Raw genomic sequence first — 132,500 nt, forward strand, 5'->3', positions numbered from 1 at the left:
AAAAAAACGCCTTACTATACTATGTCGTAAAAATTGAGATTTTTCAAACATGTTGTAAAAACGTGCCATATGATGAAATAATGTAAAGGAGGGCGTGAAACACACTCCAGAAAGGTTTTCTTTGAAAAAAAACTCATCATGAATTTTGGCGCAAAAAAAACGCCTTACTATACTATGTCGAAAAAAGATGCGATTTTTCAAACATGTTGTAAAAACGGATCATATGATGAAATAATGTAAAGGAGGGCGTGAAAAACACTCCAGAAAGGTTTTCGTTGAAAAAAAAAATCATCATGAATTTTGGTGCATAAAAACACCTTACTATACTATGTCGAAAAAAGATGCGATTTTTCAAACATGTTGTAAAAACAGATCATATGATGAAATAATGTAAAGGAGGCCGTGAAAAACACTCCAGAAAGGTTTTCGTTGAAAAAAAAAAAATCATCATGAATTTTGGCGCAAAAAAACGCATTACTATACTATGTCGAAAATATAGTATGTCGTCACATTTTGGACGACATACTAAAGTATGACATTTTTGCATTTGAGACAACATGCTGAACTATGATGTCTCATAGTTCACTTAATTTGATGATCTGAAGCATTAAAGTGAGACAAACGTACAAACAGAAGACTGCAGTTCAATCATTTATCATATACAGACATGGTAAAGTTTCATTTTAGTTTCTTTTAACAGCATTAAAATATTTGAGCCTTCATACAGTTCAGTGCAGTTTTATGTTAAAACAGCTTCAACACAATAATTCATCTTAGTTTTACAAAATAAACAGTATATCACACGGGTGTCTGAACATAGTGTTTGGCCTCGCCCACAACACATATGGCCCCACCCACAACACGTGACATCAGAGCAGCGCCCCACCTGAGGATCCTGATTACTGAAGTCTATCGTTTGCTTTTTGAAACAAGTTGACTTAAACGAAAAATCCGAACCACTGAGGGAAAAACATCTGGAAAATAAAGTCACAATATTTTAGGAGTCAAGTCAAAAATGTCAAAATAATTTTATTCTAATTATCTTGCGAACAACAGAGGCCGACTTTATTCTCATAAGACTCAACAAATTTATATAAACTTGTTCTTGATTTGATTCATGGCATTTCTGACAATAAAAGCAATGTACTGAAATATCTTCATACTTCCTGTGTTAAGTAGTTTCATCTAATTAAACTGGCTCTTTTAAAATAAAACTTGTGATGTTTTGCAGCATTTCATCAAAACGTGACTTTATCCGCCAAATATTTGATACTTTTTCATGCTTCAATCTCATTAAAATTTCCACGAGTTTGTTTGTCCAATCTCAGTGATGTTTGTTTTTTAATCTGATTTAAATGCTCCATTGTTGTTTCAGTTGCTGCTCTGTGGTCAAAGATAACAGTAAACAGTGAATAACCGTTCCACTTCCTGTTAGCATCGAAGTACGTGGCAATCTTCTGGTTCTTCACACGGTGGAAGGTTTCATCAGCGCCTGTTCTCCAAACAGCTGCTTGAAGTGAACCACATGTTCCTCACAGTGTTCTCCTGGAGGAAACACACAAAGGCTTCATTATTATTTAGTTATTTTTAACACAAACAGAAAAAAAAAATAAAAAATCACAGTCCGATATTTTACAGATTATGTGGTCAGCAAAAAAACCCCAAACGTATTGATTTAATCCGCGATATTGCACAGAAAAATCTGATTTCATGGCAGTTAAATCATTTAAAGCACTTTTTTTAGCTCTCTGAACACCAAATTCAACATCATTCATCTGCCAGAAACTGCAAAAACAGAAGGAATTTTTAGATTTTCAACCCTCCAATGGTCGGTTTCATCTGGAAAATGAACCAAATCTAAGATTAAATTGCGTTATTCCAGACTAACACTTTCCACGTGACTTTTCAGTTGAACTGCAGGCAGTGTTTTTCAGAGCCGAAGTCATTAAGCATCACAGACGACTTTGTCATGGTGCCCCTTTATCAGCTAAATCGGGACCAGTTCTTAAATATACTAATAGAAATAGTTAAACATCCAGAATAAGTACAGCATCTGAGGACACCTGGAAAAATATTCTACATATTGATTCCAGGTTTTGGAGTCATTTCTGACAAGTTTTCTGTGGTTTTGGTAAAGTTTACCGTCTGGTGAATGAACTCTGGGTTTGTTCTCACCAGGGTTGAAGGCTGGACTTCCTCTGAGCCGCTGGTTCCGCTGCTGGAACGACCTGAACACGGTGTAGAACAACATCTGGTCTCCGGTCTGACGCGCTGCATCCAGAAACTTCCGGGCCGAAACGTTGTCGTGGCCACCTGGAGGACAGAAAGCAGCTCCGTTAAAACAAACTTTAAACCGCTAAAATGAACTGTGAAGGTGACGTGAACGTACCGACGCTGCGGATGAATCTGAGCGCGCCCAGAACCTGCTGCTTGGACAGAAGAACCTCAACGATCTCATCATTCGCCGTGGAAAGACGCTGAAACACAAAAAGGAAACATTTCTTCATGTGGACTTTAAGTTTTCATTTCTGCTGTTGAACTCAAACTAAATACGATCAATAAGATCAATATCATTTACATTATTTTTCTGAACAGTTTGTGACACATCAGCATCATGTTGAACTCTGTCCATGTCTAGTTTTATGCTTCCAGCTGCTGTTTTTCCTTCTTACATCACAATATTTCATTTTTCAGATGTAATTTCATCATCACGTATTTCTCATCTTACTTTCTATACCATTTGTTTGTTCACTGCATTTTATTTTTTGGTGCAATATTTATTTTTTTTATTTGCTGGGTAACTTTTTTGGTTTAATCAACATTTTTTTTGGTGCAATATCGTTTTATCTTCCAGGTATTTTTTTTTTGGGGGGGGGGACAATATTTTTATTTTTATCCTCCAGGTGCAGCATTACTTCCACCAAATTATTTATTTTTTAATATTTTTTTCAGTGCAGTATTTTTTTTTAATGCAACTTTTTATTTTACTTTTAAGTTACTTCATTTTAGTGCAATACTGTTTATTTTCCAGGCAATTTTTTGTTTTTTTACTTTTCAGGTTCAGTTTTTTTTAATGTACTTTTTTTGATGCAATATTTATTTCTCATTTTTAACGTACTTTTTTGAGCAATACTTTTGTTTTCCATGTGTTTTCTTTTCTTTAGGTGTAATATCTTTATTTTCCAGGTAAAGAAGTTTTTCCCCTCAGGTACTATTTATTTATTTTACAGATACTATTTTTATTCTTCCAGTGCATTTTTTTGGTAATTGTCCATGTGCAATATTTTCTTTGTTTTTAATGTACAAATTATTATGATTTCTTTAGGTGCAGTTAATTTTTATCTAATGTACTTTTTTTAAAAACTGTGTAATACTTCATTATTTTCCAGGTAATTATTATCTTTTTATTTTGTGTGCAATATTTATTCATTTATTTTTCAAGTGCTATATTTTTTTCCAGATACAGTTTTTAAATCTTCAGGTACATTTTTTTTTGTTATTTTTCAGATGTAATTTCATCATTATGTGAAATATTTCTTGTCTTACTTTCTATTAAAGTAATATTTTATTTAATTATTGTTTCCTGCTTATAGTTTCCTGATATTTGTGCACCTTTTATCCCAGACGCTGAAACCTAAAGTCGTACCTTGAGCATGTCCAGAGAGAGCTGGTGAGCAGGAGGATAGGTGCTCTCCAGAGACAGCAGCAGACACGCCTGAGGGCCACAAACACACAATAAACACACAATGAACACTGAATTTCTCTGTTTTATGTGGTTGGTTTGTATCTGAGACTCACCAGAGGTTTGGAGTCGCTGAGGACGTGGTACTGCAGGAACTGGTGCAGCATGTAGAACAGGTTGTGTTGGACCAGAGTCTTGATCACCAGCTCATACAGGTAATGCTGAAACACAAACGTTATCATTAGAAACATCACTACAAACGTTATTATCATCTGATCTCCCTCAACGTTTACACACCATGAACTGTGGACATTTTCAACAGTAGAGATGGTTAAAGGGTGAGGAGGCGTCACTCTGCCTGGTTTTACCTGGACGGTGATCTGGTGCTGGTTCAGAGAGCGGATGTACTCCATCAGCACGGCGATCACAAACTTATGGGACACTTCCTGTAGACACACAGCACACGTTTATTAACAAAAATATTAATTATCAATGTTTTAGATGTTTATACGTCTCTTATGGGCTCAAAGTAGAACGTTTAAACCAAGTTTCAGGCGTGTTATTGTGTGTTATTGTGTGTTACCGTACCTTCCTCTCTGTGAACGATGACAGGACGTGTGTGTACATGTCTGATTGGTCGATGACCGCCTGGGTTCTGACGGGGCGTTTCTGGGCGGCGCTGCCTCGACTCGGTCCGGACTCCATCGCCTACAAACACACAACGGTTGTCATCACTGGTTTGTTGGGGAACCTTTAACAAACTAACGGTTGTCATCGTTGGTTTGTTGGGAACCTTTAACTAATGTCCAGCCGTCACTCACCACCGTGTAGCTCTGCTCCGCCTCCAGGTATTCTTTATACACCTGGTTGAGTTTGTCGAAGACAGTCGCCACCACAGGAAGACTTCCTTTAACGCCACCCTCCAGAACTATGACGGAGACAGTTAGCCATTAGCATGATGCTAGAGAAGTTAGCAGTTAGGAATTTAACAACAACGTACTCTGGGAGCAGACGGACAGGATGACCATCTTGCAGTCTCGGCGTCGTAACAGGAAGTCCATCAGCTTTCCTTTGTCCTGCAGCAGGTTGACTGTTGGATGCAGCTTCACCTGCAGGTACCATAGGTAACCTGGAGAACAGGTGAACACACTCATCAGCAAGGACTCTCATACCTGGATAATTCACTTTAGTCTGTTAAAGGGTTAAATGACTAGCTAATGGATACTAGAGACTAGCCTAGGGATGCTAATTGCTACCCTACAGACCCTAGTGACTAGCCTAGGGATCTTAGTGGCTACCTCAAGGATGTCAATGGCCTGCCTAAGAATGCTAGTTGCTAGCCTTCTAAGTGACTGGTGTCAGTGACTAGCTTAAAAATACTGGTAAATAGCCTGAGATTTAAGTGACTAGCCTAGGAGTGCTAGTGAAAAGTCTAGAAACACTAATTGCTAGCCTAGGAATCTTAGTGACTAGCCCAAGGAGGCTAATGACTAGCCTACAGATGTTACTTGTTAGCGTAGAGATCTTGGTAACAAGTTCAAAGATGAAAATGACTAGCCTAGAGATATTAGTGACTAACCTACAGGTGATAGCCACTAGTCTAGGGCTCTTACAGAATTTACAAACTATACTAGGAATTTTAGTGACTAGGACAATGGTCACTAGTATTGGGATTGTAGTGACTAGCTAGGGATGCTAGATTAGACTAGAAAAACTAATTGATAGCCTAGGGATGTTACTGACTAGCCTAGGGGTGCTAGTGACATGCCGTGGGATGCTAGTCACTAGAAATGTTAGCTGTTAAATACTGTTATACTAATGTTAGCTCTAGAAATACTAGTTGCTAGCCTATGGATCTGTGACCAGCACAGGGATGCTAGTCTCTAGCCAAAAAAAGCTAGTTGTGAGCCTGGGGATCTTATTGACTAAGATTTGATTTGAGATTTGTCTTGGAATGTAATTTACTAGCCTAGTGACTAGATGCTAGTGACTAGCCTAGCCTACGGATGGTAGTTGCAACTAGAATACTAGTCTCTAGCCTTGGGATGTAAGCGAGTAGCCCAAGGATGCTAATGACTAGCCTAGAGATGTTAGCCGTCTTGCGTTGGGATGCTAGTCGCTACCCTGGGGATCTCAGTGACGAGCCCAAGGATGCTAATGACTAGCCTAGGGGTGCTAGTCGCTACCCTGGGGATCTCAGCGACGAGCCCAAGGATGCTAATGACTAGCCTAGGGGTGCTAGTCGCTACCCAGGGGATCTCAGTGACGAGCCCAAGGATGCTAATCACAGTGTTCTCCTGGAGGAAACACACAAAGGCTTCATTATTATTTAGTTATTTTTAACACAAACAGAAAAAAAAAATAAAAAATCACAGTCCGATATTTTACAGATTATGTGGTCAGCAAAAAAACCCCAAACGTATTGATTTAATCCGCGATATTGCACAGAAAAATCTGATTTCATGGCAGTTAAATCATTTAAAGCACTTTTTTTAGCTCTCTGAACACCAAATTCAACATCATTCATCTGCCAGAAACTGCAAAAACAGAAGGAATTTTTAGATTTTCAACCCTCCAATGGTCGGTTTCATCTGGAAAATGAACCAAATCTAAGATTAATTGCGTTATTCCAGACTAACACTTTCCACGTGACTTTTCAGTTGAACTGCAGGCAGTGTTTTTCAGAGCCGAAGTCATTAAGCATCACAGACGACTTTGTCATGGTGCCCCTTTATCAGCTAAATCGGGACCAGTTCTTAAATATACTAATAGAAATAGTTAAACATCCAGAATAAGTACAGCATCTGAGGACACCTGGAAAAATATTCTACATATTGATTCCAGGTTTTGGAGTCATTTCTGACAAGTTTTCTGTGGTTTTGGTAAAGTTTACCGTCTGGTGAATGAACTCTGGGTTTGTTCTCACCAGGGTTGAAGGCTGGACTTCCTCTGAGCCGCTGGTTCCGCTGCTGGAACGACCTGAACACGGTGTAGAACAACATCTGGTCTCCGGTCTGACGCGCTGCATCCAGAAACTTCCGGGCCGAAACGTTGTCGTGGCCACCTGGAGGACAGAAAGCAGCTCCGTTAAAACAAACTTTAAACCGCTAAAATGAACTGTGAAGGTGACGTGAACGTACCGACGCTGCGGATGAATCTGAGCGCGCCCAGAACCTGCTGCTTGGACAGAAGAACCTCAACGATCTCATCATTCGCCGTGGAAAGACGCTGAAACACAAAAAGGAAACATTTCTTCATGTGGACTTTAAGTTTTCATTTCTGCTGTTGAACTCAAACTAAATACGATCAATAAGATCAATATCATTTACATTATTTTTCTGAACAGTTTGTGACACATCAGCATCATGTTGAACTCTGTCCATGTCTAGTTTTATGCTTCCAGCTGCTGTTTTTCCTTCTTACATCACAATATTTCATTTTTCAGATGTAATTTCATCATCACGTATTTCTCATCTTACTTTCTATACCATTTGTTTGTTCACTGCATTTTATTTTTTGGTGCAATATTTATTTTTTTTATTTGCTGGGTAACTTTTTTGGTTTAATCAACATTTTTTTTGGTGCAATATCGTTTTATCTTCCAGGTATTTTTTTTTTGGGGGGGGGGACAATATTTTTATTTTTATCCTCCAGGTGCAGCATTACTTCCACCAAATTATTTATTTTTTAATATTTTTTTCAGTGCAGTATTTTTTTTTAATGCAACTTTTTATTTTACTTTTAAGTTACTTCATTTTAGTGCAATACTGTTTATTTTCCAGGCAATTTTTTGTTTTTTTACTTTTCAGGTTCAGTTTTTTTTAATGTACTTTTTTTGATGCAATATTTATTTCTCATTTTTAACGTACTTTTTTGAGCAATACTTTTGTTTTCCATGTGTTTTCTTTTCTTTAGGTGTAATATCTTTATTTTCCAGGTAAAGAAGTTTTTCCCCCTCAGGTACTATTTATTTATTTTACAGATACTATTTTTATTCTTCCAGTGCATTTTTTTGGTAATTGTCCATGTGCAATATTTTCTTTGTTTTTAATGTACAAATTATTATGATTTCTTTAGGTGCAGTTAATTTTTATCTAATGTACTTTTTTTAAAAACTGTGTAATACTTCATTATTTTCCAGGTAATTATTATCTTTTTATTTTGTGTGCAATATTTATTCATTTATTTTTCAAGTGCTATATTTTTTTCCAGATACAGTTTTTAAATCTTCAGGTACATTTTTTTTTGTTATTTTTCAGATGTAATTTCATCATTATGTGAAATATTTCTTGTCTTACTTTCTATTAAAGTAATATTTTATTTAATTATTGTTTCCTGCTTATAGTTTCCTGATATTTGTGCACCTTTTATCCCAGACGCTGAAACCTAAAGTCGTACCTTGAGCATGTCCAGAGAGAGCTGGTGAGCAGGAGGATAGGTGCTCTCCAGAGACAGCAGCAGACACGCCTGAGGGCCACAAACACACAATAAACACACAATGAACACTGAATTTCTCTGTTTTATGTGGCTGGTTTGTATCTGAGACTCACCAGAGGTTTGGAGTCGCTGAGGACGTGGTACTGCAGGAACTGGTGCAGCATGTAGAACAGGTTGTGTTGGACCAGAGTCTTGATCACCAGCTCATACAGGTAATGCTGAAACACAAACGTTATCATTAGAAACATCACTACAAACGTTATTATCATCTGATCTCCCTCAACGTTTACACACCATGAACTGTGGACATTTTCAACAGTAGAGATGGTTAAAGGGTGAGGAGGCGTCACTCTGCCTGGTTTTACCTGGACGGTGATCTGGTGCTGGTTCAGAGAGCGGATGTACTCCATCAGCACGGCGATCACAAACTTATGGGACACTTCCTGTAGACACACAGCACACGTTTATTAACAAAAATATTAATTATCAATGTTTTAGATGTTTATACGTCTCTTATGGGCTCAAAGTAGAACGTTTAAACCAAGTTTCAGGCGTGTTATTGTGTGTTATTGTGTGTTACCGTACCTTCCTCTCTGTGAACGATGACAGGACGTGTGTGTACATGTCTGATTGGTCGATGACCGCCTGGGTTCTGACGGGGCGTTTCTGGGCGGCGCTGCCTCGACTCGGTCCGGACTCCATCGCCTACAAACACACAACGGTTGTCATCACTGGTTTGTTGGGGAACCTTTAACAAACTAACGGTTGTCATCGTTGGTTTGTTGGGAACCTTTAACTAATGTCCAGCCGTCACTCACCACCGTGTAGCTCTGCTCCGCCTCCAGGTATTCTTTATACACCTGGTTGAGTTTGTCGAAGACAGTCGCCACCACAGGAAGACTTCCTTTAACGCCACCCTCCAGAACTATGACGGAGACAGTTAGCCATTAGCATGATGCTAGAGAAGTTAGCAGTTAGGAATTTAACAACAACGTACTCTGGGAGCAGACGGACAGGATGACCATCTTGCAGTCTCGGCGTCGTAACAGGAAGTCCATCAGCTTTCCTTTGTCCTGCAGCAGGTTGACTGTTGGATGCAGCTTCACCTGCAGGTACCACAGGTAACCTGGAGAACAGGTGAACACACTCATCAGCAAGGACTCTCATACCTGGATAATTCACTTTAGTCTGTTAAAGGGTTAAATGACTAGCTAATGGATACTAGAGACTAGCCTAGGGATGCTAATTGCTACCCTACAGACCCTAGTGACTAGCCTAGGGATCTTAGTGGCTACCTCAAGGATGTCAATGGCCTGCCTAAGAATGCTAGTTGCTAGCCTTCTAAGTGACTGGTGTCAGTGACCAGCTTAAAAATACTGGTAAATAGCCTGAGATTTAAGTGACTAGCCTAGGAGTGCTAGTCACTACCCTGGGGATCTCAGTGACGAGCCCAAGGATGCTAATGACTAGCCTAGGGGTGCTAGTTGCTAGCCAGGGGATCCCAGTGACTCTCAGTAGTCTTATTTCTGAGGCTCCTCCCCCTGGACTGTTCATGTCTGCCGGTGTCTGAATTACCTTCACTGGCGCTGATGATGATGTCGGGCTGGAAGACACTCCAGGAGGACGAGTCTGCAGAGACAGTCAGGAAATAAACCCTCTGACGGACAGAATAAACTAATAAACAGCTTGAGTTTGAAGGATACAGAGCTGGCATGGCACTGGAGGCTGAGAGGGAACGACTGCTGGACCTGCAGAGACGAGAAGAGACGATGAAGAACCCTCAGACAGGAGAAGCTAAGCGCTAACTCCTGTGCAACGAGGTTTACCTGCCAGTGGCATCCTATAGGGGTGTATGGACCGGGCAGGCAGGACGGGCTGGTGGGTGTTGACGGCACAGTCAGGTTCCTTCAGGTTGATGTCGAAGATCAGAGACGTCTGAAGCACGAGGCAGAAACAGGAAACATCGTTAGTTAGCTGCTAAAACGTCTCATTGGTTCATTGGGTTTCCCAACGTTCATCGACCTGAGAGCTCTGGTGATGAACCACCACCAGGTTGTCCACGATGTTCAGAGCAAACTTCCCCGTCGTGTTCAGCTTCAATACGTGGCTCTTCTTACAGGCTCCCTCCCTGAAAACAAAACACCAAAACGACCAATCAATCAATCGATCAATACGTACAAACATGGATGACTTATTCTCATCTGAGTCGACATTAAAATGAACATTTTTGTGCCATTTGCGAGGCTCACGTTTTGTTTTGATGTATTTTGCTGATGTTGCTACGCTAATGCTACCACTTGGAGATATGCTAACGCTAGCTGGAGTAGATGTTTAGATAAAACATTTAACACATATTGGTTCCAGACATCCGTTATCAGACGATCAATAATCAGTCCCAGAAACCTCAGAGAGTTCTAAAGGTTACTGAAAACAAAAAGACGTGTTTCAGGTCTTGATGTCTTTTGTTATCCAATTCATGATTCCAAAATAAGTGTTCGTAGCTAGCCCAGAGATCTGAATGATAATCCCAAGGATGCTAATGACTAGCGTACAGATGCTAACGTCTTGCCTTGGCATGCTAGTTGCTACCCTGGAGATCTCAGTGACGAGTCTAATGGCTAGCCTAGACGGTCCAGGGATTAGAAACTGGAGCAAAACGCAACCAGGAAGCAGAATGATTTCACCTTTCTGACAGAAACCAAAGTGGACAGAAGCTAACGCTAGAGGAGCTAAATAAGAGGAGCTGCTGGGTGTTTACCTGGGCAGGTGGTACAGAACCACCTCTGCACTGGGACTGTTGGCCGTTCTGGAGTGATGTTTCAGATACATGACGTACAGCTGACCGTAACTGCAGACAGACGGAGGCGTTCAAGCAATATTTAATTTCACATTTAAACACAAAAACTGAACAAACTGTGCTTGTGTGACGAACATGGTTGCCATGGCGATGTCTCTCTCTGACAGGCTGAGTTTGGCGGGTTTGGGGATGACTGGCAGCTCGATCTCGAACTTGGACATCTTGGACATGGTCCCGTTCTGAAAAACAACAAATTACATCGAAAAAAGGTCAAATAACAAACCACAGAAACTTTATTTATACCAATTAGCTCATCAGAAATAATTACAAAAAGCAGAGATGCAGGTGTGATGCTAAATAGAACAGCAGACACCTGAGCTTTAATATATTCATGATATTAATTCCGAACACAGTGACAAGTTGTAAATCCTCCACATATCTTGTGCTAACTCCGCTAACTGTGCTAGAGACACTTCAGGAAAAATAACATTTAAACATGATGCTGCAATTTAAACTGTGAAAAGCTACTGTTTTATGTAATCGACGGAGCCCAAACACAGCGAGAAATTCTAAATACTCCAGATGTCCTTTGCTAACTCCACTAACTGTGCTAGCCACACCTCAGGAACAATGACAAATAAACACAATGCTGCTGCAGTATTCTGTATAAACTGCTCTCTTACAGCTCTTCCTGTACAATAACTTCATGTTTTCTCCTGATATCTTTCTGACAACGCTAACAGACGTGCAGCTCGACTATTCTGCATCAATCCAAGGATTCTTCTACACATCTTCATGAGATTTTCACTGTATTTCTGGTCTTCCTCTAACCAGTGAGGGATGAATAATTATGAATTGTGACTGATGAGCTTTTACTCTGAAGGCGAAGGGCTGCAGGATGTTTCCCTGGACGGTGGTGGACAGCAGGATGACGGCCGTCTCTGGACAGTACTGGTACCAGTTCACATTGATGCTCTGATTCTTTAAGAGCTTCAGGCTGCGCTTGTCTGGAAACACCTGAACACACACAACACAAACACACACCTGAACATCTTCCTCCATCTTACTGCAGAAATAACCACATTTCTGAGTTCTTTCTCCTTCCTCATGGTTGAAAAATGAACCACAGAGAGGAAAAATGAAACAGGAAGAAAAGAAAACCCCTGAAATGACTTCAGAGGTTTCACTTTAAAGGAAGTACTTCTACACCATCAGTTATTTTTGTACCTCATCTTTGTGTAATCATTTTTGCAATTTTTTGTATCATTTGTGCCATTGTACAAACTTTTGGTGTTATTTTGTGTATTTTTTTGGTCATTTTAGCAAATTTTTGTGTATATTTATGTCATTTTAGCATCTTGCTGTGTCGTTTTTCTATCTTTTTAGCAACTTTTTGCATCATTTTTGTGTCGTACACAAAAAGTTGTGTCATTTTAGTGCCAAATTAGCAACTTTTTGTGTATTTTTGTGTCATTTTAGCATCTTTCTGTCTTTTTTGTGTAAATTTAGCTTCCTTTAGTGTCATTTTGTTTTCTTGTACCAATTTAGCAACTTTTTCTGTATTTTTGTGTCATTTAAGCATCTTTTGTGTGAATTTTATGTGTTTTTGTGTCATATTAGTTTCATTTTAACAACTTTTAGTGTCTTTTTGTGTTTTCTTGTGCCAATCTAGCAACTTTGTGTATTTTTTGTGTTATTTAACATCTCTGTGGCATTTTTGGAACTTATTGCATCACATTAGCAACTTTTGAGTGAGGTTCAAGTGTTTTTGCATCATTATAGCAACTTTTGCGTGAGTTTTATGTCATTTTTGTTTCATTTTAGCTACTTTTAGTGTCATTTTGTGGGGCTTTTAACAACATTGTGTGCATTTTTGTCTCAATTTGGCAACTTTCTGCCTCATTTTAGCAAGTTTTGTGTGAGTTTCTCTGTGTCTTTCTGAGTCCTACTGTCAGAAAGCATTTCTGATTTTCTCTCCTTCATTCTGGCTCCATTGAGCTGCATGATTTTAGATTGAACAATGAATAAACAGTGAAGAAAAACATCCAGAAACTGCTGCTTTTATCACAGCTGCTTCTTTGTTTTTTAGTGTTGTTTTGTTTTCCTGAAGTTTTGTGGCTCTGGATGAACATTTAAACCATAAAAAGCAGACAGGAAGAGTTTCTCTGATGGGTAAAACAGTCTAAACACAGTAAACTCTGATGATCTGATGGTTACCTGGTAGAACTCGATGCCCTGGTCGGTGATGAAGACGATCTCGTTCCAGTTGGTCCAACAGAATCCCAGAACGTTGGCGTTCTTCGTCTGCAGAACAAAAAAAGCAATAGTTTTCCTCCAGATCAGACGTTAAGGTGACGTTTAACCAGCAGAGGGCGCCGTACCTTACACTCCTGACTGAATTCAGTGTGAGGATAGTCGGGGATGAAGTTGATGAAATCCTGCAAACACACAAGAAATAAAACGCAAAAATCAGATTATTTAATCAGATCAGAGCCCCTTTAGAGAGAAATGAGTCACATGATCAACGCATTAAATACATGACAGAAGAATGAAAAAAAATGTGTCAAAAATGCCAATATGAGTCGTTTTGGGTCATTTTTGAGTCAATTTTGACCAATTTTTTGTCACTTCAGACCATTTTTGTTTTATTTGGGGTCATTTTTGAGTTGTTTAGGACAATTTTTGAGCCATTTTAGACACAAATAACATAGTTTCCAGCAGTTCTGAATGATTTAATGTCTCCAGTAGAGAACAAATGTTATTACTGGCTTTTAAAAATGGAAAAAAGTGGCAAAATGTCCAATCCGTGGTGGTATAGTGTCCCCATAAAGTTCCTGTAAGTGTATATCTATGGATGGATCCATATTTCCACTAAAATACAGTCTTTGGTCGACATTTCAACAACTGTTGAGGCTCTAACATCAATAGAATCTGATGTTTGGTAAATATGACCAGACCAGGTTCCAGTTTTTAGATATTTTGACATAAAAATGTCAACGACTCCATCTGGAGGAGATTTGGTTTCCTTTTGGACATTTTTTTGGGTAACTTCTGACATTTTTTGAGTCATTTTACATAATTTTGATTGATTCCGGACAATTTTTGAGTCGTTTTCCACAAGTTCTGAGTCAGTTTGACAATTTTTGCACCATTTTTTCAGAGGTTTTAACAAAGTATTTTCACCCAAAAATGGGAAAATGTGCATGTGATGTGTGGAAAGTTTGACCAGACAAGGTTCCAGTTTTGTTATTCTGACAGAAAATGTCAACCTGAGTCCATCTGGACAAGTTTTGGGGTCATTCTGGACATTTTTTTTGACAATTTAAAGTCATTTTAAAGCAGTTTTGATTGATTTTGGACAATTTCTCGGTCATTTTCTAAAGGTTTTTAGCATTATCGCTTAAAATTGGAAGAAAAGTGGAAAATGTTCAATCCAGGCTGATCTAGTGTCTCCATAAAGTTCCTGTAAACTTATATATCTATGGATGGATCCATATTTCTACTAAAATCTAGTCTCTTTATCGTCCTCGTTTTGATTTCTCTCATTTGTCTAGTTTCGGTTTGTTTCTTCACAAGTTGTTCTACTGATTTACTGACATCATAGCTGCAGGTTTATTTAATTATTTACTTTAGGAGCTGCAGATTAAAGCGAACGGAGCAAAGAGAGCCGAGAACTCACCACAGATTTGGAGGTTCTCTGAACTGCCAGGATCTTATTTCCAATAGAGAACTTGATGCATTTCACCTCCCCTTTATCATCCATCCTGAACAGGAAAAAACACAAATAACTCAGAGAAACTGTTGGTTTAGTAATGGAAATCAGAAAAAAACAACAGTTCTGGGTCTCTTATTGATGACAAACTGCTCAATATAACAAATTTCTCATTTAGTTTTGGAAATATATTCAGGTTAATGTCACAGAACTGAAAATATTCACATTTAAGAAGCTGCAATCAGAGAATTTAGTTGGTTTTCTTTGTTAAAAAAAAAAACAACTTCTCAGACTGGTTAATCAATAATGGAATGGGTTAATGTGATAGAACATGATAAGATTTTCTTTAATCTCACAGTCCTGTCTTAGTTTCCTGTATATTCTGACGTACCTGAAGGCAACACTGCTCTTGTCATCTGGACCTTTAACCACCACACCTGTAGCTCCACCTGAACGCACCGCGAACACCTGAAAAACAAAAAGAAACATTTATTCTAAACTCTAAAGACATGTACAAAAGATCCACTATAGCCCTGTATGGGATGTTTACACTTTATTTTACTTTTTATTAGGCATTTTTTCATTTATTTAAAGTCAGAACACTGAGGAAAAGTACATTTATTTGAGCAAAACATTTAAACATCAAGACAATTAAAAGTTTTCCACATAAAAACTTAAAACAAAATGTAAAAGAGGCACAAAGCAATAAAGAAAAATGAATTCAAAGAGTTACATAAAGAATAAAGAAACAGGATAAAACCACAAAGTAAAAGATTTAAGTTAAGTTTTCTGGGAGTTATTTCAGATTTTACCGTGTAAAAAGGACACAAAAAGATGCTAAAATGACATGAAAATGACAAAAAAGAAAGAAATGACACAAAATTGAAATACTGCAATTTATAATGAAATACTGCACATGAAGATGACCTATTGCACATTAACTTTAACATTGTTAACATTAATATTAGTACCTATGATTATGAAAATTAATTATTGCATGTATAATAAAAGTTGTGCACTGAAAAGGGCAGCTAATGCACATGACACTGAATTATTGCATAGAATAACAAAATGGAAATTTTGAAATTGAAAAAAAAATCCACATTACAGAAAAAAATTATGAATTTAACTATTGCACGTTATAATAACTGCACATGAAACTAAATTATTACATATAATAAAAACAAAATGTGGACAGGAAATGGAAATTTTGCACAAGAAATTGAAATATTGCACATTGATTTTTTTAAACCAATGAATCAAAGACAGAACACTATTATTACTTTAACAGAACTAATAGTAACAGAAGTAAAGAAATTGAAAAAATTACAGGAAAAATATAGATTTTTAACTATTGCACGTTATATAATTGCATGTGGAAATTAATGATTGTATAAAAAAAAATTTAGCACAGCAAAAGGAAATATTGCACTAGAATTTTAAATATTGCACATTATTTATGAAATATTGCACAACAAAAAGAAAAAAAGTCCACGTTACAGTAAAGTCTTGCAGATTATAATTTAGTGTCTTAAACAAACCAACGAAGAAGATTAAAGCGTACAGATGACGTCACTGAAAAAGGCCAAAGTTGTAGTCCTGCTGTTTGACTTTACACTAGCTACCGGTTAATTTGAAAAAAAATCGATATTTTTCTCACATTAAAAGTCAAATCAACTTGTCAGCTTTGAAGGAACTCTTTTAAACTAACTCTTATTTAGACTAAAATGTCGCAGGATTTTACCGACGCGCCGACATTTGAATGTTTTTAAACTCCCCGAAACTGTCAGTTAGCAGCTAGCCGTTAGCATGCTAACTAGCTCACCTGCTTGTTAGCTTCGTCGAAGAAGACGTTGTTGACGCTGGACGCGTGCTCGAACTGGACCGGGTTCTCGCTGAGCTCCAGGTAGTGCTGCTGCGGCGGTTCCGTCATCCTCGCACCGGTCCGGGGCTCCGGGTTCCACCGGCGAAGCAGCGACTCGACTGACAGGAGGAGGCGGCGACTCCTCAGCGCCTTCAGAGCGCCGGATGTCCCCGGCAAACCTTCACAGTAAAAGCGCGGACTTTATTCAATAAACTAGAATAGTAGAGATTTACTAATGCAGATGCTGCTCCAAAAAAGATTGAAATAAGATATAAGCCCCATATAATAGAGAAAATAAAATTCAGTAAGCTAAAATAAAGTGACAAACTGTCTTCTATCATGGGAAACTCCTCCCACCCTCTGCATCAGACTGTGAACTCCTTAAGAAGCTCCTTCAGCAACAGACTGGTTCACCCTAAACGTAAGAAGGAACGTTTCCACAGGTCGTTTATTTCATCATCTGTTAGATTGTACAATGCCGCACTATAAACTCCACCGTGTACTGTTTACTGCTGCACTTTTTTTCTTCCCCCATTTTAGACACACATCCTCCTGTTTCTGTGCAATAACTGATACCTCATCAGTGCAATAACTGATACCTCATCAGTGCAATAACTGATACCTCATCAGTGCAATAACTGATACCTCATCAGTGCAATAACTGATACCTCATCAGTGCAATAACTGATACCTCATCAGTGCAATAACTGATACCTCATCAGTGCAATAACTGATACCTCATCAGTGCAATAACTGATACCTCATCAGTGCAATAACTGATACCTCATCAGTGCAATAACTGATACCTCATCAGTGCAATAACTGATACCTCATCAGTGCAATAACTGATACCTCATCAGTGCAATAACTGATACCTCATCAGTGCAATAACTGATACCTCATCAGTGCAATAACTGATACCTCATCAGTGCAATAACTGATACCTCATCAGTGCAATAACTGATACCTCATCAGTGCAATAACTGATACCTCATCAGTGCAATAACTGATACCTCATCAGTGCAATAACTGATACCTCATCAGTGCAATAACTGATACCTCATCAGTGCAATAACTGATACCTCATCAGTGTAATAACTGATACCTCATCAGTGCAATAACTGATACCTCATCAGTGCAATAACTGATACCTCATCAGTGCAATAACTGATACCTCATCCTCTTGTATATAATCTTATACATGATATTTCTAAGAAAAAAAATCATCTGTATATAATGTTTTTTCTGCAATTTTTGCACTGTTTCTTTTTCTTATCTATTCCTGCACTACCTTTATACTTTTTCTTTGGCGCTGCTGTAACGGTGAACTTTCCCCACTGTGGGATCAATGAAGTTTATCCTCATCCTTAGTGAAAGCAATATTGCACATTATAATATAATGTTACATGACAATAAAATAATACACATGGAATTAATATATTTCTTTTGATAATTTAATATTGCACATGAAATGAAAACAAATTAATGAACATATTAAATACCGTACAAGAAACTGAAATGTTGCACTAAAATTAGAATTTTGCACATTAAATATTGCATATTACAATTAAATATTGCAAATAGAAACGAATTATTAAATATAATAGTGGACTGTTGTACAAGAAATTGAAATATTCCTCATTATAATCAAATATTGCATATGAAATTTAACTACACTATAATTAAATATTGCAAATGGAAACAAATTATTGAATATTTTGATTAAATATTGTACAAGAAACTGAAATGTTGCATTAAAATTGGAATTTTTCACACAAAATATTGCAGATGATGAATCCTAGGGCCAGTAACCTCCTAAATCAATCAACTAAATTAATTAACTATCAGAGGATTACTGGACCAGCTCTCCATCTAACGGGTCCGGTTCCCGTAGCCCATATGGTACAACCCAGATGAGATCTGAGGAACGTTTAAGCTGGTAAGCGAGAAAATTGGCCTAGCTTCTAACTGCCTCCATCCAGACGCCTATCCTGCTTCCTCTGATAACTAACTCAACTGAGTAGCCACTTTCCAATGGTCAAATTAATTACCAGTCACGTCTGTTAACGGCAGCTTTTCTCTCATCGGATTCTGCACTTGGTAAGTTGCTAGGTTTAAATTTAGAGGTTAAGGAATGGATAACCCCAAGGATAAGTTTAAAAAAGGCCACCCTCGGCCCCAACGACTAGGTAATCTGACAGAACCAGTTTTAGATGTAATGCACACAGTAACCTGACTTTTTACAAACTGAGAAGATATATGTGATTAATTCATTATCATGATAAAAATAAATGGAATTTCCAATCTGTTAACTTTAATTGCAGGATAAATGCTTTATTATAAAATTTCAGCAGGAAAATAGCAATAGCCCATAAATCATCAGACAACCAATTAAACATTAATTCTTATAACAATCCTCTAATATGACTCCTAACTGGAACTATGCTTTTATCTAAGAAGAGCAATAATCACCCAGACTATGTAATTTGGAGGGGGAGAGCAGAGGGTGTGGCCTCACCTGCTGCTCACCTGAAGACCGACGCCCCGCTGGGCTCTGCTCCAGGGAGGAGGTGGAGAGAGAGTTCAGTCCAGATTTAGATCTGCTTGTATCCATTTTTGTTCTTTGGGCCAGTAAAAACTTTGTTAATCCATTCTGGTGTTAATCCTTTGGAAATAGTAGAGTTCAGTTATATTCCTTCAGTCAGCGTTATTTTTAGATCACAGTCTTTTGTAATCCTCAAACAGTGCAGAAAGAGCACTCCTTCAGTCCATAATTCCAATAGAACAGATATTCCTTTGCAGATCATGTTGAATCCCCCGTCCGAGTTACGTGGTAAAATCCCCTTTGCTCAGAGCATTTCTACCCTGGATTGCAACGAGTGACCACCTCGCAACGACTCCCAACTCGTGTCTCGATCCAGTGCAATTTATACAACAACTGAACCTTTTGCATATGCAATGACTGCACCCTTAATTAACATACGTGATGACAGCATCCATCCCCCTCCTTACTCGTGCACTGCTTCCATCCACTGACCTCATGGCCTCTGCGTGCTCTGGAGGAACTAAAACCATCCACTCTGGACTGTTCCACCAGCCCCCCCCAACTCATCCTAAGACCCCTCCATGTTTGAGGAACTCAAACTAACTGTTTGGACTGTTTGGACTCTTCCACTCAGTCTCACTTCTCTATTAATGTATTTGTTCCATCTGCAGCTCAGAGCAGGCCTCCGGTCAGGAAACAGATGTCAGACTCACAAAAATCCCCGACGTCTACCTCGAGGTTAATAACCTTTACTGTGAACACTTGACCCCAGTTCACCTTAGCTCTTGACTTCTCACTTCATTACTAAGTTAAAAACCTTAGTTTAGCAGTAATCAAGACTCTTTCTAAAACATCTCAGTTTCATAGTAATCAAAACTCTTAAAAGAATTTCCATTTAATAAAGCATTAGTTCCTCATATTTGTCATATCTATCAAAAACATCAGTTTCCCTGGTAACCAAAACATCACTTTTCACAGTGAGTTGCTGTTCTGACTTAGTTACTTCTTAAACAAAGATTATAAAAATAGGTATTTGTGTTAGCTTTAACACACTTATTAGGTTATAGCATGAATCAGTTATAAATCACAGGTTATAATATCACAATGTTCCCTTATTTAGCTGTTATTCTGCCAGAGTCTCCCCCTTGTGGCTGATTCTGGGATCTCATACCTCCATGTTTCTCAACATCCCCTACTATGAGATCACAGTCAGCCCTTATAAATGACTGATTCTGGGATCCCATATCTCCGTGCTTCACAACACAGATTATAATCAAATATTGCAAATAAAAATCAATTATTGAATATAATAATAAAATATTGCACAATAAACTTTAATATTGCATGAAAACTTGAATTTTGCAGGTGAAATACTGCAGTTTGCAATGAAATATCGCACATGAAATAACTACTGTGCATTATAAATAGTAAATGGCTGCATCTAATAATGAAATACTGCACTTACATGTTTTATACATTTACTTAGACTTAGACAGACTTTATTCATCCACAAGGGAAATTTTGTTGTCACAGTAGATCAGAACAGTAATTTTAAATAGACCAGAGAACAGCAACAGAATTATACAATAATAGGATATAATAAAGAATAGACTAACTAGTAAAAAGTAAAAACAGAATACCGGTAGTTACTATCCATATAGAAAAATATGGAATATGTACACATTTACAAAATAGAAGAATTAGGAATAATATTAGGAATTTACAATATGGAACAGGTAACTATAATGCAGTGCCAGTTTACACGAGTATAGACATAAATGAGTGAGTTATGTATCTATGACAGAGTGGGGAGTTATTGTACAGCTGTATAGAGTATGGTATGAATGTGCTCCTGTAGCTCACTGTGACAGCGCAGCTGGAAGAGTCTGTTGGAGAATGTATGCATCTTTGGCATTAGCATAGAGCAGGTCCAGAGTTGTATTGTCCCGGGTTGCACAGTCCACAAACTGGCGAAAGTTGGGCAAAACAGTGAGTTCGGTAAAGTTGGCAAGATATTCACAGATTCGGACTTCCGGCATCAATAACTCATGACATATACGTTGTAAAAACATAAACAATGCCTCTTTCAAATCGCTGTAAGCTAGACAATGTGCTACGAGGCCAGTTTTATCAAAAGTCGCTGTCTTTCAAGCTGCAGAAATAACATTGATGTCTATGAGCAGCCGGCTGTGCAACGAGTGAACAGGGACCGTCTGCAAATAGCAAAACCGCTGCAACAGCGAAGAGAGACAAATATTCAATTACTTAACTTTTATACACTGTAGTGTCACCAAATTTACTGCAGCCATCAATTGTCTCCTGCTGGTCATACTACAACTCTTGGTTTGACACTAAATAAAAAACCTGAATTTTAAATAATTTTTATTTGTAATAAAATTCATTAACTTCACTCTTATGTACTGTAGTGTCACCAAACTCGCTGCTGCCATCAGTTGTCTCCTGACTGTCATAGTACAACCCTTGGTTTGATATTAAATACAAAATCTGAATTTTAAGGAATTGTTATTGGTAATAAAATTCAATTACTTCACTTTTATACACTGTAGTGTCACCAAATTTACTGCAGCCATCAATTGTCTCCTGCTGGTCATACTACAACTCTTGGTTTGATATTAAATACAAAATCAGAATTTTAAGGAATTTTTGTAGTAAATAAAATTCACTTACTTTACTCTTAAACACTGCAGAAAAAATAAACGCCATCCAACCATCAAAAGGGTCCTACTGATCATACCTTCAGGTTTTTTCTTCCAAGTATTGTCCGTGCAGTCCTTAACTTGGAAAATATTATTAGCTGTTTAACATTAGGGTTTAAATGAATCAGTTAAGGCTGCAGCCTCGTAAGAAAGCGTCTGACTGTCTTTCTTCCCAGTCGTCAGTACTTGAGGAGACAGTCTAAACAGTTTAGTTTGGTATATTGATGTTATCTGATCCTCTCTTTGATGAGGAGTCCAAGTTCCATTACTATTCAGTATCATGTATTTGGACAAACAGGTGCACTGTGGATCTAAAAATATAGCCCCACATACATCAAGAGAAGAGCCATCAAAGCTAATTTACTCATAATCCTTCAACTTCACACACAAGCATGCACACTAAATAGTGTGCACATCTTCACATGGCAATAAACAACCCAAATCATTAAAATTCAGTTACTTTTGGTTATTAATGTTACACAATCTACCAAAAAAAAAAAAAAAATGGATGACCACTTTTAACTGTTACAACAAAAAATATCTGCTATATATAACAACAGTTTCATTACTAATAAAAAAGTCCTTAAAATCATGAAAAATAGTTAAATATCAAACCAAGAGTTGTAGTATGATCAACAGGAGCCAACTGAGTTAGACAGAGTGTAATCTTTTTGCAGTACATAAGAGGGAAGTTATTGAATTTTATTACTAATAAAATAATAAGAAAATAAGAAAAAAATTCCTTAAAATTCAGATTTTTTTATTTAATATCAAACCAAGAGTTGTAGTATGACCAGCAGAAGTCAACTGATGGCTCCAGTGATTTTGGTAACACTACAATGTATAAGAGGGAAGTTATTGTATTTTATTACTAATAAAATGATTTTTAAAAATTCCTTAAAATTCAGATTTTTTTTATTTAGTGTCAAACCAAGAGTTGTAGTATGACCAGCAGGAGTCAACTGATGGCTCCAGTGATTTTGGTGACACTACAGTGTATAAGAGGGAAGTTATTGTATTTTATTACTAATAAAATGATTTAAAAAAATTCCTTAAAATTCAGATTTTTTTTATTTAGTGTCAAACCAAGAGTTGTAGTATGAGCAGCAGGAGACAATTGAAGGCTGCAGTAAATTTGGTGACACTACAGTGTATAAAAGTGAAGTAATTGAATATTTGTCTCTCTTCGCTGTTGCAGCGGTTTTGCTATTTGCAGACGGTCCCTGTTCACTCGTTGCACAGCCAGCTGCTCATAGACACCAGTGTTATTTCTGCAACTTGAAAGACAGCGACTTTTGATAAAACTGGCCTCGTAGCACATTGTCTAGCTTACAGCGATTTGAAAGAGGCATTGTTTATGTTTTTACAACGTATATCTCATGAGTTATTGATGCCGAAAGTCCGAATCTGTGAATATCTTGCCAACTTTACCGAACTCAGGTGACATGGACGTGTTTCCTGAACAATAACCAGGTATTAAACACCGGACAGGATGACAGTGATCTATATGGATGAAGCAGAATGCTTGTAGAGCTGATTGGTAGCACAATGAGTAAAACGATGGTCTCGTAATTTTATCGCAGGATTACGTGGTTTCGAATCCTCTCACCGTACTTGAAAAATACGTGTTTTTTATTTCGGTCCGCACATTTCTTTTTACTGTCTGTAGATGATATTTACATGGGTATAGACTTTATTAAGTAATGATGCCGACGTTTTTCGGTGAGGTCTTCTTTATCTGGTATCTTTATTTCACGTAAATCCAGGTGTGATCGTGACGAATCTGCGGACGAAACATCTGGAGACGGAAAGTATCGCCAGTTAACCTGATCACCAGTTAAACTGGAACAGCGCTGCTCTGCTGAGCCAAACAGCCAAACACAAAAAGCCCAGAGAAAAGGGAGAAAAGCAGTGAAAACAAACAAAAACGCCCAAAAAACATGGTCAGTGTTTTATTGGGCTGGAAAAGTTTTGAAGAATGAAAGAAAAGTTGAAAATCCACATGAAAGTTACTAAAAAGGTGTGAAATCCCAGGAGCTACTGTGACCTGCTGCACTCTCTCAGGCGCCAGGCCAAAAAGGACTGAAACTTTTGGGAACTTTCTTAGGCCACAATACTGCCTTAATTTGAAAATATTTTGCATTTTTCCCCCATTTTTAACTGCCAATATCTAAAATTCAATGATTTGTTTGTGTTTTATTTTGTAGAACTCAGTTTGTGGTCAGTGGATGAACTTATTTCCTGAATTGTGTCTAGATCACATATTCTTTATCATCTTTAAATAATTTGAATTTGACACAGACTGACCTCATTAAATATTTGACTGTATTTTACTTTTAGTGTTGATAAACATGTTATTTAGTATTTAATTGAACATTTTAACTAAATAATCAATAATGAGTTTTTATTTGTCCAAACAGACTTCCTGTCTAATAAAAATGACTTTTCAGATCTTTATACTTTGGTTCTTTGAGATCGATTCTGACTTAAAGTGACACCAAGAAGAATATTTTGTTGTTTTAAAGATTTGAACCATTTAATTCTCAGCTTGAGGTCTTTTATTGTGAAGGTAACAACCAGGAAGCTAGTTTTCAGGGCTGCCAGTCATGTGACCTCCAGCACATGATCCAGATAAAAACCAAACTCGTGATGTTACTGAAAGAATGACGACCAATGAGTTCCCGTCTTCATGTTTTATTTTCATTTAATCACAATCAGCTCCAGAACTTTTATTTTTTCAGCCTCGACAGAAACACACGACGATCATGTGACCTGAGCGGCACACGTATGACCTTCTGTTACCGCAGGCAGCCTCTACGTTCAACTACTGACATGATTTCCTTCAGCAGACTTCGTTTATGGTCGGTAAAATGATTTTTTTTTTTAGCAGAAAAGCAGCACACAGGCGGCCGGTTTGATCCTGGAAAAAAACAGCTGTCTTTGAACGCCGCTCTGATGATGTCACAGCGGCTCCGGATCCTTCGCTGGAATTTAAGTAAAAGTTGAAGATCAAAGCTCAGCTGGAGCTCCAGGTCCAGTAACGATGTGTTTAAATGCGGTAAGATTAGATTAAAAACCCCCTCAGGTGTGGGAGCTGGTTTCTCCAGAAGGGGGCGCTCCGTCCATCGGGTCAGTGGAGGGCTGCTGCTCGCCGTCCGACCGGCTCCTCCTTTTTACAGCGTTTTCAAACGGATGGTGAAGAGAGAGAGGGAGCCGGGCGGCCGTTAGTCGTCAGTGTCGGGCTTTAAAGGAGGAGGGCCGCCGTCCTCGGTCGCCACGGGAAACGTCTTCTTCCCTCGCCTCTGGACGTGGTCCTCGTTCCTCTTCTCCAACGCCACGATCTGGAACAGAGCAGAGACACCAAAGTCTGTGACTGGAGAAGCATTTTATGGATGTTTTTTTAAAGCGTCTGAACTCCTAAACCTTCCATCTATCAGCCGGAAACTGCAAAAAACTGTAGACACTCTCAACTGTCCAACGGTCCTTGAACTAACCACGAGTGATGCGTCGTTCTGTCGGCAAAATTAACCAAACCTGAGCCTAAAACTGTGACATTTAGTCAAAATTGTTTTATTTAACACATACTAATTTAAAAAACTGCAAAAATAACATTATTTATTAGAAGAAAAAGCTGCAAAAACTAAAGAACTGTTTGATTTTCTACTTTCTAACAGTCCTTGAACTACTCATCTGTGACTCAGTTGGAACCCTGAACTAAATCTGAGCTCAAAGATTTGACATTTTGGCAAAACTATTTTTGAAAAAGTGTGTTATTTCAACAAATATGTAAAAATAACATTATTTATTAGAGGAACAAACTGTAAAAACTGTTAAAACTCTCAACTTTACAACAGTCCTTGAACTAACCATGTGATATTTAGGCAAAACTGCTTTTTAAAAGGTGTTATTTCCAAAAAAATCTGCTACAATAACACCATATATTAGAGCAACAAACTGTAAAATCAAAAAGAATTGTTAGATTTCTGACATTTCTGTTGGGACTTTCTGACGGTCCTTGAACTACTCATCTCAGTCGTTTTGTTGGAAACTTGAACCAAATCTGAGATTTACATTCTGATATTTAGTCAAAATGATTTAACATGTGTTAAAAAATCTGCTAAAATAACATTTACAGAAATAGCTTCATAAATATCCATATTTTCTGCTATAAAAATTCTGACAAATCAGAATTTTTTCTTTAAAATGTGCTGATTTCAGATGGAATGATCCTATTTGAGACTTTTATTTTTGAAGGGTGCAGTTTTATATCTTATAAAAGAGACACGTTATGGACTCTAACAAGCACATTTCAGGTTTTATCTTTAATAGTTCCTCAGATATTGTTGATCAAACAGACTTAAATTTAAACTTGGGAATAAAAACTGCTGAAAGTTGGTCAACAAGAATTTATTATTTTAAATCTCTGGAACGATTTGATATATGAAGCTAAAATTTCTGAAATATATTTATAAATGTCCGTATTTTATGCTCTCAAAACTTCAGACCAATGAGTGAAAGTTGAGCAGATGTTCTTCTAAAAATTTGCTGATTTCAGATGGAACGATCATATTTGAGACTTTTATTTTGAAGGGCTCAGCTTTATATCTAATAAAACAGCAACGTTTTGGACTTTAATGAGCACATTTCAGGTTTTTATCTTTAAATATTTTAGGTCAAACAGCCTCGAATTTAAACATAAATGTTGTTCAAACAGTAGATGAGAATAAACCTGCTGAAAGTTGGTCAACGGGCAGATTATTTTATAAAAATCTATCTCAGAATGTGTTAGCATATCAAGCTAAAATTTCACAGCCACCTTTTTAAACATCTGTTCAATAAACTAAACCAACTGAGAGACGCTGCAGTAACACCTGGAACTACACTCGTCACCTTTTAAACTGAGATTTAATTTAATAAAACTCCACTTGGCTCCACCAGGACGTGTTTTGTCCGTTCTTACCTCAGCCATGAACTCGGCCTCGTCCTCGGCTCCTACGGGGACGTTCAGACCCGACACGGTGTTGAAAAGCTCGTAGACGCTCAGGGCTTCGCTCACGCCTCGTTTCTGGAAGAACTGAAGCACAGAAACACATTAATTCTCCAACATTTAACAGCTTAAATCGCTTTAAACAGCCAGTCTGGAGGAACTGAATGTCACATCTTTATTGTTTTAAGAAAATATTCTATTTAAAGAGCAACAATAATCAACTATTATTAGATTATTACAAACTATTTCACTGTTCATTTTTTTTTCACACATAAATATTTAAAGTAGTATCTCGGGCATTTTAGCTTCATTTATCAAACATTTTTAGAGATGATTTCTTTTTTAGACCAACTTTCAGCAGGTTTATTCACATGTTTGAATCTGAGGCTGTTTGATCAACAATATCTGAGGAACTATTACAGATATAAACCTGAAAGGTGCTTGTTAAAGTCCAAAACGTTACTGTTTTATTAGATATAAAGCTGCGCCCTTCAAAATAAAAGTCTCAAATGGGATCATTCCATCTGAAATCAGCAAATTTTAAAGAGAAATTTCTGCTTGACTTTCTCTGTTTTATCTGAAATATTTATACTATAAAATGTGGACGTTTGTTAAGTTATGCCTGAAATTTCAGCCTGATTTATCAAATAGTTGCAGAGACTTATAAAAAAAGAAATAAATGCTTGTTGTTGATCCACTTTCAACAGGTTTTTTCTCACATTTAAATTCGAGGCTGTTTGATCTAAAATATTTGAGGAACTATTAAAGATAAAAACCTGAAATGTGCTCGTTAAAGTCCATAATGCTACTGTTTTATTAGATATAAAGCTGCACCCTTCAAAATAAAAGCCTGAAAAAGACTTAAATCTGAAACCAGCAAAAGTTTACAATTTCTGCTCAGCTTTCTCCGATTTGTCTGAAATATTTATCCTCCAAAATACGTCCATTTATAAAGATATTTCTGAAGTTTTAGCATCATATATGAAATGAAGCTTCATACGTGTGACTGTGTTATGCGACCAACAGACCATAAAGACAGCAGGCAGGATCTTACAGGACTCCTCCCACATTCTGTGTCCTGAGACACCAGGCTGCAGGACACAGAAGTCCTCCTCTGTCCCTAGAACCATCCTGCTTCTTAATTCAGCTCAGTAAACTCTTTTATTTATTTTAACACATTCTTTTTGAACACAGTATTGAAGAGTACTTTACTGTCCCATAAGTGAGGAACAAAAAAAGCACTTTAAATTACAATGTTCTTTTTAATGTTGTTTGTGTTTTGTGTGTAATTGTGTGTCTTGCTTAGTTTCCTTTTCAAGCTGCTTGTATGCCCTTTTTAATTGCCCCTTGGGGACAAATAAAGTTAAAAAAAACACTGAGATTTTTTTTACATGTTCAAAAAACTGCCTGTCGATCCACTTAAAGCAGAAGAAAAATTTCTGCTGGACTTCCTCTGATTTGTCTGAAATTTTAAAGTATAAAATCTGAACATTTAGAAAGATATTTCTTAACTTTCAGCCCGATTGATCAAATTCGGAGATTTATAACAAAATTTATAAAATAAATTTTTCATTGAACTACCCAAAATTTCAGACAAGTCAGAGAAAGTCAAACTGAATTTTTCTTAAAAATTTGCTGATTTTTGATGGAACAAGTTTATTTCAGACTTTTATTTTGAACAGTGCAGCTTTATATCTAATAAACAGTAACATTATGGACTTTAACAAGCATATTTCAGGTTTTTATCTTTAATAGTTCCTCAGATATTGTTGATCAAACAGCCTAGAATTTAAACATGCAAAGAAAGGTCGATTTTTCATCAAATTTTTTCTAACAGGAAGTAGTTGGCAGGTCAAGCTAAAGTTTCACAGACGCCTTTTAAATATGAGTTCATGATGAAATCTTTTCAGGTAAGTCTGATATGATGATCTGAGGTGGAACGACGCTTCTTAAACCAGAGCTTTGATTGTTTTCTTTGCTCCACATCTCAGTAAATAAACTCAACATCTTTGTTTGTCAATGAGATAAAAATCAAACAGCCGTTACTGTGGCAACGTTCCTGCAGTCCCTGAAGAGGAACTCCAGGCCGTGAGGATGTGTCGGCTCCACGGACTGACTCACGTCTATCAGCCAAACCTGCAGAGGAAGAACCGAAGGACAGACAGGAGAGAATCAGAGTTTTATTGTGAAAAACCAAAAGAGAAATGAAGCTGAAGGAGCAGAAGAAGCATTCGTACCTTCCCCTCGTGCCACAGGATGTTGTATTCACTGAGGTCAGCGTGGACCAGGTTACACTCCTGGTAGAGTTTCTGCATCATCTGCAGACATGAAGGAAGAAATTATTTATTACAGATAAAAACACAAACTTTACTCAAGATTTCCTCTAAAGGTCTTTAAAATTTGATGCTATTTAGCTACAAAAAATCACAAGAAACTCCTAATTTGAAAAGAAACTGACAAAAACAAAAGAATCAAACTGCCTGAACTCTGTTTGGTTTTGCTCATTTTCAACTAAAACGTAAACCTGGAAATGAGGAAAATCCGCTCAAATCCTGAGTTTAAGTAAAAGTTTGAGTAATTTCTGCATCACAGCGCTTTAGTTTCTGATTTTATGTCTAAAAACCAACAATAAAACGATAAAACACGACGTGACGCCAACTGAGAACCAAAGAGTTAAAATAAGCAGATTTCACACCAACATTTCTTAAATTACTACAGATTTACTCATCAGAACTTCGCTTCTTGTCTTTTTTTGGCCAGTTTTTCTATCATATATTTCACAAAAAAACAAGAAAAACTTGTTTACCAGCGTCACAAACACTTTAAAAATAAAACAGAGGCTCTACGTACCTTAAATATTTAACTATTTACATTTTAAATAAGCTTTCGGGGAAAATATCAAATGTTTAATCTCAGATTTGGTTCAAGTTTCCAACAGAACAACTGAGATGAGTAGTTCAAGGAACGTCAGAAAGTTGAAAATCCAACAATTTCTCTTTTTTACATTTGCAGATTTTTTAAATTAGCACGTGTTAAATAAATAAATATGGACTAAAAATCTAAATTTTAAGCTCAGATTTAGTTCAAGTTTCGAACGGATCACAGATGAGTAGTTCAAGGACCGTCGTAAAGGTGAAAATCTGACCAGTCTTTCTGTTTCTATTAGGGATGCACCGATCCCCATTTTTCCACTCCCGATCCGATCCTGATACCTGAATTTGGATATCTGCTGATCGATACTATTCTGATACCAGAGCTCTGCTTCTTTTATTATTATTGGTTTTATATGAGACTGTAATAAACTCCTCTCTACAGGCAAATATGATATTGATTTGTTGATGCTACAAGAGCCAGTATACTTATTTTCTGCTGATCAGATGAAGCAGCCCTTTGTATTTTATCTGGAGAGGGGTAGTGCTCGAGAAGTTCACCCTTTGAGTGTATCTGTCTTGGATTTAATAAATACTGAGTCAATTTGAAACCCTTAAGCCAAATGTCTGAATATCGAGCACTTGGTGGGCGGTCACTAGCTGCCACTAATTGGTCACATGACCGAGCTTTCAGTTCGACAGTCCAGTAGATGTATTGGACCAACTTTCTCTTTTATTTTGAAAACACCTCAGCAAAAAGTTTTTCTGGAAGCATTTGAGGCGAGAAATAATCTGTGCAGCAGCTGAATCTGTCCTGGTTTTATGTCACCAACGGCTGGTTTAGAAGTTTGAGGACAGTTTCACGATGCCTCGGATCTCTGCACGGTGCATCCAATTGCATGAATAGAAGTCCACTCTACTTTATGCAAATGAGCTTCAGGTAAACACACCTGATCACAGCTTGAAACACACCGCAACCGGACCAGCATGCAACATGTGATGCATTTCCAGCTGCGATCCGGTGTGTTTACCTGGAGCTCATTTGCATAAAGTAGACTGGACTCCTACTTTTACGATCCGTGAATTACGTTGGTACCAGAACCAGATACCGATATTGGATCATATTGGCCCTATGCCTAGTTTCTACAGTTTCTCGGTGGTTTCTCCTGGCTCTAGGAGTCCTGGTGCTACGTACCTGGAGGACCTGGTTCTAGGAGTCCTGGTGGTACGGACCTGGAAGACCTGGTTCTAGGAGTCCTGGTGCTACGTACCTGGAGGACCTGGTTCTAGGAGTCCTGGTGGTACGGACCTGGAAGACCTGGTTCTAGGAGTCCTGGTGGTACGGACCTGGAAGACTTGGTTCTAGGAGTCCTGGTGCTACGTACCTGGAGGACCTGGTTCTAGGAGTCCTGGTGGTACGGACCTGGAAGACCTGGTTCTAGGAGTCCTGGTGCTACGTACCTGGAGGACCTGGTTCTAGGAGTCCTGGTGCTACGTACCTGGAGGACCTGGTTCTAGGAGTCCTGGTGCTACGTACCTGGAAGACCTGGTTCTAGGAGTCCTGGTGCTACGTACCTGGAAGACCTGGTTCTAGGAGTCCTGGTGCTACGTACCTGGAAGACCTGGTTCTAGGATTCCTGGTGCTACGTACCTGGAAGACCTGGTTCTAGGAGTCCTGGTGCTACGTACCTGGAGGACCTGGTTCTAGGAGTCCTGGTGGTACGGACCTGGAAGACCTGGTTCTAGGAGTCCTGGTGCTACGTACCTGGAAGACCTGGTTCTAGGAGTCCTGGTGCTACGTACCTGGAAGACCTGGTTCTAGCAGTCCTGGTGCTACGTACCTGGAAGACCTGGTTCTAGGAGTCCTGGTGCTACGTACCTGGAAGACCTGGTTCTAGGAGTCCTGGTGCTACGTACCTGGAAGACCTGGTTCTAGGATTCCTGGTACTACGTACCTGGAAGACCTGGTTCTAGGAGTCCTGGTGCTACGTACCTGGAGGACCTGGTAGTAGGCGTCCTTCATGTCCTCGGAGCCCAGCATGGCGTCTTTGAGTTTGGGAGCAGGAACTTGGTCTTTGCCGATGAAGGACAGCACCAGGATGTGTTTCTTCAGCAGAACCACCTCCGGACACGGAATCTCCGCCTTCTTCATCCTGAACACAAAGAGGACATTTGTTATTCTGACCTTCCAGATGTGCAGCATCAATCTGTGGTCTGAGGTTCAAGGAGACACATCTGGAGGTGGAAAGGACCACCACCTGGACCACTACCTGGACCAGCAGCAGCATCAGTCTCTGTTACCATGACGACCCATGTGTTACCTGGCCAGGTTGTGCATCTCCTTCTCGGCCCAGAGTCTGATGATCTTCCGGGGGTTCAGTTTGCTGAAGCGGTCCTTGAAGCGGTAGTCGTCCTTGATGTAGCGGTCCCGGTTCTTGAACTCATTCAGCGTCGTCTTAAAAACCTTCAGAACCACCTCGTCTGGGACCGGCTGCTCCTCCAGGCTGAAACACAAATACACACACATAATGTCAGTTTTGCAACTTTTAGTGTCTTTTTTGCAAATATTTGTGTCAATTTGCATCTCTTGGAGTCTTTTTGTGTCATTTTAGCATCTTGTCTGTGAATTTTATGTCTTCTGTGTCAATTGTTTCGCTTTAGCAACTTGTAGTGTCATTTTGTGGGTTTCATTGTGCCAATTTAGCAAATTTGTGTATTTTTTGTGTCATATTTGCAACTTTTTGCGTAATTTTAGAAACTTTTTGTGTCAATTTTGTCCCTTTCCTTCATTCTGAGTCCTACTGACAGAAGACATGTCTGAGTTCTCTTTTGTTGTCATTTTTGGAACTTTGTGTGTCATTTTTTGTCTTTTTATGTCATCTGTGCAACTTTTAGTGTCACTTTTGGAACTGTGTGTCATTTTTACATCTTTATGTGTCAGTTTTGTGTACTTTTGTGTCATTTTTTGCATCTTTCAATGCCTTTTTTTGTCATTTCTGGAACTTTGTGTATCATTTTTTGTATCTCCATGTCATCTGTGCAATTTTTAGTGTTACTTTTGGAATTTTTTTGTCACTTTCGCAATCTTTTTTTGCCTTTTTATGTCATTTTCTCATCTTTGTTTGGCAGTTTAGTGTCTTTTTGTGTTATTTTTGTGTCATTTTTTGCATCTTTCAGTGTCTTCTTTTGCCATTTCTGGAACATTCTGTGCCATTTTCTTTCACATTTTGTTGCTTTTAATGTCATCTATGCAACTTTTTGTGTCACTTTAGCATCTTTTTGTGCTATTTGTGTCTCTTCATGTCTTCATGTCTCTGCATCAAAGACATTTCTGAGTTCTCTCTCCTCCTTTATTCTGTATCCATCAAGGACTTTAGATTGAAAAATGAACCACAGTGAAGAAAAATTAGACAGAAACAAATAAAAACCCTCCAGAAACTGCTGCTTTGAGTTCAGAGGGTTGAAGTTCACATCTCATATCTACATAAAGTCTGAACGGTGGATTTTTCAGACACATTTAATAACCAACACGACTGTCTTCTATTTGCTCTCTTTGACTGCTTTAATTAATAAATGTATTTGGTTGCTGTTGTTTTCCTGTTTCTAGATGTTTTTCCAGTTGTTTGAACACCTGGCTGTTTAAACTGCCTACAGATGGAAGCTGACGGTGTTTTTTCCTCTCACCTCCCTCCGTCGGCGTGGAAAACCACCGACTCCTTCCCGGTGCTGATGCAGCCGTTGATGTTCTCCAGGACGCCGGCGTTCACCATCTTATACATGAGCAGACGAGTGCGAGGGTCCACGGCTTGTTCCTGAGGGGGGACCGGAGGGTGGAGTTAGAGACATCCGTCCTGCAGCAGATGTCTGGATGTTTGGGTTCTATGGCGTTCATACGTACGGCGGTGGAGTGCTCCTTCTTCTCGTGCAGCCTGGCGCTGCGTCGCTGCTCGCTGTAGCAGTGCTGCTTCAGAGAGTTGAACACCTGATTGGACAGCTTCAGGTCCATCCCCAGGCCGTCCCCGACGTGGACCTCTGGAGCAAACTGGAGGACAAAAACACAAACCCGAGATTCAACCGTCGCCCCTTTTTTCTTGTTCAGTCCGTTAAATAAACACAAACCCAGGAAGGCGTCACCGATATCAGAGAGTTCACAAGTTTAATTTCACAATAAAACAACCAAATCTGAAAAAAACACACAAACTTTACTTTATCTACAGAAAGAGACTTGAGGGAGGCCACCAAGACTCCTATGACTCCTCTAAAGGAAAAAGACTACTTCAGGGGCCTGTAACAATGAAAATATTCACAGTATGAAGGTAAAACTTCGGCAATTTTGTGAATGTACATAAGTCCTTCAGAGGAGTCATAGGAGTTTTGGTGTCCTCCCTCACTAGACTCTTTTTTGCTCCATCAATCATTTTTTTTGTGTTGTTTTTGGTATATTTTGGTCCTAAAATCTAAACTAAATTGGACATGATGAGATGTTAATTTCTCTCTACGAAACACAGCAATAACAAACCATCAGATGCTGAAATCCTACCAGAGAAATGATAAGTTCTGTTTTAAGAAAACAAACTGAACCGAGCCATGTTGGTTTCTAAAAAAGCTGACTTTTCAAAGTGAGACAGATAAAAGGAGAATAAAAGGAGAACATTTTTGATCATCATGACTGAAATCACAGTGAAATCAGACTCTTGTGAACATTCGTTGTGTTCTTACGTTGTCCATCCGTGCGGTGTTCTTACGGCCGCAGGTCACCTCGTCGTGTTTGGTGGTGATGTTCTTGCCCTTCCCTGTGAATCCTTTCCTGGGCGTCGTCTGAGGCTTTTCTGAACGATCACAAACAGCTCAGAGATCAGATGAATAAAAACACTCGACAGTGACTCACAGGTCAGAGGACGACAGCAGCAGCCGTTTAGTCATCTCGTTGTGTTGCTTGTTCCACAGGTTTTATTGTTCGGAGCATTAAATAAAGCAGTGACCTTTAAAAACTGATTCTTTTATAATCTGACCAATAAACCACTGAGAGGAAGAGTAACACAGCAGAGAAATACATTTTTAAAAGTTTTGAAAATGACACAAAAAGAAACTAAAAGATGCAAAAATGATACAAAGACACTAAAATATACCAAAAACACAGAAAACTGACAGAAAAAACACAAAACTGACGTTAAAAAATTCCAAAAATGATACAAAAACAGACAAAAAATGTGTAAAAGGCACAAAAAGTTCCATAAATGACACAAAAAGATACAAAACTGACACAAAGAAATCCAAAAAATTACACAAAACAGAAAAAATGTGTTAAAATGAAACAGAAAGTTCTTAAAATGACACAAAAAGACAGAAAATTGACACAAAATGCTAAATTGGCAAAAAAAAATCAAAAATGACATGAAAACTGACACAAAATGTGTAAAAATGACATAAAAGGACAATAAAAGATGCCAAAATGACACAAAATGACACAAAAGTGACAAGAATTCCAAAAATTACACAAAAACTGAAAAAAATGTGTTAAAATGACAGAAAAACACAGAAAACTGACACAAAAAATGCTAAGTTGACATAAAAAATTCTAAAAATGACATAAAAGCTGACAAAAAATGTATACAAATGACACAAAAAGTTACAAAAATTACACAAAAAGACAATAAAAGATGCCAAAATGACACGACAAAAAACGACACAAAAAATGATAAAAATCAAAGGCAAACAGGCAAAAAAGCGTACAAATTACACAAACGGTTCTGAAAATGACACAAAAAGACACTAAAACATGCACAAATGGCACAAAAACAGACAAAAATGCACAAAAAGTTACAAAAGTGACATGAAAAGACATTAAAAGATGCCAAAAGGACAGAAAACTGAAAGAAAAAGCTCCAAAAATGACATAAAAATTTCCAAAAATGACACAAAAACAGAGAAAAATGTGTAAAAATGACAAGAAAAAGCAGAAAACTGACAGAAAAAGCTCCTAAAATGACCCACATGTCGGTATTAAACACCATGAGTCTGTATCAGCTGAGACGTGCACACAGGTAGAAACCAGCAGAACAGGTGAGTTACCTGCCCGGTAGGGGTCGTCTCTGGTGTCCTGCCAGTCCACCTCGTCCTCGGAGCTGTCGCTGTCCTCGTAGGGATGGACCTTCCGGTAGTTCTCAAAGGAGATGGACACTGGAAGCAAACAAAGAAAGTTTAATGAAGCTCAGTTTGTTCATCAGATTCATCAGGAACCTTCAGAAAGAAAACGTTAAAAAGTCTGAGATGTTTTCATCAACCCAGAGTTCTGAACTATGAAGCAGATTAAACACATCCAGACAAAATCGAAACCTCAGAGTTAACAGACATCACCAGGGCGGTTTTCAACTTTCTGCTTCAAACTCTGCTTCACATAAAAGGAGCCGTTTAACTCTGTAGTGGAAGAAAAAAAGCAAAAATATTACAAAAAATATGTAAAGATGACACAAAAATTCCAAAAAAAGGCATAAATCAGACCAAAAAACTTGAAAAATGACCCAAAAAGAAAACGAAAGACACAAAAATGACACAAACAGACACTAAAAGACACCAAAATGACAGAAAACTGATGCAAAATTGACAAAAAAATCCAAACAACACAAAAACAGACAAAAAATATGTGAAAATGACACAAAAACACAGAAAACTGACACAAAAGAAACAAAACTGATGCAAAAAATCCAAAACTGACACAAAAAGAAAATAAAAGATGCAAAAATGACACAAAGACAGAAAACTGAAGCAAAATGGACACAAAAAAATCCAAAAATGAAAACAAAAGTCACAAAAAATGTGTAAAAATCACATAAAATGTTCCAAAAATGACACAAAAAGATAGAAAACTGGCACAAAAACGTGCACAAATGGCATAAAAACAGACAAAAAAATGTGCAAAAAGCAACACAAAAAATCCCAAAAATGACACAAAAAAGTGTGGAAGAAAAAAAAGCAAAAATACCTGCAAAATTCATATATTTTCAGCAGATCAGTTACCATGGAGATCTAGCTCTTCAGCATCAGTTACCATGGAGATCTCGCTCCTCAGCATCAGTTACCATGGAGATGGAGCTCCACAGCATCAGTTACCATGGAGATTCTAGCTCCACAGCATCAGTTACCATGGAGATTCAAGCTCCACAGCATCAGTTACCATGGAGATTCTAGCTCCACAGCATCAGTTACCATGGAGACCTAGCTCCACAGCATCAGCTACCATGGAGATCTAGCTCCACAGCATCAGTTACCATGGAGATTCTAGCTCCACAGCATCAGTTACCATGGAGACCTAGCTCCACAGCATCAGCTACCATGGAGATCTAGCTCCACAGCATCAGTTACCATGGAGATTCTAGCTCCACAGCATCAGTTACCGTGGAGATTCTAGCTCCACAGCATCAGTTACCGTAGAGATTCTAGCTCCACAGCATCAGTTGCCATGGAGATTCAAGCTCCACAGCATCAGTTACCATGGAGATTCAAGCTCCACAGCATCAGTTACCATGGAGATTCAAGCTCCACAGCATCAGTTACCATGGAGATTCAAGCTCCACAGCATCAGTTACCATGGAGATTCTAGCTCCACAGCATCAGTTACCGTGGAGATCTAGCTCCACAGCATCAGTTGCCATGGAGATTCAAGCTCCACAGCATCAGTTACCATGGAGATCGAGCTCCACAGCTTCAGTTACCATGGAGATTCAAGCTCCACAGCATCAGTTACCATGGAGATTCAAGCTCCACAGCATCAGTTACCATGGAGATTCTCGCTCCACAGCATCACTTACCATGGAGATTCTAGCTCCACAGCATCAGTTACCATGGAGATCTAGCTCCACAGCATCAGTTACCATGGAGATTCTAGCTCCACAGCATCAGTTACTGTGGAGATTCTAGCTCCACAGCATCAGTTACCGTGGAGATCTAACTCCACAGCATCAGTTACTGTGGAGATCTAACTCCACAGCATCAGTTACCGTGGAGATCTAACTCCACAGCATCAGTTACCATGGAGATCTTCTACCTTTGCTGTCTCCGTTGAACTTCTTCTCCTCCCTCCGGAGCTGGTCGTCAAACTCGCGGTCGAACTGCATCTGCAGCATCTGGGCCAGCATCAGGTCGCTGGTGGTGTCGGCGGCTTCATCCGCCGTCAGCAGCTCCGATCCGGTCCTGGAGGAACCACCAGAGGAACGGAGATCATGAAGGAACACCAGAGGAACACCAGAGGAACAGAGATCATGAAGGAACACCAGAGGAACACCAGAGGAACAGAGATCATGAAGGAACACCCGAGGATTGACTTCAACAAAAATAAAGATTTTGCACCAGATTCTGTTCAAAAATATAAAAACTGTGTCTCTTATGTCATATTTTAGTGTCATTTTTGAGCCTTTGTGTGATTTTTGTGACATTTTTGCATCTTTTTGGAAGATTTTGTGTCATTTTTCCACATTTTTTCTCTTCGTACATCATTTGAGCATCTTTTTCTGCTATTGTCTTTTTTTGCGTGTCACTTTGGCATGTATTTGAGCTATTCAGTGTCATTTTTAGAACATTTTGTGTCATTTTTACACATTTTAAAAAATATTTTATGTAATTTGTACATCATTTAGTGTCATTCTTCAGTCTTTGTGTGATTTTTCATCTTTTTGGGAACATTTTGTGTGATTTTTGCATCTTTTAGTGTCTTTTTTGGAACATTTAGTGTCATTCTTGAGTCTTTGGGTGATTTTTCATCTTTTTGGGAACATTTTGTGTGATTTTTGCATCTCTTAGTGCCTTTTTTTAAGAACATTTAGTGTCATTCTTATAGAGGAAAGACAAACCTCAGCATAAATTTGGTTTAATTTATAAGACCTTTCTCAAATATTTGTTCATTTGGGGTGAATATTCTGAATTAATTAAACTTTTTGAGCCTCAAACAGTTAATGCTGCTGTATTTTGTAAGTTTATCACATTTTTATATGTGAAATATGAAAACTGAAACGTTGTGGTGCAGAAACACCTCAGACTTTTACTGAAATACAGAACTTGAGTGTTTTTTTTAATGGCGTTTCAACTTTAAATTGCTGCGATAAATGAGGCGACAGTGAGGAAAAAAGTGACTGATTGTATTTGAGAAGGTTAAAACTGAAATAATCTGACTTAAAACGTATTGAGACACCGACAGATAAAGTAAAAATGTCCTCAGAAGCAGCTCTGATGGAGTTTCATCTCTGCGGAGATTTAAAGCAGGAACCAGAGGCTGTAAATGTAAACTTCAGGCATCTGCAGGTTCAGTTTTTAGGTTTTAAGACTCACTCTGACAGAGCTGGGAAGCTGTTGTTCTCTTCATCCAGCTGTCGGGCCAGCTGTTCACTCATCACCTCAGCCAGAGAGCAGGACGGAGCCGCCGGGGCCACGGAGCCCCACGGACTCTGAAACACAACGACACGTTATTTACACCACAAACAACCAACATCAACTCAGAACTAACGGGACCATCTCTATTGCAACTCTGATTTACTTTAATTCTAACGACACCTGTGTTCTCCATTCAGGGCAGCAGTCTGTGATTTTTGAATTTATTTTTATTAAAGATTTGTTAAATTAATAGTTTAGTCGATAAAATGTCAAAAAATGTTTGTTGAGTTTGGGGTGATGTCTCAAAAAAAATCCCAAAAACTCACTTTACGATGACAAACAGCAAAGACAACCAGCGAATATTAGATTATTTTTTCACCATTTTTTGCTTGAAAAAAAAAATTATCAATTAACTTATCAGCTGTTTGATTAATTTCTACCTGATATCAAAGTGGAATTTTAAATTTTACACTGACAAGGTGTCATTTATGCATGTTTTTGTGCTATTTAGTGTCTTATTTTGGAACGTTTTGGGTAATTTTTACACAGTTTTGTGTCTTTTTATGTCATTTGTGCGTCTTTTAGTGTCATTTTTGTGACATTTGTGCATGTTTTTGTGCTATTTAGTGTATGTTTGGAACATTCTGTGTCATATTTGCATCTTTTTTGGAATATTTTGCATCATTTTTACACATTTCTTGTCTTGTTTTATGTCATTTGGGCATCATTTAGTGTCATTTTTTAGCCTTTGAGTGATCTGTGCATCTTTAAGCGTATTATTGGAACATTTCGTGTCATTTTTCATCTTTTAGTGTACTTTTGGAACATTTTGTGCCATTTTGGGTCATTTTTACACATTTTTTGTCACTTTTTATGTCAGTTTTGTATCTTTTAGTGTATTTTTGGAACATTTTGTGTCATTTTTACACATTTTTTCTCTTCTTATGTCATTGTTTAGTTAATTTATCAGCTATTTGATGAATTTCTACCTGACATGAAACTGGAATTTTAAATGTACACTGACATAGAAACTGTAACCAAAAAACAAAACCCAAATAAAGCTGTTGTAATCTATAAATATCTTTTTAACAAATTTAGATGTAGAACTAGATCTAATTTGGTGCTTTAGTTCACATGTTGGTATATTTTTTTCCTATTTTCATTGCTGTTGGATTTTTGGTATTATTCATACTATTATTTTTACATAAATGTATTATTCTACAGATGTAATATTATTTAGGTAAAGTTTTGGAACTTAATTATATATTATTAAACTCCACAGTTGCTGTATGTTTGTACCTTTGTTATTCTACAATAAAAATAGAGCCACAATGACTAATCAATAACCAACAAATTCATTACAAACTATTTCCATAAACAATGAAGAGTCATGTTTTTTTTTTTTTTTTAAAAAGCCTAAATTGTCAGATTTTAGTTTCATAAATGTGAATATTTTCTGATTTCTTTCCTTCTCTATGACAGTAAACTGATCATGTTCAGGTTGTGGAAAAACATGATCAAACATTCATCAAAACATTTCTGATGACATTTTCCTACACAGATGTCATTCTCGAGGTGAATTAATGAGTTGAGAGTCCAATAAAACCCAGCTGTAATGGTCTGAATAAGTCACAGAGGCTTGTTCAGACATGTCTGAGCTCAGTTTCATCTGAACCATGCCTACCAGGTCAGATCAGGCTCGGATCTTTATTTTGTGCTTTAAAAAACATTTTTCTTGAAGTGAAGCGACAAAAACCCCCACAAAAATATGAAAAATAAACACAAAAAAGGGTGTGAAAATGGACATTTAAACTCAAATTCCTACATCTTGAACAAGTTAAATTACGTAACAGTGAAAAGAGGATTTAAATAAAAGGTTTTAGGTGATTTTAAAAGAATAAAAAGATCTGATGTGTTGCTGTTTGACAAACCAGTCAGGCCAGTTTAACTTCTATTATTAGATGGTCTAATTACACAATTTTAAGCAGCAGTGTGACATAACTGCCTACATTTACTGGTGTTTGTATGAGTGTGTGCTGCTTTAATACACTCCTGAGTCTAATATTAAACTTTTAATTTCATTATATTTACCTGACAGCTTCAAATTAACATCTAAAACAGGTTTAAGCTCCTGAAACTTGGAGCTGTGTGCTAAAGGGGCGTTTCTACACACAGAAATACCAACTTTTTAACACTAACCTCACATTTCGTTGATGATTTCACTACTTTTACACAACAATACTCTGAATTCAAGACTTTTACATGTAATTATGGACTTTAAAAGATTAAATATGGACTTTTAAAGGGTCAAATCTTAAGTTTGTGGGCTGCTACAGAAATAGCAGTGAGCTCACGGTGTTTGTTAGCTAACTAGCAGCTAATGTAAGGTGTTTTTCGGTCCATGACTCAGCGCCGGAGCTCATTTCCATTTCTAAGTTGTGCCAAAGCTGCTGCCACTGAGTCTAAGTGAGCCTTTTAAGGACAGGACTGTCACTGAGGCCATGCTGGCTAACACTAGCAGCTAACTTAGGAGCTAACTTAGCAGTTAGCCACGGCGGCTTCATCGAGTTAAACAGAAAAAAAAAACCACAACAGCAGATGATGACAAGTCAGCGACACAAAGAGCTTCTTACCTTCGGCGTTTCTGTCGTGATTCCCGTTTGATCCATGTTTAAAATATCGATTAATCGATCCTTCGTGTGGAGGTAGAATGGCGACGAGCTACGGAGCTAACGTTAGCGAGCGTCGAGGGCAGATTTAACGACCAAAAATTCCCGAAAACAACGAGAAAAACGGACGTTCCTCGACGTGACACAAACAAAAAACTGTCGTACGAACTGCGCCGAAGACGTAAATGTAGTTTACGGGTCTGTAACAGAGGTTTTTATAATAAATTAACGGCTGAAAGGAGGTAGAGAAACTATTCGGAGGAGTTTCGACAGCAAAGTGAACCCTGGTCACCACCGGAGATACGTCATCGTCGTACAGGACTACAAAGCGCTTTCACAATAACAGCCTTGCGTTTAATTTGTTAAATTTAGTTATTAATCAAGAAATAATAATAATAATAATAATAATAATAATAATAATAATAATAATAATAATAATAATAATAATAATAATAATAATAATAATAATAATAATAATAATAAAATTAGTTATTATTTTTTTCTAAGCAAAATGTTAAAGCTAATTTTTTTCAGTGTACACTAAATTCTTTTTTATTTCTATTATTATAACTAGAAGATTAATTAGAATGAATTAATCGACATTAATAACATTGTTTTTTAAATGGAAGGTTCATCATCTGATTTAAATAACTAATGTTTGTAATTTTGCAAACAAAATGCCAACCTTTCTATTATTGTTCTTATTATTAATGATAACAATAACAGTAATCATAACAATAATAATAATAAGAAGAACAAGACTTTTTCAAACCAAAACTGGTCATGCCTAATATTTATATAACAATATTATTGTTTTTTTAAAAAAAATTATTATTACTTCAAGAATAATTAACCACCAATTAGTAATAATGTTTTTTAAACTGAAAGTTTCTCATCAAGTTGTACTAATGTCGAAATTTACAGATTTTTAAAATTATTATTTATGCATTTAATTTATAATTTTACAAATGCCAACTTTTGTATTATTATTATTGTTGTTAAGAACTATTTTTTTCCAACGGAAAATGGTAATGCTTAATATTTATATAATAACATTATTCTTTTCTAAAAAATATTCTTATTACTACAAAATTAATTAACCAACATCTAGCAATGTTTTTAAATGGAAGATTTATCATAAAAATTTAATGACTGAGTTGACAGATTTTTTTGTTATTATTTATGTATTTAATTTGCAATTTTACAAACAAAATGTCAACTTTTCTACTACTACTATTATTATTATTACTATTATTATTAACAAGATTTTTTTCAAAGCAAAAATGATACTGCTCAATACATTTTTTAGTCTACACAAAATTCTTATTTTATTTCTATTATTATTATCATCATTTAAATTTTTGAATATTACTATGATAATTATTATTATAATTTGTAATTTTTTTGAACAAAAACGTAATCAGAATTTGTCAACAAAAAAAATCCATATTTCAAAAAAATAACAGTAATAATAAACGACTAATTCTGACTCATAAAGATTATTTATTTAATTCATCAGGAGTTGTGAGTAAATTGAACACAAAGTGATTAAAAGACCTTTAATTAAAATTAAATCATATTTAATCCAGAAGAATCAACAATAAGCAGAAAACAATCTACTGAACTGAGTAAATAAATAAATGTGTATAAACAATGTAGAATAATAACTAGAACTTAAAATATTAAATGAGATGAAACACTCATTTCCGGTTTAAAATAAACTGCAGGGCATTTAACCTACATTACATGCGCGCGCACCTGCCCGTGCGCGTTCGGCCCACAATCTGTCCAGGTTTACGGCGTGAGCGCGCACCGTCAGCCGCCGTCACATTAGGGAGCGCGCAGATGTGTGAAGTCACGCAGTGTTTCCATGGAAACCGGCGGAGAGGAGTTTCAGAATAAAACCACGAAATCGGTCACCTGTGAAATCTAAAAATAATTTAAATATATTGGATCAGTATTTAAATATTTACTGATAACTACTGGAGAACTACGTTTAGTCTAAAACAGAAACATTTTCCACATATTTCAGTAAACTGAAGGACTTAGTAGCAAAAAAAGACAAATACAGAAATAGAGACAATAAAATAAATAAATAAAATAATAACAGTTTTTTTCTTGTAAAATCAATCATTTTCTTTGTATACTGAATAACTGATTAGCAAATAAAACAAAGCTTGGTATTTTTGTTCGTAAAAATAATTTCTGGAAAGTGAAACAGTGATTGATCTGTAAAAGTTGATAATAAATTCAGTTTTTGTTGTGAAAATTACAAAATCATATAAAAAAAATCAATAAATGTAATAATAGTTGTTTTTTTGCAGATTTAATGTTTAATTACGAATCTTCGCATTTTTTTTGCCATTTTATAATAATCCATCCATCCATTATCTATACACTGCTTAATCCTCACTAGGGTCATGGGGGGGGGCTGGAGTCTATCCCAGCTGACTCAGGTGAAGGCAGGGGACACCCTAGACAGGTCACCAGTCTGTCACAGGGCTACATACAGAGACAAACAATCACTCTCACATTCACACCTACGGGCAATTTAGAATGATCAATTAACCTCAGCATATTTTTGGACTGTGGGAGGAAGCCGGAGTACCCGGAGAAAACCCACGCATGCACAGGGAGAACATGCAAACTCCATGCAGAAAGATCCCGGGAAAGCCGGGACGTGAACCAGGGATCTTCTAGCTGCAAGGCGAAAGTGCTAACCACTACACCACTGTGCAGCCCTCATTTTATAATAATAATAATAATAATAATAATAATAATAATAATAATAATAATAATAATAATAATAATAATAATAATAATAATACAGAGAAGAAGAAAGACTTTTCCCAGCAGGGCTTAATGTATTTACATTCCTCTTCTTCTTCTTCTTCTCATTATTATTAATAATGATTATTTAAAAAAGGCCAAAACTGTAAATAATGTCCACATTAAAAATCAAATCTGTATTTATATAAATAGCTTTTTTAAACAAAGTTTGACTGCAAAATTCCAGTATTTTTACTGTACTTAAATCAATGCAACATATTTTTTCAGCTTATTATTAATAATTGAAACAATAGTAATTAGTTTTTTCACATCGTGTGGCCATAATAATAACAATAATAATAATATTTCCAAGAACAAATAATCTGCCTTATTGCATTTCTCAGTCTACAGGCATTTATTATTATTATTGTTGTTGTTGTTGTTGTTGTTGTTATTATTATTATTATTATTATTACTACTATTATTGGTATTATGAACAAATAGAAATTTGTTTTACAGTGTATGGTCATAGTAATATTATTAATATTGATACTACTACTACTACTACTACTACTACTACTAATAATAATAATAAAACTAATAATTTTACAAGAATAAATAATATGACTTATTGCATTTCTCAGTCTACAGGTATTTATTAATATTATTATTATTGTTATTATTATTATTATTATTATTAGTAGTAGTAGTAGTAGTAGTAGTAGTAGTAGTAGTAGCAGTAGTAGTAGCAGTATATAAAGACTGAAAACTTGACAATTTCTTCTTTATATGAATTACGATTACACATTTAAAACTGTAGGAATTATAATCATTTTCAGTGATTAAACCTGATGATAAATCCAGAGAATCCGAACCCACTTTTATTTCTGGGTGCTTTTATTTTTCCGGCAGTGACCGGATGTGTGCGGGTGACTTCCGGACACTGACGGCTCTCCTCCTCCTCCTCGTCCTCCTCCTCCTCCAGATGCCCACACGGACTCACAAGGACGTGCTCCATCCTGCGTGACGCCTTCAGGGACCTTCTCCTCCAGCCTCTCCCCGGTTCTTTGGGCTCCGTCCTCCGAGACGTCCACCGGGGCCCTGCTCTGTCCGATGGCCGCCTCCACCAGCAGCGTCCCCGCCGCCGCCGCCGCCGCCGCCGCCGCCGCCGCCGCCGCCTCCGTCCGCAGCATCAGCACCACCGCCGGAGGGCCGTCGGGCCGAGCAGCAGGACGGCCGGGATCCAGGCAGCAGCAGCGGCAGACCTAGCGGCTCGTCCCCCGTGAGTCCTCCATTATTTACCGGGCCGAGGACAGTCCCGGTGATCCGGGCCGGGAGGTGACAGCGGCGACTCCGGTTCCTCCATCGGTCCGTCTCGGAACGCTCAGCGACCGGCGGAGGATGGAGGCGGCTGGAGGGTCACCGTGGATCCGACCCTCAGAGAGAAAACACCGAGACAGCAGAGAATGAACGATTTAACGGGAAATGATCGATAATTTAACGAGATAATTTTACATGTTTTACCTGTTTGGTTCAATTATAGATAATTTCTAGCACAATAATTTAAAAAAAATATAAGAATTTACATGTAAAAAAACAGGCTAGAACTGTAAATATAAATAAATAAATAAACGTTTTGCTAAATTGCAGATCATTTCTAGGACAATAATTTTAAACAAATACATGTAAAAACAGGCTAGAACTATAAATATAAATAAATAAATAAATAAATAAATAAATGGAAAAAAGAATGTTTGGTTAAATTACAGATCATTAATAATTAAAAAATAATAAGAATTTACATGTTGTAAAAACAGACTAGAACTATAAATATAAATAACTAACTAAATAAATAAATGTTTGGTTAAATTATAGATCAGATCTAACGCAATATTAAAAAAAAAAAAAAAAAACATGTTGGAAAAAAAACAGGCCGTAACTGTCCAATAAAATAAAACAAAATAAAATAAAGAAAAATAAACCTGTTTGGTTCAATTATAGAAAATTTCTAGTACATTTTTTTAAAAATTACATGTGATAAAAAACAGGCTAGAACTGTAAATATAAATAATTAATAAAATAAATAAATGTTTTGCTAAATTACAGATTATTTCTAGCACGATAATTAAAAAAAAACTTAAAAAAAACAGTACAGGACTGTAAAAATAAATAAATGTTTAGGTCAATTACAGGTAATTTCTAGCAGAATAATCAAAAAAAATTTACATGTAAAAAAAACTGGCTAGAACTGTTTTTAAAAATCTGTTTTGTTAAGTTACAGATCATATCTAACACAATAAATAACATAATTAATAGTTTGCACGTTGGGAAAAACAAACAAAAAAAACAGGCAAAATCACCCCTTTAAAGATTACATTTTTCACAACAATCTCAGAGGCTTTAAACGTGAACAAGATATTCAGCTCAGAGGGGAACTCTCTGGACAAAGTTAGTTTTAAATGATCAGCCTCAAGTTTGATCTGATGCTACTTTAGCTTCTTTGATTACCAGTTAGCTCCTGGTTTAGAACTTTGATTAAAGATTGGATTCATTCTCAGTCTTGTTAGAAGATTTTATCTCTTATGGTTTCTCTGGCTTTCGGTTTCAAGTAAAAACAATTTTTTTATTCAGTCATATTTACATCATGAACATTAAACAGTCTGTTGTCTACAATATTTATTCATTTTAATGCATATTTGTCTCTAGTTTGTGTCAGTTTGAAGATATATTCCTTACATTTGTTTCTTTAGCCTGGAAGCTTCTAGACGATAAAACCAGTCTGATGCTGTATTTTGTACCATTTTGCAGATGCAGTAGAGTTTTTGTCATGAATATTCTAGTGGCATGTTTAGCGTATTAGCAGATCAACCACAGATTACTTGTCCTCGGTTATATTTATGATTGAGATCTTCAATCCCTTCACTGTTTAATCACATTAAAGATTCTTCTTCCGTCTTTTTCAGACTGAGGAGGCTCGAGTCGGACCAAGTTGCCTTAACCGACCTCCACTTTTCTCGGACAAACGACCGGAACATCATCAAAGCCTGCAGCTCCGATGGCTTCGTCATGACAAAGCAGAGATTTGAAGACGATAAACGCTGAAGAGTCATGACGTAGAACAGGAGGAGGAAGATACAGGACAAAAAGGATGTGAATTAGACATTTACAGAACCGTCTGTTTACCTGCTGGTGTGGTTTTTTAAATTAAGGCATCAGAAAGTTAATCAAACCCGCAGCTGAACTTTTTTCTAATGACTGAGACTGTTGCTCTGAAACATTTCAACACAGCATCAGAATCTCTTTTTCAAGCCGACAATGTAGAAGAAGACGGTTCATAGGGGGTTGTTCAACAAGACGAATACGATTGTCTTCTACCGACAGGGAATCTTTCAAAAAGGGATCAAACTGTTTCTCGCTTTTGTAAAATCAAGGACTGACAGCAAATACGATTGTGTCATAGGAATAAAAAGGGCAAAAACTACTGAGACAAACATCGACGAACGTCAAGAAAACTGGACATTCTTCTGGATTTTTGAGGTCCAGAAGTTGGAATCAAAAAAAAGGGTTCGGACACTCGGTCAAAGCTGGATTTAGGGGAACCACAGGTGGAATCGTTTTGGACTTTAGGAGCCGAACCAGAGCGAGATTCCACCATGAATCACCTCCACGCCGGTCTGAGCTCCGAGACGATGGAAAAGGCTCGATTGGAGCTGAACGAGAACCCGGATACTCTTCATCAGGACATCCAGCAGGTAAACGCACTTTAAACCACCAACTGTTGGGTTCAGGGTGTACGTCTGTGTAGATTCTCATTCATCCGGGTCATGGAGATCGTAGGAGCTTCAGTAGAAGTCAACTACACTTCTACCAACTTTGGTTTTAAAACATCAAAGCACATTTCTAAAAATCCAGAATCAGTGACGCTTTCCGAAACAAGATTGGAGAAAAAATGGTGGCGTTTCAAAACTTTTAAAACTTTTTCACAAAATCCAACATGTTGGTATATTAGTGTGGCAGAAATCAGCTGGAAACTCAGGGAAACGGCTCAAAAGTTAAGACACATTCACGCACCTTCAACTTCAACCCATCAGTGGCGCCACAGTGCTCGAATTGCTGACACCAAACATTCACCAGGTTCTTCGTTTACCTCTGCTCCACCTGTCCGGCAAGTTATATGAAAATCGTCCAGACAGTTTTCCTGCAAAAAGACGACCTTCTTGGCGGACGCAATCACATCTTCTTCTGCAATAGTTCAATGGAGGATTAGCGCCACCTGCTGTTTATCTCCACACACCTGATGCTAACATTCACATAGGGGACAAAAACGGGCATCAATTGCAGATTATTTTTTTTTAAATTCTGGTAAAATTTGCAGCATATTATGATGAAAAACTCCTACCTACAGTATACGAGTTGAAACACCCATGAAGAGACTCAATTATGTACCGTTAAATTTAACACAATTGGTTCTGTTTTTATATTTTAGAGTGGAATTTTCTTAAGATTTTTTTGTTGTTTCCCTTTCTGTTGACCGAAGGTTCGGGACATGATTGTGACGCGACCGGACATTGGATTCCTGCGAACAGACGATGACTTCATCCTTCGCTTCCTCAGAGCCAGGAAGTTCGACCAGGTGGAGACCTTCAGACTGCTGGCCCAGTACTTCCAGTTCAGACAGCAGAACCTCGACATGTTCCAGAGCTTCAAGGTCTGTTTCTGCTGATATTCTCAAAACAAGTCGCAGAGAGTTTTAAAAACCAACCGTAGACATGATCGCACTCCATAGTTGTAGTTCACAGCACTGTAAATCTAGGTTGTCTCGATCAACGCCTAACTCTGGAAGCAAGTAAAACGGGCAATAGCAGAAAGGGTGAGCAGAGCAAAGGGTAAGGTTCAGGGTATCACCAGGTGGAGAACCTACACTGGCATCCATGCACCCTGGCAAGTAGTTGGGAACCACAAGTTTGAGGGTGTTTTTAGTTGATTCTGGCCAATTACAGCATCCACCAGGGGTGGTCTGCAGGCAGCTGCAGACTAGCGCACCTTGGGAGACCTACAGGGAAGCATACTAGGAGTTTGTTTATGGAACTGAACTTTTTTGATGTAATTAAGTGAAACTACACAATATTTTCTTCTTGCTTTTGGTTATCATTTTATCACCCAGGCCTAACTGGAGCTCCTCCCCCTCTGCAGGGTCAACCCATCCGGGACTCCTGTATCTTGTTGTTTTGGTCATGACTAGGGAGGATAATGGTTCATCGTTTATAGATTAGTTGCTGTAAATAATTTAATCGCTTTTCACGTCAGAAAATGCCATGAACTCCCTCTAACTGTTAATGCCACAGGAGGTGGTAGCTCAGACTACGAGTGCAGGAGTTTACCTAGAAAAGGGCCACCATGACAAAGACTTCTGTGGTAGTTAATGACTTCCGACCAGCACTCGTATATTAAAGAACGATCATTGTTTACTACTTAGTGCTTCACCTGCACGTTTCTCACCTGGTTTCATCTCCGGTGTCACCAGGTGGATGATCCCGGCATTAAGCGAGCATTGATGGACGGTTTTCCAGGCGTCCTGGAGACTCCGGACCAACATGGCCGAAAAATCCTCATCCTGTTTGCTTCCAACTGGGACCAGAGCAGGTAAAACACACACCTTTATAACTTTATACTGCCTTATGAGGACCAGAATGGGTAAAAAACACATCTTTATAACTTTTTACCAATTTCTGAGGACCAGAGCAGGTAAAACACACCTTTATACCACTTTATGATGATATATCCTGGTTTCTTTATCTATCACTAATCAGTTGATTCAGTTTGTGAAATGCTCGGTGATATTTAAAGCCGACTTCTCTGAATATCAAGTCCAGAAACTGAATCTGCAGCGTTCTACAGCTTACAACACAGAGATGTGTGCTATTGACTGGAAACAAAGAGAGTCTAATGAGTCACTTGTGTTCTGAAATAGAACAGAGCTGTAGTTAAAGGCCGTCACACTCCCTGTAGCCATCGATTAGCGGCTGATTAATTCCTCCCCCTGCAGGAACTCCTTCACCGACATCCTGAGAGCCATCCTGCTGTCTCTGGAGGTTCTCATCGAGAACCCGGAGCTGCAGATCAACGGCTTCATCCTCATCATCGACTGGAGCAACTTCTCCTTCAAACAGGCCTCCAAGCTCACACCCAACATCCTGAAGCTGGCCATAGAAGGCCTCCAGGTGGGAAACCCTCCTCTCCTCATTGTTTGTTTTCTGTCCTCGTCTCGTCTCCTCGTGTCTTGGATGTCGTGAAACTAAACCATGACTGCTCGTCTCCTCAGGACAGCTTCCCGGCTCGGTTTGGAGGAATCCACTTTGTGAATCAGCCGTGGTACATCCACGCCATGTACACCATTATCAAACCCTTCCTCAAAGACAAGACCAGGAAAAGGGTGAGGACGCGTTTCTTTGCTATATATTTATCATGATGCCGCCACCACCATGCTTCACATAATAATGCTGCCACCACCATGCTTTACTTCTTTATCCTCCTTCTTGCTGTGTTTTTCCTCCTCAGATCTTCCTCCACGGTAACAACCTGAACTCACTCCACCAGCTCATTCAGCCCGAGTGTTTGCCGTCGGAGTTCGGCGGGACGCTGCCGCCGTACGATATGGGGATCTGGGCGCGAACGCTGCTGGGACCCGACTACAACGACGAGACTGAGTACACGCTAACCTACGACGCCCTGCACGTCCGGGAGAACTGTGGAGGAGACAAGGACCTGATGAAGAGGTGAGGACCAGGTTCTCCTCAGGACTTCTATTGACTTGGCTGCATTCATTTACCTTCCATCTTTAGAAGTCATGATGCTGCCACCACCATGCTTCACATCATGATGCTGCCACCACTGTGTTTTACATCATGATGCTCCTACCACCGTGTTTCACATTATGATGCTGCCACCATCATTCTTTACATCATGATGCTGCCATGATGGTGTGTTTGGTATCATCTAGTCTGATGGACAAAAAGCTCCATTCCGGTCTCCTCTTTCTAGGAACTCCTTCAGAGGAGTCAAAGGAGTCTTGGTTGCCTCCCTCACTGATCTCTTTCTTGTTTCAGGTCTCAGTCAGCGGTGGAACCAGGAACTCTCCGACAGACGGACCGGGAGACGAGCACACCGCTGCTGGCTCTGGACTGAACACACGACACACTTCTTGAAAACACACTTTAAACCACAACCAGCACCAGCTGTGTGTTAATCTGGTGGATTTGTCCTTCTGTCCCGTTGACCTGACGGCGACCGAACCCACTGAACAGGACTCACACAGACATCTGTACTTCTACCTTTGTGAGGACTGCCATTAACATAATGCAGCGTCCAGCAGAATGATATCATACTAGCTGTTATTAAGGTTTAAAGAAGAGTTCTGGGTCATCGTGTTTAAAACCAACCAAATCTGCAGAAGGTTCCCTGAGAACAGGCTGTTTTTTAATCTACATTAAGTATATTTAATGAAGTCATGCAATATACATAGAGGTGTTGTTTAAATGGACTTTTCCCATCATTTCTGAGCCTCAGAACTTCATCAGTACAGCAGATGACATTTTAGGAGGAAAAACACACTAAAAGTTGACACCAGATCAGTTTTACAACCATCCAGATGTCACAATCTAAAGACTAAATCTGGTTTTTGTTCAATTTGGACAATTTTAGAAACAGTTGGACAGTTTTCATGTCGTTCTGAAGTACATTTTAACCATTTTGGATCATTTTAAATCACGTTTTGGTCCATTTTTTGACAATCATGAGTCATTCAACACAAAATTAGGAGTCATTTTGGACAAATTTAGAGTACTTTGGGAAAAAAACTTTGAGTTGAAAGACTAAATCTGGTTTTTGTTCATGATGATTACACTAATAAGTTAAACGTAACAATATATTAAAACATTTGTACATCTGAGAGTAGATACAAGTGGTTGGAGGTCATTAAGCATGACAGAAGTCTTTGTCATGGTGCCCTTTTTAAACTAAAACCCTACAGTTGCCAACACAGAACTGCCTACCTCCTCTGGTTGCTGCAGTATTAAACAGTAAGAGCTGTTTGGGCTATAAAATGGTGAAAATCATACCAAAAGATGTTCAGTTTACAGGAGGTCCTTGACTTACATCGGAGGTCCGTTTTTCCGTCGATTTTCGCCGTAAGTTGGAACGCCGGCGAAAATGTAAACAAAACCGTTCCGTGCATCACAATATTGATCAGTTCTTCAGAAAAGTTGTGAATACCAACGACTTTCATGCATGTATGAATAATTTTACGATAACAGAATATGTTGCACTGTTTTTACAACTTGATCTAATAATGCCGATGTTGGTTGGTGTTTCTTCCTTTTCCCAGCGTTTTATTCTAATTTCACTTCCATTGAGACGGCTGTCCTTTTCTTTGAAGCCTCAGAAGAGTCTGATTTATGCTGGGAGCCATAATGAAAGACAAAAAGTTAGTGAATGTAGCACAATCCAAGGTGGTGTACAACCAGATGATGGAAACAAAGCCGTCTGACAGCGCCGCGTGACGACGTATTCATCCGCTCCGCTCGCCAAATAGTTCCACGTAACCAGTTCTGACGAAACGCCGAAACATTGTAGGTCGAGGACATCGGAAACTGAGGACCTCCTGTACTATAAATAAACCCGAGAATATTCACCATCAATTTAACAGTTGATAACCAATCGATAAATCGCCGCAGCGTCGCTTAAAACACAATTAGTTTAGTTTTTATTGTGTTTGAGTGTGCAGTAAAATGAACAATCAGAGGGGAAAACACAGAAAATGTCCTCACAAAACTAGAAGTACAAAACACACACACACACACACACACACACACACACACACACACACACACACACACACACACACACACACACACACACACACACAGTCTGTCCTGAGTCTGAGCCGCCTAATTCCTCCCAGCTGAGCCTCTCTGCAGCCGAACATCTGTCCAGATGTCCACAGCAGCAACAACAACAACAACACACTCCCATGCTTCTAGTTCTGAGCACATTTAAACACGATGGCCGAAGATCAAACTTTATTTAAAAACCTCAGTACGACAAGAACAATCACGTCTGTAATCGAGAACCATGGTAGAGCGGGTTGCACCAATGAGGATTCAGTTTAAACAAAAGTTGCACCTCGTTTAATCTGAAAATGACACGACTTTTATTGGATTTGGTGTTTTTTACTTGTCCACTAAGGACACCACTGAGCTCTGCATTTTTCCCATAATTCCTCTGGGGGGTAGAGCAGTGTTTAAAAGGAGTCAGTTAGCATTTAGCGTCTGTAGTGAGTCCATTGATGTGCAGAAAAATGTCGCCGATTAAGAAGGATGCTGATAAATAAGTTAAAAACGGGATGATTTTTGAGCGACTTCTGCAGGTTTCTAAACAAGTTTACTCCTTTTTAGTCCCACTAAACGTCATCGTAATGGCATCATCGGGAAGTTTAAGCCACATGGAGGCTAAATATTTGAATTTCGCTTCTGTTTGTTTGGATTTGGTAAAGTTACGACTCGGAAAAGAAATGACTTTTGACAGAAATTGAGCATTTTTTGTTTTTGAAATTATTTAACAAAAATAAGAAAACCAACAAAAAATGTTTTACCTCAGAATTTGGACAATTTGTTGACATTTAAGACGTTATCTTGGACTCAGAGGGGAATTAATTGGACAATCAAAAAATATATCTGGTGATAAAGTCACTGTTTTAGTAAAAAACACTTTTATCTACTGCTAGGTAGCTTTTCTAAAAAGGTGTTTTTTTCAGTTAAGACTCGTTCCTTTCTTTAGTAAACTCACTAAAGCTGCAATAACCAGAATATTTCTTGATTAAAAATCAATTTTTTTGCTCTTGGTTTTGGTTTAACAGCAAACGGACACAGTTAGCCGCTAGCTGGGTTAGCATTTAGCAGCTAAAGAGCCCAGTATTTTCTTTGGGAGGCGGTGGAGACCAAAAATGGAGCCAAAAAAGGGGAAATGTTGGACTTTTATTCTTGCAGCTTGATGTGTTGCCCCCAGTGGCTAAATTAACGTAAAAGTAGGTGTATTTTTACCATAACCAAACAAGGATTTGGTAAAGTTACGACTTGGAAAAGAAGTGATTTTTGACAGAAATTGCGCTTTTTTTTGCGTGTTTTATGATTGTTGTTGACATTTTAAGACTATCTTGGACTCAGAGAGGAACTAATTGGACGATCAAAAAATACATACGGCGATAATAAAAGTCACTGTTTGCAGTAAAAACACCTTTTATCTTCTGCTAGCTAGCATTTTTAAGAAGGCTAAAGAGTCCAATCCAGACCAAAAACGGAGCCAGAAGAGGGAAAATGTAGGACTTAATTCTTACAGCTTGATGTGCTGCCCCCTAGTGGCTATATTAACGTAAAAGTAGGTGTAAATCTAAGTTTAAACATCATCCTCTTTGGTGAAACCCAACCTTAAAATGTTTGAATGTCTAAAAAAAACTTATCTAATTAGCCAAACGTTTTTGTAACTTTTGAAGACTCTTGAAAACAAACAACGAGCCAGCGAAGGAAACAAGGAAGAAAAAAGCTTCACTTTGGTAGAATGATTTAACCTGTTTTCTTTCTTTCGGGCACAACAACAAACTCACTGATGCTGCACAAATATTTAAAAAGTAAAAAAACAAACAAAAACAGCACCTCGTTTGTCGCCACAAACACTCATAGAGCATGGGGACGTGGGAAAGTTGTTCTACCAGCGAGAACAAGCTGTGAAGAAACCTCCGGATGCCAAACTCTCACCTTCAACCTCCAGCAGCCAAGAAGCAAAGATTGTTTTTATGGAATCTCACTCATCTGAAGATTGTATATCATCGTTACTCATAGTACTGCACCGCAGAAACACTACAAAATAACCTGGGCGGACACATTTAAAGTCATTTCCTGCAACAGGTTTGGGTTTATGGTGCAGGTTGATGATTGGACGGATTGTTGTTTTAACATCAGGGCTACACTCAGCTGATCACTCGACTGTAATGTATTTCCTTTCAATGAATGTAAAGAAGTAAACATTTACACCAAAGTCCTGCCATGTTTCCTTCAGTTCCATCATTTTACTGCACATTTTGGGCTGTTTTATGAAATAATGTCCACATTTTGTTGTAAAAAGCTGAATAAAAACCTGTGTGGGTGTCTAAACATCTGAACTATTAACACACGTAAACATTTTAGAACAAAACAAATTTAGTTGGATAAATGGTAGAAAAATAATGAAGAAACATCAAGGAATTAAAATTTCAAGCCTAGTGATGCTGAAGTTATTTCAGAAAAACAAAACTAATTTTAAACCGGTAGAAAAATGAAGGTTTTAGGTCATCAAACATCTGGAATCATCATTTAGCAACAAGGAGACAAGGGAAGGACATAAGGAAAGGAATCAAGGTGGGGAAACAAGGAAAGGAAACAAGGTGAGGAAACAAGGAAACTAGGAGATAAACAAGGAAATGAAACAAGGAAAGGACATAAAGAGATAATCAAGGAAAAGAAATTAGGTAAGGAAACAAGGAGAGGAAATGAGGAAAGGAAACAAGGAGATAAGCAAGGAAAGGAAACAAGGAGATAAATAAGGAAAGGAAACAAGGAAAGGACACAAGGAAAGGACACAAGAGATAGACAAGGATAGGAAACAAGGAAAGTAAACAGGGAGATAGACAAGGATAGGAAACAAGGAAAGGAAACAAGGAGATAGACAAGGATAGGAAAAAAGGAAAGGAAACTAGGAGATAAACAAGGAAAGGAAATGAGATAAATAAGGAGAGGAAACAACTAAAGGAAACAAGGAGAGGAAACAAGGAGAAAAAACAAGGAAAGAAAAAATGACAAAACAAGGAAAGGAAAAAAGGAGATAGACAAGGAAAGGAAACTAGGAGATAAACAAGGAAAGGAAACAAGGAGATAAATAAGGAGAGGAAACAGCTAAAGGAAACAAGGAGAGGGAACAAGGAGAAAAAACAAGGAAAGAAAAAATGACGAAAAGAAAGGAAAAAAGGAGATAGACAAGGAGAGGAAACAAGGAAAGGAGACAAGGAGAGGAAACTAGAAGATAAACAAGGAAAGGAAACAAAGAGATAAACAAGGAGAAGAAACAAGGAGAAAAATAAGGAAAGGAAACAAGGAGACATAGACATGAGAAAATATAAAAATTCAAGTTCAACTTTATTGACAACTTTTGAATAAATTCAGCAAAAATGAAACCAGTTTTTAGTTCATTTACTGAAAGAGAAAAAAACCACTGAAGTTTGCAGTTTATTAAATGTGATGAATTTTGGTTTGACACGAGAAATAAAAACAAAACACACGTTTTTATTGTTGCAATGTTTTGCATTTTTAAAATTTTAATATAAATATAAATCATCTTTTCGTACATGTCATCTGTGCAAAAGTGATGAAGAGTGAAGCTAAGGACTGAGGAGCTAAACTTAAGGTTCCTTTGTTTTATCCAGAAGCTGTTTTTAAATCACGCTTTAGTGTTTCGTCTCTGAAGAGCTGCTTTGTTTGTTTGTTTGTCTGTTTGTTTCTGGAGCTGTGAGTGAGAATCCAGAGTGTGCTGAAGTACCGCTGGGTTGAGTTTGTGGTGGAGTCAGTAGTAAAACCCAGAGAACAACGGGGTCCTTCCACAGCGTCAGTAGTCCGTCAGTCAGTCCGTCACACTTCCTGTCACGTGACTCTTACCGCTCCTGTGATTGGCCGGCTCTAGATGGGGCTCAGTGTCTGCCGTTGGTACTGGGTCAGCTCCGGGTGCCAGACGTCCACGATGAAGATCAGACGAAAGCTGTCGGCCTCCTGCCACACCTCGTGTTCGAAGGAGTCGTCGAAGATCAGGACTTTACCTTCCTCCCACTCCCTGAGATGGGGAAGGAGGAGGAGGAGGAGAAGGAGGAGGAGGAGGAGGAGAAGGAGGAGAAGAGGTGAGATGCTTTGTTTTCACAACATCTGCATCATTCATTGTTTCAGGATTTCTGAAGTTGTACTGACGACAAAGAGTTTATTAGAAACAAAAAAAGAAACAAGGAAAGGAAACAATGAGATAAACAAGGAGATAAAACAAGGAAAATAAACTACTTAAGGAAACAAGGAGAGGAAATTAGGAAAGGAAACAAGGAGATAAACTAGGAAATAAACAAGTAGAGGAATCAAGGAAAGGAAACAAGGAGGTAAACTACGAGACAAACAAGGAAATAAACAGGGAGATGAACAAGGAGATAAACAAGGAGATAAAACAAGGAAAGGAAACAAGGAGATAAACTAGGAGATAAACAAGAAAATAAACAAGGAGATATATGAGGAAATAAACAAGGAGAGGAAACAAGGAGGTAAATAAGAAGAGGCAACAAGGAGACAAAACAAGGAAAAGAAACTAGGATATAAATGAGCTAAACAAGGAAAGCAAACAAGGAGATAAATACAAGAAGCAAACAAGGAAAGGAAATTAGGAGCTAAATGAGGAGCTAAATGAGGAGCAAAACGAGGAGCTAATCGAGGAGCTAAACAAGGCGCTAAACTAGGAGCTAAACTAGGAGCTAAACGATGAGCTAAATGAGGAGCTAAACGAGGAGCTAAACTAGGAGCTAAACGAGGAGCTAAACTAGGAGCTAAATGATGAGCTAAACTAGGAGCTAAACGATGAGCTAAATGAGGAGCTAAACGAGCTAAACTAGGAGCTAAACGAGGAGCTAAACTAGGAGCTAAACGATGAGCTAAATGAGGAGCTAAACGATGAGCTAAACGAGGAGCTAAATGAGGAGCTAAACTAGGAGCTAAACTAGGAGCTAAACTAGGAGCTAAACGATGAGCTAAATGAGGAGCTAAACGAGGAGCTAAACTAGGAGCTAAACAAGGCGCTAAACTAGGAGCTAAACTAGGAGCTAAATGAGGAGCTAAACGCGCTAAACGAGGAGCAAAACTAGGAGCTAAACGAGGAGCTAAACTAGGAGCTAAACGAGGAGCTAAACGATGAGCTAAACTAGGAGCTAAAGGAGGAGCTAAACGATGAGCTAAACTAGGAGCTAAACTAGGAGCTAAACAAGGAGCTAAATGATGAGCTAAATTAGGAGCTAAACTAGGAGCTAAACGAGGAGCTAAACGATGAGCTAAACTAGGAGCTAAACGAGGCGCTAAACGATGACCTAAACTAGGAGCTAAACTAGGAGCTAAACGATGAGCTAAACTAGGAGCTAAAGGAGGAGCTAAACGATGAGCTAAACGGTGAGCTAAATGAGCTAAACTAGGAGCTAAACGATGAGCTAAACGATGAGCTAAATGAGGAGCTAAACGAGGAGCTAAACGAGGAGCTAAACGATGAGCTAATCGAAGAGCTAATCGAGGAGCTAAACTAGGAGCTAAACTAGGAGCTAAACGATGACCTAAACGATGAGCTAAATGAGGAGCTAAACTAAGAGCTAAACGAGGAGCTAAACGATGAGCTAAACTAGGAGCTACCCTAGGAGCTAAACAAGGAGCTAAACTAGGAGCTAAATGAGGAGCTAAACGATGAGCTAAACTAGGAGCTAAACTAGGAGCTAAACTAGGAGCTAAACGATGAGCCAAACTAGGAGCTAAACGAGGAGCTAAACGATGAGATAAACTAGGAGCTAAACGAGGAGCTAAACGATGAGCTAAACTAGGAGCTAAAGGAGGAGCTAAACTAGGAGCTAAACTATGAGCTAAACTAGGAGCTAAACTAGGAGCTAAACGAGGAGCTAAACGATGAGCTAAACTAGGAGCTAAACGAGGAGCTAAACGATGAGCTAAACAAGGAGCTAAACGAGGAGCTAAACGATGAGCTAAACTAGGAGCTAAAGGAGGAGCTAAACGATGAGCTAAACTAGGAGCTAAACTAGGAGCTAAACGAGGAGCTAAACGAGCCAAACGAGGAGCAAAACTAGGAGCTAAACTAGGAGCTAAACTAGGAGCTAAACGAGGAGCTAAACGATGAGCTAAACTAGGAGCTAAACGAGGAGCTAAACGAGGTGCTGACACCTGGTCTGGTCGGTGCATCGGATCCGGCAGCCCTGTTTGGGGATGACGAGGCCCAGATGCATCCTCAGTCTGCAGTTGGTGGGTCCGGTATGAGGCCAGACGTGAGTCCCAGGATGCATCACTGAGAACTTAATCTGGACACACAGCAGACATTAGAGAGAAAACATGAACTTCCAGGACAGCTGGGATTGAAAGTGGACAGTAAAAACATGGATTTGGTGACTCTTTGGATATTTTTAGACATGAAATACTTGAAATCAGCTTATTGACACGTCAGGCCACAAACATGGTTTTATCCTGCAGGTCCAAATATAAGACAACATTTCCTCTTCTTCTGGTACTTATTCTGGACAGAGGAAGGTTTTATAGAGATACCATTAATCCAAAGTGGAGAAAATCCTTCCCTGAAGCCTTGAAGGTGATCAAACTCTGCAGCAGTTACATCTTCAGGACTTTTTCTGGCTCTAAGCATCAACCAAACCGTCGTTCTGTTTGTCTGCTGGACGTTCTGGGACTTCAGTCTGAGCCTGTTTCTAAAGGAAAGACTTCACTTGCTTTCTGACCTGTTTTCACTCCCTGGAAATTTAGTTGTTTATGGCAAATCTCCAAGAAAATTGAGTTTAAAAGTATTTGCAACTCCAAAACAACATAAGACCAATAACTACACAGCTAAAGGCATAGAAAATGCTAACTACACAGCTAAGGTCATAGAAAGATGCTAACTACACAGCTAAAGTCATAGAAAGATGCTAACGACACAGCTAAAGTCATAGAAAGGTGCTAACTACACAGCTAAAGTCATGGAAACACAACTGACTATGAGGCTAAAGTTGAGAAAAGACAGCTAACTACACAGCTAAGGTCATAGCAAAACAGCTAACTGCACAGCTGAAGTCACAGAAAGAGCTAACTATACAACTGAAGTCATAAGAGCTAATCACACAGCTAAAGTCATGGAAAAACAGCGAACTATGAAGCTAAAGTCGTGAAAAGACAGCTAAGTACGCAGCTAAATTCATACAAAGATGCTAACTGCACAGCTAAAGTCATGGAAAGATGCTAACTACACAGCTAAAGTCATAGAAAGATGCTAACTACACTGCTAAAGTCATATATATGGAGGCCAAAAACATTCTATCTGCCAGTTTCTACCTGTCCTCGTTTGCATCCTGTAGCTTCAGGGAATCTCTCCAGCAGCGAGCAGGTCTTCGGGGCTCCCTGACAAGAATTTCCAACTTTTCTCCCTGAACACAAACGCACCAGAAACACAGATAAACAGCAATTAATCGCATTTAAGAAACTGGAACCTCTAGCTGTTTGATCGTACAAGTGATTGATTGATACTAAAAAACATTGTGGGTTAATTTTCCACCGATGAAGTGAGTTTGCACCTTGTTGCCACAGTGTGTACTGGCCCCACTCTCCTTTCTCGCGGAGGTTTTCCTCTTCGGGTACAAACCGTCCAGTGCTTTGGTCCATCACAGCCAGAGCCTCGTCCCGGATCGTCTTCCAGTTCCTCTCCAACATCTGAGTGCACATACAAACACCAAATATTCTGTTTCATTTGAGTCTTAGCAAAGGAAAACTGCACGCATGTCCACACTGTCTCTGACGGCACACCTTGACCAGGTCAGTATATCCGGTGTCTTTGGGCGTCCACCACGGCTGAGCCTTCAGTCCGTCCACATTGTACAGAGATCTCTGCCACACTGACGCAAAATGACCATGTTTGTGACCCAACTCATACCAGTGATACGCCTGGAGAGACAATAGAGATAATATCATGAATAAGTCAGGTATAATGAGGTAATGGTGGGTTTAAAATGGATCGAAATACTGATTTTCACTAAAACTTTCCTTTCATGAAGCAAATTCTCACATATAAAAAGCTGGAACCACAGATTTTGGGTAATGCTGTGGTTCCAAGGTCGCCGGTTCGATCCCCGTACGGGCCAAAGTCCTTTTAAATAACACTCCTAAATAGAAACTCTACTGATTGGTTTAAGGACAACTTCAACTCGTGTAAGGCATAAACACAGACTCTTAGTTTATTCCAGGAATTTCCATGATTTGAAGATCACGCATGCTTTTGAGGAGTAACTGGAGGATCAAGATGTGACCTTCTTCCATGACTGATTGCGAAGCTTAAACATCAATGGTCCAGGTGCACAATGAATAATAATGCAAGAACAATCTTTCTGATGTGACGTTATTTGGTGAGGACGAGAACTTTTTGAAGTAAGAAGCAATGACCACAAAGTGGAAAAATCCACTGAAAATACAGCATTCATTTGGTACATAACAGAAGTTGAATTGTTGACACCAGAGCTCTCATTATCCCCAGAATTCATGGCTGGTTAGCTCAGCTGGTTAGAGTGTGATGCTAATAACCCCAAGGTTGCGGGTTTGATCCCCGTATGGGCCACAAAGATTTTAAGGAGCCACAAAACAAAGCTTGTCAGTAAAATTTGTAATCTATCAACCCTGAAAACTTGAAAATTGTATGTATATAATGTAGAGACTATGAGGTTTGTGTATAGTCGTTGGAAACTCTTCTACATGTCGACTTTAAAACTATACACTGGTTGGATCTCTTATGATAAAAATTGTCCCCTGACTGTAATAATACGGTTTTAATGCACAGGCTACACATCTCTTGAAACAACACTGAAAACAGCTGATCTGCACATGATTGAGTGAACTCTAAGATCAGGCAGTATGTAAATAGACATGCTACACAATGACATGACAGAAAAGTACAACCCTCCTATCCATGTACTGCCACCTGTTGGAGAGAAGATACACTATATGCTGTGGCTGGTTAGCTCAGTTGGTTAGAGCGTGGTACTAATAACGCCAAGGTTGCGGGTTCGATCCCCGTAAGGGCCAAAGACCTTTTAAGGAACAACATGTAGAAAGCTGACTTGTACAATGTGTGCACTTTGTCTGTAGAGTTTGGAAATTAAACCTCTGCTTTGACACCAACCTTGAATGTTTTTCTACACTGTTGTTCTATAAGATCTGGTGCACAGCGGTTAAAAACCCTTAAATAAAAAGTGCAAACAGTGAAAAATCTGACTCATATTCTACTAGAAATACAACAAACAGTCAAGGTCCGACAACACTCGAGGCCGTTTCGTCATCTGGATTCACTAAAAGAGACCTGGATGTTTTCAATGAATAAATATTTTTCCAAAAGTAAAAGTCCAGTTCAGAAAAAGATACATGATTTTACTGCATTAAATTATGGACTTATTAATGTGTAATCATCCCATTGTAAAAATAGGGCTACTTGTAAACTACTTTTTAACACTCCTGTTGTCCTCATTTACAGGCACCAAAAAACATTGTTTCCTTGTCTGAAAAAAATCCAAAAATTCTGCAAAAAATTCCCCAAATTTCTGAGAATTTGCAAAACCTTCAGGAAGAAAATTCCAATAATTCCTTAAAAGCTTCCCTTAAAAGTTTTGTTTAAGAAAAAAAAAATCCCCCAAATTTGGCAAGAAAATTCTTGTAAATATTTTCAAAAAATGAATAAAAATCTTCCAAAAAAATCCTAAAAATATCCAAAGTGATTCCATATATATCAGTAAAACTTCTAATATTTTATTTAAGAACATTCACATAAAAATCTACCAAAATCCTGCGTAATTTGCTGGATTTTGGTTAATTTTTTGTGAATGTTCTTAAACATTTTCAACATTTCTTTTTTCCCACCAAAAAATGTTCAAAGATTTCCCAAAAATGTTGAAAATGTGGACATCAGAAGTTTCACTGTGAAAATATATTCTTTTTCCCACATTTTCAAACTTTAAACCGGGTCAATTTGACCTGCAGGACGACACGAGGGTTAAAGAGCTGGGAAGGAAAGTGCTCAGTCCTGAGTTCTGCATGTTTGTTGTTCGTTTCTTAAGTCTTTAGCACCACCTTGTGGGCAGAACACCATCCTGCAAGACGTCAGTGTTGCTGCTCAGTGCCTGGAAACGACTTCTAAACCTCCACATCTGTGTTTGGATGCATGTCGAAGTTAGTTTTACTCACACTGTTGTCTCCAACCCTCTGCAGAGCGTCGCCCAGGTGGAAATAAAAGCGTCCGTCGTCTGTTCCCGGCTCACCCGACTCCAAACCCTCCTGGAGACAACCAGGAAGTGAGACGATGGGATCAGTGAAGCAGTACCGAATCGGTTCAGACAGAACTCAGGAAATATGTTGCTGCACTTTGTCAAAATATCCAAAAACTACTGGTAGAAATATGGATCCATCCATAGATATGCACCTCCAGGAGCTTTATGGAGACACAATATCAACCACAATGGAACATTTTTTACTTTTTTCTGTCTTTACAGGTCAATGACTAGAAAATTGTCCACCATGAGGCAGCATTCTTGAAAATAACTCATAACTTCTGTAAAGCAACTTAAAAACTGTCCAAAATCAATCAAAACTTCTTTAAAATTATTTCAAAACTGTTCAAAAATAACCAGAATTACCCAAAACTTGTGCAGATGGACTCATGTCGACTTTTTTTTATGGCAAAGTAGCAAAACTGGAACCTTGTTTTGTCATATATTTACCACTAATCAAATCCTACTGATGTTAGAGCCTCAAAAGTTGGTGAAATATCAACCAAAGATTGGATTTTAGTAGAAATATGGATCCATCCATATATATATGTACATTTACAGGAATTTTATGGAGACACTATACCACCATTGTTTGAAAATGTATTTTTTAATCATTTTCAACCACCAGTTATTAAAAATATGTCCTCTGTTGAAGTCATTTAATAATTTTTATCCACTGGAATCTGTTTTGTCTGAGTCCTCCCCAAACTTCATGGCTGTGGGAGTTTTATTTCTGGAGATTTAAATAGTTTCACAGGTAAGAAGGAAATTTGCGCTCAATTTTTCCAGTACTTTCTGCAGTAGTTGTCATGTCAGAGAACGGTACGACCAGGAAACAGGATTTGGAGTTGGAATCTGTTGAACAGCGTCTCATGTGGACGTGTGAAAGCAGCTGTTAATGGCCAGTTAGCTCAGTCGGTTAGAGCATGGTGCTAATAACGCCAAGGTCACAGGTTCGCTCCCCGTACAGGCCAAAGAGGTTTTGAAACAACACTAAAAATAAACATGGAACACAAATTCTGGACATGCTACACCTAAAAGTACCTGTATGAACATGTTGATGCCAGAAAATATGAATTTATAAGTAAAATCTTGACAAATAGCCGTATTTGTGACATTTGTTGCATTGTTAGTTGTGTTAATCAGACTGCAGCTGTATTGTTAGCTAATTCTATGTGATCTTAGCTGTCTTTTTGTCGCTAGATGTACTGTTAGCTGTCTTTATGTGACTTTAGCCGTGTAGTTAGCTGTTTTTCTACAACTTTAGCCGTACAGTTAGCTATTACTCTGTGACCTTAGCAGCCTTGTTAGCTATCTTCATGTAACTTTAGCTGTGTTTATGTGATGCTAGCTGCAGGGTGAGTTGTCTTTATGTGACCTTAGCTGTCTTTTTAGCTGTCTTTATGTAAGGTTAACTGCATTGTTAGCTGTCTTCATGTGACATTAGCTGTCTTTATGTGACGTCTGCTGCACTTAGTTGTCCTTATGTGATGTTAGCTGTCTTTTTATCCATTTTCATGTAACGTTAACTGCATTGTTAGCATTGTTAGCTGTCTTCATGTGACGTTAGCTGTCTTTATGCAATGTTAGCTGTGCCGTTAGCCGTCTTTCTATCACATAGGTTGTGTTGTTAGCTTTCTTTTATGTGATCTTAGCTGTCTTTCTGTCAATTGTATTGTGAGCTGTCTTTATGTGACTTTAGCTGTGTAGGTAGCTGTTTTTCTACAACTTTAGCTGTGCAGTTAGCTATTACTCTATGACTTTTGCAGCCTTGTTAGCCGCCTTTATGTAACTTTAGCTGTGTTTATGTGATGTTAGTTGTCTTCATGTGACCTTAGCTGTCTTTTTAGCAGTCTTCATGTAACGTTAATGATATTGTTAGCATTATTATCTGTCTTTATGTGACCTTTTCTGTGTTTATGGTTGTCTTTATTAAACACTACCTGTACTGTTAGCTTTATTTCGTGTCTTCATATGATCTTAGCTGTGTTGTTAGCTGTCTTCATGTGACACTAGCTGTGTTGTTAGCTGTCTTTATGTGATGTTAGCTGTGTTGTTAGCTGTCTTTATGGGATGCTAGCTGGCTAATTAGCTGTTTTTCGATGACTTTGGCTGTGTTTTGGCCACAATGATCATACAAACTAACAAATATGTGCGCGCTTACCTTCAGGTATGGTATACTCTCGGCAATCTTGTTCTCCGACTTAAGAATGAAGCCGTAATGAACTTTAGCAAAACCGTTGCTAGGGGCAACCGCCAGAACCTAGGAGGCGGGGCATAAAGGAGCCATTCAGTGGAAGTCTTTATTAGCAGAACATCACTAAGCTACCAACAAACTGCTGTCACTGAAATCACATGAAGTTTAGTAAAGCTGCTATCATGCACTCACCTCTTCATACACCTTCTTGGCGCTCTTGTTGTCGCCTAGCAACAGGTGAGCGACGCCCAGGTCGTTCTTCAGACTGATGTCCTCTGGAAAGATCTGAACCAACCTCTCCAGAGTCACCAAAGACCCTCGCATTCGACCTGAGAGACAGAAAATCTCATGAGACTGCAGAGCCACAGACACTAAGAGAAGTTTGTGCATTTAGCTGTTTTTAAGTCATGCTAGCTGTGTTGTTAACTACCTTTATGTGTTGTTACCTGTCTTTATTTGACATTAGCTGTCTTTTTGTGACTTTAGCTGTTTTAATGTCACTTTAGCTATGTAGGTTGCCACCTTTCTATGACTTTATGTGACGTTAGCTGTTTCTATGTGACACTAGCTATGTAGTTAGCTGTCTTTCTATGACTCTAGCTAATTGTTTGCTGTCTGTCTAAGACTTTAGCTGTGTAGTTAGCATCTTTGCATGACTTTAGCTGCATAGTTAGCTCTCTGTCTAAGACTTTAGATGGGTAGCTAGCATTTTTCTATGACTATAGCTGCATAGTTAGCTTTCTTTCTAAGAATTTAGCTGTGTAGCTAGCATCATTCTATGACTTTAGCCAGGTAGTGAGCTGTTTCTTTCACTTTAGCTGTGTAGTTAAACATCTTTCTATGAATTTAGCTGCATAGTTAGCTGCCTTTCTATGAATTTAGCTATGTAGTTAGCGGTCTTCCTATGACTTTAGCCGAGTGGTTATCTGTATCCTATGATTTTAGCTGTGTAGTTAGCATCTTTCTATGACTTTAGGTACATAGTTAGCTGTCTTTCTAAGAACTTAGCTTACTACGTCTATTGCTACATAAGCTGCTGTAACAATGTGAATTTCCCCTGGCGTGGGGAGAAATAAAGGACTTATCTCTTGTTGGTAGCATCTTTCTATGCCTTGAGCTGTGTTGTTAGCACCCTCTGTCATTTTAGCCGTGTAGTTAAACATTTTTCCATGACTTTAGCTGTGTAGTTAGCATGTTTCTATGCCTTTAGCTGTGTTGTTAGCACCTTCTGTCATTTTAGCCATGCAGTTAAACATTTTTCTATGACTTTAGCTGAGTAGTTAGAAGTTTTCTCCAACTTTAGCCCACAGCTAGCTCAGTCATGCGTATTTGCTACCTAAGAACTGCTGTCTCTCGGCTCGTCTCTTCAGTGCAGCTCTCAGGAGGTCGGCGGTGGCATCAGGAAGCTCAGCAGCTTCTCTGTAGCTGTTGATGGCTCGATGCAGCATGTCATTACTTCGCATCTTCTCAGCTAGATCGTCTTCCGCCTGAATAACACACACGTGCTGATTTCTGGTCTATGCTCACTGTAACGCAGTACTGTGTAGTAGTACTGTGTAGTAGTACTGTGTAGTATTACTGTGTAGTAGTACTGTGCAGCAGTACTGTGCAGTAGTACTGTGTAGTACCTGAGCCTTCCCGTAGCGAGCTCGAGGGCTCTCTGGATACAGCTGCACCAGCGCCTCAAATGCCTTCAGCGCCTCGTCCACCTTCCCCTGAAAGAAGAAGAATGGGTTAATAAACGGGTTCATAAACAGGTTCATAAACGGGTTAATAAACAAGAAAACCTACTTCAGTTTAACTCAAACTAGCAGGAACAAAGAGCAGCTTCATAAACAACAAGAGGAGCTGCAGCTGGTTAAAGTATTTAGCTTATCTGGGATGGTTTTTGAAAATTTTTAGCATCTTTCTATGACTTTAGCCATGTAGTTACCTGTGTAATCAGCTGTCTTTCTATGATTTCAACTGAGTAGTTAATATCTATGACTTTAGCTGTGTGGTTAGCATTCTCTGTGACATTAGCTGTGTACTTAGATGTTTTAACGTGACTTTAGCTGTATAGTTAGCTCTTGTTATGACTTTAGCCCTATAGCTAGCATCATTCTATGACTTTAGTCGTATAGTTAGCATCTATGACTTTAGCTGTGTGGTTAGCATTCTCTGTGACATTAGCTGTGTACTTAGATGTTTTAACGTGACTTTAGCTGTATAGTTAGCTCTTGTTATGACTTTAGCCCTATAGCTAGCATCATTCTATGACTTTAGTCGTATAGTTAGCATCTATGACTTTAGCTGTGTGGTTAGCTCTTTCCATGACTTTAGCTGTGTAGTTAGCATCTTTCTATGACTTAAGCTGTGTACTTAGCTGTCTTTTCACGACTTTAGCTGCATAGTTAGCTGTTTTTCCATGACTTTAGCCATATAGCTAGCATCTTTCTATGCCTTTAGCCATGTAGTTAGCTCTTGTTATGACTTTAGCCGTATAGCTAGCATCTTTCTATGACTTTAGCTGTGTAGTTAGCTATTGTTATGACTTTAGCCGTATAGCTAGCATCTTTCTATGACTTTAGTCGTATAGTTAGCATCTATGACTTTAGCTGTGTGGTTAGCATTCTCTGTGACATTAGCTGTGTACTTAGATGTTTTAACGTGACTTTAGCTGTATAGTTAGCTCTTGTTATGACTTTAGCCCTATAGCTAGCATCATTCTATGACTTTAGTCGTATAGTTAGCATCTATGACTTTAGCTGTGTGGTTAGCTCTTTCCATGACTTTAGCTGTGTAGTTAGCATCTTTCTATGACTTAAGCTGTGTACTTAGCTGTCTTTTCACGACTTTAGCTGCATAGTTAGCTGTTTTTCCATGACTTTAGCCATATAGCTAGCATCTTTCTATGCCTTTAGCCATGTAGTTAGCTCTTGTTATGACTTTAGCCGTATAGCTAGCATCTTTCTATGACTTTAGCTGTGTAGTTAGCTCTTGTTATGACTTTAGCCGTATAGCTAGCATCTTTCTATGACTTTAACTGTGTAGTTAGCATCTTTCTATGACTTTAGCTGAGTGGTTAGCATCTTTCTATGACTTTAGCCGTATGGCTAGCATCTTTCTATGACTTTAACTGTGTAGTTAGCATCTTTCTATGACTTTAGCTGTGTGGTTAGCATCTTTCTATGGCTTTAGCTGTGTAGTTAGCATCTTTCTATGACTTTAGCTGTGTAGTTAGCTCTTGTTATGACTTTAGCTGTATAGCTAACATCTTTCTATGACTTTAGTTGTGTGGTTAGCATCTTTATATGACTTTAGCTGAGTGGTTAGCATCTCTCTATGACTTTAGCCGTATAGCTAGCATCTTTCTATGACTTTAGCTGTGTAGTTTAGCATCTTTCTATGACTTTAGCCGTATAGCTAGCATCTTTCTATGACTTTAGCTGTGTAGTTAGCTCTTCCTATGACTTTAGCTGTGTAGTTTGCTCGTTTTGACTTTAGCTGTATAGCTAGCATCTTATTATGACTTTAGCTGAGTGGTTAGCATCTTTCTATGACTAGCTGTGTAGCTAGCATCTTTCTATGACTTTAGTCGTATAGCTAGCATCTCTCTATAACTTTAGCACATAGTTAGCATCTTTCTATGACTTTAGCTGTGTAGTTAGCATTTGTCGCTGCTGTCTGAGGGAGTTTAGAATGTCATTAAACGTAAATATTAATATTAATATTACTACAGCAGTTTTTTATTTTTACCACCTTCTTACGAAGCTTCTCTGCTGCATCGATTTCTGCTTTAATGGTTTTGTCGAACTTGTTCAGGAGTTTTGGTTTCTTCTTCTTGGCTGGAGGAGGAAGAGTGAAGAAAACAGGAGGTGAGAGGAATAAAAAGCAGAAAGCAGGAATTTTATCATCTTAAATCTGTTAAATCACCTTTTTCTCTGAGCTTCTCTTCGCTTTGTTTCTCTGCTGCTGTTCAGGAAAACAAACGAGATTTAAAATCAGTTCCATTATGTTTCCACACATCAGCTGTTAATCACAATATTTCTCTGTTTCTACATTTAATTGGTTATTTTCTTTCTGTATATCTGTGTTTACATGATAATTAATGGGCAGTTTCTGCTATATTGATCATCAAATATTTTCTGCTATTTGATAAATAAATAAAAATACATGACTAAATCTAGAAAAAAAATAAATGTAGAAATATATATATAATATATAAGTGAATAAATATTTACAACAAGGCAATAAATAAATGACAGTAGAAAAACGATTTCTTTGCAGGAGAGTTTATTTGTTTTCTTCTGACGGCTGATTTTTAAACGTTTCTGACCTTCAGCCTCCGGATCAGTTTCAGCCTCTTTGGGTTTCTCAGTCTGTGGTTCAGGTTCAGGTTCAGGTTCAGGTTCTGACCACACAATAAAAACACCATTTAAATCTGCAAGTTTTTCTCTCATAAATCGATTTTTGTCAGAAAATAAACAACTTTTTACCGTGTAAATTTTTCTCTTAAATGTAGAATTTAAATTTCAGTAGATAACATTTTTTTTTTCTTGTAGATTAGCAATTTTTTTGTGGGAAATTTCTGGTTTTAATATTGGAAAATTTCAGATTATTTTCTCTTGCAAATCAGGATTTTTAAAAAGCTTTTTTTCTTGTAATTTTTTACTTTACCTGCTTCCTGCGTGAGTTTGGAGCTCGTCAGATATTTTTCAGACTCGACTGCAGAACAAACATAAATCAGTGTTCATGTCATTTCACAGAAAATCATAAAAATCACCTCCAGATCCTCACTTCCTCCGTTATCAAGTTTATTTTGGTTGTTTTCTGGTAATTTCCAGCTCTCCTTCTAGCAAACCTGTTTGTTTTGGGGGTTTTTGTGACAAAAGATGGAAAGAATACATAAAAAGAGGCAAAAATGACCCAAAAAAAGATATGAAAGATGCACAAAGTACATAAACAGACAAAAAAATGACACAAAACACATGAAAATGACCAAAAAAGCAGCAAAAATTACACAAAAGATGCAAAAATTACACAAAAGAAGCAAAAAATGACACAAAAAACAAAGATGACAAAAAAGGGGCAAAAACTACATAAAAAGACAAAAACATGATACAATATAAAAACACACAAAAAGGGGCAAAATAACACAAAAAAGACACTAAAGATGCACATAAAAAGACAAAAAATGACAAAATCATAAAAACACAAAAAAGGCACAAAAGATACATAAATGACACAATATAGAAGATTACACAAAAAAGCATAAAAAGGACCAAAAAAGGGGCAAAAATTACACAATAAGATGCAAAAATTACACAAAAAGCCTAAAAAATGACACAAAAATTATTTTAAAAATACACAAAAAAGGGGCAAAATAACACAAAAACACAAAAGTTACACAAAAGATAAAAGATCACACAAAAAGACATAAAAATGACCAAACAAATGGCAAAAATGACACAAGATGCAAAAATGACACTAAAAGACAAAAACCTATGCAAAAAGTTGGAAAAAATTACACAAAAAACATAAAAATGAACAAATAAGTGCAAAAAATTACTTTTAATAGACAAAAACACACAAAAATCATAAAAAAAGACACAAAAAGAGAGAAAATGACACACAAAAGACATAAAAGATGCACAAACTAGACAAAAAATACCAAGTCTGTAAGACACAAATTCACCTCAATAAAAAATGAAAACAAAAATGAATTTGTTGGACTCACCGTCGCTCTGCTCGGCCGGCGGCTCTTCCACCAGAACTGCAACAGAAAACAGATCAGATCTCATCCAGGTGTTTCTCTAACTACCAGAAGAATCAGACGTTGTCACAGATATTATTATATATCATATATTATTACTATTTTCACCTCCAGTGGTGTCGATCGCCATCGTTTCATCCTCTGGAAAACATGAAAATAACAGATTACTGTGAAAACGATCGGCGTTCAGAGAAGTGGAAAAACCAGGAGGAGATTTTTACTGACCAGACGGATGTTTGCTGTCTCCAGGTTCATCTACCACAAAAACACACATATCAGAGGCAAAATTAAACCAAAAAAGACACAAAAGATGCACAAACTACACAAAAACACATAAAACTGACAAAGAAGTTGAAAAAAATGACACAAAAACATGCACAAAAACAAACCAAAAAAAGTTAAAATCGTGTCACAAAAACATGCAAACATTACACAAAATGGTGCAGATATTACATAAAAAGAGGCAAAATGACACAAATAAGACACAAATGATTCACAAATGACACAATAACTAAAAATTACACAAAAAACATAAAAATTACACAAAAAGTTGCAGAATTAACATTAAAGACAAAAAAAACTAAACGAGGCAAAAAATACAAAAAAAGGCACAAAATGATAGAAAAAAGGCACAAACTACACAAAAATAAAAAATTACACAAAAAAACACAAGAATGACAAAAAATGTGGCAAAAATTACACAAAAAGTTGCAGAAATGACAGACAAAAAATGAGACAAAAAACATAAAAATGATACAATCACATAAAAATGAAACAAAACTGACAAAAATCAGACAAAAAAGAAAAAACAAAAAATGACACAAAAAGTTGCAAAAAAATTGCTACAAAAAGATGCACAAACTACACAAAAACACAAAATATTATACAAACATAAAAATGACAAAAAATTGCTAAAATGGCATAAAAAGATGCAAAAATGACACAAAAGAGTGCAAAATAACACACAAAAGATGTACAAACTACACAAAGACAAAAAAAAACACAAAAATGGGAAAAAGTTACAGAAATGACACAAAGATGCAAAAATACACACAATGACCAAAAAAATGGCACAAAAAACAAAAATGACACTAAAACCATGAAAAAAGATATAAAGAGTTGCAGAACTGATCCAAACTGACCCAGAAATGACCCATAGAGCCCTAATGCTCAGTACTGGACTGACCTGGTACGAAGCTGTCTTCCAGTGGAGGAAGAGGAACAGCAGCTGAGGAAACACAGGTAGACAAGTTACACACCTGCAGATGATGTCATCAGGTAAACTGGACGTGATGAGGAAAACACACAATAAACACAAACAAACAAACACATCTGTGGCTGGATGAGGAGGGATGTCTGATCCAGGTTAGTGAATAATTAACATCTATAGCTACAGAGAACCAATCAGAACCCATCTGTAGCTACAGAGAACCAATCAGAGTCCCTCCTCCTGATAACGCGCCATCGATCAGCTGTAGTTCCTGGTTGTTCCACCAGGTGGAGCCTCTTCTTGTTTAATACTGTAGAGACCAGAGGTGGCGTCACTCTGACTACAGTTCATGTTGAAGCAGAGAGCATTGTGGGAGTTCAGCAGCTACGGACACCATGACAAAGACTTCTGAGGACTTTAATGACCTGAAATGTTCCACCTTTTAATTGTAGGAGCTTCAGGAGAAACCAGCCGGATTTCTCTGAGAAGTCTGGTTGGTTTCTCCTGAAGCTCCTATGATCACCAGGACCTGGATGAGTTTAGCAGCAATGAGCACCATGACAAAGACTTCTGAGGCAACACGTCTGACCCAAACAACACGTTAAAGACATGAAGCAGCTCTACAGCCACAGTGAAGACATGAAGTTCTACAGCCATAGTCAAGATACAGTGAAGACATGAAGCAGTTCTACAGCCACAGTGAAGACATGAAGCTATTCTACAGCCACAGTGAAGACATGAAGTTCTACAGCCACAGTGGAGACATGAAGCAGCCACAGTGGAGACATGAAGTTCTACAGCCACAGTGAAGACATGAAGTTCTACAGCCACAGTCGAGACATGAAGTTCTACAGCCACAGTGGAGACATGAAGTTCTACAGCCACAGTGAAGACATGAAGTTCTACAGCCACAGTGAAGACATGAAGGTCTACAGCCACAGTGAAGACATGAAGTTCTACAGCCACAGTGGAGACATGAAGTTCTACAGCCACAGTGGAGACATGAAGCAGCCACAGTGGAGACATGAAGTTCTACAGCCACAGTGAAGACATGAAGCTCTGCAGCCACAGTGAAGACATGAAAGTCTACAGCCACAGTGGAGACATGAAGAAGCTCTACAACCACAGTGAAGACATGAAGTTGTACAGCCATAGTCAAGACACAGTGAAGACATGAAGCAGTTCTACAGCCACAGTGAAGACATGAAGAAGCTCTACAGCCACAGTGAAGACATGAAGCATCTCTACAGCAGCACCAACCTTGGATTTCAGATTCCACATCCTGAGATCCAGAGACTGGATTGAACACAGACAGAAGCAAAGATGTTACTGTCATGAATCAACATTCAGCTGATTGTCACATGACAACCAAACAGCCGCTGAATAAAAGCTGCTCTGAATAAAAGCTGCTCTATCTGTCTTCAGACAGCAGACCAGGGCGTCCACGAACCTTCTTCTACCAGAGCACAGCCATGATAAGGAGTAAAACAAGGAGGAAAAAGGTTTTACACTTAAATATAAACAGCGGTTGAATACAGACCTTGATCTTTGAGGATGGACGTTGGTCTGCTTTCTGAAATAGATCAGCAACTCTGATGTTTTTAGTTCAACAGATCAGTGACTTGGATGTTAGTGTGACTTTTACATCAAGCACCACAAAGATAGAAGCTTAAACCACCAAAAAGTCTGTCAGTTTAGTCTAAATAAAAACGATTAATCAGCTTGGCTTCAACTGACACTACAATTTGTTCATATATTGGTCCCCACAATCTTTTTGTATTCTCAGTATCTGCCTTAAATTCTTTGCATTTTATGTTTGTTTTGAATTCTTTGCACACTTCCTCGTACTTGTCTCGCATTCTTTGCATTTTCTTTGTATTTGTCCTGAATTCTTTGCATTCTTTTTCAGGTTCATCTTCAGTTCCTTGTGTTCATCTTCAGTTCTCGAATTCGTCTCTGTGTTCGTCTTGAATTCTTCGTGTTCGTCTTCAGTTCTTCGTGTTCGTCTTCAGTTCTTTGTGTTCGTCTTGAGGTCTTTATATTCTTCAGTCTTCTTCATTTTCATCTCAAATCCCTCATTGTATTCTTGAATCTTTGTAGTTTAAACCTTTAACTTCCAGCGCTTCCTTCTGCTTTCTGCATTTTGTTTATGAGAATCAGCCAACATATTCAGACCAGGAGAGAACATTTAGTCTAGAATTTAGAGTTTTTATCGTTAATAATCCAAATAAAGTTCAGTATTTCTTAAACCACAGAGCAGTCCAGCCGGGTTTTATGGAGCAAATGTCTATAGAAGATTTATTTTTTTCACCACATTCTTGTCAACATATTTTAAATATACAGAGTAAACAAACCTGATGTGGTTTCCTCAGTCGGAGTCTCCGTTGGCTTGACGTCTTGTTGTTCGGGTTCAGGTTCGCCGGTTTCTTTGGTTTTTAAAACTTTGGAGGACGAGAAGAAAGAATAATAACACAAAAATGACAACTATAACGTCTGAATGTCGACATGTTCCGGAGCGAATCATTTATAGTCTGATGGGTTCTCGGTTAACTAAAATAACGACCAAAGCTGCATCAGGTTTGTAGCTGATTGAACGTCGAACTTGCTCAAGTCAAGAATTTACCAAAAAAAAGTTTCTTTCATGTCGAAGTGAAAACAGATTCCTAGAAGGTAAAGTCAATTTTCCAGGACCTGTTGCTGAGAAACATCATGATGCCGTCACCACCGGCTTCACATCATGATGCTGCCACCACTGTGCTTCACATCATGATGCTGCCACCACCGTGCTTGACATCACGATGCTGTGATGTCTCACCATGACAATTTAAGTGTTCATATCTCTGCTACACATGATCCAATCTGCCCCAAATTTCATATCCTGGACAAGAGTCATTGACATTCCAAAAGCGAGTCATAGTCATAGCACCACCTACTGGTAACAGGAAGTTGTAGCCATTATATTTGAACGTACCATTGTCGGAAACTTTGTGATTTAATCCTTGACATTGGTCAGCTAAGTCTCAACTCTTTGACATATCTGTCACACTGGATATATCCCACACCTGTACAGGCCCCACATCCCGAGGACCCGTTCAACGATACTTGCAGCTTTAATTAATGTCTGTATATGTGCTTTTATTCTTAAGGTTGGAAAGAATGCAGAGTTTTTTAGATTTTGTACTTGTGATAACGAAAGTTTTTTTTTGTAAAAGTATGTCTGCTCAATTTAATCAGTCAAATTAAACAGAGGACTCGTTCAACGATACTTGCAGCTTTAATTATCATTTGTATTTGGCTGTGATTTTTATTCTTAAAGCTGGAAAGAATGCAGAAGGATTTTTAGATTTTTCTACTTTTGATAAACAAAGCTTTTCTAAAAGTATGTCACTTTAATAAGTCAAATAAAGCAGAGAAAATTCTTCACTAAAAGTTGCGTTTTATGACTATTACCTTACTAAAACTTTCCCACATTGATCATCCTGGATACTGTGAGTAAAACTGTGGCTTTGTGAAGCATCAGAGCTCGTTGGGAGTCAAACCCTGCCGTTGTCGGTGCCTTGCTTTACCAGCCTGACCAGCTCCCGGTGGGAAAGTGAAGCAGAGTGGAGCTGATATGAAGCCGCTGGTCAGGCTTTTGTTGGTGTAACTCGGTTTCAGGTGTTGTCTGATGCAGGGTCAGGTAAGGTGGACTCGCCCTCAGGTGGGAATTACCGGGTGGGAATGAGGTGAAACTGCTGTTCTCTCAGGTATCAGGTCAGACAACAGTAGGTCTGCCGTCACAAAGCCTTGCACTCACCTGTTCTGTCCTCAGGTGAATCTCCCAGGTTTGGTCTCGCTGCTTCTTTCAGTCCTGTTCAAATATAACCAGTAGGACAAAATAAACACAACAAGAAACACAACTGTAGCAATTCTCGATTATCTAGCAGTGATGTGGTTTCCAGATAAGTGTGACAGAGACTTCACAGAAAACAGTTTAATTTTAGATAAGACTGTGGAGGGAAATAAGAGCAGCGGAGGAAGCTGTGGTGGAGCGAGATATGACCGACACTCAGCGGAGTAAATTCTCTAAATGTTGATTCTACAGATCTCTGAGTAACAGAGGCGACAAAAAACACACAAATTTATCTTAACTCCGAAAACCCACCACTAGGTTTGAAAAGTTTGTTTTCTTTACAAGCAGAAAAAAGACCACCATTATGCTGCCACCGCCGTGCTTCACGCCATGATGCTGCCACCACCGTGCTGCACAACATGACAACTAAAAACTGAGAAATAACCATGTGTGACTGCGCTTCTGTCAAGAAAACTGTACATTTCATTAAAATCACTTTATTCTACACGTCTCATTTAAAAATCCACCAAAAATAAACTGTTGTGAAAACACTACCTGCAGTTCAACCTAAAAACTCTACAAACGTCTATCACATTGTGCTGAGGAGCTCAGAGGTTATGTTTATTTATTATTTTTACAGCATTTGAATACAATAGAAGAGTTTTCAGGTTGAACTGCAGGCAGTGTTTCCACAGAGAGACTGAGAGCAAAAAAAAAATCAGCATCACTAAAATAAAAGCAGCATGGCTCAGAAACAGTGGACAGAGGAGCTAGTTGTTGGAGATACATTCAGCATGGTGAAACATCTTTCTACAGTTGATGAGCAGAGACTGAAAACTGGACTAAAATTTGTCAAAAATGACTCAAAAATGGTCATTTTAAACTAATTTTGAGTCACTTTGAACTCGTTTAAGTCATTTTGGACAGTTTTTGAGTTATTTTGAGCAAATTTTGAGTCACTTTGGAACATTTTATGTCACTTTGGGTAAGTTTTAAATAATTTTGGACAATTTTGGACTGACGGGGACAATCCAACCCACTGGATGAATAAAATAAATGCAGCATGGCTTAAAAGCAATGAACATAGGAGCAAGTTGTTGGAGATACATTCAGCATGGTGAAACATCTTTCTACAGATGATGAGAAGAGACTCAGAACTGGACTAAAACATCTCCAAAATGAGTCAAAAGTGAGCAAATTTTGAGTGAATTTGGAAAATTTGTTACTTTGGATCAGTTTCAAGTCATTTTGGACAATAAAACCTATTGGATCACTAAAATAAATGCAGCATGGCTCAGAAACAGTGAACAGAGGGTGTTGTAAATGTAGCCTTCATTTTTGCCAGTGCTGGTAAAACCTATGGACATTTGGAAACATGCTGGACAAATTGATTCCAGGTTTATTTATCAGTTTTTGTAAAACAAAAAAGCAAAGAAGTTTTTGTTTCCATAAATCTGCAGGATTTTAGATTAAAAATGAACACAGTGAAAAAAAATGAGACAAGCAAAGAAAAAACAAAAAACACCCAGAGAGTTCATGTTTAGATGGAATTTTACTGATTATTTATCTATTCTAAGACCAGTCAAAGATCACAAATTATAGACTTTTTCATCCTTTATGATTAATAATAAATTCATGTGCTACTGCTAACTGCTACTAATTTTGGTTATCCGCAAAAAAAAAACAACTGTAAAACAAAGTCATGCAAATCAATAGCAGCTGCTATTTTAATGAATCATCTAAAAACTTGAGCGAAATTAGGGAAACTGCTGTCGAGTTGTTTCCATCATGGTATTTCATGAAAATCATTTTATTCTAAACGTCTAGCTTATATAAATGTGCCATTTGCATTAACAAGATTCTGTAAAATAAAAATTACAAAAAAAATGTTGCACTTCTCAGTTCAACTAAGAAGCTTTTTGTGACCCAGTGGTGAATTTACAGACTTTCTGGCTGAACTGCAGGCAGTGTTTATACAGAGCAGAGGGGAGGCGCTAAGGAAACTAATTAAAGATGTAAAAACGTATGGGAAGCCTCCATTTTTTAGTTGACAACACCCCCAAAAAAATTGAACAAATTCCCATTTTTTCATTTTTATGGAACAAAAAACACTCATGAACTGCTTCAAGTTCAACGTTCTTTAAAACTACTCTTTCTCTAAGCGACCAATCAGAGTCCTAGCACCGTTTGTGAGGTCATCGCTTCGCATCATGACGTCATTTCTTCTTCTCTCCGACGCTCCTCTCTCTCCTGATTGCCGCCATGTTTGCCGCCGTCGGAGTTTTCAGCTGCGAGACATTGGGTTTGGCGGCATTTTGTTGGAGCAGCCGCTGCCTGACCTCCTTCTCTCTGGACGCCTTCTCCAGCCTCTCCTTCACTGTTTGCTCCTTTTCCACCCTCTCTCTTTCCTTTGCCGTTTGCTCCTTTTCCATCCTCTCTCTTTCTTTTGCTGTTTGCTCCTTTTCCATCCTCTCTCTTTCCTTTGCCGTTTGTTCCTTTTCCATCCTCTCCCTTCTGGCCACCATTTCTCTCTCGGCTCTCTCTTTCTCCAATCTCTCCTGGGCGACTCTTGCTCTTTCCCTCTCTTCTGTCTCCTTTGCTGCTCTCTCCATCTTTTCATTCTCCATCTTCTCCTTTGCGATTCTTTCTCTTTCTTTGGCGATGTGTTCCCTCTCATGCCTTTCTTTCTCTGCTCTTTCTTTGGTGATCCTTTCCTTCTCAAGTCTTTCCCTTTCTAATCTTTCTTTCTCTGCTTTCTCTCGAGCCATCCTTTCTCTCTCCAGTCTTTCCCTTTCCAATCTTTCTTTTTCTGCTTTTATTTTGGTGACCCTTTCTCTCTCCAGTCTTTCCCTTTCCAATTTTTCTTTCTCTGCTTTTATTTTGGTGATCCTTTCTCTCTCCATTCTTTCCCTTTCCAATCTTTCTTTCTCTGCTCTTTCTTTAGCGATCCTTTCCTTCTCAAGTCTTTCCTTTTCTTTAGCGATGCGTTCCTTCTCAAGTCTTTCTTTCTCTGCTTTCTCTCTAGCCATCCTTTCTCTCTCCACTCTTTCCCTTTCCAGTCTTTCTTTCTCAGCCTTTAATTTGGCGAGTGTTTCTCTCTCCAGTCTTTCTTTCTCTGCTCGTTCTTTAGCGATTCGTTCTTTTTCTTGACGTTCCTTCTCTCTGGTGATTCTCTCCCTCTCCAATCTTTCTTTCTCAGCTCTCTCCCTCTCCAATCTTTCTTTCTCCGCCTTCTCTCGTTCTATTCGCTCCTTTTCTTTTGCGATTCTCTCCATCCTTTCCTTCTCCACCCGTTGTCTTTCCAGTCGTTCTCTTTCCTCCCTGGCAGCCTTTTCTTTAGCCAGCCTCTCCATCTCTTGTCTTTCCTTTTCTGCTTTCTCTCGAGCCAATCTCTCTTTCTCCGCCTTCTCCTTTTCCATCCTCTCCTCCTCCCTTTGCTCCTTTTCCATCCTCTCCTTCTCCCTTTGTTCCTTTTCCATCCTCTCTTTCTCCGCCTTCTCCTTTTCTATCCTTTCTTCCTCTGCCTTCTCCTTCTCCCTTTGCTGCTTTTCCATCCTCTCTTTCTCCGCCCTCTCCTTTTCCATCCTCTCCTTCTCCCTTTGCTCCTTTTCCATCCTTTCCTTCTCTCTTTGCTCCTTTTCCTTCCTTTCCTTCTCCCTTTGCTCCTTTTCCTTCCTTTCCTTCTCTCTTTGCTCCTTTTCCATCCTTTGCTTCTCTCTTTGCTCCTTTTCCATCCTTTCCTTCTCCCTTTGCTCCTTTTCCATTCCTTCCTTCTCCCTTTGCTCCTTTTCCATCCTTTCCTTCTCCTTTTGCTCCTTTTCCATCCTTTCCTTCTCTCTTTGCTCCCTTTCCATCCTCTCTGCCTCCTTCCTCCTCTCCTCCCTCAGCTTCTCCTTGGCGGCCTCCAGCGTTTTCATCTTCATCGTCCAGACCGCCTCCCTCTCCTCCTCCTCCTCCTCGGTGAGGAAGGCCCTGATCTCGGCCAGCGCAATGCGAGCGATCCTCTTGGCCTCCATCTTCTCATGGATCGTCCTCAGCTCAACCCTGAGAGCCGATCTGAGTTTGGCGCCTCGGACGGGACGCTCCGAGGCTGAAGGTCAAAGGTTTAAAGGTTTTAGCTCATCGCCAAAATCCGTTTAAGTACCGACACACAGCAGGCGAGGAGGTGTTAGGGGTGCAGGAGGTGCTCATCCACTCTTACACAGCAAAATCAAATGCTGCAAAAACTGGGAATCCTTGTGCATTTTTGCAGTTTCAAAACTGTAATAAATCAACTACATCTTTGATTAGTTCAGTTCTTTTATTTACAGACTGATACTCTGGTTCTTCAGCATGCCATTACCAATTGAAGAACCGCGTTCTTTGGGTACTTTAGGTCGTTCTTAAAAGCAAAGGTTATTAGTCTGTGAAGATCCTCAGTCATCCAGGTCATGGTGATCGTAGGAGCTTTGGTAAAAATCAACTGAATTTCTCTTGTAGGTTGAAGACGTTTCACCTTCATCCAAGAGGGTTCTTCAGTTCTAACTGACTAATGTGGAGTACCAGAATACAGAGAACATTACTATTCTGAAGAAGCCTCTTGGATGAAGGTGAAATGTCTTCAAGAATCTACAAGAGAAGTCCAGATGATTCTTACTGAAGCTGTGAAGATGTGACTATTATTTGGTTTGGTTACCAGCAATAGAGCTGCAACTAAGCATTGTTGTTCTATAAACATCAGAAAACCCTAATTAGCTTTTACTAGAAGGAACCCAGAAATGCTGCAAATTATTACATTTGACTTTCTTGATTAAAGATTAAATATCAAGTCCCGTTAGAAAAAATAGAACCAGGTGGGTCCGCAAAGAACAATATTAGAAAAATATTTTCGCTAAATCCCTTTGGAGCGCCTAAAGGAACCATTTATCTGATTGTTCTTTGAAGCACCTTGGGGGTTCCTTAAAGAGCCCGCTTAAGGTACAGTTCTTTGTGGAATTTAAAATAGTTCTTCAATGATATCATTGCAAAGTTGCCACCTTTGACTTCCAGACTATATATTTGTGGGTCTGTCCATCAGTTTCTGCTTGAACATCTGAGATTTGCATGAAATGCTCATAGCATAAAATATGGGCTTCAGCGTGATTCATCAAATACTTTCATAGATATTTTTTTTTGCTTTAAAAAAAAAAAAACTTTAAGTAAGTTTTTTCATACACAGAAATTTGAGGCTGTTTGAACAACAATATATCAGGAACCATTACAGATAAAAGCTTGAAACTTCCACAGTTATTTCCTATTATAGCATTAATTCAGTTACCATTTTAAAGATCTATAGCTTTTGATGAAAAACAAAACAAAGGTTCAACCCAATCAGAGATGGTGAAGCAGAAGTACCCTGATGATATGAGATGGAATTACACACGTTTACATAAAACCATTCAGTTAATCAATCCAAACTGAAAACTATGCACTTTTTCCATGCAGCCGGCAGGTTTGAGTACCTCGCGTCGTGTTCTTTCTATCAGCAGCTTCTCCTGCAGCCCCTTCTATCGACAAGAGGAAGAAACATCCCATCACACAAACAGCTCAGAGTCAAAATGGAGGAGGAGGACGCATTCGTATGTCCACGGCACATCAACACATTTAATACAAGATGATATCAAAAAGTTCTGAGACTGCTTTTGTAAAAGTCAGATTTAAATTGGCATCCGTCCCCATCAAGGTCGTCAGCTTGTGCAGTGATGCTCTGCTCCCAGTGCTCCTGCAACACTTGTAACGCCCTCTGGAAGTCCCGTTATCAGAAATGAGCACTGTACCTCCTCAAAAATGCCACTTCTCAACTAGAATTTCATTTTGGGGATGAGGGGGACGTTGTAGTGACCAAATCCGACTACTAGGGCGGGTGACGAGCGATGACCGTGCTGGTAACAATCACAGGAATGTTGAAGAAAACGCTGCATGACGCTCATTCTTCAGTCTTGGAGAATGCGACTATTTCACTGTTAAACTACTGCTGACATTATCCTGTACATGAAAGTCGGCTCAGTTTCATGCTGAATTTGATGTTCCTTCTTGATGCATGTTTGGGGGCCATGGTGACATTGCACTCACTTTGTGAGTTTTAGCATAAAAACAGATGTAATTAAGTGAACTACGTATCCGGCATAAATTTGTGTTGATGTTATACCCTTAAAATGCTGCTTTTAAGTGACGATACAAGAAGAAATGATTCAGCCAAGAGATGTTCCAGTTTGAAAGACCTCATAAGGAGGTTGTAGCGGTGACGGATTAATACGTCTTTCACCGAGATGATCAAAGTTTGTGTTTCATTCTGCGACTTAATGTTTGTTCTCACTCCATGCTTGGTTAAGTTTAGGAAAAAATCCTGGTTTTGGTTGAAATACACCCTTTCACAACATTAATCGCAGCTTTACAGGGAAAATTAGCTGAAAAGAAGCCGTAGTGACAACACCGGCTGAAAACATCTGGCACAACTCATTACATCTATGTGCGATGTTCACACGTTTTTCACAGGTCTTCTGGAGCATCGGAGCAGCAGAATGTGATGAGTCGGGTATCAACTTCCTGTCTGCTGCTCTGTTAGCGTTAACACTCGTCGACAGACTGTTTGGGTGGAAAACTCGCACCATCACACATGCTTTCAGATGCATTGGTAGTTTAAGAATCAGCGTCACACAGGGCCATGCATGAATGTAAACACAGCAACAGTACCTTTGTTTTTAGCCCTCTTCTTCACCTCTGTTCTGTCCTCTACAAGAAGCAGACACACCTGTCAGGTGAGCTACGAGCTGAGATACAACACACCAACACTCTGGTTGTACTTTACCTTTTCTCAGCCTGTCTCTCCTGAGAACACGATCTTTAAACTTCTTGTCATCTGAACCAACAGACAGGAAAGGAAGTCAATGAAAGCTGAAGACAGACAATGGAAAAGTCATCTACAGATATGGTTTTTTCAGGGCTGGTAGGGATAATTTTAACAGATATACACTACTTTTTATATCATAGCAGCATGTGATAGCAGAGACATGACTACAGTTCTTCATTATTAAGGATTACTGTCATTGAATATGTCCAATAGAAACAGGAACGATGTGGTCACATGATGCTACGATGCTCTGTTTACTAATAGATCGATTCATTGAGATTCATCAGTTTGCATCTTGCAGTACATCTACCACTGATCTCATCATTTCTTATCATTTTCCAGACACTGTGTTGGGGATTTGGTGGCTTCTTCCCATCTTAGCTGTTAGCATAGCGATAGCCACTGTGAAATTAGCTACTCTCCTGATTTGTTTGCGTCCCTGCTAAAGCGACGTATCTATCAGTTAGGATGGATTGTTAAAGTTAATGCGAGTCTAGAAAGATGTTACAGCGCTCCAGCTAGCGTTAGCCACATGCTAAGAGGCACAGAGACTCTCTTAGTGATCCCATTAGCCTAGCATTGTTGGCAAAATGGGTTCCAGATGCCAAATAAGAGTCCCAATCAGTTGACCCCTGCAATATGACAATTAAAATCATATTATGCTTACATTATCATATTACTAATGTCGCACAAAATTTCTGTCATGCTAAATTTACCGTTTAATTCGTCTTTAGCACAGTTATTATTGAATAAAAGTTATTAACACAACATCTACACTAAATAAAAACACTTAATACACCTGTAAACTGAGCTGCCCTGGATTTTTTCGTCACAATCAAATGTTGACCTCCTGTAAACTGCTTTTCCACGACTAAAAATGACGTCTAAAAGAACATAATTTACGAATTATGGGTTCTGGGAGTTGTTTTTACCTTTTGAAGAAGTGGAGTTTGTTGACATGCAGGCGCCACATGCGCACGGAAAAACAATTAATGCAATATTAACAACCAAGTTTTGGACTTCCAACCAACAAATGAATGCAATTGACTACGATACTGATGTTTAAAGTGCTCCCCTAGTTAACCCGCATGTCGTCCTGCAGGTCAAAATTGAGCCGTTTTTAAGTTTGAAAATATGGAAAAAAAAATATTTTCACAGTGAAACTTCTGATGTCCACATTTTCAACATTTTTGGGAAATCTTTGAACATTTTTTGGCGGAAAAAAAAAAATGTTAAAAATGTTTCTTAAGAACATTTTCAACATTTCACCGAAATTCGCTGGATTTTGGTTGATTTTTTGTGAATGTTCTTAAAGAAAATATTAGAAGCTTTACTGATGTATATGGATTCACTTTAGATATTTTCAGGATTTTTTTGGAAGATTTTTACTAACTTTTTGAAAATATTTATAAGAATTTTCTTGCCAAATTTGGGGAATTTAACAAAAAAAAAAAAACTCTTAAGGGAAACTTTTAAGAAATTATTAGAGTTTTCTTCCTGAAATTTGGCGAATTTTATTGCAGAATTTTTGGATTTTTTTCAGACAAGGAAACAATATTTTTTGGTGCCCGTAAATGAGGACAACAGGAGGGTTAAAAACAGTCCATGTAAGTGGATAAACTTTTGCAAATGTGACATTAGGACACTTTATTTTATGGTTTTTATGGTCACTTTTGTTTTCTGTTGCTGTAACCGATGGAGACTAGAAGCTTCTCTGTGCACAGCCGACCAGCTAGCATCTAGAGTAGCTAAAGACGGCAAACGAAGTGGTTTGGAGATGCTCTGAATTCAAATGAAGATCATTTCAAGTCTTATTTTGATGCAGATTTATACAGCAGCAGGAACATACAACAATTAAATGTATTTTGTCTGTAAAAAAAGTAGAATTTTAGCCAAATCTGCGCAGCTCTTGCCTGCTGTATGGAAAGATTTCTGCCACATAAACGAGGTAACAGGACTAATTAGTTTGACTGTTTAATGAAGCAGCACAAAGCTCCGTATGACGTGCTAAATAACGAGTGAATTTCATTCCAAAAAAAGAAAAAGGCTCCAAATGCTTCCCACTCCAAAAACCCCAAACAATAACAATCATATCAAGTCTTGTTTTTTAGCATTTCACATTTTTAAACAGAAGCACTTCCCAACAAAGTCAACAGAAACATTCTAGAATAATTCTTTCTTTGTAAATAGAGTTGTATTTAATAAGATCTGGTGAAAATAGCTGCATTTTTCACATCCAAAGCAGTACGTCAACAGTAGCTGAAGCTCAAAAAGGTCAAACCGGCAAAACTTAACGTGAGCATTAGTGGTTTACAGGCAGAAAAATGTAAGTGTTGTTAATATAAACAACTCGTTATCAAGTCACAGAACACAAAGGTGGAATGTAAAGAGTAAACACAACATCAGATACGACTGTTTTATCTGCTAAAATCTAACCCGCCTGCTGTTGTTCAGCTGTTGACGCTCATTTTCCACTCGGCGTCTCGGTTCATTTTACACTGTAAAGCCTGTGAGAGCGTTTAAAATCAGCCGACAGGACAAATATATCAGACAGCAGGCCCTAGCAGAGGTAGGATTGCACTGAAATTACATTTACAAAGAGGTCAAATCTAGTTTTTGTGGCTTAAAAATGTGCAGTTTAAGAATTTTAATCGATCAAATCACGATTACCAAAAGAAAAATAAAGCCTTCTGGCCTCTTACAGGTCATATTTTTGGATATCTAACCAACACATGATGGTAAAATGACTCTCGAAAAGCAAACAAAATTAGACCGTTTATAAAAATAAACCAAAAAAAAGTGAATACACACACCCTGCTACTACACATGCTGAAACGTGTCTCCCAGAAATGACATTTTTAGGGACTGTCGATTGATTGCCGTTGATAATTTAATCGATGAAAAACAGGTTAAGTAATAAAGCTAATGAATGTGCTGCAGATTAGTTGTAGTACCTGGGTCTTCCACCAGGTGGAGCCTCTCGCTGTATGAATGGGTGGAGTTACAGGTGACTTCGCTGACCGTCCAAAAGGGTCCACAAAACAAGCGCACCTCACAGATGAAATAAGGAAAGAGTGTCTGCCGGTTGTCTGGTTTACCTAGCTATCCACGTTTCATGCTAATGCTAAGCTGGGTTTTTCAGATGCTAACGCTGAGTGTTGTTAGCTGCTAGCCCCGCTAACCTTCAGGAGCAGCAGGACTCAACATTCAAAATGGTGATCAGATGCGAGTAAAAATATGTTTAAGGACGAATTACTGATTGTAAATGTACTGCAGATTAGTTGTAGTACCTGGTTCTTCCACCAGGTGGAGCCTCTTGCTGTATAAATAGGTGGAGTTACAGGTGAGTTTGCTGACTGCCCATAAGGGTCCACAAAACAAGCGCACCTCAGAGCAGCAAAAACCTTTTTAAAAACATGTCTGTCGGTTGTCTGGTTTAGCTAGGTAACAGAGGCTAATGCTAAGCTAGGTTTTTCAGATGTTAACTAAAACTGCATTATTTTTTAGAAAATTGTCATTTATCAGCACCAGAAACTGTAAAAACAGAAAAAGTTTCTATTTTCCGACACTCCTTGAACTGTTAAAATGCTGAATTAACCAAATCCAAGCCAAAAAAAAATCACAATTTTTAATTAAAATCACTTAAAAAAAAGTAGCCAAAAATAAAATGTTTGCTATTAAGAGATTCTGTAAAAACAAAAAAATTCGGTGGTCCGAGATGCAACCGTGAAGCCATTTATGACTCTGCTGTGATAGACAGTCAGGTGATAAAAATTCAGAGCATTTTAGGTTGAACTGCAGGCAGTGTTCACAGAGAGCAGAGAGGAGACTCTATAAAAACTAATTAAAAATGTAAACACCAAGAAAAACCTCATATTTGGATATAATTCACAGATTGTTTAACTATTTTAAGATTTGTACACGATAATAAATGATAGACCTTTAGATTGTTCCTTATTATTAATAATAACTTACTGTGTTTCTATCATGATATTTAATGAAAATCACCAAACCTAAAACCTAAATAAAGCTTTGATTTAACGTTCCTCATTTACATCAGTAATATAAAAAGCAGAGACGCTTGTAAGATAAGATAACATCTACTTTATTCATCCCGGAGGAAATTATTCATTATTATTTATATGTAAAACAGATTGTTAATCAGAGAGCTATGAGTTTTAGCTCGATGTCGACCCTCGGAAACACAAAACCCACTGGAAGAAAGAGAAAAAATGAACCATTATCAGCCAGAAACTGCACAAAAAAGAAGGAGGAGGAGAAGAAGAAGGAGGAGGAGGAGGTGAAGAGGGAGAATAAGGAGTAGAAGACGGAGGAGGAGGAGAAGGAGGAGGAGGAAAAGAAAGAGAAGGAGATGAACAAGGAGAAGAAGAAGAACAAGGAGAAGAAGGAGGAGAAGAAGGAGAAAGAGGAGGAGAAGAAGAAGAAGAAGGGGGAAAAGAAGGAGAAAAAGAATCAAAGGAGATGAAGAAGAAGAAGAAAATGGATGAGGAGGAGAAAAAGGCAAGAAAGTAGAAGAAAAAAGCAGAAGAAGAGTAAAAACGGAGGAATAATCACGTGCTATTGTGTCGTGAAACTGAACCAAACCTGAACTTTAAATTGTTCTACCTCCTTCCAGTTGTTTTATTCAACATGACAAAGATAAACTTCAGTGGAAACACAACCTGCAGTTCAACCTGGAAACTCAACACAGCATCCTTCCAGTCTGCCCAGTTTGGCCCTGCTGTGGGAACCAGTGACCGGCACCGTTCTCCTGAACTGGACTACAGGACGTCCCAGTCTGGGACCACCCTTCTGAGTCTACTGGTTGTGGAGGTCCAGAAGGACCCCATTAACCTCCCCGTCGTCCTCCTCCTCCTCCTCTCCTCGCTCTACGGGCGAGGACACTACGTCATGGAGGAAGGTGAAGAAGCCATAGATCCAATCAGAGCCCTCCTCCGCTAAAATATTCAGAACCTCCTCCAGCGACTCGGCGTTGGCGCTGCCGCCGCCATCTTTGGAGAGGCCTGATGACGGAGAGAGGAGACAGACGACGGGATGGACAGGAGGGAGGACAGGAGGGAGGAAGGCTGGGAAGGAGAGGAGGAGGAGATGGAGGAGAACCGCAACAAAAAAAAACAGGGCAGAAAATAAAGGATAATGATGCGAGACAAGAAGAGAGACAGTGAGTTAAAGAAGAACCACAGACATTAAACACTCTACACCTACTCGCTGTGCATGTTTAGAAGTATCGCATTGGAAAAGTCCCGGAAACTGTTAGAAAACATCTGAAAACAGCGTTTCTCCACAGTTTCTTCTAGATCTTAAGCCTCCAGACTACGACTAGTTCAGTGGTTCTCCACTCGCAAAGTTTTCACCAAAACTGATGCAAAGTATCGCATTAAAAAAGATAAATGGAAACAGTAAAACTTTTTAAAAACGTCCTCAAATGTTTGCAGGTAGTTTCTGACTTCTTCTAGAAAGAGTTAATAATTTATGGAAGCTACCAACAGTTTTCATGAATAAATTCTAACATAGTGAAGGTTTAAATGACATGAAGCATTTCTTCTTCTAGGGAAGAAGAAGAAAAACCAAAAGCAAAAGGAGATGGAGGAGGAGAAGAAGCAAAAGACAACGAAGAAGGAAAAGAAGACAAGGGAGGAGAAGTAGAAGAAAAAGCAGAAGAAGAAGAAGAAGAAAGGCTGTGCAGAGGACTGTGGGTCAGAAAAGCTCCAAACTACAAACTCCTGGGTATATCTGCTAAAATACTGAGAAATACTGGATCATTTTCTGGCATCGAACGCACCCCTGATTGGTCTGATTGATACTAGTCTCTATTAACTCCTTCAGAGGAGTCATAGTGTCTTGGTGCTCATTTATAGATAAGATGGAAATTCTTCAATACAAACGGAAGAAGATGACCAAAAAAAATTGAGATAAATGGTGAAAGATTCTGGAAACTACAGGAAACTGACTGCCGTAGCTGAAACGGCTACAAAACATCTGAAAATGGTGTTTCTCCGCAGTTACGTTGCTTCGTATCCATGTTTTTAAACACAGAATATGACTAGATCACAAACCCGAGAGCTATTGTGATAAAATTCACGAAGACAGTCACAAATATCAACAAAGTTTTCTCCAGTAATGGCGGCAGCTTAATGTACAAGTCTAGTCTGGTAGGCTAGTACTATCAGTGCTAATGTGGAAGGTTCAAGCAGTTAAGAGGAGAAATTAGACCAAAAAACATCTGAAATGCACTCATGTCCGACATGTTTCGACAAGCTGTTAGCATCTCCACAAAGTCACGATTACCATCCTGAAAACAGACGACCTCTAGTGTCGGATTGATCTGAGTGCGCTCAGTAGCTGCTTCATGTTAGTGATTAAACCTGAGGCTCTGGGATCAACTGGAAACCACATCAGCAAACTGGGAAATCAAAGTGGACTTGCCGAGCAGAACTTTAGCATCCTCCACGTCAAAGTCTCCGTCTCCATCGGTGTCGTAGGCCGTCAGTTTACCTGGAGGAGGAAGAGGAGGAGGTGAAGGCCAAACTGGGAAAAAACTGTTCTTAATACCACATTTTTAGTGTATTATTTTTAGCTAACTGTACGGATGTCACTCTAACACTGTGGTCCAGGAACTCCTTCAGATGAATCATAGGAGTCTTGGTGGCCTCCCTCTCTAGTCTCTTTCTCCTTCAGAGTAGTCATAGGAGTCTTGGTGGCCTCCCTCTCTAGTCTCTTTCTCCTTCAGAGTAGTCATAGGAGTCTTGGTGGCCTCCCTCTCTAGTCTCTTTCTCCTTCAGAGTACTCATAGGAGTCTTGGTGGCCTCCCTCTCTAGTCTCTTTCTCTTTCAGAGGAGTCATAGGAGTCTTGGTGGCCTCCCTCTCTAGCCTCTTTCTCCTTCAGAGGAGTCATAGGAGTCTTGGTGGCCTCCCTCTCTAGTCCCTTTCTCCTTCAGATGAATCATAGGAGTCTTGGTGGCCTCCCTCTCTAGTCTCTTTCTCCTTCAGAGGAGTCATAGGAGTCTTGGTGGCCTCCCTCTCTCGTCTCTTTCTCCTTCAGAGGAGTCATAAGAGTCTTGGTGGCCTCTCTCTCTAGTCTCTTTCTCCTTCAGAGGAGTCATAGGAGTCTTGGTGGCCTCCCTCTCTAGTCTCTCAGGTCTTGAGGACGTCCTGCTCTAGTCAGATTTATTCATGTTCCATCTTCCTTCCATTTCTTAATGATGGATTTAACTGGACTCCAGGAGATCTTCAGGAACTTTAAATGTTCTTGTATCGTCCTGACTGATACTTTTCAACAACCTTTCCTCAGAGTTTCTAGGAGGGTTATTTGGTCTTCATGGTGTAGTTCTATCCAGGAGGACTGATCCATGTAGAGACCTCATCTCACTCTAACATTGTGAAATAGAAACTGGTTGTAAGTGGACTCCCGCTGTTCTCTACCCACCAACAGCCCTTCCACAGTGCTTAGCATTGATCATGTGAGGACAGAATGGTTCCTGTCAGTTTGACATGCAGCACTGTCAGAGAGCATGAAGCACGACATAACTCTGTAAAAATAGTGACAGTAAACAGAAGAGGAAGGATGTGGTGATGGTGTCGGTCAGACGGCAGCAGTAAGGACTGCAACTACCACCACTTCACAATCCGAGTCCAGCCAATCAGAAATCACCTCATAACTATCACTTTGTCTGGTCCATAGTTGCCTAGAATAATAGAAGTTAACTGGATTTTTATGATTTACAACTGGGTAAATTACTGTAAGGATAGAGGAGACAGGTTTTCTTTCAGTAGTGGTTTTTACAGTCAAACTTGTCTGTCTTATTTAACCTTCTGAACTCCAAGAGGCAGCTTCTGGGAGTTTCTTTCCTCATATTTTTACTCACTATGGTTCATTTTTCACTTCAATCTAAAGTCCCGTATCTCTATGGAAAAAGAACAACCATATCTAGTAGGAGAGAAAACTCAGAAATGTGCTTTTTTCGCATTTTTACAAAACAAAATAAACAAAAAAAGTTCAATTTCTTTGATTAAAATGAATAAAAATGTACAAAAAACTCAAGGGTCCACATGTGAAACTAATACTGGGAAGAAAGGTGGTGCAACCTCTATGACTCCTTCAGAGGAGTCATAGGAGTCTTGGTGGCCTCCCTCACTAGTCTCTTAGTTCTTGTAGAGTTTTAATCCCTAACATGTCAATAACTCAGGTAAAATCACACCATAAATGTCCTTTTCAGGTCTGAACCCCTAAATTTTGTTGAGTCTCTTTTGCAACATCAGTCAGAGTCTTTTTTACTGGAAGGCGGTTTGACTCAATGGCTGTCTTTAATATTTTTAATCTGCTGTAAGAAAAGCATCGACATGACTACCAAACAATTTTATCATCTTTATATTGCATGTTAGGCATATTATCTGTCAGTTTTAATTTGATTTAATTTGATTGTTACAACATGTGTATTACTGAAATTAACATTGTAATTTATTTTCAAAAGACAGTAAATAGTAAGTAAATAGTAAGTAAATATATCACAGATCAGTTGTAGTACCTGGTTGTTCCACCAGGTGGAGCCTCTTACCATTTAATACTGTAGACCAGGGGTCACCAACTATATTTGTCAGAGGGCTAGAATTTTACCAGACAGTCACCTTGGGGGCCGGACCCTCAAACAAAAATTAAATAAAAATCTAATTTTGGCATAACTTTATTATTTGATGTTTATTGTTTATATTTTTTCCATTTCATTACAAAACTGAAGACATTTTTAGCCTTTATGAGTCAGGCTCCTATCACCTATACCACAGTCAACCACCAGGAGTGATAGAGATATTTTGCCTCAACTCAATTAAGTCAACTTTATTTATAGAGCACTTGAAAAACAAACACCGCGGAAGTGAAAGGAAAAGGTCTCTTAACACAGGTAAAATGTCACTCTCAAAGGCCATGAAAGGAAAAGTTGATGTGGAAAACAGATCCTTTATAATGACTGGACTGAAAAGTAGGCATTTATCCTGCCAACCTTCCGAAATGCGTCACCTGTATGCCTCATTTGCAACGAAACTGTTGCTGTTGCAAAAGAATATAATCTGCGCCGTTGCCACAACACTAAACATACAAATTTCAAGGATTCATATCCTGAGCAGTCAGAGGCCCGTCAGAGAAAAATGGCCACATTGAAATCTGCCTGCACCCGTGCAAATGGCATTATTACTCGAACTTTAACTGATCAAGAGAGAGTAAGGTGTGCATCTCTGCAGGCTGCCTGGGTGCTTTGCAAACATAACCGGCCTTTCACGGAAAGTGAGCTTTTAAAGGAGAGCACGGTCACCGTTCTGGAGGAACGGTGCCCCCGACAAATCCATGGACAGAGTTATTGCATCTGTCAAACAAATGCCTCTCTCTGCTTCAACTGCTGCACGTCGTGTCCACGTCTTGGCAGAGCATGTCCAGCCAGCTGTCATTGACGGGATCAAGGAAGCCAAATACATTTCACTGGCTATTGATGAGTCCACTGACAACACGGATATTTCACAGTTGTGCGTTTTTGTCAGATACTTTGATGGCAAAGATTTCCGAGAGGAGCTGCTGGCATTGCTTCCGCTGGAGGACAACACCACTGCTGACATCATCTTTGGAAAACTGGAGGATTTTTTTAAAAACCATGGATTGTCCCTGGATGAAATCAACCTGACAGTGACAGATGGTGCACCTGCCATGATTGGCAAAAACAAGGGTCTGGTGAGCAGAATAAAGACTGTCGCTCCTAAAACTAACGCACTTCACTGTATTATCCATCAAAGCGTGCTGTGTGCAAAGCTAAGCGGGGAGCTCAAAGAGGTGATGGAGAAAACAATGAAAATTATTAACCACATCAGAGGAAATTCAAGCACGCAGCAAATTTGTGCTGGAATCCCAGGCTTCTCATGATGACCTGTTACTCCACAATGACGTGGGCTGACTCAGTAAGGGCAAAGCACTGCAGCGCTTCGTTGAACTCCGTGCCCAAGTTGTGGATTTTTTGAAACAAAGTAAATCAAAAGCGGCAGCTGACCATCTCCGCATCATGCAAGACAGAGAATAGATGTGCAACGTTGCGTTTTTAACAGACATTTTCTCCCATTTGAATACACTTAATCTCCAGCTGCAAGGAAAAGAAAAATCAGTGGTGGATTTGGTGGAAAAACTTGATGCCTTTGGGAACAAACTTGATCTGTTCCATGCAGATTTGTTGTCAGAGAGGCTGCTGCACTTCAACACACTGAAGATGGTGGGAGAAAGCAACGTAACTCTCCGTGGTGCTGAAAGCCTGAGCACATTCTGGCTGTCTTGTCCCGAGGACTATGGCACATTGAAGACGCTGGCTATGTATGTGCTCACCATGTTGGGTTCAACCTACACCTGCGAGGCTGCGTTCTCCAAGATCAACTCGATAAAAACACACGAGAGGAACCAACTGTCAAACCAGTCTTTGGAGGACTGTTTGCACATAAGTCTGACAGCAGGCCAAGCCTGATGTGGAAAAGTTGGTGTCAGAGGGGAAATGTAACTTCAGCCATTAAGCAGTGTGAGGAGCCCATTTCAGCCTTGTGATGTGAAATCGCTATAGCCCACTTAACGTTTTATTTGATGTGCCAACATTATTTGTGACCTGTTTTGTTCTGGTACCAGGTTAGTATTTATTTACCATGCTATTTTAAGTTATGCCAGTTGGTTTTTCCTCCTTTTTTTGTCCTGAGAAGTCTACTAGTTTGAAGCTTGTTGTTGAGACTTTGAAATAAAAACCAAATGTTAAGTAAGGGCATGAGGAAATGTTATGTTAAAAAAAAAAAAGAACTGTGTGAAACAATAAATGTTAAACAGTGCAGCGAGTCTGTCCTCATTTCGGAATGTAGCCTAAATAGAGTCATAAATGGTGGGGATTACTGATAGTTAAGAGTCTCAGTTATTGTTGTTTTTAGTTGCTTTAATAGTGTGGACCACATGATATTTTCTTTGATCCCCCTCCAATTTTGGAATCCAGTCGTGGGCCGGATTGGACGGTTCGGCGGCCTGGATTCGGCCCGTGGGCCGCCAGTTGATGATCACTGCTGTAGAGACTAGATGAGATGGTGACTTGGACTACTTATTTCCGTTGTGTCATGTTTGATTTTTTTATCGTTGCGGATGAATAACCTCTTTTTTGGTTTGTGTAGTCACAGCAATGTGGGGGATTAGCTAGCAACGGGCACCATGACAGAGACTTCTGGAGCAGTTAATGACTTCCAGCCAGTGAGCTAGCTTAGCAAACATGTCTACCGGGATGCTAATTCTGTAGTTGTCAATGCAGTCGATATAATCTTACAGTGAACCCAAGAGTCAAGGCTTAAAAGATGCTTCATTAGCATTAGCATTAGTGTCTATGATTCGTTTTAACAACTGATTATTGATCGATAAACTGGACAGTGATTAATTGTTTCCAAGTTGTGTTCCAAGGGCAACTTGTTTTTTGGTGAAGCTTTCATAGAGACCTGTGAAATAAAGTGATTCTGACAAAATACCTTGTTTTTTAGGATTTTCTTTGGCTACAATTCCAGACAGAACCACATGACTGTACAGTTTCTAGCCGATTAACGGAGTGATTTTTTATAAAAGACAATGTGCCTTCCACACCTGTCATCAGGTTTTGGGGTTCAGAGGGTTAAAAGCTGCCTTCAGTTTAAGTTCTGTGAACAAAAACTCGACTCATTCTGAGGTTTGTTCTAAAGCAGGATCTTTGGCTATAAATATCATTAGCGTGAAGCTAGTGGTTAGCTCTGCTAACTTTAAAGGAAGCACTGTCATTATTATTATGCTTTCAGTTTGTCTGTGGTCTTTGTTCACAGACTTTAACCTTAGATTTGTCTCGTTCTACCTGAAACAAGTGGCTCTGGTGGAGACACAGTGGAAAATGATGGATGGAGTGACACTACCAGACAATGAATCTGGGCATCATACCTTGTAAAACTTCAGAAAAGTTCATACGAAACTCCTTAGCTCTGGCTGCACGCAGAGGCGACACAAAGAGAGGAAGAAGAGGAAGACACAGAGGCCATGAGAGGTTAAAGTCTGGATTAGCGCAGAGCAAATACAGAACACAAGCACAAAGTGAATATTTAGAAAAACATACAATCTGTTGGTCATTTAAACAGGAAATCAAATGTTCAGATGAACGACTACCACAGTCATCAGTGCTTTTCTCATTTACAGAATACTGTTTTGTGTTTACGACTGTAAAAAGAAAAAAAACATACAAAAACAAAACAAAGCTGAAAAAAATCTGGTAGCAAAGGTGCCGGAAAAAGTACTTGTTTTTGTACTGGTTTTATACTGGTTTTGGTCTGGTTTTGGACTTGGTTTGGAGATGTTCTGGACAGGTCTAAGATTTGTTTTTAGACTGGTCTTGGACTGGTTTTGTATTGGCTTTGGACTTGGTTTTAGACTGGTTTTTGACTTGATAATGGACTGGTTTTAGACTGGTTTTGACTTTGTTTTAGACTGCTTTTGGTCTGGTTTTACCTTGATTTTGTACTTGGTCTTGGACTTGGTTTCGACTCAGTGTCAGACTGGTTTTGGACTTTGTTATAGACTGGTTTTAGATTGGTTTCGACTTGGTTTTAGACTAGTTTTGATCTGTTTAGAGACTAGTTTTGGACTTCGTTTTGGACTTAGTTTGAAGTTGTTCTGGACTGGAGTAAGATATGTTTTTAGACTGGTCTTGTACTGGTTTTGGACTTAGTTTGAAGTTGTTCTGGACTGGAGTAAGATTTGTTTTTAGACTGGTCTTGTACTGGTTTTGGACTTGTTTTAGACTTGGTTATGGACTAGTTTTGGACTGGTTTCGACTTGGTTTTAGACTGGTTTTGGACTTGGTTATGGACTAGTTTTGGTCTGTTTAGGGACTGGTTTTGGACTTGCATATAGACTGGTTTAGTACTGGCTTTGGACTGGTTTAACATTTGCTTTTGGTCTGATTTTGTGTTAATTTTGTACTGGTTTTGGACTTGGTTATGGACTGGTTTTAGACTGGTTTTGGACTTGTTTTGGACTTGTTATTAGACTGGTTTCGACTTGGTTTTAGACTGGTTTTAGACTTCATTATGGAATTGGTTATGGACTGGTTTTAGACTGGTTTTGGTCTGGTTAGGGACTGGTTTTGGACTTGGTTTGGAGTTGTTCTGGACTAGTCTAAGATTTGTTTTCAGACTGGTTTTGTTCTGGTTTTCGTACATTAGAAAACCGTGGAATACTGTCTAGAAAACCGTACACAGTAGAACAGAGTAAAAGGACAGATTAGTGTATTTCTAACTATATACTGTGTAAATCAAGGGAAGTTTCACAGTACTGTACTTCTGGATGTCTGTCTGAGAGGAAGACGTTATGAAAGCTCTGGTAACAACCACATGCAGACATGGGTTTAACTTTTTGTTTCACTGTGTGTCTGTGTGATTGTGTGTTTCTGCATGTGTGTTTGTGTGTGAGAACCAAACCAGGCTGTCGGTGGGAAACAAAAACTTGGCCAACAAATGCGACAACGCAACGTTAAATGTTTCACTACTACAGGAAACGTTGCATTTATTCTCCTGAAGCCGACAGACATGCGGTCCATCGGTTGTTGTCTATTGTTGGAGCCCCAATTTTGCACATCCACAGGTTTATATGGCTATTTAAGGGGTCTGCGACAGTATACTTAGATGCTTTAATGTACAAAAACACATTATTTTTTTGGAATTGACCAACTTATCTTGTTTGTTTTGTCTGCCGGCAAAAACTCTAACCTTGACATGCCACACTTACCACTTTTTGTTTTCTACTGATGTTAGAACCCTAAAGAGACTGAGTTTTAGTAGAAACATGGATCCATCCATACATATACACTGACAGGACCTTTCTGGGGACACAACACCAGCCTCATTTGAAAGGTTTGCACATTTTCCAATTTTCATGGGCCATAAATTTGTCACAAAATTTGTCCTAACAACTCATAAAATCACCCCAAATGAAACAGAAATTATCTAAAATGACTCAAAAGTTGTCCAGATGGACTCATGTTGGCATTTTTTGTCAAAATATCTAAAAACTGGAACCTTGTCTGGTCAAATTTTCCACACATCAGAATCTACTGATGTTAGAGCCTCAAAAGTTGGTGAAATCTCAACCAAAGACTGTATTTTAGTAGAAATATGGATCCATCCAGATATATACACTTACAGGAACTTTATGGAGACACTAGACCAACGTGGGTTGAGAATACTGCACATTCTCTCATTTTTAGGTGAAAATACTTCGTTAAAGCCTCTACAAAATGACACAAAATTTGTGAAAATAACTCAAAAATTGTTCAAAATCAATCAAAATGACTAAAAAATGCCCCAAGTTATCAAACAAAAGTCCATAATGACACCAAAACGTGTCCAGATGCACTAATGTTGACATTTTTACATGTGAAAATAACAAAACTGGAAAATTGTCGTCACATTTTCCACACATCAGATTCTACTGATGTTAGAGGCTCAACAGTTGGTGAAATGTCGACCAAAGACTGTATTTTAGTAGAAATATGGATCCATCTATATATATACACTTACAGGAACTTTATGGAGACACAATACCAGCCTGAGTTGTACATTTTGCCACTTTTTTTTTCATTTTAAGTGTCAAAAATAAAGAGTTTATCCTCTACTAGAGAGATCAAATCATTTAAAACTGCTGGAAACTATTTTTTTGAGTCCAAAATGGCTCAAAAGTTGAGAATAATTACACAAAATCTGAATTAAACAACTCAAAAATAAAACAGAACTGGTCAATGTCATAATGATGTTTCTTACCGATGACGCTGTCGTAGTCCACGATGTCGAAGTAGACCACGGCCACCGAGCTCCAGACTCCCAGCAGAGCCAGAACCACAAACCAGGTGAACATGGAGAACTTTGGACCTCCTCCTGCGTCTCCTCCACCTCCTTCTGTCCTCTTCCCATTCTTACTTTCCACCGGCGTAGTCCTCCCCTCTGAAGGAATAAATGGCAGTTATCCCTCTTGTATAGGGGCGAGATGTTCTTCATCTACGATACTTCCTGGTTTAGATATGTCTTTACTTCTAAAACTCCCTCAACAAACTATTAAACTCTCTTTAAAACTAGAGAATCAAAAACTAGGGCTGAACGATCTGGGAAAAATATCTAATTTGTTCGACACTTAAACATTAGATTCTACTGATGTTAGAGCCTCAAAAGTTGGTGAAATGTCAACCAAAGACTGTATTTTAGTAGAAATATGGATCCATCCATCTACAGACACTTACAGGAACTTTATGGAGAGACTAGACCAGCCTTGATTAAAAAATGTTGAACTTTATCCCATTTTCAGGTTCAGATAAATCGAATGTAAACCGACTATTCAGACAAAACAGGACATCTGACATCTTTCTGAAACAACAGATCAATATCTTTCACTTTATTCTGATATTTTAAAGACCGTTACTATTCATTTGGTAACATTATTCAGTTACAAAATGCTCCAAGAGAAGACAGGGAGACTTTCAGACTGGTTTTGGACTGGTTTTGGATACTGTTTTGGACTTTATCATGGACTGGTACAGGACTTGGTTTTAGATTGATTCTGGAGTTTTGTACTGGTTAAAAAGCTGGTTCTAGACTGATTTTGTACTGGTTTCCACTCGGTTTTGGACTTGGTTTGGAGTTGTTCTGGACTGGTCTAAGATTTGTTTCTAGACTGGTTTTGTACTGGTTTTGGACTTAGTTTTGTACTGGTTTAACATTTGCTCTTAGTCTGGTTTTTGTCTGGTTTTGGGGTCTGGTTAGGAACTGGTTTTGAACTTGGTTTTGTACTGGTTTAACATTTCCTTTTTGGTCTGGTTTTGGACTGACTTTGGACTTGGTAAAGGATTGGTTTCATCATTTGCTCTTGGTCTGGTTCTGGTCTGGTTTTTTGTACTGATTTCTGTCTTTGTTGTATAAAAACACGTGGGAACCTTTGATTTCTATAATAAAGAATCGGAGCAGCTGAAAGGGCAGGCTGACCAGGAATAGAGCGAAGAGTCAACACGACCCCGACACAGAGGGAGGCGACAGAAATAACTGCAGCTAATGACAACAGCTGTCCTCTTAGGGAAGCTAACTGTGCTAATGCTAATGAATAGAGCGGCTGCATAAACAGCTCAGAGTTGCTTCGACTCACTCCAAGAGTCTCTGAGAGCAATAAATGCTGGACAAAGCCTTCTGTGATTACCGGCGACTGGAAAGAGGTCCTTAATGGCAGTTACACAACCGTTAATGCAAAAACCACAAAGACTGAAGAGCTGTTTAATTAACAGTCTCCGGCATTAGGGTGAATTTTTATGCACCAGTTTGTGCATTTTTTTAAATTAGTTTTGAGTGGAAATGTCTCATTTATAAAAAAGGAAATTAAAAAATAAACTGCTCCCACCACTCAATTAAAAGCAACTTGATATTTTGTGTAATTTAAATTCAAATTTCTGCATTACTTGAATTAAATGTTCTGTCTTTGGTGACTTTTAAATAAAACAAACGTGTGTTTAAAATGCAGGGACGACTCGACACTCCACAATGCAAGATTTTACGAAACACCCACGTAAAATCTAAACAAGTCATAAAAACACCCAAAAAACCTCCATAAACCTAAACCAGGGGTGTCCAACATGCGGCCCATGGGCCAAAAGTGGTCCTCCAGAGGGTCCAATCTGGCCCTCAAAGTGTAAAAATTACAGAGAAGACATTAACTGCAGATTGTAAATTAGTAAAACTATGAATTTAAAATAATTTCTAGACCATGACAAGTTGTTTTGATCCTAAAGTAAAATACTAGATTGTTCATTGTTCTTTTGGCGTTTTGTGTGTCATGTTTGTAATATTTTGTCATGTTTGTCTTTTTTGTCTGACTTTTGTAGTTTGTCTCATGTTTTTGTAATTTTGTGTCTCGTTTTTGTGTCTCCTTTTTTAAATATTTTGTCTTATTTTTGTTGTGTTTTGTAATAAAGTAAAATCCTCTATGGTTCAGTTCCAGATGACTAAATGTTGTGTTCCTTTGTCAACACTGATCTGGAAGTTGTAATGTGGAAATGATAAACTGAGGCTGAATGTTGCTGAAACTGAACTTATTTTTCTTGATAAATTTCATGTTGTTCATGATGTTTTGCAAAAAGGTAATTCCTTAAATGTGAACATTTTTGGCACTAAAACACAGGAACCATTAGGAGTTGTGGTTATTTCTAGGTTATTATGCTGTGGTTTTACTGGTCACTGAAGATCAAACTGGGCTGAATGTAGAACCTGAACTAAGATGAGTTTGACACGTCTGACCTAAACCACGCCGTGCAACATCTCACTTTTCTCTGGATTCCTTTGAAACTTTGAAAACATGCTACAAGGTCAAACCAGCTAAATAAAAACCCTACACCAATCCATGCCAATCCATGCCACACCACACCCTCCTACCTGCCTCCTGGACCACCGACTGCACCTCCTCCTGCAGCCGGGAGACGTCCTCCTCCTCCTCAACTCCTCCTAGATGAGCCAAACCAGGCCAGATCAGAGCCAAATCCAAACCCAACACCTGAGTCCTGCCTGCCGGTCCTACCTGTCTTCTCCTGCTGCTCTATCAGCGTCTCCTCCTCTTCTTCACTATACACCACCTCCTCCACAACCTCCTCCTCCTCGGCATGGATCTCCTCTACAGGAGCTGCAGAGGAGGAGGACGAGGAGTAGGAGGCGCCGTAGCGGCTGTAGCGCTGCATGGAGCGTCACAGCTGAGCCCAGAAACCAGCAAAAACCATCAATAAGACGCAGAAATGTTGGTTTAAAGATGAAGAAAAAACAAAGCAAGGCAAGTTTCAAGAAGCAGAAACTGAAAATATGTCAAAGTAAAAATATTTAAAGCTTCTCCAGAAGATTCCTTCAGGTAAACCGCAGCTTGAACACGACAAGTAATAAATAACAAACAACTACTGCTGATTATGGATCATCCAAACAGATTAAAAAGTCCTGCAGGAGGTGTTCTGAATGTGACGGAGCCGAGCAGCAGAAGCCAGCAGTTCCTCCTCTTCCTCCTCCTCTTCCTCCCTGATTGTGTCGGCCTCCAGAACCCGATCCACTCTATTCTTAGAGCCGACAAACCCTGAGTCTGCATCAGATGCCAGAGAGGACAGAACAGTCCAACAGATAACCTTGATGCTTGTTTGTTGGCGGTCACACTGCCATTAAAGGGACAGGAAGGGTCCGGTTCTACCGCAGAAACTCGGTTCTGGAGGTCCACATCTGGAGGCCCAGTCATTCCTGATGCTGCGTTTGGCTGTTCACGTTCAAAGTAGCACAAATAGTTGAGTATTAAATGAAAAAAGTGCTGAGCAAGAAGTTCACACCAACATGTTTTAACAGGGGCTTGTCATTTTGTGTCTCATTTTTCTGATATTTTGTCTTGTCTTTGTTGTTTTTTGTCTTTTCTTGTCGTGTTGATCTTGAAGTAAAATCCTCTATGGTTCAGTTCCAGGTGACTAAATGTTGTGTTCCTTTGTCAACACTCTGTGATCTGGAAGTTGTAATGTGGAAATGATAAACTGAGGCTGAATGTTGCTGAAACTGAATTTATTTTTCTTGATAAATTTCATGTTGTTCATGATGTTTTGCAAAAAGGTAATTCCTTAATTGTGAGCTGTTTTGCACTAAAACAAAGGAAAGATTTAGCATTGTGTTTATTTATAGGTTATTATGCTGTGATTTTACTGGTCCAGATCACTGGATATCAAACTGGACTGAATGTGGAACCTGAACTAGGATGAGTTTGACATCCCTGATCCAACAGAAGCAATAATAATGTTGTACTAATTAATGATGATGATGGAGCTGTTTAAACCTCATATATCATCCTGGAAGCTTCATGTCAGACTCATAAATATGTAAATATTGTCAGTAAAGTGCGCTTATGAGAGTTTAACTTAAACACAGCAGCATGAAGCTTTAACTGCTGCCTGGTAAAAAGTTATTAGCTCGTTAGCTGCTGCTAGCAGGCTAGTACACACAGCTAGGTTAGCTTAGCTTAGCCTCATCTACAGGGTCACTTTCATGCTGATGCTGGAGGAACAAGCTAGCAGAGCATCCTTCAAATTCAGACTCATCAGTCTGGTTAAACTGGACAGCTCAAACCAGCAATATTCTGGATATTTACACAGCTAGCAAAAAAAAAAAGCTAAACTAGCCCCGTTTTCATCACAGCGACACTCAGACCAGACTCCATTTCAAATTTCTGCCAGTTTAGCATCCTGTTGTATAACAGCGGTTGAAACACTTAGGAAACCCGTCATCACAACATTTACATGAACACACAAATAAACACACAGTTCGACATCGGTCAAAGGCACAAATTGTGTTTATTTTGTTAAAACTATGAGTTCTACTGCGGGTTAACTCGGCTACCAGACGCCCCGCAGGACGCGCTTTCTGCCCAGAGAGGACCGTGGGAACCACCGGCAAAACAACCGCGGAGGCTGCAATTTGTGTCGATGTCGTGTTGGTGTGTCAGCCGCATTGAAGACTGAACCTTAACGATTCCCGAGACGTTCACGGTTTTTCCTCTAACGCCCGTTAACATTTGCCGACACGGAAACAACTTTAAACGTCGGGTTTTGAAACGGAGATTTGTACGGGAGACACGGAGGCGCGTCCCGGGCTCGGGGAATCCAGACAGAAAGGGGCACTGACCTTTCCTGGAGTGGCTTTTGGGATTCTTTCTCTGCGCCATGGCTTCGTAGATCCTCAGATGTGGGGTTTCCAGCTAAGCAGCTACGAGCTAATACGCTAAATTAGCCGCTAACATGAGCGAAGCGATGTTTCAGGTCAGATGAAGAAGTTCACCAAAAATCACGTCCTCACTTGGATACCAGAAAGCCAAAGTCCATAGTAACCGTGATTGCCCTCTGGCTTCTCCAATCACAGCGGCGGATTCAGGGAGTAGGCGGGACTAAAGGCGGGTTCTCGGGGCTGTCCACCAATAAGAGTGTGGTACATGTTCCCCGCGCGTCCCTCTCTTTGGAAAGCAGCAAAAACGTGGCAGACGAAGAAGAGGAGTTTAAAACATCTGACTGGGGCGGAGAGTCACCTCTAAAATCACATCTAAATCCAGAAATCAGACTTTTTAATGCACCTGTACAATATTCTGTGTTTTTTGCTCTATTCTCACTTCACCAATTGTCATTTTGCATTACTGTTTGTATATATATTCTGTTCCAGATGTGTAAATAGCTGTATAAACTTACATTTTTTGTATAGAAGTACTTTATTATTCTCTTTTCCTAATTGTTAGAGTGACATCAACAACCAAAACCAAATTCCTTGCATGTTGTGTACGTTCTTGGACATTAAAGCTGATTCTGACTCTGAAATTAAATGGCAAAACAGAAAATTAAAGCTCAAAATCTGAATTAAATTCAAGAAAAATCACAGTGAAATCAACCCTTCAGTCATCAGGTTTAATAATGTAATCTGATGTGTAAAGTGAGCAGCTCCCCCTGTAGGATTTTAAGTGCCTGCTCTGTACATCCAACCACCACAAAATGACAGCAAGAAGTCATAGAACGACCACAAAAAATGCAAAACTAACACAAAAAGACGAGTAGTGACACAAACATATCACAAAAAAACACAAAAATCACCACTAAATCATGCAAAGTGACAAGAAGGAGACACAAAACGACCACAAAAATCGGTCAAAAAGGAAAAAAAAAATATGACCACAATCTAAACAAAGACAAAACAGGGACACGTCGACCACAAATATATGCAAAATGACCACAAAAAAAATCACAAAACAAAAAAACAACGTTAAACAAACACAAAGAGACGAACAATGATGACAAAAATACACACAATGACCACAACAAGTTGCAAAACAAGCAGAAAAAGACGCAAAATTACCAAAAAAGACAAACAGAAAAAGACACAAACTGACTGCAAAAACTTGCTAAACGCCCACAAGGAGACACAATTATAACCACAATGAACATATCAATTAATCAGAGTTTATTTGTATAGCCCTTTACAACAGCCTAAAGGGTGACCAAAGTGCTTCACAGTAAAAAACAAGAAAATAACTTAAAAAATTAGACACAAAATAGTTGTTGGGCTCAGATGGAGTTCAGCTCGTTTGGTGTGCATCGTCCTGACATTGAAGCACGGAGGTGGGAGTGTGATGACATCAGGCAACATGGGTGCAAAACATCACAGAAAGACAAAACAATCAATTAAAAATAGAAAAAAATAGACACAAAATAACCAAGCAAAGCTCAACAAAATCTAAACAAAGGCAAAACAGAGACACAAAATGACCACAAACAGTCACAAAACACAGGACGACCACAAGAAGACACTTAATTATAACAAAAAGACGTAAAACAACCACAAAGAGACTCAAAACAAACCTGAGCAGGACTACCACAGTGAATGCATGGTCCTGGCGGGATAAAATAACAGCATTTAGTGTGTTAACCTCGTATTTAGCTCAGCTAACTGCTGTGATGTCTGCATGTGATAGGCTACGGATCGGAACCGGAAGTGGTCGGACAGTAATGTGATCATTGGTGAGGGTGTGGACGGAAGTGACCAGGTGAGGGATGGAATCAATCAGACACGTGCTGCAGATTGGCATCAAGCACGCGACCACCGAGCACGTTGAGATAACAGAACCAGACCCGGGTCAGGTCCAGGTTCTGGATTCAACTGTCCACACCGACACCAGCGTGGGAACCGGACCGGAGATAAAAACGTTTGTTCCACAGAGGAGTTTAGAAAGATGGATGAGATTTGATCCTGTCAGCTGACTCTGGAACTGCTGGTTCCGATGAGGATTCTGACCGTGGTGACCGTCGGGTGACCGTCGAGTTCTGGAGACTGGGACCGACCGACCTGTTGAGAATCGGAGAGGACGGAGCGGCAGGTGAACGGATGGACGGCGGTGAGGCGGCTCCACGTCTTCCCGTCCTGCCATCGGACCAGGAAGACCGGCGGGTTCAGGTTCCAGAGGATGGATTCTGTCCTGGACGGGTTCAGTCGGTGAAGTCCAATGGTTCATCTGAGAGCCTGATGTCCTTCCGGTAGGGAAATGTTTCTACTTTCTTTCTTTCCTCGCAGGTCATCGTGATGATGAACCTTAAAAACTTTAGAGTTGCTCTGTAGTCGCTCTTCTGGCTGCTTTATCTGACAACAAACTTAGTGATTAATGCCTAAAACCCAACATCCCATAATAGTTCCCATCCTGATAGCAGCCTGATGAATGCCGAGACGTCCCTGACCAGGACTACCAGTGAATGCTGAGTCCTGGAGTGGAAAAGGTCACATTAATAGATGCACCATAATATACCATAAATGCCTGCATTAATAATAAACCTTATTTCTATGGCAGCTTTCAAAAGCTGGCCTACAAAGTGCCGTACAAAACACTGAACAAAACGAAACCTCAAGTAACCCTTTGATGCGTAGACCACATGAGGAGATACCCATTTTCCATTGGATTTGGGTCATTTTTGACCCAGGTTATGCATCAAAGGGTTAAAAGATCTGTTAATTTCACCAGTAACTAAGCATCGGAGGAATACAAGTTATAGAAATGCTTGTTTAGTTGTGTTTTGCCTAAAAGTGTAGCACAAAACTTTGCTAACGAACATGAAAAGAAGCCTGATGGACGTTGGAACCACCACAGTGAATGCAGAGTCCTATCTCTTTGTGGTCATTTTATGTCTCTTTGTGGTTGTTTTTGCGTAATTTTGTGCTTGTTTGCCAACTTTTTGTATCCAATTTTTGTCTCTGTTCATTTTGCTTTTTTTGTGGTTGTTTTGTGTCCACTTGCAGTTGTTTTACCTATTTTTAAAGTTATTTCCCGTCTTCTTGTAATCGTTTTGCACCATTTTCTGTTTCTCTGTGATCATTTTGTGTTTTGATTTATTTTTGGTGCATCTATAAATGTCATCAACGCCTTTAGGATTCCTGCAGCCTCATATCATCACACTGCCACCTCCGTGCTTCACTGTCAGGCATAAAATGACCACAAAGAGACACAAAATGGCAACAAAGACACAAAACGACCACAAAGAGACACAAAACGACCACAAAGACACCCAAAATGACCACAAAGAGACGCAAAATGGCCACAGACACACAAAATGACCACAAAAAGATGCAAAATGACCACAAAGAGACACAAAATGAAAACAAAGACACAAAACGACCACAAAGGGACACAAAATGGCCACAGACACACAAAATGACCACACAAAGATGCAAAACGACAACAAAGAGACACAAAATGACCACAAAGAGACACAAAATGGCCACAGAGACAAAAAATGACCACAAAAAGATGCAAAACAACCACAAAGAGACACGAAATGACAACAAAGAGAAAAAAAATGGTAACATAGAGGCACAAAAAGCCAACAAAGACGCAAAACGACCACAAAGAGACACAAAACGACCACAAAGAGACACAAAATGGCCACAGACACACAAAATGACCACAAAAAGATGCAAAACGACCACAAAGAGACACAAAATGACAACAAAGAGACAAAAAATGACAACAAAGACACAAAATGGCAACAAAGACACAAAACGACCACAGAGACACAAAACGGCAACAAAGAGACACAAAACGAACACAAAGAGACACAAAACGGCCACGGAGACAAAAAGTGACCACAAAGAAACAAAAAATGACTTTACTGGGATTTATTGGTGTTAATCACACTCTATTCCAGTAATCTGAATATTTGTCGTGTTTTAAATACATACTGAAATGCTGAAATAACAAAGAACGAAGGAAAACTCTCAAACTGAGATGAATTCATTGTCATTTGTTGTTGATTAAAGTTTTATGGAGTGACTTTTAGCTGCTTTTTCCATAAAAAGTGACTGAAAAACAATGTAATTAGTATTAGAACCTTTTAAAATATCTGTTCTGAGTATGATTTAAACTCCAGATGTTTAAACCGCTGCAGCTCCATCCGTTCACCAGAAGAGGGCGCTGTAGTCTAACATTTGGTTCCTCACATGGAAGTTAAACAGCTTCAGGAAGAAAAAAAACAGGAAACCTCCGTTAAATTTAGCTTTAATTTCTCAAGATGAACAGATTCTAATGTCTTCACAGGTGATTTATGAAACAATCCAAATAAAAAAAACATAAATTCACTCTGAAAAGCAGATTTAATCAGAGGTTTTGGATGAAATCTATATTCTAAAACTGTTTAAATCACTAAAATCACTATTTTACAGACAGTTTTTTTTAAAAAAATTCATATATTAAGGACTGAAAACAGTTAAAACATTTCCTTGTTTTGTTAAATTACAGATAACTTTTAAAATCACTGTAAAAAAAGCATTAATTTACATTTTAACTCTAAACAAACAAACAAACCAAACCTGTAAATAACGTCCTCGTCTCAAATGTTTGACCATAAAAGTTCACCAAAGTCACTGAACTTTGGGGCGTCTGTATAGCTCAATGTGTTAAGCAGGTGACTCCTGTACAGGAGCTGCTCCCCAACGCAGCGACCCCGGTTCGATTCCCGCTCACAGCTCTTTGCTGGATGTCTTTCCCCGACTCTTCTCCCCTGTTTCCTGTCTCTCTCTCACTGCGCCTCTCCAGTAAAGCTGAAAAAAGGCCGAAAAAATAACTTAAAAAAAAAAAAACACAAACAAACTGTACTTCAATCAGCAGAAATCTCTCTTTATTTTACAGATATTTGCTGATATTTAAAATAAAAAATGAGAATATTAAGGATTGAAAAATGGTGTTGAAATACAGATCTGAAATTTGGTTTTAGATTGGTTTTGGACTTAGATATGGACTGGTTTAACATTTGCTTTTGGTCTGGTTTTGGTCTAATTTTAGACTTGGTTTTGGACTGGTCTAAGATTTGTTTTTAGACTGGTCTTGTACTGGTTTTGAACTTGGTTTTGTACTGGTTTAACATTTGCTTTTTGGTCTGGTTTTTGTCCAGGTTTGTGCTGGTTTTTGGACTTGGTAAGGGACTGGTTTTATCATTTGCTCTTTGTCTGGTTAGGGACTGGTTTTTGAATGGTTTTGGTCCAGTTTTTCTCTGGTTTTATACTGATTTTGTACTGATTTTGTGCTAGTTTTGGTCTGGTTTTGTAGTGTTTTTCTACTGGCTTTGTACTGATTTTGATCTGGTTTGTACTGATTGTGTACTCATGTAGGTCTGGTTTGTACTGGTTTTGTACTCATTTTGATCTGGTTTGTACTGGTTTTGTACTCATGTAGGTCTGGTTTGTACTGGTTTTGTACTGATTTTTGTACTGGTTTTGTACTGATTTTTGTACTGGTTTTGATCTCATTTTGGTCTGGTTTTGTACTGGTTTTGATCTCATTTTGGTCTGGTTTTGTACTGGTTTTGTACTGATTTTGTGCTAGTTTTGGTCTGGTTTTGTAGTGTTTTTCTACTGACTTTGTACTCATTTTGGTCTGGTTTGTACTGGTTTTGTACTGATTTATGTACTAAATTTTTAAATCTTACAGCTGAGGACCTCTTAAACTCTCACTAAACTTTGTTAGACTGAGCTAAACCCAAACCAGGTCTGGTGTTTAGATTATTTATTCTAATAATTGTTGAACAGATGATCATTTTCCAGTTTTCATGTCAGTAACAGACAACCATCAGTAGGGGGCGACGCTGGTCCATCACTCTACAAACACATTTCATTCTCATTCATTTCAGGACATTTTTATCACCTTCGATGACGTTTTTATTTCCAATATTCACATCTCTACTGATTGTCAGACTTTCAGCATTCAGTTTTCTTACATTTTTGCCTGTATTTCAAATCATTTGCTTTTTTTTGCAACATAATCAGTCTCAAAATGGAGCTTTTCTCCACAGAAGATCAACTAACGGACCTCATTTCAGGAACTAAGATTCTAACTCAACTCACTTTTGGTCAGAAAACCCTTCACACTTTCACTTTGTCATTTGAATATTATCCACTAAAGATGAGTTAACTCTTTAAAAATAAAATGATAAATAAGATAATTTAGAACTTTATTAACCCCAAAATGGAGAAAAATTGCAATAATGAGCGAATCAATGCAGCGATAAATAGAAAACCAATAAATACGATACAGAACTACACATGAACACAGAACTGAATCATTTTATTTTAGCTCACAAAGAGAAAAGTACTATTATTAGTTGGATTTTATTGGACAATTTTAAGTAAAAAGCCAAAAGCGACGGTAAAAAACTGGAAAATGAACACTGTTTAAAACAGAACTAAATTCAAATCGAATTTCTGACGTAATTTTACATGTGAGCATGTTTATTTTTGATGTTTTATGTTTAATACAGGATGTTTACACATAAAATAGTGTAATTATCTTTAAAAGAGTTTATTGGACAATTTTGGGTATGAAGCCATAGATGATGGTACAAAAAAAAGCAAAATAACCATCTAATGAAAAATTTCACTTCATTAATTTTTTTATTTTTTCATTTTTTCCATCGTTAAATATTTGTAACCTATAATATAGAATTTATACCCATAAATATAATTGAATAATATTAAAATACAAAAAACAAGGATAAATGATGCAGAAAAGTAGCATTATTACCTGGATTATAAAATTAAATTATTTAATTTTAACTTAACTTTACATGTGATCATGTTTGGTTTTTGATTTTTAAGTAATGGAGCTAAAAACTATGATTTAAAAAAAACAACTGGAAAATAACCAACTCTTAAAAATAACAATTTTCCATCAGCAAAATACCGAATTTAAACCTAATTTTGCATGTGTTCCTGTGCATTTTTAAAACATAATTTTAATATTTAATAAATTATATTTACCTATAAATGTGGTTGAATAATGTTAAAATATAAACTTATTGTTTTCAACAATTTTATTATATTATTTTCAATAAAAAAATAAATTAAAAACTGAAAATAACCGCCTTAACTATGAAGCTAAAAGTGACTAAAAAGCGGGAATATAGCACCTTATTAAAAAAAACTATCTTTTTCTATCATTGAATTTTAGCTTCAATTTACATGTGGTTCTCTGCATTTTTAAAAATTGATTTCTAATGTTTAATGAAGGATATTACCTGTAAATACAGTTGGAAAATGTTATAAAACAAAAAAGAAGAGAGAAAAGTACCATTATTAGTTGGTATTAATCATTTCTGGCATTTTCCAGTAGTTTTTAGCTTTTTACTTAAAATTGTCAAATAAATCCAGCTAATAATAGTAATTTTCTCTTTTTTTATTTGTGTTATCACATCATTCAACTATATTTGTAGATAAATATTCTTTATTAAGAATTAGAAATGATTAAAAAACAAAAAATATACAAGATCACATGTAAAATTAGGTTTAAATTAAATATTTTAATCATGAAAAATTCCATTTTTTGTACAAAATGGTTATTTTCCATTTTTTTACAGTCACTTTTGACTTTTTACCTAAAATTGTCCAATAAAATCCAACTAATAATGGTTCTTTTCTCTTTATTTGTATTATAACATTATTCAACTGTACTTACAGCTAAATATAATTTAATAAACATTAAAATATCAAAAATAAACGTGATTACATGTAAAATTAAGTCAGAAAATGTATTTTAGTCAAGAAAATTTGCATTATATTTTTTAAACAAAATGGTTCTTTTCCAGTTTTTTACCGTCACCTGTGGCTTCATACCTTAAATTGTGTAATTAGCTCTTTTATAGATAATTTTAACTATTTTTATTAAACAACAAATATATATATAACAACAAACATGATTACGTGTAAAATGAAATCAAATGTGTATTTTAATGAAGGATTTTTAATTTTTTTAATGACATGGTTATTTTAATTGAGGATTTTTTTTTTTTTACCCTTTTTTAACAAAATGTTTGTTTCCTGCTGCTTTCCGGTGTTTTTTCTTCCAGCTGCTGGAATATTTCAGTTTTCTGCTCATATTTTTACAGTTTTCACTTAAAGTTCGACGCTTCTCAGAGACGAACGAGATTTGGGGCGTAACCTCGCGATACCCCCCCCCCCCTCCACACCCTATCTCTCTCTCCGTCCAGGGGGCGATCAAGCGGCGGGGATGACGGGAGTCCGGCCGGTCATCCGGAGCAGCGCACCGAGCCACCGGCGCACCGACAGTCCGCCGCGGCCGTGAACGAACAAGTCGACACTTTTCCCGTCCAGAGATCCGCGGAGAGACGCAACAAGCTGGAGGCTCCTGGATCCTGAGCGGGACGAAGAGAAAGTCGGAGCCGCTTTTTGGGGGGATTACCGGGGACCAGCGGAGCCGGTCCCGGAGGATTAAAGTTGGGAGGATGCCGGGGGAGCAGTGAGCGGCCCCGGTGACCCACTCAACGCTGCGTGGATTCTACCGTGAGGACGGAACCGGAGGAGACGCGGTCCGGTCGACTCGGTGCGCCTCCGGAGCGGAGATGGTTTGACGCAGATTTTCCCCGCAGGAGTTTCACATGTGAGTACTTTTAAACCCTCTCCTGTCCCCGAGCGAATCCCGGAGGTGGAATCTGTGGAAAAACACCACATTTTACCCACTTTCCTGCGTGGAAATCCAACTTTAACTGAACCGGCTTCTGCGTAAAAACGAACCAAAATGTCTCCAAATGCGCAAAAAGCCGCTCGTTTCTGCGCGTTTCTCTCCCGGTTCTCTGGCTTCCTGCGGCTGTTTTCAGACTCTTTCCCTCCAGAGATTCGCTCTTTTTCCTCCGTTCCTATGCAACCCGGCTCCCCGGCAGCCGAGCCGAGCCGAGCCGAGCCACTTTCCATTAATTACTGTGTTTATGTGAGCAGATTGATTCCATCCTCGGTCTTTTAGATTTTCTGGCTCTTTTCCTGCGTTCTGCTCTTTCTGAACTTTATCCAGTAACTCCGGGTTTCTCTGGGTTCTTTTATTTTCATTTAAAGCTGATATTTCCTCTGGTAGAGGCAGAATCCAGTAGATTTCTTCGGTTCTTGGTGATTCTGGGATGTCAGTGAGGATCTGCTGAGTGTCTGTGATGCTGCTGGAGTGTTTATTCCTGGATTACTGCTAATTGTGGTGGATTTATTCACAATTTCAGCTCGTTTTCTGTGTTTATAGACTGAAGTTTTACAGCAGTTTAAGCAGAAATCAGGAACCAGACGGGTTTTGTTTGTCTTAAAGAACCAAGTAATGAGTCAGGAGGATAATTAGTCAGCAGATGAGGCAACAAAACAAAACAAATTCACATTTTAGATGTTTAAATCTGCAAATATTTGCCTTTTTTCCTCTATTATCCTGTTAAAACCCCACATGGACTCAGAATCTTGGTCTTTCTGTGTTTCTGACGATTCCACTGAGTGTTTCAGCTCCAGTTTGATCCAGAATCAGGAACCAAACGTCTGGTTTTTAGTATTATTTTTGCATAATTTACGTGCAAGTTGTAAAAAAAAATTAGCAATGTCACCTTAAGATCTAAAAAAAACCCAGAATATGACAGTTTTTCAGCTTATAGAGAAAAAAAAGCAGCAAATTCCCATTATAGACAATTAAATCTGTAAATATTTGCCTTTTTTATCATTATTTTCTCTACAAAGGAGCTCCCAGAATCCTCATCTCTCTGTGTATCTGATGAATCGACTGATAATTTATATAATTTACGTGCAAATCTGTAAAAATGTGCAGGTGGTATCAGAAAAAGCAAAAATTATGCATCAGCAATGATCACCTTAAGGTCTTAAAAAACAAAAAGCAAGCAAAAAAAAGCAGCAACTTCACTTCATAGATGTTTAAATCTGCAAATATTTGCCTTTTTTCCTCTATTATCCTGTTAAAACCCCACATGGACTTAGAATCTTGGTCTTTCTGTGTTTCTGACGACTCCACTCAGTGTTTCAGCTCCAATTTGATCCAGAATCAGGAACCAAACGTCTGGTTTTTATTGTTTTGGTTTTTTTTGCATGATTTACTTGCAGATCTGTAAAAAAGTGCAGCCAGAAAAACAAAAATGAAAAATTGTGCATCAGTAGCAGTCAATTCTCAGCTTATAGAGCAAAGAAAAGCAACAAATCCTCCTATTAGATGTTTGAAATCTTCAAATATTTGCCTTTTTTTCTCTATTTTCCTTCAATCGACTCTCAAATCAGCACCTTTCTGATGAATCGACAGATAATTTATGTGCAGATCTGTAAAAATGTGCAGCCCGAAGAAGAAAAAGCAGAAATCGTGCATCAGCAATGATCACCTTAAAGACTAAAAACCCCAAAATATGAACATTTCTCAGCTTATAGAGCAAAAAAGCAGCAAATTCACATTATAGACATTTCAATATGCTTTTGGACAAATTTTGTGCCATTTTGGACCAGTTTTGAGTTGTGGTGGAATTTCATGTAATTTTAGTTTTTTTTTTCCAGACAAAAATGTTCTAGAGAATTTTTTATTATTTTATTTTTTGAATTTAATGTCTTTTAGGATAATATTTGAGTGAATTAGAACAGTTTGCATCATTTTGGACACATTTCCATGAGAGAATTTTACATTTTTTGATATTTTAACAGGTTAAAAACATCCATGTAGACGTTTTGAGTGATTCTCAACAAATTTGGATTATTTTTAGAGACATTTCTTATCAGCTTGGACACATTTTGTGTCATTTTGGGCCAATTTTGGGCAACTTTTGCATCTTTTTGGACCATTTTTTGAGTTGTTCATGTAATTTTAGTTTTTATATAGACAAAACTGTTCCAGCGGAGGATTACATTTTTTAAAAAATTCATTCATTGAACTTGTCAAATTTTTGCTTCATTTTATCCAAAGCTCTTTCCAGTACAGTGTATTTTGGGTTATTTTGACAAATTCTTTGTAATTTGGGGCAAACTTTTTGTCATTTTGGACTAATTTTCGGTTATTTTGACAGATTTTGTGTCATTTTGGACCATTTCTGAGTCGTCTTGGTCACATTTTGACTCGTTCTGAACAAGTTTGGAGTCAATTTGGACACGCTTTAAGTTATTTTGCACACAGAAGAAACAGTTTCCAGTAGAGGAATTTTATTTTTTGATATTTTAACAGGTTAAATATTAAATTTAGAAGTTTTTTGGTGATTTTGGACTCATTTTCATTCATTCTGGGGCATTTTTGATTCAGTTGGAACACATTTTGTCTTGTTTTGTGTGTCATTTTCGACCAGTTTGGATCGTTTTTTGAACTAACTTTTTGCGTTTTTCGTCCCAGTTTGCTGCTTCCTGCTGGCGTCCAGGTGAACTCAGGTGTGTTTTCAGCTGCAGCCGACTCTGAACGGAGCTTGTTTCTAGCGGACAGCTGCCGTTTCGACACGTCGAGCCGCCGCAGCGACGCAACAGGTGCAGCTGGCCGGCATGCGTGGCATTGCTGCGAGTGTTTGTGTGTCTGTGTGCAGGTGATGTTGGCGTCGCTGTTTGTTCAGCTCTGACCTTTCAGAGACACAAGCTGCTGCGTGACCGACGACAAAACCGGCTTTTTATCTGCAGCTCTGAGCAGCGAAAGGCTCCGAACGGAAGCTTTTCATCTGAAAACCAGCGAAGCTCCAAACAGGCTTCCAGCTGCTTTATTTCTCATTCAGTCTTATAAAGAATTAAAGCTGCAAACACTTTTAGAAAAGTTTTTTTATTCGAGGAAACACAATAAATGAAAATGTGTCCAAATGGAGTTGAAACTTGTACAAAATAGGTCAAAATGTGTCCTAAACAACTCAGAAATGGTCCCAAATGACACAAAATATGTCAAAATAACTCAAAAGTTGCCCAAAATTTCAGAAAATTTCCATGATAAAGCTGAAGCTACATGTCAAAGCTGCATGCTAAAGCCTCATTTTAAGGCTACATGCTAATGCTACATGTTAAAGCTCCTCGGTGAAGCGGTGACTCAGTGGTGATGCTACATGCTAACGCTGTTCATTAAAGCTATTTGTTAAAGCTACATGCTAACGCTACTTGTTAAAGCTCCTCAGTAAAGCGGTGACTGAGCACTTGCTAACTGTAAATGCTAAAGCTACTTCGTGATGCAGTGACTTAGTGCTGAAGCTACATGCTAAAGCTACATGCTAACGCTACATTTTAAAACTCCTCAGTGGTGAAGCTACATGCTAACGCTACATGCTAAAGCTCCTCTTTGAAGCGGGGACTCAGTGGAATCTCTAAAACTGTAGATGACATCCACGTCAAAAATTTGAATTTTCTAAATGTTAATTTGTTTTTTACAAAATTTAAATCAGCAAAAAAAATCTTTATTTCACAGATAATTTAAAGGGAAAAAAAGGTACATTAAAATGAAAATTAATTATAATAATCATCAAATAATTTTTCAAATGTTACTTTACAGATTTTTTACATTTTGTTAAATTAACGGAAAGAAACAGTTGAATTATTTTAAAAATAAATATAAAAATTCGAATATTTCATTAAGAAAAACACACAAAAATACAGAAAAATTCCATGAATTTTTGTCTTTTGTCCATTGCTCACAGCTGAGTCGATAAAATGTCGTCCGTTGGTTCGAGGAGTGAAGAATTTTTAGTTTTTTACAGAATCTGCTTCCAGCAAACTGTTTAATTTTGGCTATACTTTGTGTGTACTTTTTGTTGTTTTGTGTCTGTTTTTGTCATCTTTTTTTAGTTTGTGTTGTTTTTGTCTTATTTATACTATTTATACTGTTTCTATGTAGAATTGCTGAAATATATTCTGTAAATCAACAGAAAGGGGGAGAATTATTTAACTTTTTTCATTCCTTAATGTACAAAATTTTCCTTTGACAATTTTTTTGTTCAATTAAAAACAGTAAAAACTTAAAACACCAAAATGAGACACAAAACAAAATAAATAAGACAAAAGGACGAACGTACGACACACCACCCGAAATGATGAAATTTAGACACAAAACGACAAAAACGAGACACAAAATTATCAAAACAAGACTAAACTCAAGAATCTAAAGACAAAATAAACAAGTTGAGATACAAAATTGAGACAAAAAATGAGAAATAAAACCATCAGAATGAGACACAACGACATAAACGACCTAAAATGATGAAAATTATTTAGTTATTTTGTATTTAATTTTGGGGTTTTTTGTGTCCAAATTTTGTCATTTTGTGTTCAATTTTGTAATTTCGTGTCTAAATTTTGTCTTTCTGTGTCCAAATTTTGTCTAAATTTTGTCTTTTAGTGTCTAAATTTTGTCTTTTTGTGTCCAAATTTTTCATTTTATCAAAATTTTGTCTTTTTGTGTCCACATTTTGTCATATTTCGTCAAAACTTTGTCTTATTGTCTCCAACTTTTGTCTTTTTGTGTCCAAATTTTGTCATTTTATGTCTAAATTTTGTCATACAGATTATGACAGAAAATGACAAAATTTAGACACAATTAACAAGACAAACTCAATAAACTAGCAACATAATAAACAAATCCAGACACAAAATGACAAAAATAAATTACAAAAATTATGGAAACAGGTTTCAGGAGGGAAGAATTTTTTGTTTTTTACAGAAAACTGTTTATTTTTGATTTTCTTGAATTATAGTGATCTGAAGCTGGAATTCTACACGATGAGTTCGAGAACCGTTGTAAACGTGAACGTCTGCTGATTTTTACAGCTTCTTGCCCTGACATTTGCTGTAATTTTGTAGATTTTCTTTCTAAAAAAACAGCCTTTCAGACGCAGTGTCGGGGTTGGGAAAATTGAAACTGTGCCGGCGTTCTTGGCAGGACTCGGTTCTTTAAAAACCAGCTGTGATATTGTCTAATAGCGGCTACAGCGGTGAGTCACGTCCAGCGAAATACCAAAGAGCAGCATGTGTCAGCGCTAACACACTCCGACAGCCTCGTCTCACTAAGTGACTGTCGAAGGAACAAAGAGGCCGAACTCTCGCCGCCACAAAGACGAGAAAAAAAACACAAAAACAGCACAAAAAAATCCACAGATTTTCCTGCAGCAGAGACAGGAGAGCCACGTGACGGATGTTTTCAGTGTCACACGAACGCCTCTCGGTATGGTCGGGCTGCAGTTTTCATTTTTCAGGCGCTTCCACCTCAAGCCTCGGGCGCTTTTTCTTCTTCTTTCTGCTTCTTCCTGAGAAAAACTCTGCAGCTGTTCGGCCAAAATAAGCTCCTCGCTTCGTTTTGTTGTTTCAGACATCCCAGTGAGCAGCGAACGCACCACAGAGAGTGACTGAAGGATATTTAATGTTTTCAAAAAGGTTCCTTAAAGGTTAAAAATTCACACGGAGAACCACAAAATGACAACGTAATGAAAAAAACAAAGACAAAATCACAACCAGAGACAGATACTGTTAAAAACAATGGTCCATGAACTACTCATCTTAAGCCTGAAAGCATAAAATTTCATCAAAATCACCAAATTTTTCATGTTTCCTTATAAAATTTGCCTTAAACCGAAAATTTGCCTCAAACCGGAACAAGAAACACAAATTTAATAGAAATAGTTCTGTATCATCAGTAATTTCTGTGTTTTTTGGTCTCTTTGTGCTGTTTTTGTGTTATTTGTTCTACATTTTATGGAATCTTTTGGCATTTTAGCATCTTTTAGTGTTGGTTTTGTGTTGATTTTTACAAAATGGCAAAATTTGGACACAAAATAACAAAAATAAGATTCAAAATGACAAAAATTTTGACACAAAACGAAAAAATTGCAGACATTAGAGACAAAAAAACAAATTACAGCACAAAATGAAAAAAATTGGACACAGAAAGACTACATTTTAGACACAAAATGGCAAAATTTTGTCATGAAATGACAAAATTTAGACACAAAAAGACAAAACTTAGATAAAAAAGACAAAATCTTGACACAAATGACAGAAACTAGAGACAAAATAAACAAATTATGACACAAAATGACACAATTTGGACAAAAAATGACAAAACTTAGAGACAGAATGACAAAGTTTGGAGACAGAATGACAAAAGTTGGACACAAAAATACTCAATTTAGACACAAGATGACAACATTTGGACACAAAAAGACAAAATTTGGACACAACAAGATAACATTTTGACACAAAATGACAAAATTTTGGTTTTGGACCACGATGAGTCCAAACACCGCGGGATGATTAAAGATCTGATGATTCTGTATGTTTTTACAGTTTCTAGCTGATAAATGTTGCTGATGGAGGTGAAGTTTTTCTGTTCAATGTTGAGTTTTGGCTCCGTTAGTTCAGCCGTCGTCACGTTTCTCTTTCTGGGGATCGATAAAGTTTTTCTGACTTTGACACACGGCTCCCTGGTAACCGTGGCAACAGCAGAACCACAGCGACCAGCGGAGACTCTTCAGGACGTTTGTTCTAAATTACCGCCGAGACTTTGGGCTTTCAGATGACGTTAAAAGTTTCTCGTCAAACGTCGAGTCGAGGAGCAAAAAGCTCCCAGAGGAGGAGAAGTTTGAAGTTTCTGCTTTTAGTTTAAAGCGCCACAAACAAACAAACTTTATTCACTAAATCACACAAGCGTCTCTGTGGAGTTTCTGTGGGAGGAGGTTGGGGCGGATGGAGTTTATGAAACAAAAATACTTTCATTAAAGTTCAGGGAAGATGCAGGTTCAGGTTGAAGGTTAAACTTATAAATATATAGAATATTTTATTATTTTGTGGTGTTTTTGTGTCCCATTTCTCTTGTTTTATGTCTCATTTCTGTGATTTTGTGGCCATTTTTGTCATTTTTTGTGTAGCTTGTGTTGTTTTTGTGTCTTGTTTGTGTCATTTCTGTCTTGTTTGTGTCATTTTGTGTTGTTTCATGTCCATTTTTGTCCTATTTTTTGTAGTTTTTGTGTACCATTTCTGTTGTTTTACGTCTTGTTTGTGCCATTTTGTGGCATTTTGTGTCAGGTTTTGTGTTATTTTGTCTCTTTTGTTGTTTTACGTCTTGTTTTCACTGTTTTGTGTCCATTTTTTGTCATATTTTGTGTGTTTTGTATTGTTTTTGTGTCCTATACTATATATATTTTCTATGTAGAATTGCTGAAATATTTTCTGTAATTCAAAAAAAGGGGGAACAATATTTCACTTTTTTTCCATTCACGTACAAAATTGTCCTTTGACAATTTTTGACACAAAATTATCAAAAAAAGATAAAACTGAAAAAACGAGAGACAAAATTAACAAATTACAACACCAAAAGACAAAATTTGGACATAGACAAAATTTGGACACAAAATGACAAAAAATTAGACAATAAATGACAAAATTTAGACACCAAAAAATTTGGAGAAAAAAATGACAAAATTTGGACCAAAAAAAAGACAAAATTTAGATACAAAAACACAAAAATTGGACACAAAAAGACAAAATTTGGACATAAAATGACAAAAATAAATTACAAAATTATCCAAACATAACAAAACTACATAAACTAAGTACAAAATAAACAAATTTGCACACAAAATGACAAAAAATACATATAAAATTACAAAATTTAGATACAAAATGACAAAATTGGGACACTAAAAGACAAAAGTTAGACAAAAACAAACACTATCAAAATGACAAAACTACATAAACTAAAGACAAAATAAACAAGTTACAAATTAACACAAAATGATAAAATTTGGACATGAAGTGTTGAACATTAGACACAAACGAGACAGAAAGTGATCAGAGCGAGACCCAAAATGAGAGCCAAACCTAAACCCCTGAAAGTGTGAATATTGTGTGTGTTTGTTTGGTTTTGGAGGCGGTAAACTGGTCCGAGCAGGTTTGTTGTGCTGCTGATTGGGGACACCCCGGGGCTGATGGGAAATGTGGTCCCGCTGTGTTTAAACATGAGCCGCCGTGAGGTTTACAGGCAGCAGAAACATTAAATGTGACTCAGATGTGCTGATGATTAAAAAGGAAGCCGCTCGCCGCCGTAAATCAGCGGCGCTCAGCTGCAGGTCGACATTTTAAAACACTTTGCAGGAAGTGATTTAGGGCGGCCATGTCCAAGTCCTCCATCTCTGCTCTTCTTCTGCCCGGTATTTTCACGTCCTTCGCTCATCCTCCTCCACATGTTCACCCTCACATCGCTTCATTATTATTATTATTAATTATTCTATTCAGGACATAGAATCAGAGAAGAAGAAGAAAATAATCACAGCAGGTATTTAGTCCACCGCCCGACACACGATTCCACATCTAACTTCTATATTTAGACTTTCAAAACACTCCAGTTTTCAATTTTCACTCACTGTGGTTCATTTTTCAATTTAAAGTCCCACAGCTCTGTGGAAACAAGACATAAATCGACATAAACAAGACAAAAGTCAGCATAAATGAGTCAATAAACGACCAAAACAAGACACAAAATGACAGAAACGAGTCACAAAAAGACAGAAATGAGACAACTCAACATAAACGAGATGCAAATCAACATGAGTCACAAAACGAATAAGAGACAAAATGACACAAACAAGACAAAAAGCAACAAAACATAAAATGACATAAATGAGACTTAACTCACAAAAATGACACAAATGAGACACAAATCGACAAACATGAGAAGCAAATGACATAAATTATTCAAAAAACAACCAAAACAAGACACAAATCGACATGAGTCACAAAATGATTAAAACTAGACACAAATAGACATAAACGAGACACAAAGCAACCAAAACAGACAAAATGACATAAATGAGACATAAATCGAACAAAATGAGACACAAAACAAACAGAAATTCATGCAAACAAACAAAATGACCAAATGAAGACATAAGTCAACATAAATGTGATACAAAATTGACATAAATGAGTGAAAAATAGAACCAAAGGATGTTTCTTGTAATTGTTGTCTGAGTGTTTTATTTCTGTGATGTGTTGTTGTTTAGTAAATGTTCTTCATCGTCTCCCTCTGATGTCTTCATCACTGATGTCTTCGTTAATGTCTTCATCATTGATGTCTTCATCACTGATGTCTTCGTTAATGTCTTCATCATTGATGTCTTCATCACTGATGTCTTCCTTGTCTTCGTTGTCTTCATCATTGTCTTCATCATTAATGTCTTCATCACTGATGTCTTCATCGTCTTCATTGTCTTCATCGTTGTCTTCATCATTAGTCTTCATCACTGATGTCTTCGTCTGCATGACTGATGTCTTCATCGTCTTCATCACTGATGTCTTCCTGGTCTTCCTGGTCTTGTGTCCTCAGAGTGTCTGGAGAGTCCAGGTTTGACCTTTGTGTGAAACGTTAATATCAGACCCAGTAGGAAACAATAAAAGCCGTTGCCGACGGTAACGGTGGAGGGAAAGTGGCCATAAAACCATCTGGAGCCTCCAGGAACGCTGTCGATACGTTCTTTGGCATTTCCGAGCCATCGTTCCGTCTCCTGGCGCCGCTCGGCTCCATTCTTCCACGTTGGCGGCGGCCATGTTGGCGGCCAGGTGATGTAACGCCGCCGGTCGAACAGCTGACGGCTCCGGGGCTGGAGCGTTTCCCAGCATGCACCAGGGGGACGGCAGGGAAACACCCAGACCGGGTTTGTGTCTGTAGTGGGATGAGTTGTTCCCTCCGTCTGTCTGAGAGCCGGAGCTTCAAACAGCCATCAGATGGATCCACATGGAGGCAGCGGGACACTTTCCAGATTTATTCCTCTAAACATTCAGTCCCACCGTCTGATTAAACGCAGGCTGAGGAATAGAAACTATCACTTCATGATTTAGACTTATCGATGGCTGGGTAGATGGAATAATGTGGATTATCTAAATATAATATGTCGTTTAAACGTCTGCATCAGTTCATTTAAAACTGAATTCAACTTCATGAAACTGGCCTGATGACCTCATTTTTCTTCACCTTGAGTTCAGGATTCAAAGTTTCCTCCTCTACCGACTGAACTCTGGATCAAACTTCTGTTCATTAGGTACATGACGTATAAAAATCATTATAAATAATAAAACATGAGTCAGAAATATGCTGTTTATGTACAGAATCTACTTAAAAATCTTGTACAAATCATTAATAAAGTTATAATTCATCACTAGACTGGTCCCTAGCATCACGAGGCTAGTGGTTAGCCCCTCAATGCTAGTCATTACCATTCTTAGGTTAGCTGCTAGCATCTCTAGGCTAGTCATTATCATTCCTAGGTTAGCTGCTATCATCTCTGGATTAGCTACTAGCATCTATAGGCTAGTCATTAGCATTCCTAGGTTAGCTGCTATCATCTCTGGGTTAGCTACTAGCATCTCTAGGCTAGTCATTATCATTCATAGGTTAGCTGCTATCATCTCTGGGTTAGCTACTAGCATCTATAGGCTAGTCATTAGCATTCCTAGGTTAGCTACTGTCATCTTTGGGTTGGTCACTAGCATCTCTATGTTAGTCATGAGCATTCCTAGGTTAACTGCTATCTTCTCTGGGTTAGCTACTAGCATCTCTAGGCTAGTCATTAGCATTCCTAGGTTAACTGCTATCTTCTCTGGGTTAGCTACTAGCATCTCTAGGCTAGTCATTATCCTTCCTACGTTAGCTGGTATCATCTCTGAGTTAGCTACTAGCATCTATAGGCTAGTCATTAGCATTCCTAGGTTAGCTACTGTCATCTCTGGGTTGGTCACTAGCATCTCTAGGCTAGTCATTAGCATTCGTAGGTTAGCTATTGTCATCTCTGCGTTAGCCACTAGCATCTCTAGGTTAGTCATGAGCATTCCTAGGTTAACTGCTGTCTTCTCTGGGTTAGCCACTAGCATCTCTAGGCTAGTCATTACATGGAGAGAAATTAAAGTAAAAACTTGTATTTATGCTACCAAGCATTCAAGTAGCAATTCATCCCTTGGTTTGTTGCTGGCATCCCAAGACTAGCAACTAGCATCCCAAAGTTAGCCACTAGCATCTCTGGGCTTGCAATTAGCATTCCTAGGTTAGTTACGAACATCTGTTTATTAGTCGCTAGCACCGCTAGCTAGACATTTCTAGGGTAGTCATTAGCACCCCTTGGTTAGTAGCTTGCATTTCTAGGGTAGTCATTGGTATCCCTAGGGTAGTTGCTAGCATGACTAGCTTAGTCACGAGCATCCCCGTCTTTCCTACTTTACATTGAAGCAACTTCACTCTTTAAATTTTGCTAACTGAAAAACAGTTCAGTTTAAAAGAATTCAGTTTAAAAGCACATGGACAAACTAGCTGGAGAAACTTTATGAAGAATCAACTTGAAACCTTATATTTATTCTAAAAATTTTTAAATAATTAAATGTGAAAAGTCAAAAAGTTTGGAGGGTGGAGTTTGTCGCTGCATTGATCTGACCTGAAGACAGCAACAGTTCACTGCTCCATTTGTTCTGCTGTGAGTTGATTCTGCTGCTGCTGTTTTTAACAGTGAGATTAAAAATAAAGAGCCGCAACAAAACACAGAACGAAGACAGACTGCAAGGCCGGTCAGGAGGAGATAACACGAGGAGACGGCAGGAGTGTGTCGGTGACGTAACGGATTTTACCCGCAGTAACAACACAACTCATTTAGAAGTAACTGCAATAAAAACAACTACACACTGAGGAAAGTCAGGACAAAACACGAGGAACATTACTGGCCTCCTTCTGGATGGAAGCACTGAAGTGCACTGACACAGGACAACAAATAAACACAAAAACAACACAAAAAAACACAAATCTAGACACAGACACACAAAAAACCCCACAAATTGATGCAAAAATAACCAAATAGGGAAACAAAAGTACCACAAAGAGACACAATGAATGGAAAAGAAATGCAAAATAACCACAGCAAAAAGCAAAGTGAAACAAAGCAACCAGACAGAGAAGCAAAACCACAGAAATGAATCAAAAAGAGACAGAATATCTCACTGTGAAAACCAAAAAGCCACACAAACAACCAAAATGAGATGTAAAACCAAGTCAATGAGATGCAAATTGACCACAAAATGACAAAAGTTATCACAATTAATTGTCAGAAATTGACCTAATAGAGTCAGAATTGCAGTCAAAAAACAATGGAAAAGTACCACAATAAAATGGAAGTTAACTGCAAAGTGATGTCAAATTACCAAAATCGATGCAAACCACCAAGAGATGCAAAAATACCCCCATGACATGTAAATGGACCACTACATGAAAAAAAAACTGCATTAAAAACAAACTCAGCAAAATCTCAGGAACTGACCAATAAAAGGTACTAAGAAAGTCAAAAAGGGATGAAAAACTACCAAAAAATGCAAATGAAACACAACATAACATCTAATGCCCAAAATGAATGCAAATAACCAACAAGAAATGCATAACTACCCGATAGAGAGGGAAATTGCCCACAAAAGATACCAACAACCAAGAGGGGACGCCAACTACCCCAACAAAATGCAGCTCGACCACAAAATAACAAAAAAACTCAACCCAAATAAATGGAGAATGTCAGAATTAAATACACGACAGTCAAAAAGGGATGGAAAACTACCAAAGGGAGATGGAAAACTACCATAAAATGCAAATTAAACACAAAATGATGGCAAAATAGATACAAACAACCAACAACAGATGCAAAACTACCCCAAAACAATTCAAAGTGACCACAAAATGACAAGAAACTACCCAAGTAAGTGGAAAATATCAGAAATTGAGCAAAAAAGATGCAGAACTGCCCAAAAGAGACACAAATTACCCCCAAAAGATACCAACACCCAACGCAAATAAATGCAGAATCTCAGAAATTGACCAAAAAAAGACACAAGACAGTCAAAAAGGGAAAACTACAAAAAGGGGCAATGAAATATAAAATAAACACAAAACCATGTCAAATGCACACAATATATAAAAACAACCAACAAGAGATGCAAAACTACCCAAAAGAGACACAAATTACTCACAAAAGATACCAACAACCAAGAGGCAATGCAAAACTACATCAACAAAATTTAAAGTGACCACAAAATGACAAAAAAACTACCCAAATAAAAGCAAAATGCCAGAAATTGGCCAATTAAAGACTCTAAGACAGTCAAAAAGGGATGGAAAACTACCAAAGGGAGCAAGGAAATACAAATTAAATATAAAATGATGCCAGAAGACCAAAATAGATGCAAACAACCACAAGACGCAAAACTACAACTTGAACATGACCACAAATTGACAACAAAATGATCCAAATAAATGGAAAATCAAAAAAAGACATGACAGTCAAAAAGGGATGGAAAACTGCCACAATGAAATGCGAATTAAATCCAACATGACACCAAATACCCAAAATAGATGCAAACAATTAACAGACTTAAAACTACAACTTGAACTTGACCACAAAATGACAAATAAATGTCCCAAATAAATGGAAAATCCAAAAAAAGACACGACAGTCAAAAAGGGATGGAAAACTGTCAAAGGGAGATGGAAACCTACAACAAAAAAATACAAATTAAACACGTGGCACATCTGAACTCGTACTTTTGCATATTTTCTGTTTACTTTTTTTTTTCACTTGATATTTCTTAAAAGTTTGCACTGTCCTCTTTGCTAATGGAACAATGCAAATGTAAAAAATTATTTTACGTTTTCTTTTGGCACCGAGATGTCCGACTATTTCTAGTTTGGGTGTTTTTACAGTGCATGTTGGAAGTAAATTGAAGCTTGTAGCCTTTCCAACACAGAGAGCAGTCAGTCACGTGCTGAAAATGACCAATAAAGGGCTGAAAAGTGGTAAACGGCGAGTAAACGGTGACGCTGGGCTGTTTTCTTTTTAATGCACTCAGCTGGTCGGACACAAGGCCGAGTGGCGGCAGCCTGCAGGACGCTGATGGATGATCTGAGCGACTGTTTACTGTCTGAGCTCCACCAGTAAACAGATGAAGCCGCACAGCATCCTCAAGGACGCGTCACAACCGCACAAACAGACACACAAACAGACGCACAAACAGACTCACACCGTGGCCTCACCCATCACATGCTGATGAACTCGCTGTCCGTCATCGATTGGTTCATCATCTCCGATCAGCCGCCGGCTTTTCTCCAGTTGCCCCGGTTCGAAAATCAAACCAACTCCCAAACCAACGATTTTCAGTTTGAGATGAATAAAAACAGGCGGAAGAGTCAAATGTGGTTCAATTCCAAACCTGACACAACGCCTGATCTTGTGTTTCTGGTCCAAATGATCCAAATTTCTGTAAAATTTGATTCTTTTTTATTAGTTGCTTCACTTTTTGGCCGTTTTGTTTCTCTTTGTTGATAGTTTGTGTCTCTTTTGATGAGGTTTTTCTGTGATTTTGTTTGAATCTGTGGTTGTTTTTTAGTCAGTTTCACTTTTGTTGGAGTAGTTTTATGTTTCTTGTTGATAGTTTGTATCTATTATGTGTATTTGATGTCATGTTCTGTTTAATTTGGATTTCATTGTTGCAGGTTTCCATCTCCCTTTGGTAGTTTTCCATCCCTTTTTGACTGTCCTTGTGTGTCTTTATGGTCAGTTTCTGAGATTTGCCATTTATTTGGGTAGTTTTTTGTCATTTTATGGTCGAGTTGCATTTTGTCGGGGTAGTTTTGCATCTCTTTTTGGTTGTTTGCATCTCTTTCAGGTAGTTTTACATTTCTTGTTGGTTGTTTTCATCTATTTTGCATCTATGTTGTGTTTATTTCATTGCTCCCTTTGGTAGTTTTCCATTTTGACTGTCTCTTGGTTGTGTGTATCTTTTATGGGTAATTTGCATTTCTTTTGGGTAGTTCTGCATATTTTATTGGTTGTTTGCATGTATTTTGGGTTTTTGGCGTCATGTTGTGTTTAATTTGTATTTCATTGATCCCTTTGGTAGTTTTCCATCCCTTTTTGATTTTCTTTGAGTCTCTTTTTGGTCAATTTTTGAGATTTTGCATTTATTTGGGTAGTTTTTGGCCAGTCTAGTTTTTTCCCCAGTCTGACCTAGAAGACAGGAGTGTTTTTGAAACTTTGGTTTAGAGTTTGATCAGGACTTATTGTCCGGTTGTAGTCAGACATTGTTTGCACAGAACACTTCCTGGTTTCACTCCCTGCGATTCAATAGTTGGTGGTTTCCTCTACTGTTACCGTCTGACAACCTCAGTCACAATACTTCTGGTATTTAAACACACATAGAACGCTGTAGCGACAGCCTTTTGTGTCAGCTTCTAGTCATTTAACAATTGTTGAGTCATTGTGGACAACTTTTGATTTTAGACGAGCTTTAGACATTACAGACAGTTGCTGAGTCATTTTCGACAAATTCTGAGTCATCTGGAGCAAGTTTGAACTTATTTTGGAAAATTTCTCAGTCATTCTGAGAAAGTTTTTATGGGTCTTTCCCCTTTATTGGTCATTGTTGGCTGTTTTAAAGTCATTTTTGACTAATTTTTAGTCATTCTGGACAATTTTTGAATCATCTTGGAAATGTTTTGATGTACTATGGACAAGTTTTAAAGATTATAGGGAGTTGTTGAGTGTTTTCAATAAATTCTGAGTCATTGTGGACAAATTTTCAGTCGTTCTGTGCAACTTGTGAACGATTATGGCTGTTTTAAAGTCATTTTTGATGAGTTTCTATTATTATTTGTTCGTTTTCTGACAAGTTTTAAATTGTTAAGTTGTAAAGTTTTGACATTACAGACAGCTGTAGAGTCATTTCTGACAAATTCTGACCCATCCTGGACAGATTTTTAGGTCATTTTGGACAATATCCGATCCTGACAAATTTCAAGTGACTTTAGATTCTTTTGAAAATGTTTTTGGACAAATTTTGAGTAATTTTTCTACAAATTTTTAGTTGTCTTTGACTCTTTTTCTGTCTTCAGTCGACAGCAGATCAGTTTTCCAGACTTACAATTAAATACTTCTTGTAAAAATCTGTTTTCTTTGGAGCAGCCTCCGACTAAACTCTGTTTTCTTGGTGAAAAATGCAACGTTTCCTTGACGTTCCGAACCACAATCATGGGAAACATTCTGGGAATCCTCCTTTACGACCAGAAACATCCCAGAAATAAAAGTTTCTCCATCTCCTGTTCGACGCTGATGAAAGGTTTTTGGGATTTTTGTCGTGCAGTTTAAATGTTTGCAGAGACGTTTGAATAAAAGCACTGGCAGCTGTTGACAGAAGCGCAGAGGGAGAGTTTGGTCCTAATAGGAAGTGATTTAATCAGCCACGAGGGACGACGGGAGAAGAACAAGAGAACAGCAGGACTCTTTGACAAACAGAATGGAAGAGACAAGGTGGAGGACGACACTCGGAGAGGATGAATCTAACTGGGTCAGCGTGAGGAGAGGCAGGCCGAATCAATAGAAAGACGATTACACCGATCAGCGGCACACAGACACACAAACATCATTCACTTCACCGTCTGGACGTCATTTATTTACAGGAAACCAACCTAAAATTACTCTAGAGACGCCATTAAACAGTAAAAACCATTCCCTTTTATACTACAGACAAAACATTCCAGGTTTTCTACAATTAAATCACCATTTAAATACAGTAAATGTCCTGTTTTTGTATTTCACAATTGGAACACCATCAATTTATAGAAAATACGATTAACTTTATTGTACATGTACCATTTATAAATGGAAAACGTTCTGTTTTATACTACAGACATTCTTTTTTAACAATGAAATCACCATTTAAATACAATAAATGTCCTGTTTTTTTGTATTTAGTGTAGGAAGACCATTAATGTAAAGAAAAAATACCAAAATACCATTAAATTTACAATAGATCATTTACAAGTGGAAAACATTACGTTTCACACTACAGACAAAAATTTTCAGGTGTTTTACTTGAAAATCACCATTCGAATACAGTAAATGTCCTTTTTTTTGTATTTTACTGTTGGAACACACATTAATTTAAACAGAAAAAAATTTTAAATACCATTAAATTTACTGTAGATGTACCATTTATAAGTGGAAAATGCTCTGTTTTATACTACAAAGTTGTTTTTATTTATTTTTAAAACTGTATTTAAATTTGAAAAAAAATGTTATTTAATAGTTATCTATAGACAAAAACACAGCATTCTCTACTTTTTAATGGTGCATGTTAACTATAATTAAATTATATGTTTTAATAAATCTGAAATAATAAAAAATAAATAAAAACAGGTTATTTTCTATTATTTATTGCTACATCTATAGAAAGTTTAAAAACATTTTCTACATATTAATGGTAAACCAACAGTAAATATATTTATAATTTCTTTAAATAAATTGTAGATGGATTTATTTATCTTATCTTTTTTAAATAAAAAAAATCATATTTTACAGGCATTTATCATTATTTATAAGAAAAATATGAATATTAACGACTGAAAAATAGTAAATATTTTTTGACTGTTATTTCAAATTTTTTAAATTATTAAATACAGTGTATTCACAGATTTTTAAATATTTTTTATTTTTTAAAATTTATCTGTAGTTAAAATTACAACACTTTAAATTGTTTCTCTATGATATTAAATCACGTTTTAATAAATGTGAAATGATAAAAAAACCCCAAACTTTCAGCATTTTATTAGTTTGTAAGTTGTTTTTCATAATGTTCATCTTTTTCTCTTTTTTAATGTCCTCTCTATAACAGATTAATTCATATATTTTCCATGTAATTGGTGTAACAACAGGAAAACCAAAACCAAGACTTTATTTGTGTTTTAGCAGTAAAATGAGATCTTTTCCCTCCAAGTCTTGTGTGGAGCATCAAGGCCTCGTCCACCTGATCCAGGACCAGGACTGTGATGCCAGCAGTCCTCTGATTTACAGCCTGGATATGCTGCAGAAGTAGAGCAGAATGATGCCGTCGCCGTTTGTGTGTCTGGGTGTGCGCTAGCCGGAGTGACGAAGCTATAACAGGCCGACGAGCTGCTCGCCTGACCTCCTTTGGAGCTAAATTAAAACGAACCTGAATATTGACGCCTAATGAAGGAAGGTGTGTGCGTGAAGCCGAGCGATGACGAGGCTTAAAGCCGGCCACTCTGGGAGAAAACCTCAATATGAGACCCGGCAGAAACGAAGAGGGAATAAATGCTGTAAAGTTTCTGGAACCCTGATGTTTGATCTGGCTTTAGATGTTTATCAGCATCCAAACGTCCTTCAATATTTACTACCTGCTCGTTCTATTTTCTTCTATAGTAAATACCTCAAATGTTGCATTATATTATTAGCTGTAGTTCCTGGTTGTTCCACCAAGGGGAGCCTCTTCCTGTTTAATCAGATGGAGTTACAGGTGTGTTTACTGACTGCCCATAAAGGCTCATTAAATGAGTGCATCCCCCCGCTAACCGCTAACTGCACCATCAACATAAAAAAAGTCTGTCCGATTTAGCTAGCTACCTGAGGTTCATGCTAACAGTGCTAAGCTAAGAGTTCTGGATGCTAACAATGCTAAGCTAAGAGTTCTGGTTTCCAAAACTGTCCAATAGTTGAGAGTCTGTTAGCATTAAATGAGTACATCTCCCCTCTAATGGCTAGCTGCAAAATCAACTTGTAAAACAGTGTCTGTCCACTTTAGCTAGTTATCTGAGGTTCGTGCTAACTGTGCTAAGCTAAGCGTTCTGGATGCTAACAATGCTAAGCTAAGAGTTCTGGATGCTAAAACTGTTGGATAGCTAAAAGTCAGCATTAAATGAGTACATCTCCCCGCTAACTGCTAACTGCAACATCCACTCGTAAGAAGGTGTCTGTCCAGATGAGCCAACTACCTGAGATTCATGCTAACAATGCTAAGCTAAGAGTTCTTTAAAGTCATTTTGACTAATTTCTAGTCATTTTGGACATGTTTTCAGTCATTCTTGTCTTTGTTTTGACACTTTCAATAAATAAGACTAATATCTGAGTTATTTTGGACAAATTCTGAGTCACTGTGGACAGTTTGAACTTATTTTGGACAATTTCTCAGTCATTTTGGGCTAATTTTTATTCGTCTTTGTCCTTTATTGATCCTTGTTGGCTGTTTTAAAGTCATTTTGACAGACTTCCAGACATTTTGGACAATTTTGAGTAATTTTGGACAAGTTCTGACATATTATGGACAGATTTTAAAGATTCTAGACAGTTGTTGACTAATTTTCAGCAAATTCAGAGTCATTTTGGACCAGTTTTCGTTCATTCTGGGCAACTTGTGGCTTTTATTCAGTCATTTTTGACTGATTTTGAGTTGCTTTGGACACTTTTTGAGTCATCTTGTACAAGTTTTCTGTCATTCTTGTCTTTGTTTTGACACTTACAATAAATAAGAAAACTTTTGAGTCACTGTGGACAGTTTTAACTTATTACGGACAATTTCTCAGTCATTTTGTAGCAAGTTTTTACCGGTCTTTGCCCATTATTGATCTGTGTTGGCTGTTTTAAAGTCATTTTTGACTAATTTCTAGACAATTTGGACAATTTTTCAGTAATTTTGGACAAATTTAGACATAATATGGACCAGTTTTGACATATTACGGACACATTTTAAAGATTCTAGAAATTTTTTGAATCGTTTTGGACCAATTCAGAGTCATCCTAGACAGGTTTTCAGTCATTCTGAGCAACTTGTGAGTCATTATAGCTGTTTCAAAGTAAATGATGACTAATTTCTAGACATTTTCGACAAGTTTTTCACTCATTTTGGACAAGTTTTAAAGATTCTAGACAGTTGTTGAATCATTTTCATAAAAGTTTGAGTCATCGTGGACCAGTTTTTAGGTCATTTTGGATCTTTTTTTCATTTTTGACTGATTTGTCATCATTTTGGACAGGTTTTGAGTGATTGTGGCTGTTTTAACGTCATTTCTTTGGTTTTATTTCCACCAGCGTGAGGTGAAACTCTGGTAAAATGCAGTGATGTGTAACATGTAGGAACGTCCGTGATGTTTTCCTCCACACCTTCAAGGAGGAGGCAGGTCGAGGCGACGTTTCCCTCAGAAAGCAGAAGCAGTTTGGTGTGTGAATAAGTGAAGTGACTGGAGGGATAAATAAGAAGCTGCAGCTCTTTGAAGTGGGAGCTGAAGTGTGTTTGTGTGATTGCAGCCCGTGGTGTTGAGAAGGTTTCACTACCAGCTCACTGTAACCTTCATGGAAGCTCCTCCA

The 132,500-nt window shown here is 38.2% G+C and overlaps 5 protein-coding genes and 2 non-coding genes across 21 annotated transcripts in view; 4 read left to right on the forward strand and 3 right to left on the reverse strand.

Moving 5' to 3' along the window:
- Nucleotides 1-638: 638 nt before the first annotated feature.
- On the reverse strand, nt 639-19,557 carry rmc1 (regulator of MON1-CCZ1). The gene is made up of 31 exons (XM_035948518.2): nt 19,022-19,557; nt 16,454-16,671; nt 15,020-15,096; nt 14,596-14,680; nt 13,298-13,354; nt 13,134-13,220; nt 11,793-11,933; nt 11,052-11,155; nt 10,878-10,967; nt 10,142-10,247; nt 9,946-10,054; nt 9,823-9,867; nt 9,695-9,748; nt 9,117-9,245; nt 8,938-9,044; nt 8,705-8,824; nt 8,485-8,562; nt 8,233-8,337; nt 8,081-8,149; nt 6,823-6,910; nt 6,609-6,746; nt 5,971-5,979; nt 4,683-4,811; nt 4,504-4,610; nt 4,271-4,390; nt 4,051-4,128; nt 3,799-3,903; nt 3,647-3,715; nt 2,390-2,477; nt 2,176-2,313; nt 639-1,545 (listed from the first exon to the last, which is right to left on the reverse strand). The coding sequence occupies exons 1-31, from the start codon at nt 19,104-19,106 to the stop codon at nt 1,466-1,468; spliced, it is 3,015 nt and encodes a 1,004-aa protein (XP_035804411.2). The 5' UTR covers nt 19,107-19,557; the 3' UTR covers nt 639-1,465.
- Nucleotides 19,558-24,432: 4,875 nt separating this feature from the next.
- On the reverse strand, nt 24,433-41,936 carry riok3 (RIO kinase 3 (yeast)). The gene is made up of 13 exons (XM_023270946.3): nt 41,608-41,936; nt 38,933-39,048; nt 37,656-37,801; nt 35,684-35,791; nt 34,331-34,440; nt 33,510-33,653; nt 33,296-33,423; nt 31,933-32,115; nt 31,605-31,764; nt 28,979-29,059; nt 28,788-28,877; nt 26,715-26,828; nt 24,433-25,095 (listed from the first exon to the last, which is right to left on the reverse strand). Exons 1-13 carry the CDS (start codon nt 41,641-41,643, stop codon nt 24,979-24,981), a joined length of 1,533 nt encoding a protein of 510 aa, XP_023126714.1. The 5' UTR covers nt 41,644-41,936; the 3' UTR covers nt 24,433-24,978.
- Nucleotides 41,937-47,373: 5,437 nt separating this feature from the next.
- Nucleotides 47,374-55,500, forward strand: LOC111569014 (clavesin-1-like). The gene is made up of 7 exons (XM_023270947.2): nt 47,374-48,164; nt 48,950-49,120; nt 49,937-50,055; nt 50,459-50,633; nt 50,735-50,845; nt 50,971-51,188; nt 51,519-55,500. Exons 1-7 carry the CDS (start codon nt 48,066-48,068, stop codon nt 51,595-51,597), a joined length of 972 nt encoding a protein of 323 aa, XP_023126715.1. The 5' UTR covers nt 47,374-48,065; the 3' UTR covers nt 51,598-55,500.
- A 1,114-nt stretch (nt 55,501-56,614) lies between these two features.
- Nucleotides 56,615-103,369, reverse strand: unm_hu7910 (un-named hu7910). 15 transcript variants are annotated; one of them, XM_055007358.1, is made up of 29 exons: nt 103,189-103,332; nt 101,072-101,782; nt 100,930-100,998; nt 98,284-98,463; nt 95,414-95,458; nt 89,890-89,958; nt 83,401-83,451; nt 83,286-83,324; nt 76,539-76,592; nt 75,097-75,183; nt 74,003-74,038; nt 72,719-72,760; nt 71,758-71,787; nt 71,641-71,673; nt 71,497-71,532; nt 70,437-70,484; nt 70,096-70,170; nt 69,693-69,728; nt 69,519-69,604; nt 67,406-67,492; nt 67,114-67,264; nt 65,970-66,106; nt 65,745-65,843; nt 63,498-63,587; nt 61,077-61,214; nt 60,848-60,983; nt 60,609-60,700; nt 59,457-59,590; nt 56,615-57,321 (listed from the first exon to the last, which is right to left on the reverse strand). In XM_055007358.1, exons 2-29 carry the CDS (start codon nt 101,226-101,228, stop codon nt 57,171-57,173), a joined length of 2,388 nt encoding a protein of 795 aa, XP_054863333.1. In that variant the 5' UTR covers nt 101,229-101,782; nt 103,189-103,332; the 3' UTR covers nt 56,615-57,170. The 15 variants fall into 15 exon arrangements, with proteins under 15 accessions (XP_054863333.1, XP_054863332.1, XP_054863335.1 ...); XM_055007357.1 differs by having other exon boundaries at nt 69,693-69,731; XM_055007360.1 differs by lacking the exon at nt 74,003-74,038 and having other exon boundaries at nt 69,693-69,731.
- Nucleotides 62,272-62,345, forward strand: trnai-aau (transfer RNA isoleucine (anticodon AAU)). The gene has a single exon. It is a non-coding gene; the product is annotated as a tRNA-Ile (tRNA).
- Nucleotides 64,481-64,554, forward strand: trnai-aau (transfer RNA isoleucine (anticodon AAU)). The gene has a single exon. It is a non-coding gene; the product is annotated as a tRNA-Ile (tRNA).
- Nucleotides 103,370-111,570: 8,201 nt separating the features above from the next.
- Nucleotides 111,571-132,500, forward strand: part of scn5lab (sodium channel, voltage gated, type V-like, alpha b) — a 176,932-nt gene continuing 156,002 nt past the window's right edge. The window contains exon 1 of the mRNA XM_055007041.1: nt 111,571-111,973. The gene's annotated coding sequence lies outside the window, so the exon portion shown is untranslated. The remainder of the gene's footprint in view (nt 111,974-132,500) is intronic.

Source organism: Amphiprion ocellaris, chromosome 22, assembly GCF_022539595.1.
Source record: "Amphiprion ocellaris isolate individual 3 ecotype Okinawa chromosome 22, ASM2253959v1, whole genome shotgun sequence".
NCBI classification, from domain to species: domain Eukaryota; kingdom Metazoa; phylum Chordata; class Actinopteri; family Pomacentridae; genus Amphiprion; species Amphiprion ocellaris.

What these genes read in the sequence shown, in the direction of transcription:
- unm_hu7910 (XM_055007352.1), bottom strand. Translation starts at nt 101,228, where the DNA reads ATGCAGCGCTACAGCCGCTACGGCGCCTCCTACTCCTCGTCCTCCTCC. An exon ending in AGAGCAGCAGGAGAAGACAG is followed by an intron (nt 100,999 to 101,071) that starts GTAGGACCGGCA and finishes TGGCTCATCTAG; the next exon opens with GAGGAGTTGAGGAGGAGGAG. An exon ending in TAGAAAGAACACGACGCGAG is followed by an intron (nt 80,665 to 82,054) that starts GTACTCAAACCT and finishes TTTGACCTTCAG; the next exon opens with CCTCGGAGCGTCCCGTCCGA.
- riok3 (XM_023270946.3), bottom strand. Translation starts at nt 41,643, where the DNA reads ATGGATCAAACGGGAATCACGACAGAAACGCCGAAG. An exon ending in ACACCGCACGGATGGACAAC is followed by an intron (nt 33,654 to 34,330) that starts GTAAGAACACAA and finishes TTTGTCCTCCAG; the next exon opens with TTTGCTCCAGAGGTCCACGT. An exon ending in AGGCCGAGTTCATGGCTGAG is followed by an intron (nt 25,096 to 26,714) that starts GTAAGAACGGAC and finishes GCTCTGTTCCAG; the next exon opens with ATCGTGGCGTTGGAGAAGAG.
- LOC111569014 (XM_023270947.2), top strand. Translation starts at nt 48,066, where the DNA reads ATGAATCACCTCCACGCCGGTCTGAGCTCCGAGACGATGGAAAAGGCT. An exon ending in TGGCCATAGAAGGCCTCCAG is followed by an intron (nt 50,634 to 50,734) that starts GTGGGAAACCCT and finishes TCGTCTCCTCAG; the next exon opens with GACAGCTTCCCGGCTCGGTT. An exon ending in GACAAGGACCTGATGAAGAG is followed by an intron (nt 51,189 to 51,518) that starts GTGAGGACCAGG and finishes TTCTTGTTTCAG; the next exon opens with GTCTCAGTCAGCGGTGGAAC.
- rmc1 (XM_035948518.2), bottom strand. Translation starts at nt 19,106, where the DNA reads ATGGATACAAGCAGATCTAAATCTGGACTGAACTCTCTCTCCACCTCC. An exon ending in TCGACGAAGCTAACAAGCAG is followed by an intron (nt 15,097 to 16,453) that starts GTGAGCTAGTTA and finishes TTTGTTTTTCAG; the next exon opens with GTGTTCGCGGTGCGTTCAGG. An exon ending in AGAGAACCTCCAAATCTGTG is followed by an intron (nt 13,355 to 14,595) that starts GTGAGTTCTCGG and finishes GTGTGTTTGCAG; the next exon opens with GATTTCATCAACTTCATCCC.